The sequence below is a fragment of the Zophobas morio genome, unplaced genomic scaffold, assembly GCF_036711695.1.
Source record: "Zophobas morio isolate AGI-343-1 ecotype UQ-CSIRO unplaced genomic scaffold, CSIRO_AGI_Zmor_V1 ptg000018l, whole genome shotgun sequence".
In the NCBI taxonomy this organism is placed as follows: Eukaryota; Metazoa; Arthropoda; class Insecta; order Coleoptera; family Tenebrionidae; genus Zophobas; species Zophobas morio.
In genome coordinates, this window is record NW_026972123.1 from 2,414,011 (window position 1) to 2,518,647 (window position 104,637).

At 29.3% G+C, this 104,637-nt stretch overlaps 5 protein-coding genes and 1 long non-coding RNA gene across 8 annotated transcripts; 5 read left to right on the forward strand and 1 right to left on the reverse strand.

Moving 5' to 3' along the window:
- Nucleotides 1–6,495: 6,495 nt before the first annotated feature.
- On the reverse strand, nucleotides 6,496–99,113 carry LOC135131039 (major facilitator superfamily domain-containing protein 1-like). Its single transcript, XM_064058559.1, has 9 exons — nucleotides 98,634–99,113; nucleotides 98,110–98,386; nucleotides 92,210–92,626; nucleotides 7,807–8,020; nucleotides 7,660–7,757; nucleotides 7,441–7,553; nucleotides 7,289–7,391; nucleotides 7,112–7,235; nucleotides 6,496–7,049 (listed from the first exon to the last, which is right to left on the reverse strand). The coding sequence occupies exons 1-9, from the start codon at nucleotides 98,782–98,784 to the stop codon at nucleotides 6,999–7,001; spliced, it is 1,548 nt and encodes a 515-aa protein (XP_063914629.1). The 5' UTR covers nucleotides 98,785–99,113; the 3' UTR covers nucleotides 6,496–6,998.
- Nucleotides 13,621–14,201, forward strand: LOC135131117 (uncharacterized). The gene is made up of 3 exons (XR_010280873.1): nucleotides 13,621–13,853; nucleotides 13,905–14,047; nucleotides 14,098–14,201. It is a non-coding gene; the product is annotated as an uncharacterized LOC135131117 (long non-coding RNA).
- Nucleotides 14,292–21,502, forward strand: LOC135130739 (sterol O-acyltransferase 1-like). The gene is made up of 6 exons (XM_064058159.1): nucleotides 14,292–14,865; nucleotides 19,869–19,978; nucleotides 20,035–20,207; nucleotides 20,257–20,399; nucleotides 20,463–20,599; nucleotides 20,648–21,502. The coding sequence occupies exons 1-6, from the start codon at nucleotides 14,292–14,294 to the stop codon at nucleotides 21,500–21,502; spliced, it is 1,992 nt and encodes a 663-aa protein (XP_063914229.1).
- Nucleotides 30,648–68,911, forward strand: LOC135131041 (sterol O-acyltransferase 1-like). 3 transcript variants are annotated; one of them, XM_064058564.1, is made up of 5 exons: nucleotides 30,648–30,777; nucleotides 30,829–30,978; nucleotides 31,032–31,174; nucleotides 40,757–40,893; nucleotides 40,941–41,850. In XM_064058564.1, the coding sequence occupies exons 1-5, from the start codon at nucleotides 30,749–30,751 to the stop codon at nucleotides 41,781–41,783; spliced, it is 1,302 nt and encodes a 433-aa protein (XP_063914634.1). In that variant the 5' UTR covers nucleotides 30,648–30,748; the 3' UTR covers nucleotides 41,784–41,850. The 3 variants fall into 3 exon arrangements, with proteins under 3 accessions (XP_063914634.1, XP_063914633.1, XP_063914632.1); XM_064058563.1 differs by lacking the exons at nucleotides 30,829–30,978; nucleotides 31,032–31,174; nucleotides 40,757–40,893; nucleotides 40,941–41,850 and adding exons at nucleotides 66,509–66,658; nucleotides 66,711–66,853; nucleotides 67,643–67,779; nucleotides 67,827–68,911 and having other exon boundaries at nucleotides 30,649–30,777; XM_064058562.1 differs by lacking the exons at nucleotides 30,648–30,777; nucleotides 30,829–30,978; nucleotides 31,032–31,174; nucleotides 40,757–40,893; nucleotides 40,941–41,850 and adding exons at nucleotides 66,347–66,457; nucleotides 66,509–66,658; nucleotides 66,711–66,853; nucleotides 67,643–67,779; nucleotides 67,827–68,911.
- Nucleotides 51,199–55,798, forward strand: LOC135131040 (sterol O-acyltransferase 1-like). The gene is made up of 5 exons (XM_064058560.1): nucleotides 51,199–51,544; nucleotides 51,598–51,747; nucleotides 51,802–51,944; nucleotides 54,720–54,856; nucleotides 54,904–55,798. Exons 1-5 carry the CDS (start codon nucleotides 51,516–51,518, stop codon nucleotides 55,744–55,746), a joined length of 1,302 nt encoding a protein of 433 aa, XP_063914630.1. The 5' UTR covers nucleotides 51,199–51,515; the 3' UTR covers nucleotides 55,747–55,798.
- On the forward strand, nucleotides 79,583–85,749 carry LOC135131043 (sterol O-acyltransferase 1-like). Its single transcript, XM_064058566.1, has 5 exons — nucleotides 79,583–79,698; nucleotides 79,750–79,899; nucleotides 79,953–80,095; nucleotides 80,224–80,360; nucleotides 84,824–85,749. Exons 1-5 carry the CDS (start codon nucleotides 79,670–79,672, stop codon nucleotides 85,664–85,666), a joined length of 1,302 nt encoding a protein of 433 aa, XP_063914636.1. The 5' UTR covers nucleotides 79,583–79,669; the 3' UTR covers nucleotides 85,667–85,749.
- Nucleotides 99,114–104,637: the final 5,524 nt, after the last annotated feature.

Sequence of the window (104,637 nt, forward strand, 5' to 3'; positions counted from 1 at the left end):
TTTTTAAGTTTCAGATTTTCGAATTTTTCTTTCTTGATTCTTTGATGTTTGGATTTCTCCATTTTTCAATTATGCGATATTTCAATTGTTCAATGTTTTAAACTTTAGATTTTTTGATTTTCCAGTTCTTCAGTATTTCAAGCTTTGAATTTTCAGTCCGGCCAATTTTTCATTTTTAAAATTTTTCACTTTGCAGTTTTTGGTCTTCCGATATTCCAATTTCTTTAATTTTCAATATTTCTCTTTCATAATACATATTTCTTTTTTTTTTATTTTTCACTTTTTCGATTTTTAAGATTTTTCAAGTTTTCATTTCGTAATGTTTCGTTTTTTATTTTTGATTTTTCAATTTTACAATTTCTCGACTTCCAAAATTTTCAATTTTTCGGTTTGCATCAGTTTTTCATTGTTCGATTTTTCAGTTTCTCAATTTTTAATTTTTCCCTTTTCAATTTTTCGTCCCCTCAATTTTTCAATTCCCCGATTTTTATTTTGCATTTTCCTGATTTTTTATTTTTTATTTTCTCGATTTTACATCACAATTTTTCGTTGTTTCTTTCGACTTTACAATTTTTCGTTTATTCAATTTTACAAATTTTCAGGTTTTTTTCAATTTTTCTTAAAATTTTCAAGTTTGTTTTTCACTTTTTACATTTTCAAGTTTTTATTATTCACTTTTTCGTTTTTTTATTTTTCATTTTTCAATATTACAATTTGTCGACTACCAAATTTTCCAATTTTTCAATATTACAATTTCTCATTTTTTCATTTTTCATATTCTCGAATTTTAATTTTTCCCTTTTTCAATTTTTCGTCCCCTCAATTTTTCAATTCTCCGATTTTTATTTTGCATTTTCCTGATTTTTTATTTTCGATTTTACATCACAATTTTTTATTTTTTCATTTCATTAATTTTAGTTGTTTCTTTCGCTTTTCCAATTTTTCGTTTATTCAATTTTTCAAATTTTCAGGCCAATCGTTTCCAGTTCGATTTTCCGATTTTTAAATTTTTCAGTTCGCAGTTTTTGAGTTTCCACCACTTTCTTACTTTTTGGATTTTCAATTTTTCGTTAAACTTTAGATTTTTCAAATTTTCGACAGTTTTATACTTCGATTTCTAAATTTTTTTTCAACTTTTCGATGTTTTAAATTTTTCTTTTTTAAATTCTTCGATTTCTTTTATTCTCGATTCATCGAATTCAGATGTTTGGATGTTTTGATTGTTCAGTTTTTCAATTTATCAATTTCTCAATTTTTTTCTATTTCTCGATGTTTCGATTTTTGTATTCTCGGTTTTTCGATGGTCCAATTTTTCGATGTTTCGATTTTTCAGTTATCTGATTTTTCAATTTTTTTTAATTCTGGAATTTCGATTTGTCGCTTTTCAGTTTTTCGATTTTCAAGTTTTAGATTTTGGAGTTTTTATTTTTTGATCCCTTGATGTTTGATGTTTCCATTTCTCAATTTTTCAATTTTGCGATATTTCAATTGTTCAATGTTTTAAATTTTAGATTTTTCGATTTCTGGATTTTTTGATTTTCCAGTATTTCAGTATTTCTATTTTCCAATTTTTCAAATTTTGACATTGCTAAATTTTCAGTTTTCCGATTTTTCAATTAATATATTTTTTTTTATTTTCCCGTTTCTCGAATTCGCAGTTTCAATTTTTCAGTTCTTCAATTCTTCTATTTTTGGATTTTTCGGTTGGCTAATTTTTTTATTTCCCAATTTTGGATATTTGTTTCAGTTTTGGGATTTTTCAATATTTTATTTAGATTTTTCAATTTTCGACTGTTTTATACATATTTCGATTTCCGAATTTTTCGAGTTTTCATTATATACTTTTTCGTTTTTTTATTTTTGATTTTTAATTTTACAGTTTCTTGACTTCTAAATTTTTCAATTTTTCGATATTACAGTTTCTCATTTTTCAATTTTTCACATTCTCAGTGTTTAATTTTTGTCATTTTCAATTTTTCGTTTCCTCAATTTTTCAAGTTCTCGATTTTTATTTTTCATTTTCCCGATTTTTTTAATTTTCATTTTCTCGGTTTTATGTCACTAATTTTCATTTTTTCAATTCCTTTATTTCTTGTTGTTTCTTTCGATTTTTCAATTTTTCGTTGCTTCAATTTTTCGAATTTTCAGTTTCTCAATTTTTCATGTTCCCGAATTTTATCTTTCAGTGTGGTGAATTTTTAATTTTTATTTTCTCGATTTTAATCACAATTGTCCGTTTTTTCATTTCCTTTATTTTCTGTGTTTTTTTTTTCGATTTTACAATTTTTCAGTTGTTCAATTTTTCAAATGTTCAGGCTTTGAATTTTCAGTTCGTCCATTTTTCACTTTTTAAATTTTTCACTTTGCAATTTTTGGATTTCCAGTCTTCCGATTTTCCAATTTCTTTAATTTTCAATATCTCTATTTCATAATACACATTTCTTTTTTTTATTTTTCACTTTTTCGATTCTTAAGATTTTTCAAGTTTTCATTTTGTAATTTTTCGTTGTTTATTTTTGATTTTTCAATTTTACAATTTCTCGTCTGCCAAAATTTTCAGTTTTTAGGTTTGCATCAGTTTTTCAATTTGGCAATTTTTCAATATTACAGATTTTATTTTCACTTTTCCTATTTTATATCACAATTTATCGTTTTTTCATTTCCTTTATTTTTTGTTGTTTCTTTCGATTTTACAATTTTTCGTTTATTCAATTTTTCAAATTTTCAGGTTTTTTCAATTTTTCTTCAAATTTTCAAGTTTCATTTTCACTTTCCACATTTTTCAAATTTTTGTTATACACTTTTTGGTTTTTTATTTTTGATTTTTCAATTTTACAATTTGTCGACTTCCAAATTTTCCAATTTTTCAATATTACAATTTCTCATTTTTCCATTTTTCACATTCTTGATTTTTAATTTTTCCCTTTTTCAATCTTTCGTCATCTCAGTTTTTCAACTCTACGATTTTTATTTTACATTATCCTGATTTTTTATTTTTCATTTTTTCGATTTTATCACAATTTTTTGTTTTTTTAATTCCTTAATTTGTTTCTTTCGATTTTCCAATTTTTCGTTTATTCAATTTTTCAAATTTTCAGGCCAATCGATTCCACTTCGTTGATTTTCCAATTTTAAAATTTTTCAGAGTGCAGTTTTTGAGTTTCCACCCCTTTTTTACTCTTTGGATTTTCAATTTTTCGTTAAACTTTAAATTTTTCAAATTTTCCACAGTTTTATACTTCGTTTTCTCAATTTTTTTTTCAACTTTTTCGATTTTTCTTTTTTAAAATTTGTCTATTTCTCTATTTCTCGATGTTTCAATTTTTGGGTTTCTTGGTTTTTCGATTTTCCAATTACTCGATATTTCGATTTGTCGATTTTTCAGTTTTTCGATTTTTAAGTTTTAGATTTTCGAATTTTTCTTTTTTGATTCTTTGATGTTTGGATTTCTCCATTTTTCAATTTTGCGATATTTCAATTGTTCAATGTTTTAAATTTCAGATTTTTCGATTTCTGGATTTTCTAATATTGACGTTGCTAAATTTTCAGTTTTTCGATTTTTCAATTAATATATATTTTTTTATTTTCCCGTTTCTCGAATTCGCAGTTTCAATTTTTCAGTTCTTCAATTCTTCGATTTTTGGATTTTTCGGTTGGCAATTTTTTTAATTTCTCAATTTTGGATATTTGTTTCAGTTTTGGGATTTTTCAATATATCTGTTTTTCGACTTTTCGGTTTTTTATTTTTGGATTTTCAGATTTTCGTTTTTTAAACATTAGATTTTTCAATTTTCGACTGTTTTATACATATTTCGATTTCTGAATTTTTCGAGTTTTCATTAAATCCTTTTTTTTTATTTTTGATTTTTAACTTAACACTTTCTTGATTCCTAAATTTTTCAATTTTTCGAGTTGCAATTTTTCGATATTACAGTTTCCCATTTTTCGATTTTTCACATTCTAAGAATAAGAATAAGAATAAGAATAAGTTTATTGCACAACTAGAGCAGCGTACAAAAAGTTAGAATGCAGGCTAACCCTGATACTAAAACGATTCTAACTCATACCTACACAACACACATTAAACATACAATATACAATTAGAATACGTAAATAAGTAAAATAAATAAAACAACCTTACAAACATAGTCAAACTTAAAATCGACGAACATTAACATTTATGTCGTGACTATTTAAAATATCAGACTTAATTCTCTTTTTGATACAAGAACTGGATGCATTTAAATATATCAAAAAATTATTGTTAATATGTGATGCTAAGTAGGAGAAAGACGACTGAAACTTTGCAGTTCTGTGAACAGGAATCTCGAGTCGTTGATCAACATGTCTTAAGTCTCTTATATTTATTTCATTTCTTTTAATCATTTTAACAAAAAGATATTCAGGAACATGAGTTTCTAGAATCTTTTTAATGAAATTTACGTAATGTAAGAAACGCTGTTCATTTAGCTTAAGTTCTTTTAAAAGTTTTATATATGGTGAAATATGTTGAAATCTCGGTGTTTAATTTCTGTCATTTTCAATTTTTCGTTTCCTCAATGTTTCAAGTTCTCGATTTGTATTTTTCATTTTCCAAATTTTTGTAATTTTCATTTTCTCGATTTTATGTCACAAATTTTCATTTTTTCAATTCCTTTATTTCTTGTTGTTTCTTTCCATTTTTCAATTTTTCGTTGCTACAATTTTTCGAATTTTCAGTTTCTCAATTTTTCATGTTCCCGAATTTTATTTTTCAATGTGGCGAATTTTTAATTTTTATTTACTCGATTTATATCACAATTGTCCGTTTTTTCATTTACTTTATTTTCTGTTTTTTTTCGATTTTACATTTTTTCAAATTTTCAGGCTTTGAATTTTCAGTTCGTCCATTTTTCAATTTTTAAATTTTTCACTGCAGTTTTTGCATTTCCAGTCTTCCGATTTTCCAATTTCTTTAATTTTCAATATTTTTATTTCATAATACAGATTTCTTTTTTTTTATTTTTTACTTTATTCGATTCTTAAGATTTTTCAAGTTTTCATTTTGTAATTTTTCGTTTTTTATTTTTGATTTTTCAATTTTACAATTTCTCGACTTCCAAAATTTTCAGTTTTTCGTTCCTTCAATTTTTCGGCTTGCATCAGTTTTCCAATTTGGCAATTTTTCAATATTACAGTTTTTCATTTTTCAATTTTTCATTTTCTCAATTTTTAATTTTTCCCTTTTCCAATTTTTTGTTTCCGATTTCTATTTTTCATTTTCTCGAAATTTTAATTTTCAGTTTTTCGATTTTACCATTTTTCGTTTATTCAATTTTTCAAATTTTCAGGTTTTTTTCAATTTTTCTTCAAATTTTTAAGTTTAGTTTTCACTTTTTACATTTTTCAAATTTTTATTATACTTTTTCGTTTCTTTATTTTTCATTGTTCAATTTTACAATTTGTTGACTTCCAAATTTTCCAATTTTTCAATATTAGAATTTTTCATTTTTCCATTTTTCACATTCTCGATTTTTAATTGTGCCCTTTTTCAATTTTTCGGCCACTCAATTTTTCAACTCCCCGATTTTCTCGATTTTGTCACAATTTTTTGTTTTTTCATTTCCTTAATTTTTGTTGTTTCTTTCAATTTTCTAATTTTTCGTTTATTCAATTTCTCAAATTTTCAGGCCAATCGATTCCAATTCGTCGATTCTCCAATTTTTAAAATTTTCAGTTTGCAGTTTTTGGGTTTCCACCCCTTTTTTACTTATTGGATTTTCAATTTTTCGTTAAACTTTAGATTTTTCAAATTTTCGACAGTTTTATACTTCGATTTCTCATTTTTTTTTTTCAATTTTTTCGATTTTTCTTTTTAAAAATTTTTCAATTTTTCTATTTCTCGATTTTTGGACTTCTCGGTTTTTCGATTTTCCAATTTTTCGATGTTTCGATTTGTCGATTTTTCAGTTTTTCCATTATTCAGTTTTAGATTTTCGAATTTTTCTTTTTTGATTCTTTGATGTTTGGATTTCTCCATTTTTCAATTTTGCGATATTTCAGTTGTTCAAAGTTTTAAATTTTAGATTTTTTGATTTTCCAGTTCTTCAGTATTTCTATTTTCCAATTTTTCAAATTTTGACGTTGCTAAATTTTCAGTTTTCCGATTTTTCAATTAATGTATTTTTTTTTATTTTCCTGTTTCTAGAATTCGCAGTTTCGATTTTTCAGTTCTTCAATTGTTCGATTTTTGGATTTTCAGTTTTTCGTTTTTCAAACTTTATTTTTCAATTTTCGACTGTTTTATATATATTTCGATTTCTGAATTTTTCGAGTTTTCAGTTCTTGTATATTTTAATTTTTCTTTTTTCCAAATTTTCTATTTTTCGATTTTTCAATTTTCCAATTTTTTAAATTTTAACTTTTTAACCCAACTAAAATCTGTGTATTTAAAGATTTTATTACGACCACAATAATTAACACAGAAAGGACACTCAAGAACATACAACGAACGTGGTACTTAAAAAATTTATTCTGTAACGTACAATTGTTATAACGACCAAATAAATAATAGAACATGAACAGCACACGTCGGCATTTTTCAATTTCTGCTAACTAAATTCCTTAAAAACTTAACAATATAGTGTCATAAAGAAATAACGTAAAACATTGGTAACAAAATCACTTGGAATTTAATGAAATGAAATGTATTGTACAAGGCGACAAGTGAGGTTATGTTTGTATCATTTCATATTCTATTGATCACAGATTTATATATGTACATAGGAACTAACATTACTAGTTACTTTTAATTACACCAACAGTACAAAAATACTCAATCTGAGATAAACACAATGTTACCAACGTCTTTACGCCTACTACATCTAGATGCTTAAGATATATCACATTATCATAAAATCTCCTATAATTAACAAAATCGCCAATCATTTTTTGTATTCAGTACAAACCTATCTACTTAGTCTTTTTATATCACATCTTTCGTTAAGTGTTCTTTCAACTCATCTCAGATAAGTGAGTCCTTTTTTTTGAATGCAATAATGATCAGGTAACTGAAACAAAAAACATTGACAAATTCACGACCTACCTCCTAATCTTCAATACTGTCACTTACAGGTGCCCCGATCCTCGACAGGTACCTATTCCGGATCTCGAAATCTGAACTCGGTTGAAAACCGTCGTTGCTCGTTCCGGCTTCGGCAGCTAGGAGTTTCTGATTTTCTTCTTCTTCGGCACTACTAAAAAAACGAACAAAAGTTTCACGAAAATTCAGTCGGGGGGTGAAACTCACCGAAGAGCCTCCTGGTGGAGAAGTCTGGAACCTGGAGTCATGTTCAACATGCCGCGTTGCCACGTGTCGGTGAACCATAAGACGAAAGTGGCTACTAAGGCGACTAAAAACGAAAATTTGGCATCGGTTGAAGAGAGAATACTAAGGATTACCTGTTAGACTGCTCAAGAAGAAGATTTCCAGCCACGTGTAGCCGTATTTCTCTACGATATCGCCAGCCACTATTGTAAATACCGCCAAACCGAGATTTTGGACAGCTTGACAACTAAAAACCGAAATTATCAGATCAAAGTGAAGTAAATGGAAGATTTAACTTTTAGAGGAAACTCGGACTCAGTTGGTGCTTCTTAAAATATGAACCCGTAACTTACACTCCATAAGCTGTTCCCAGTTGGTATTCTGGAATGATGAGCGACACTAAAGGCCACAGGCTGCTGGCCAAGCATGCGTACGCAAGTCCCATGGAAACCTACGCTTAAATTTTAGTACCAACGCTGTATGATTCGTACTTAAGTTACCATAGCGACATAAGGAGTGACTGTAGTGAATGCCAGCAGCGAGTGTGAGCAGATGGTAGCGGAAATTGCCAAAATGATCCACGATATGTTTTTGCCCACTTTGTCGATGACGAGTCCCAAGACGGGTGACGCGATTCCTGATATTAAGTACACGAGACTGTTGATATTGTTCGCTTCCTGGTTGGTCATGTGGAATTTGGTGGTGAAGAAGCCTCTGTAATAAACAACACGATTATTTAAAATTTTGAATTCTACGTTGTTCGTTGCAAAACAAACGATGAAACTAAGGTTAAAATAAAGTTCGAATTATTTCAACAGAACTTTCCGCGTCCCTGAAGTGCAACACAACAAATCCGGGTTTGAAAAAAAATATTTTTTTTTGCGATTTTTGATTTCTGCTAACATCTATAAATTAAAAAGCAGTGGCGTAAATAAGACTCCCGCAGCTTTTTTCACTTGAAGTTTTCAAGTCTTTTCAATGTTTTCATTTTATGAGTCTTCTTTTTCAATGTGAAAATTTTCCATTTTTGGATTATTCAATTTTTGACTTGCAATTTTCCAATTTTTAAATATCTAATTATAATTTTTAAACATTTTAACTTTTTCAATTTTGCGATTTTAGAATTTTTCGATTATTGGATGTTAAAACTTCTTTGTTTTTTCGATTTTTAATTTTTCAATTTCTCGAAATCTAATTTTTCAATTTTTTGACTTTTCAATGACAGTTTTTCGATTTTACAATATTTGGATTTTCACATTTTTCGTTTTCGCGGTTTTTCTTCTTTCCAATTTTTCGATTCATTAATTTTTTTGAGTTTGCAATTGTTCAATTCTTAATTTTTCAATTCGATTTTTTCCTTATTTTTCAGTTTTTCAATGTTCTGATGTTATAATTTTTCTTTTTTTTTTAAATGAGAAATTTTTAACTTTTGGAACTTTCATTTCTTTGTTTTGCAATTTTTCGGTTTTCAACGTTTAGATTTTTTAATTTTTCGTCTCTTCAATCTTTATATTTGCAATTTTTCTAGCTTTCATTTTAAATACGATGATTTTTAAAAATTTTAACTTTTACAATTTTACGATTTTAGAATGTTTCTATTTTTCAATTTTTATTTTTTCAATTTCTCGACATTTAATATTTCAGTTTTTCGATTTTTCAGTGTTAACGTTTTTCGACTTTAGAATTTCGACGATTCTATAATTTTTTTGATGTTACAATTTTTGGGTTTTCCAATTTTTCACTTTCGCGGTTTTTCTTCTTTCCAATTTTTCGATTCATTAATTTCGATTTTTAGTTTTTCAATGTTTAAATTTTTCGTTTCTTCAAATTTTCGATTTGCAATTTTCACATTTTCACTATTTCGATTTCGCAATTTTTTGATTTACTAATTTTTAATTTTAATTTTTTTTTTCAGTTTTTCAATGTTTTCATTTTGAGAGTCTTCTTTTTCAATGGGAAATTTTTCCGTTTTTGGATTATTCAAATTTTGATTTGCAATTTTTCCATTGTTTAAATATCTAATAAATAATTTTTAAAATTTGTAACTTTTTCAATTTTACGATTTTAGATTTTTTTCATTTTTCAATTGTTGGATTTTAAAACTTCTTTGTTTTTTCGATTTTTAATTTTTCAATTTTTCGAAATCTAATTTTTCAATTTTTTGACTTTTCAATGACAGTTCTTCGATTTTTCAATTTTTGGGTTTTCCAATTTTTCGCTGCCGCGGTTTTTCTTTTTTCCAATTTTTCGATTCATTAATTTATTCGATTTTTAGTTTTTCAATGTTTAGATTTTTCGTTTCTTCAGATCTATGATTTGCAATTTTCACATTTTCACTATTTCGATTTTGTAATTGTTTGATTTACCAATTTTTAATTTTTATTTTTTTTTCAATTTTTCAATGTTTTCATTTTATGATTCTTCTTTCTTCAATTGGAATTTTTCTAGTTTTTAAATATCTAATAATAATTTTTAAAATTCTTCATTTTTACTTCCCGAGCGTAAGCAAAGGAAGTATTGTAATCGAGTCCGTCGGCCGACTCTCTACTTTTACGTTTTCTCGATCTTTCATGACCCCTAGAAGACGAAGAAATAGGTCTCCCATTTCCGTCTGTCTGTCCGTCCGTCTGTCCGTCTGCCGTCCCGGATTTTTATTAGACAGATAATCTCCGAAAGTACTCGACCGATTGTTGTGAAATTTTGTACTTATATTAAGAATATCATGTAGATGGTAAAACGCTAACCAAAATTTGTCTAATCATCCCCACCACTAATGCGATGACGTCACTTCAAAATTGTACATAGTAAATGGGTTTTCAATTGTATAAAATAACATAGTCCTACACATGTAGTTTACAACTCTGAATCGACTTTTCACTCGAAACGTCCAGATTTTTGGAAAAAAAATCAAAATTATAAAACAACATTTTGAAATTTAATTTTTAATCTGCTAACCAGAATGCTTTGAAATGTTGCAGATGTTTTAAGGCTATAAAGAGCATCATAAATCTTTAGTCAAAAAATATTTGCTTATCCCCTCCAAAAACTTGATGACGTCAGCTCAAAAGTTTGTGGAATAAATCATATCTAAAATGTACAAAATATGATGAGTCTGTACTTGTGATCTATCACTCCATTCATATTTTTTGGATTTGCATATACAGAGTGACTCAAAAAAATTAATGAATGCGTAAATATATTTTATTGATTTAATCAGGAACTACAAAACCGAATGCTCTGAAATCTTGCAGATGTTTTAAGGTCATAAAGAGCATAATAAATGTTTAGTCAAAATATATTTGCTTATCCCCTCCAAAAACTTGATGACGTCAGCTCGAAAATTTGCCGAATAAATCATATCTAAAATGTACAAAATATGATGAGCCTGTACTTGTCATTTATCACTCCATTCATATTTTTTGGATTTGCATATACAGAGTGACTCAAAAAAATTAATGAATGCGTAAATATATTTTATTGATTTAATCAGGAACTACAAAACGGAATGCTCTGACATCTTGCACATGTGTTAAGGTTATAAAGAGCATAATAAATGTTTAGTCAAAATATATTTGCTTATCCCCTCCAAAAACTTGATGACGTCAGCTCGAAAATTTGCCGAATAAATCATATCTAAAATGTACAAAATATGATCAGTCTGTACTTGTGATCTATCACTCCATTCATATTTTTTGGATTTGCATATACAGGGTGATTCAAAAAAATAAATGAAAGCGTAAATTTATTTTACTGATTTACTCAGGAACTACAAAACCGAATGCTTCGAAATCATGAAGATATTTTAAAATTATCATAAGCATGGTAAATTTTTGATCAAAATGTATTTGGTCGTCCTCCCTAAAAAATTTATGACGTCACCACAAAATTTTGCTGAATAAATCCTGTCTAAAATGTACAAAATATGGTGAGTCTCTTCTTGTGATTTATCATTCCATTCAAATTTTTTCGATTTGCATATACAGGGTGACTCAAAAAAATTAATGAATGCGTAAATTTATTTTATTGATTTAATCAGGAACTACAAAACCGAATGCTTTGAAATCTTGCAGATGTTTTAAGGTTATAAAGGGCATAATAAATTTTTAGTCAAAATATATTTGGTTATCTTCTACAAAAAACTGATGACGTCAGCTCAAAAGTTTGCCGAATAAATCGTATCTAAAATGTACAAAATATGATGAGTCTGTACTTGTGATTTATCATTCCATTCATATTTTTGGATTTGCATATGCAGGGTGACTCAAAAAAATTAATGAAGGCGTGAATTTATTTTATCGATTTAATCAGGAATTACAAAACCGAATGCTTTGAAATCTTGGGAATATTTTAAAGTTATTATAAGCATGGTAAACTTTTGTTCAAAATGTATTTGTTCATCCCTCCTAAAAAAATTGATGACGTCACCCTTAAATTTTGCTGAATAAATCCTATCTAAAATGCAAAAAATATGATGAATTTGTACTTGTGATTTATCATTCCATTCATATTTTTTAGATTTTCTTAAGAGGTGGTTCAAAAAAATTAATGAAGTCAATTTATTTTATTGATTAAATTAAAGGCAACACTTATTATTAGTATTACACCCCAACCAACCCAATTTGGTAGACACAAAATTTGTTAAAGGAAAAACTCGGTTGAAACATAAGGGTAGCACGCTTATTTACATCGACTTTAACATTACAGACCTGCATTTGTTTTATGCGCTCACTTGGTTCCGCGAATGTGAAATAGACATGTTTATAATCAACCAATTGTGAATTTCACCGTCAAGAATTTAAATAAAACCCAATGTTTTATATAATAAGCGGAAGTCGAAGCAATAAAACCGATGGTCGTTTTGTTTACAGTTTCTCTGTTTGGCTCTCGCGTATGCTGTTACGCCTGTCATCTTAAATTAAGAATGTTTATACATACACGATTTTCAGTTGCCTCTGATACGTATACGTGAGTAAATTGTTTCGTTATTTTATTGATTATTACAAATCAATATTCAAAACGACCCAATTCATTTTCTCGAAAATTTGAGAATATAATAATTTTATTCTTAGTATTACACTACATCTATCCCAAATGATATACGTGTCCTTGCAAAAATGTTGATGACGTCATCGCATTTTTTTTTTAAATTCCCACTACAAAAATGTAATGAGAAAAAAAACACAATAGGCATGCAGTCGTCAAGTTTCCGACAGCGAGGGAAGTACTGTCTAAACTCTTTAGACCAATTTTTTGGATTCTACGATTGTATTTTCATTCATTCGATTTTTTAATTTTCATTCATTCGATTTTTTAATTTCTATACATCTATTTTTTCGATTTTCCAGTTTTTCAATTCATTAATTTTTTTAGATTTTTATGTTTCTCGATTTTGAGTTTTTCAATGTTTCAATTTTTTGTTTTTCAGTTCTTCGCTTTACAAATTTTCGATAAATTTTGCAATTTTTCAATTTTTCGTTTTTCGATTTTTCAACTTTACGAATAAAAAAATGGAAACATTGCAAAACTGTAAAACTGAAAAATCGAAAACGAAGTATAAAGTGAAAACTTTGAAAAACCTAAAATTGGAAACCAAAAACTTGAAAAATTGAAAAATCAAAAGATTAAAAATTAAAATGAAGTATAAAGTGAAAACTTTGAAAAAACTAAAATTGGAAATCAAAAACTTGAAAAATAAAAAGATTAAAAATTGAGAAACTGCAAAATCGAAAAAATGAAAATTCAAAAAATCGGTAAATCGGATAATTATAAAATCCGAAGACATTGAAAAAATGAAGGGAACTCTTGATTTAATTAATACAATAAATTGCCTCAATAATTAATTTTTTTGATGACGCCATCAATTTTTTGGGGGGGATAAATGAATAAATTTTGATTAACGATTTACCATGATTACGGTAACCTTAAAATGTTTGCAATATTTCGAAGGATTCGGTTTTGCCGTTTCAATTGGTGATTGGAATGATTACCCAAATTTTGGTTCATTTTACCATACTAATAATAATAATAATAATAATAATAATAAGGCTAATCATCTACCATCTAGACGATAGTCCTAATATACGTAGAAAAATTGACACAGACAGACAAGCAGATGGACAGACTACACTATATTCTTAGTCATGATTATTTTCCGCAATGCAAACACTGCGATTGCATGTAGGAACATGATAATTTACTTCGATTTGTATTCTTAGAAATAAAAACACGAAAAAAATAAAAATACGATAGATAATTACTACCACGTTAATTATTGCTTGTAAATATTGCTAAAACAAAGAAAACCTTCGAAATGAATCAAAAAGGGGTTACGAGTTATTCAGCTGGAAGCAGTTCCAAGAAACTGACTGAATTTTCAGCTTACTTTAAAACTTTCAACCACAATGGGAAAAAAATTTACTATTCGAAATTCTGTACTGACCGACAACTTCGCCAATTCTCAAACTTTTAGTGTCTACAATGTGATTATCATCTCCTTTACGTGTCTATTTTTCCAAACACTAGGAAAAGAATACGTCACAAGAGGAAGGTAATAATAATGAATAAAAACAACAGTGAAAATAAATTTAATTTGTGTTAGAGTAACTTTCGGATTGGATGTAATAACAACAGGCTTCGTCCATTTCGATAAAGCTGTCTTCGTTTGGTTGTGTTCTTTTGGGTCAGCTTGTGCCTCATTTCTCTTCTTTAAAATATGGTCAAATCTTAGAGAGTTTGTCAAAGGTTGGTGAGTTAAGCTGTGGTCATATTTTAAACTAACACGTTGCTTCAAGAAACCACCACGATTTTGGACTGCTTTGGATTAACATGTCTGGTTGTGTATTATTTTTACACTTGCAAGTTACTCACTGATGCAGTATTTTATTTTGACTTCAATACGCCTTGTATAAGTTTTATTACTGTTGAACACGTAAGTGCATATTTAAAAAAGCTGCGCTAAAATATCAATTTTTAGGTAAGATTTTTAATGAAAGTACATGCGTTCGTGCGAACCAAGACCTCGGAAGGACCCTTTGGTTTGTCTTTTTCTAAATATCTATACTTCCTGTTCGCTCCTACCCTCATCTACAGAGACGCCTACCCTCGAACGAACACCATCAACTGGAAATTTGTCATTCAGTGTCTTCTCGAATGCATTGCCAGTTTTTTCGCACTGACTTTCTGCGTCGTGAACTGTTTTCCATCTCCAGAAAGATGGGCACAAAAGTATACTGTATCCGAGATACTGTACGAGATCGCAGTCGATCCAATATATGCAGCAATGGGTGTGATGGCTATGTTCTTGCTGGTTTTACACTCGGTACAAAATTTGTTTGCCGAGATTCTCCAGTTCGGAGACCGTTTATTCTACCTAGATTGGTGGAACGAATATAGTTTGCACGGTTGGTTGGTAAAATGGAACAAGATCGTGCAGGATTGGCTGTATTATTACGTTTATCGTGATTTCAAGGAACACATTTGTGACGATGGTTTTCTGGCAAAATTGACTGTGTTTTTGGTGTCTTTTGCTGTACACGAATGGATTATATATTGTTGTGTTGGTGCGTTTTTTCCGTTGATGTTTCTTGATTTTATGGCTGTGGTGTTTCCTTTGTCGTTCTACGAGTTTCCTAAAACCACGTTTTTTAATGTTCTTTACTGGTTTTTAGGAGTTTTAATGGTGAGCGTCGGGTTTGTATTCTATACTCTCGAGTGGTATGCTCGCTCGCAAAGCCCTTTAACAGACCCAACACTTCTAGACTTAGTTGTTCCTAGATTTATAACATGCGATTGTGTATTAAAATGGTAGATAGTTTAGATGTGGAAGTGAACAAAAAGAACTAAAAATATTTAATAAATAATTCTCCTTGTTGATTTTGATTTCTATACAGTTCAACAAATTTTTGACTACAGATACTCAAAAGTTTGTACAAGTTATACGTCATCAATAATTTTTTAAATAAGAAGGTATAATTTCGACTGTATTATTTGATAAAGCGTGTTTTTCTGAGAAACTGAGAAAATTAATAACAAAAAAATAAACATGATAAGTTGGAGTAAAAATTTATAATACTCTGCGGACTTATACGAGTCATTTCATGACGAATTTGTGCTTTCAAGTCGTCTAAATTATCGACTATGTTCGCGTAAGGACGACTTTTCAAATGACCCCATAAAAAAAATCAAGGGGGTGTTAGATCCGGAGACCTAGGTGGTCAATCTATTGGTTCACGCCTTCCAATCCACCTTCCATCAAATTTATTATCCAAAAACCTCACATTTATCCTGCGATCTAAATTTTGTGGATTATCTCTATCATTTAAAGAATTGGGGTTGTGGTCACAATGTCTCATGAAGCTTTCACAAAATTCTGTCAGGATTATCTTCTGGTAGCAGTTTCTCCTTTTTTAAAAACGTTTTCCACAAACGATTGGCTGACATTTTCTTTACCTTGACTAGTATTAACATACGCAACATTTTAATGGAAATAGTAAGTGACAACACCAATTACCTCCAATCAATGTACTCTTAAAACAAAAATCATGTTTAGAGGTGTAGTCAGAACAAAAAATAAAATTAATTACGAGATGTTGTACTTATCAGCAAATACAAAAACATGTTTACAACAAAAAAATCAAAATAATGTTTTTATTTTTGTAGTAAATTAATTTACAAATTTTACATATTTTTTAGTGTTCTTGTAGAGTTCGTTTCTCTGAATTCATTAACGTATCATACTTTAATCACCCATAATCCACCACTGCCACCTCCAAAGTTTAAATAGTAGATGTAATTTAAATTTTATATCCTCCGTTTACGGTTTATGCAACCGTGTTAAGTTTCATCTTAGACATCAAGATTTTTGGAAAAAAATCAACATTTTTCCAATTTATAATGTTATTTAAATGTTAAAAAGTAGCATGTCCTGAACTTGCCATTTATAAATACGTTTCTTGATTTCTCGATTTTTCGACTTTAGATGTCCCAATTTTTCAATATTTCAATTTTAGGCTTTTTCAAATTCTCAATCTTCCGAAGTTTCAAGGATACGATTTTTCAATTTTTCAAATTTTCACGTTTCTAAATTTTCAGTTTTCCGATTTCTGAAGTATTTTTTTTTTATTTTTCCATTTTTCCACTTCCTAAAGTTTAGATTTTTCAGTTCTTCAATTTTTCGATTTTTTAAGCTTACGATTTTTCAACTTTGCTTTTTTACGTAGTTTTTCGATTTCTCAATTTTCCAATTTTTTAATTCCTCAATGTTTTGGATATTTCTTTCAGTTATGAGATTTTTCAGTATTTCGGTTTTGCGATTTTTCGATTGTTGGATTTTTTTTGATTTCTCAATTTTTCGACTGTTTTATACTTCGATGTTTCAATTTTTCAACTTTTCCTTGTTTCAACATTTCGATTTCAGTTCTTCTATAGTTCAGTCTTTCGAATTTTTAAATTTTCTATTTTCCAGTTTCTCTTTTTTAAAATTTTTCGATTTTTAAATATTCGAATTTTATTTTTTGACGTTTGTATTTCTCAATTCTTCAATTTTGCGACGTTTTAATTGTTCAATGTTTTAAATTTTAGATTTCTCCATTTTTTGATTTTTCAGTATTTCTATTTTTCAATTTTTCAAATTTTGACGTTGCTAAATTTTCAGTTTGCCGATTTCTCAATTAATCTATTTTTGATTTTCCCACTTCTGGACTTCTTCAAGTTTCGATTTTTCTGTTCTTCAATTCTTCGATTTTTCGACTTCGCTTTATTGGTTTTTCGATTTCCCAATTTTCCAATTTTTTAATCCCTCAATTTTTTTGAGATTCTTCAATATTTTGATTCTTCAACTTCTGGATTCTTCGGATGTTTCGTTGTTTTGATTATTCAATCTCTCGATTCATCAATTTTTCCATTTTAACTTTTCGATTTTTCGACTTCTTAACTTTTCAATCTTTCGACCCTTCGATTTTTCGATGTCTCAGTTTTTGAATTTTGCCATGTTTCAATTTTTCGATGTTTCGATTTCTGAGTTCAATTTTCCAATTTTTTAAATATTCCAGTTTCGATCTCTCAATTCGTTGATTTTTCAGTTTTTCGATTTTTAAATTTTAGATTTTCGATTTTTTTTTATTTTTTGATGTTTGGATTACTCCATTTTTCAACTTTACGATATTTTAATTTTTCAATGTTCTAAATTTTCGATTTTTCAGTTCTTCAATATTTTTATAATTTTTCAAATTTTGACGTTTCTGAATTTGCAGTTTTCGGATTGCTCAATTAATCTACTTTTTTATTTTCCCATTTCTCCACTTCCCAAAGTTTCGACCTTTTAGTTCTTCAGTTCTTCAATTTTTCGATTTTTCAGGTTTTTGATTTTTCAAATTTTCGATTTTTTAAGTTTGCGATTGTTTGACTTTGCTTTTTTGACTTTTCGGTTTCTCAATTCTTTTATTTCTAATTTTTGGATACTTCGTTCAATTTCGTGATTTTTCAATTTTTTGACTCGTCAATTTTTCAATTTTTCGATATTTGAGTTTTGGGATTTTTTAGTATTTCGTCTTACCAAGTTCTGGATTTTTCGATTTCTCAACTTTTCAACTTTTCCATCTTTTAATTTTTAAATTTTTAAATTTCTAGATTTTTCGATATCTCGACCTTCCAGTTCTATATTTAATTTTTCAATTTTCCGAATTTTTCAACTTTTTGAGATCTCGATTTATCGAGATTCGGATGTTTCGTTCGGATAATCTATCGATTTTTGCATTTTTAACTTTTCGATTTCGGTTTCTCAATTTTTCGATTTTTCGACTTCTCAACTTTTCGACTCTTCGATTTTTCGGTCTTTTGATTTTTTGATTTCTCGATGTATCAGTTTTTGAATTTTACTATGTTTCGATTTTTGAATTATCCGATTTTTCATTTTTCTATTTTTTTAAATATTCAAGTTTAGATTTCTCGATAAATTTTAGATTTTCGAATTTTTATTTTTTTGATTTTTTGATGTTTGGATTACTCCATTTTTCAATTTTACGATATTTTAATTTTTCAATGTTCTAAATTTTCGATTTTTCAGTCCTTCAATATTTTTTAATTTTTCAAATTTTGACGTTTCTGAATTTTGAGTTTTCGGATTTCTCAATTAATCAATTTTTTTATTTTCTCATTTCTCCACTTCCTAAAGTTTCGACCTTTCAGTTCTTCACTTCGTCAATTTTTCATTTTTCAGGTTTTTGATTTTTCAATTTTTCGATTTTTTAAGTTTGCGATTGTTCGACTTTTCGGTTTCTCAATTTTTTTATTTCCTAATTTTTGAATACTTCGTTCAATTTTGTGATTTTTCAATTTTTTTTTTCTTCTATTTTTCAATTTCTCGATATTTGAGTGTTGGGATTTTTTAGTATTTCGACTTATCAAGTTCTGGATTTTTCGATTTCTCGACTTTTTACTTTTTGGATTTTCAATTTTCCGTTTTTTAAACTTCAGATTTTTCAATTTTTTACATTTTAAAACTGTTTTATGCTTCCATTTCTCAATTTTCAATTTTTCCATATTTTAACTTCCCGATTTTTAAAATTATAGGTTTTTCGATTTCTCGAGTTTTCAGTTCTTCTATATCTCAATTTTCCAATTTTTTAATTGCTCAATTTTTGGATATTTTTTTCAGTTTCCAAAGTTTCCAGTATTTTGATTCTTCGACTTCTGGATTTTTCGATTTTCAGTTTTTCGTTTTTTAAACTTTGGATTTTTCAATTTTTCAATTTTGATATTTCTAGATTTTTCGATTTCTCGACTTTCCAGTTCTATATTTTAATTTTTCAATTTTCCGAATTTTTAATTTTCGATTTTTCAATTTTTTTGGGACCTCGATTTATCGAGATTCGGATGTGTCGTTGTTTTGATTGTTCAATCTCTCGATTTATCTTTTTTTTTTTATTTTGGTTATAATTTTTAATATTTCAAATTTTGACGTTGTTGAATTTTCACTTTTCGGTTTCTCAATTTTTTAATTTCCTAATTTGTGGATACTTTGTTCAATTTTGTGATTTTTCAATTTTATTAACTGTTTTATGCTTCGATTTCTCAATTTTCAACTTTTCGAAATTTTAACTTTTGAATTTTTTTTCAATTTTCGGAATGTTTAAATTTTCGATTTTCCAATTTTTCAATGTTTTGCTTTTGCATGGAATTTTTATTAAAAAATTGTCACTGTTGTTAGCAACAAATTTCTAGTTCTGATAGTATCTGTGAATGGACTAAATGATTTTAATATAGAATATTTTGAGATGACGTCATTTTCGGAGATTATCTGCCTAATACAGGGTTTCTATAAAAGATTATATAAAAATGATCATCAACAAGTTCAGATACTGAAGGTTTTCCACGAGATTTCTCTCGTATTTGGCCAGATATTCTTGCTTAGAAGCGGTTACAGAATACACGAACTCTTCGTTTACGAAATCGCTGTAAAAATTGACGACAGACAGACAGACTATTATTCTTTATTTTTGCAGTATCTCTGCGAGTAATCGTTTCACAACTTTAAGTGCTACTTAAAACTGTTTCCATGTAAAAGAATCATACGCTGAAAACGATAAAATAAACAACGTGTTGTATAAAGTCCGTAACACAGGTCAAGAAAAGTCGTCGTTAGTAACTCTGTTGCAAACCAACTTAATTTTTCAGGTAAGTTTAGCAAATTTAACACGAAAGTTTTTTCTAAGAAGTTTTTATCTCCACAGTTTGTCGCCAAAATGTACAATAAAACGCACGAAAAGAAATTTGTTCTTAGAAATTCGCTACTGACCGACATCGTCGAAAACCCTCAGACTCGCTACGTTTACAACGTTTACGTTATCGTTTTCACCTTACTGTGTGTTCAAAACGCGGCCATTCAATATGTGAAGAAAGGAAGGTAAAACCAATTTTGAACCTCAGAAAACAAAATAAAAAAAATGTTGTAGCGTCAAATTAGGATTGGACACGATAACAATCGGGTTCGCTAAATTCGACAAAGCTGTATTAGTTTGGTTATGTTGCTTGGGATCGACTTGTGGAACTTTCTTCTGTTTCCAAATTTGGGCCAAGTTCAGGATTTTTACAAGTAGTAAGTATGCTTAATCCGTTCCAAGGTGACTTCATTACAAATATATAGTATATAATTTGTCAGGGGTGCGTAAAATGTGGGACTGGTTTTGGACAACCTGCTTGCTATCGTACTATTTTTACGTTTTAAAACTGACAAGTACTGCAACGGAGTACTTCGGATTTAATCCACCGTGTGCAGCTTTAGTAACCCTAGAATCTGTAAGTACACCTGCTTTAAATGTATTCCTACACGTGTACGATTTCCAGGTCCGGCTTTTAATGAAAGTACACTCGTTCGTACGCAACAAAGCTCCTGCAGTACTACAACCCTTGGAAACTTCTCCTATTGTAAAATTTTCCGACTTCTTTTACTTCGTTTTTGCACCTACTCTCATCTACAGAGACAACTACCCACGAACGAACAAGATTAACTGGAAATTTGTCTGCCGATGTTTCCTTGAGTGCACGAGTGTGTTATTTACATACAGCTTTGTTCTAGAAGCCGCCTACCCGTCCCCAGAAAGGCTCGTTCAGAAATATACCTTAAGCGAATTGGTGATGACCATTGCAGAAGTCGTACCGTATGGTGTCTTGGTAATTTTAGGAAACTTCGTACTGATTTTACACTCTGTGCAAAATTTATTCGCCGAAATCACTCGTTTCGGGGACAGGTTATTCTACTCGGACTGGTGGAACGCACACAGTTTCGTCACATGGTTGGCAAAATGGAACTTACTCGTACGAGATTGGTTCTACTACTACGTGTACCGGGATTTCAAGCAGCACATCTATGACAGCACGTCAGTAGCTATGTTTGGGGTTTTGTTAGTGTCGTCTGTTGCACACGACTACGCTATGTTCTGTTGTTTTCATAGATCATCTCCTCTTCTAGTGTTGATTACTCTATTTGGCTTTTTCTTATCGTTTTGGTGTAACTTTGGAAAAAATATGTTCTCTAACGTGTTCGTCATGTGCTGTGTTTTCATCTGGGGGTCTCTTGTTCTCACTCTGTATGGTTTAGAATATTACGCATTGACAAAATACCCTTTAACCAATCCCACATTTTTCGAAATTCTTGTCCCCAGAATTGTGACCTGTGACTGTTTACTTAAATTTAATTGAAGGACTTTAAACCGGTTGTTGAATAAATAACGAACTTTAACACGCTAGACGAGGTATAACATTTTTTTGGTTTTTTGTATAAAAAAATGATATTAATATAGATGTATCATACATCAAACTGTAGCTTTTTTCATATTCTAGAGCGCAGAGACCAGTTCAATCAACTAAAAAAATATCGTAAAAAAGCACCATTGTATGTTTTCTTTTCAAGTTTTTTGAGTCATAACCATCATAGAATCGCTTGAAAATTCGCACATGGATAAAACATCACTTTTTACAGGGCGCAGAGTCATTAAATGTTTGTTAGTGGTACAATTTGTTTAAATAATAATGTGTTTATTAAAATCAAAATATACCACAAATTAATGCAAAATACGTCGAATAATTTTAACAGGAATATCAGAGGAAAATTAATGATCTATGGGTTAGCAGAGTTTTTAACAAAAACTAACAATTATTGAAAAAAATGGGTATCAATTCGACAGAATTTGAGCAGTTAGTTCAGTACTTTGCCGATATGAGGTACTATCATAAAACTGAATTAAAACTGGGGAACTATAATATTTTTACTCCACTCAGGATCCTGAATTCAATACACATGATTACTAAAAATTCATTGTAATATTATTGTTAATATATTTTACTTTGTTAATTAATAAAACTAATAAACATATTTATAATAATAATAAAAAATATATAAAATACAGCTTTTGTTTAACACGTATAAGTAGCTAAGTGTATCTACTACTTATCCCAGAAAGGAGGTGTTTTAAAAAAGCCCTACGCCCAGTAACTTCTCCCTTCATTGTTTACTGGAAAAAAGTGCTCGTATATGTTTTCATTTGCCGAGAGATCATTTTCAAAATATATTTATAATAAAAATATGCAAGTCTTGGTGATGAAAAATGTACTCCTAATAAATTATCAAAGTACATAAAAAAATAGAAACAAATGTTATTTATTTAAAAAAAATCTCTCGCAAAGGCAAGTTCCTCTTTCTTCTTGAATCAATTATTTCGGGCAATAATGCGCCAAAGTAAAATCTGCCAAGTTTATCTGCCATTTTTTACATATATTTCTTCGTCTTTATAAATGTTTTCTATATTTATTCCTTTGGGTGTCCATACAACAAAATAAACTTGTAAAGCAGAAAGAGACCAAGGTTAAAATGCTCTTTTCTTAGAAAGTATGTTATCTGCCAAAATCAGTTTTAACTTAAAAGATACTAGCCCCACACACCCACCCTATCTCTTTTTAACAGGTATGTCATCTGCCAAAATCAGTTCTATCTTAGAAAATATGATTTTGGCAGATGACATACCTTTTAAAAAAAGAGAGGGTGGGTGGGTGGGGCTAGTATCTTTTAAGATAAAACTGATTTTGGCAGATAACATACTTTCTAAGAAAAGAGCATTTTAACCTTGGTCTCTTTCTGCTTTATTCTCATAGAAATTTAGAGAAAAGTATCTCAACAAAATCAGTATTGTATTTACAAATACTAACCCCGCCCACCCCCCCTCTATTTGCTTAGAAGCTATATCATTTGCCAAAATCAGTTTTATCTTTACAAGTAGAAAGTCCACCCCCTAGAACTCATTTTGGCAAATGACATATCCTCTAAGAAAAGAGAGGGTGGGTGGGTGGGGCTAGTACCTGCTAGGATAAAACTGATTTTGGCAAGTGACATATCCTCTAAGAAAAGCCAGTCTTTATTTTCTTAGAGGATATGTCATTTGCCAAAATCAGTTCTACCTTAGAAGATGGTAGCCTCACCCAACCACCCTCTCTTTTTAACAGGTATGTCATCTGCTAAAATCAGTTTTATCTTAAAAAATACTAGCCCCACCCACCCACCCTCTCTTTTCTTAAAGAGTATATCATCTGCCAAAATCAGTCTTATCTTACTAAGGACTACAAGCATTTGTCCCTGGACTTGAAAGTAGTAATCATGATTTTTTTTAGTTTCAATTCTCTGTCTGTCAATGTACAAAATTTGATTATTTTTTTTCTAACCGCTTCTTCGGGAGACAAATCTTGCGATTTTGAAGGGCATTTAATTTTGACTAATGCACTCCTATCCTCTAGAACCCTGTCTGGACTAGCAGCCAAGTAAGGAAATTGTTTTGAAATAAACAAGACACACCTTGCAGTTTTTATATTTTTATTTGTTTCAAAACACTTGACAGCTTTTTCCTCACTTTGCTGTCCATAGTATGTATGACTATTACCTCTAAATGTACTATACAACAGAGACTCCACAGTTTTAGCTATTCCTGTAGTCGGTCTAAGTTTGTAAATACGTCCAAAATTTGAAACCGTAACCCTATTCGATTTTTCAAGTTCTCGGTTTAGATTTTTTGGTTTTCCAATTCTTCGATTTTTAAATTGTTTAATTTTTAGATTGTTCAATTTCTGGATTTTTAGATTTTTCAATTCCATGATTGTTCAATTTGTCGAATTTTTAAATTTTAGATTTTTTGTTCTCGATCATTCAATTTTCTGAGTTTTCAGGCTTAGATTTTTTTTGTTGTTCAATTCTTGGATTTTTAAAATTTTTATTTTTTAAATTTTCCTATTCATCAACTTACTGGGATTTCAATGTTTTGATTTTTTGATTGTTCAATTTCTCGATTTTTTGAATTTTTAGTTTTTGATACGATTTTTTTTTTTCAAAAATTTTCAGTTTTTCAATTTATTAACTTTACGATATTTCTGTTTTACGATTTTAAACTTTTTTTATTTTTCAGTTTTCAATTTTTGACGTTTCTAAATTTTTCGATTTTTCAATTTTTCGATTAACTGATTTTTTGATTTTCCCATTTCTCCATTTCTTGATTTTTCAATTCTTTCTTCAATTGTGATTTTTCAGTTTTTCGATTTCTGGATTTTTCAATGTTTCAGTTTTGGATTTTTTCACTTTTCCGATTCTTCAATTTTCTTTCCATTTTTCAGTTTTTCAAGATTTCAGTTTTGAATTTTTTCACTTTTTCGATTTTTCAATTTTCCTTCCATTTTTCAGTTTTTCAGTATTTCAGTTCTGAGATTTTGCAATGTTTCGGTTCTTCAATTTTTCGATAGGTATTTTAATTTTTCAATTTTTAAGTTCTAGATTTTCCGTTAATTTTATTGTTTTCCTTGATGTTTTGATTTCTCGATTATTCGATTTTTCAAGTTCTCGGTTTAGATTTTTTGGTTTTCCAATTCTTCGATTTTTAAATTGTTTAATTTTTAGATTGTTCAATTTCTGGATTTTTAGATTTTTCAATTCCATGATTTTTCAATTTGTCGAATTTTTAAATTTTACATTTTTTGTTCTCGATCATTCAATTTTCTGAGTTTTCAGGCTAAGATTTTTTTTGTTGTTCAATTCTTGGATTTTTTAAATTTATGTTTTTTAAATTTTCCTATTTATCAACTTACTGGGATTTCCATGTTTTGATTTTTTGATTGTTCAATTTCTCGATTTTTTGAATTTTTAGTTTTTGATACGATTTTTTTATTTCAAAAATTTTCAGTTTTTCAATTTATTAACTTTACGATATTTCTGTTTTACGATTTTTAAATTTTTTTATTTTTCAGTTTTCAATTTTTGACGTTTCTAAATTTTTCGATTTTTTAATTTTTCGATTAACTGATTTTTTGATTTTCCCATTTCTCTATTTCTTGATTTTTCAATTCTTTCTTCAATTGTGATTTTTCAATTTTTCGATTTCTGGATCTTTCAATGTTTCAGTTTTGGATTTTGTAAGCGAGAGTTTGGTAGCAACAATTCAAAAAATCTACAAGCAAACCGTGAGCGCAGAGTAAATAGGAAGACCAGTGAATGTCTTTTTTTGGACAAAGGGTGTGAGGCAGGGTTACCCAATGAGGCCCAACCTGTTCGCTTCTCATGTCAACGATCTTGATGAAATATTCAAGAAAGCGCAAGCAGGTGGTGGCTAATAGGACGAAATAGACACTGTATAAGAGAAAATTAGAAAAATGAAAAAACAGATTTTTGAGTTAATTGTTTAGAGCAAAATAAAAACAATTTTCTTAGACAAAAAAGAAGAACTACATTAATTATATTTTATGCAAGTTGCAAAATTTAAATTCAATAGAATCAGGTTTTGGAGTAAGAGGATCGAGGACAATCAAGTCGTTTTTTTTAATTATTATTTGACCTCGAAATATGTTAAAACCATTCTTCCTTTTTTGATATAAAAGGAAAAATTAAACATTTTTATCACATACATGATCATTATATAAAATAATCATGGAGATTAGTGATACCATAAACAACACAAAAAACGTAAAAAATTCTATTCTTCAAATTGGTCTTGTCGAAATCGTGCACCACAGTAAACTTCGAGGAATTCGGCAGTAAAATTTTAAATGCAGATTTTTAATGACCACGATCAAATTAGAAATGTAAAATTGACTGTTTAATAATTGTACATTTAACTCCAAGTAACTGATCGTAAAGTAATATTTTATGTCAACGAAGTTCGTTACGCAATCGGTGTCAGGCTTTTTTTCATAGTTTTCACTTATTTATCTACGTGGATACTGGTTTTTGCAAAAATTTCTTCAGCCATAACCTAGATTATAGAGAAAATACACTACATGGTTATAAAATTGTAATAAAATGTGTGGCCTCTGTTTTTTCTATTCAGTAATAAAATTATGACAACTATGTATTATCCATTCACGATCTTTATATAGTAAAGTAGGCTTTAATATTTTTTCTTTAAGTTGGATAAACTGATTTGATAATTTAGTTTTTTGTCTGTCAGTCAATTTGTCAAATTTGAGGCAAAAACAATCCCATGATAAATGGAATTTCAATCGCCAAATTTTTAAATTCTCACTCACACCCTGTATTTTTATTAGTACCGTATCTTACTCTGTTTATGTTCGTGTTCTTCTAATGTGTCTTTTAAAAAAGTAACTTATAATTAACTTTAAATTTCGAAAATAGAAAAATTCAAATATAGAAGAACTGAAAACTCGAGAAATAGAAAAACTTAAAATAAAATATCGAAAAGTTGAAAGATTGTGAAAACCGAAAGTTCAAAAAACGAAAAATTGAAGATCCAAAAAGTAAAAAGTCGAGAAATCGAAAAATCCAGAACGTGCAAAATCCAAAAGTCGAAATACTAAAAAATCCCAAAATTGAAAAATTAAAGAATCGAAAAACTGAGAAAACTCACAAAATTGAACGAAATATCCAAAAATTGGAAAATTAAAAAATTGGGAAATTGAAAAGCCGAAAAATTGCAAACCTAAAGAATCGAAAAAATGAAAAATCTGGAGCCTGCAAAATCGAAAAATTGAGGAACTGAAAAACTGAAAAATCGAAACCTTGGCAAGTCGAAAAGGGGAAAATTAAAAACATTGATTAATCGAAAAATCGGAAAACTGAAAATTTAGCGACGTCAAAATTCGAAAAATTGTAAAATAGAAATACTGAAGAACTGGAAAATCAGAAAATCCAGAAATCGAAAAATCTAAAATTTAAAACACTGAACAATTGAAATATCGCAAAATTGAAAAATGGAGAAATCCAAACATCAAAGTATCAAAAAAGAAAAATTCGAAAATCTAAAACTTAAAAATCGACAAATCGAAACTCCAGAATTTAAAAAAATTGAAAAACCGAGAAACCCAAAAATCGAAACATCGAGAAATAGAAAAAAATTAAGAAATTGATAAATTGAGAAATTGAACAATCAAAACATTTGAATTCGATAAATCGAGAAATAAAAAAAAATTGAAACATTTTAAAAAAGGAAAATTAAAATATCGAAAAGTATAAAACTGTCGAAAATTTGAAAAATCTGCAGTTTAACGAAAAATTGAAAATCCAAAAAAAGTGGTGGAAACCCAAAAACTGCAAACTGAAAAATTTAAAAATTGGAAAATCGAGGAATTGCAATCGATTGGCCTGAAAATTTGAAAAATTGAATAAACGAAAAATTGGAAAATCGAAAGAAAGAACAAAAATTTGGAAATGAAAATACAAAAAATTGTGATATAAAATCGAGAAAATGAAAAATAAAAAATCGGAAACAAAAAATTGGAAAAGTAAAAAATGAAAAATTGGGAAACTGTAAAATCGAAAAATGAAAATCTGTAATATTGAAAAATTGCCAAATTGAAAAACTGATGCAAACAGAAAAATTGAAGGAACGAAAAATTGTAAAATTGAAAAATCAAAAATAAAAAACGAAAAATTACAAAATGAAAACTTGAAAAATCTCAAGAATCGAAAAAGGAAAAAATAAAAAAAAAAAAGAAATACACATGTACTATGAAATAGAAATATTCAAAATTAAAGAAATTGGAAAATCGGAAGACTGAAAATCCAAAAACTGCAAAGTGAAAAACTTAAAAATTGAAAAATGGACGAACTGAAAATTGAAAGCCAGAAAATTTGAAAAATTGAACAAATGAAAAATTGTAAAATCGAAAAAAAAACGGACAATTGTGATATAAATCGAGAAAATAAAAATTAAAAATTCGCCACACTGAAAAATAAAAATCGGGAACATGAAAAATTGTGGAAACGAAAAATTGAAGAAACGGAAAAAGGAAAAATCGAAAGAAACAACAAAAAATAAAGGAATTGAAAAAATGAAAATTTGTGACATAAAATCGAGAAAATGAAAATTAAAAAAATCGGGAAAATGTAAAATAAAAATCAAGAACTTGAAAAATTGAGGAAACGAAAAATTGAAAATGACAAAAATTAAAAGCTGAGAATGTGAAAAATCGAAAAATGAGAAACTATAAAATTGAAAAACCAAAAATAAAAAAACCAAAAAGTTTATGATGAAAACTTCAAAAATGTCAAAAGTGAAAATCAAACATGAAAATTTGAAGATTAAAAATTGAAAAACTTAAAATGCGAAAATTTGAAAAATAAAAAAAAAGAAATATGTATTGTAAAATCAAAATATTGAAAATTAAAGAAACTGAAAAATTGGAAGACTGGAAATCCAAAAACTGCAAATTGAATAAACAAAGAATTGTAAAACGAAAGAAACAACAAAAAAATAAAGAAAATAAAGAAACCAAAAATTGTGTTATAAAATGGAGAAACGTCCAGAAAACATAAAATTAGTCATTCGCCAGATGGATCTCTTTACTGTGTTATCAGCAAAAAAATCTCTAAATCGAATCTTACAATTATCTAACGTGAAAATCGAATGAAACAAAAAAAATAAAGGAAATGAAAAAACGAAAAATTGTGATATAAAACCGAAAAAGTGAAAATTAAAAAATGGGGAAAATGAAAAATAAAAATCGGAAACAAAAATTGAAAAAGGGAAAAATTAAAAATTGAGAAACTGAAAAATCGAAAAATGAAAAACTGTAATATTGAAACATTGCCAAATCGAAAAACTGATGCAAACCGAAAAATAGAAAATTTTGGAAGTCGAGAAATCGAAAAATTACAAAATGAAAACTTGAAAAATCAGAAGAATCGAAAAAGTGAAAAAAAAAGAAATGTGTATTATGAAATAGAAATATTGAACATTAAAGAAATTGGAAAGTCGAAAAAAAACACAGAAAATAAATAAAATGAAAAAACGGACCATTGTGATATAAATCGAGAAAATAAAAATTAACAATTCGCCACATTGCAAAAAAAAATCGGGAACTTGAAAAATTGTGGAATCGAAAAATTGAGAAACTGAAAACTCGAAAAATCGAAGCAACCAGAAATTTAAACAAGAAATACAGGAATTGAAAAAATGATAATTTGTGACATAAAATCGAGAAAATGAAAATTAAAAAAATCGGGAAAATGAAAAATTAAATCGAGAACTTGAAAAATTGAGGAAACGAAAAATTGAAAATGACAAATTAAAAATTGAGAATGTGAAAAATCGAGAAATGAGAAACTGTAATATCGAAAATTTGCTAAATTGAAAAATCAAAAATAAAAAAACGAAAAAGTGAAAACTTGAAAAATGTCAAAAGTGCAAATCAAACATGAAAATTTGAAAAATCGAAAGATTAAAAATTGAAAAATTTAAAATTCCAAAAAGTGAAAAATAAAAAAAGAAATGTGTATTAAATCAAAATATTGAAATTAAAGAAATTGAAAAATTGGAAGACTGGAAATCCAAAAACTGCAAATTGAAAAATTTCAAACGTGGAAAATCATGGAATTGAAAAATCAAAGCCTGAAAATTTGAAAAATTGAATAAATAAAAAATTGTAAATCGAAAGAAACAACAAAAAATTAAGGAAATAAAGAAACCAAAAATTGTGATATAAAATCGTTTTGTAAGAACTATTGCAACATAAAGTTTTAAGTCAGCCATAAAAACCACCAGAGGAGAACTAGTAGTAATTACTGTTTTCCCCATTTAACTAAAAATGAAATTGGTGATTTCAGTACGTAAACCACGCTATTAACAATGTCATAAAATGTAAAACCTATTTACGACAGAAAATTAGCAGAAAAAATGGTACCATAATTTTTGTTTAATACGAATTAAAGACACGAAAATGGGGTATAAAACAACCAACTATACATTGTTTTTCATATACAAGTTTGTCAACTATGTTCACATACTTGAAGGTAAGTTCTGTTTTCTTTTGTGTTACCTTGTTTTAAAATATTTCTGGCAAATGATCTGGCACAAGTTGAAATCCTGACTACTTTGTCACGTTTGTTAGGTTTCCGTTGCTCTTGCCTTCTGGATGGCCAGTGTTATTATGACTGTCCGTGAAGACAGTTCTCAAGACTACTTCTGAAGGCGGACCGACGCTCCTCGAATCTCAAAACCCGATCTATTGACCACGCAAGCGAAGAGGCAATAATGTGCACTACAAACCAAAATACGCACTTATAATGGATTTACTTCAAATATAATTTGCAAAAGTATAAATATTTCTAGTTTTTTTGCTAAACCAAATTTGTCAAAATGATGACATAGCCAGTTTGAGTATCGTCTTCTTAAAAAAATACTATGTATATTAAGAAAAAAAGGCACCATATAAGTGATGTACCAAAACCCACTACAACTATACACACCCAAAAAAAAACAAACCATTTTAAAACTTTCCAAAATTTTTAAAAAAACATCCACTAGTTCACCATCAAAACGAAAAAACAAGAGAACCTTGAGAATACAAGACACAAGGCGGAACAACTTTAACTAGTATACATTGTTCCATTGTATGTTCGTGTTGTGTGCAGTGCAGTTGCCGCTCACTTAAAAAAAACACAACTGACTCCACCTTCCAAAAATGCAGTCAAACGAGTCCGAAAAGAAAACGTACACCCCAATAAAAAACCATAAATAATTTTTAAATTTCGGCAATTTCAGGTCGCGCGAAAAAACGTTCCTCCTTAGAAATTCCCTCCTCACAGACATCTTCGACAACAATCACACTCGCAACCTCTACAATGTCTACGTTATCGTTTTCGCGGGTTTGTGCCTTCAAAACGCGCTGAGGGACTACGTCAAGGACGGGAGGTGAATAATGATAATGTTAAAAAAAATCGACATGACAATCGTAATTGTTTTAGGGTGGATTTCGGACTAGAAACGATCGGAAAAGGATTCGCCAAATTCGATAAAGCGGTACTGATTTGGCTGTGCTGTTTCTTGTCGACGTGTGCGACGTTTTTCTTTTTCCAAATTTGGGGGAAATTTAGAACCTGGGATAACAGTAAGTCGAAAATTTTCTACGTAGGTTTTATAGTATTTTCCAACTTACTAAATTTTTGAAAAACTAAAATATATACACGGTGTCTCACTCTTAGATGTCAAGTTCTCTACATGTAGGCATCCAATACGTATACATAAGTTTTTTTTTAAAGATACTACATATCGAAATAATTAATCTAAGTGAAAACTTTCTCGTAATCAAATTTTGTCCTGACTGTACTCCCAAAATTTCGGGAAAATGAGGTAAGCCGTTCTTGATTTATTCGACAAAACAAATTGCTTAACTCACTATCGTACAATTTTAAAAATATGAATGCATTGATAAATCACAAGTGTAGACTTAATATTTTTATATCTTAGATAGGACCATTGTTTAAGTATATTATAGTTGGGCAACCTAATACAAATTTTACTTCGCCTAAATAGTGAGCTTTAGGACAAGGAATCCAGGGGGCGTGGGACAAATTTTTCGTCAACGCGCATTTTCACTACAGTGAGCCAACGTATTAGGTTTATTTTACTCTACATCAGATGGCGCCATCAAACATTAGCAAAGGCAAACACCCTTCACTCTGCTCTTATACGAGGAGTTATCCATAAATCCATAATTAACATTGTTCCGTAAACAGTAATGTGTATAAACATATATGTACTAAATCTGAAAATATGCTTGACATAAAAAATATGAAGCAACGCGTTGTAACGTGATACGAAAGAATTGAAGTTAAATGAATTTGACTCCTATTTTTATTTGACTATATCTGAAGACTGACAGAAACTTTCCAAGGGTTTTTAAACTGGTATAATTGTTTAGTTCTACAAGATTAAAGTAAAACAAGATTTTAAGTAAAATGTAGATTCGTGGTGTTACAAAAATATTAACACAAAATGAAAATATATGTTCAAAGTAAATAACAGAATGACATAAACTTTCGGCGTTAACATTACAAACAATTACAAGAGAGAAAAAAACGCATCAAAAACTTAAGAGGCATGTTTGTAATATCGAGTTGTTAAAGGCTGCTTTGAAGACTGTTTGTTTCTATGAAAAACAATTGCTGTTATCCGACATTTTGGTAGATTTTGTTCCAAAAATACGAGATAACAAATTGTTTCTTGAACTAGTTTCCGTAACTTTTAAAATTTAAAAAGGATACGCGGTTCTGCTGTAATAAAATCTAGAATAAGGTCAAAATCACACTAATATTACATCTAATTTTGTTAACCACATGAATATAATTTACATTAAAATAAGTTACGGACATTGTTTGAATTGTTTATTATAGTTCGAAAACAAGATAAAATAAATAAATAAATAAATAAATAAATAAATAAATAAATAAATAAATAATTAAATAAATAAATAAATAAATAAATAAATAAATAAATAAATAAATAAATAAATAAATAAATAAATAAATAAATAAATAAATAAATAAATAAATAAATAAATAAATAAAATGTGCAGTTTATAAACTTCAGAATTTTAGTAAAAAAATAATCATGTTTGAAGCTTTATTTTGTCTGTTCGAGCGAGCATCAAAAATATTACCCCGAAAGCACTTCTTCAAGTGTTATTTTTTTTAAGATGTCATATTTGTCAGCGTTTCCAAAATTTTCTTCTTTGCAAACCGCATTTTAAAATTTTTGTTATTGTATTTTTTACTTTTTAATTTTCTAAGGCATGAAAAAATCCCATATAGGTTTCTATGAATTTATTAACGAAATCAACCGATAACTTGCACGCCAGTTTGTGTTAATTAATACCAATAGTGATTATAGTCCAGTCAAATTAGCGATCAACCTCGGAATGAGAGATAATAGGCTGAATTTTCGTATACACCTTTATTTTAGCGTTCTAAAAGTTGTCTCAAAAGTCTCATAAAATCTCGTGTCTGCGTCATCAGTTATTCAAGGTCAATGGTCAAGAAAAACAGTTTTTTGCGATTATCTCGGCTGGTATTGCTCCAATGATGTTAACATTTCTTATCATAATTGTAGAGCACAAAATTTGGGACAAATTTTACTTGAAACATTTTTTGATGCACTCAATCGTTTTTGAGATAGAGGGCAGTGAGCGCACAGCGCTCATCCATACGTGCTGTAATGCAATCAACCGTGAATATCTACGAATACTACCTTAAATTTTGAATAATTTGTATTATTTATCAGTTAATACATTGCATTTAATAACATTTTACATATTTTCAATATTTCAATACATTCATTTAATGATACTTACCTACTTTGTGTAATTAAAAACTCTTTAAATGAAATATTTATTGTAGGTATATCTTAATTTATTGAAAGTAGATTTTAAGTAGAAAAATAATTAAGTACTTTATCTTTCAAATGTGTAAGTTTTTAGATGCTAGATAATGTATTATACTTGTTGTATTATTATATATCTTAAAGTTATATTAATTTTTTCAAAGTAAATTTTAAGGATGTAAAACTAGTTAATATATTTTAATTTTATCTTTATTCAGCAGCTGTACATTTCTTACGATTGAAATTGAATTGCAGTGAAAATCTATAAATCTTTAATAATTTAAAGAACAAAAGTATTAATCGTCATCATCTTCGGTGCCCTGAATCGTTGTTTCCAGACCTTTCTGTTATAATCATGATAGAAAAATAAGTATTTAAAAACTTACACATTTTAAAGATATAAATAAATTGAGATATACAATAAGTATTTCATTAAATGAGTTTTTAATTACACAAAGTAGGTAAGTAATATTCAATGAATATATTGAAAATATGTAAAATGTTATTAAATACAATGTATTAATTGATAAATAATACAAATTATTCAAAATTCAAGGTAGTATTCACAGATATTCACGGTTGATTGCATTACAGTACGTATGGCTGAGCTCTGCGCGCTCACTGCCCTCTATCTCAGAAACGACTGAGCGCATGAAAAAATGTTTCAAATAAAATTTGTCCCAAATTTTGTGCTCTACAATTATGGTAATAGATGTTAACATCCTTGGAGCAATAGAAACTGAGATAATCGCAAAAAACTGTTTGTCTTGACCTTTGACCTTGAATAACTTGCGACGCAGACACGAGATTTTATGAGACTTTTGAGACAACTTTTAGAACGCCAAAATTAAGGTGTATACAAAAATTCAGCTTATTATCTCTCATTCCGAGGTTGATCCCTTTTTTATGCTAAAATGACTGGACTATTATGATAATTTTATAATTATCATTTTAATGAAATTGTGTTCTTCACTTCGCGAACGACAGCACACAATTTAAAATTACCGCTAGTCAAGCACCTGAAAATCCATCTCTCCCAAATATGTCTTTCTTGGCACGATTTGTAATCTGAAGTCTCCCTCCACATGCAATTTTTCGTCACCTGAGAACTTGTTTGATATACAGACCAAAGCACACTCAGGCCAATATCGGCTTTAAGCGATTTATCTATAAACGGATATTCCTTAGAGTTGATCTGATACACATCCACTACGAAGAACTAACCCATTTCGACCATTGGACTTTACAACGAATAAGTGAACAAAGTTCTTGAACATCTTAACGATTTAATACATAATGTTCCCGAATGACAAAATTTACATTTCAAATTGTATTATCAAATTACACTCTCCAAAATTTGTCACGAACAATGAAATGACGCAAACTCCAAATTTTACAATAGTAAAATTGTAGTTTCGCCCCGTTTACGGTTTATGCATCCGTGTCGAGTTTTCACCTTAGACGTCAAGATTTTTGGAAAAAAAATCAACATTTTCCAATTTATAATGTTATGTATTTAAATTTTAAAAAGTAGAATAGTCCTGATCTTGTGCTTTATACCTAAATACGCTATTGGGATTTTTGGGGTTGTCGATTTCTCGATTTTTCAACTTTAAATGTCTCAATTTTTCAATATTTCAATTTTGGGCTTTTCCGATTCCTCCATTCTTTAAATTTTCTATTTCTTGATTTTTTTAGTTTTCGATTTCTCAATCTTTCGATGTTTCAATGATACGATTTCTCAATTTTTGTCCTCTTCAATTTTACGGTTTTTAAATATTTCGATTTTTCAATTTTTCACGTTTCTAAATTTTCAGTTTGCCGATTTCTAAAGTATTTTTTTTATTTGTCCACTTCTGGACTTCCTAAAGTTTAGATTTTTCACATCTTCAATTCTTCAATTTTTCGATTTTTTAAGATTACGATTTTTCAATTTTGCTTTTTTAGATTTTCGATTTCTCAATTTTCCAATTTTTTAATTTCTCAATTTTTTGAATATTTCTTTCAGTTATGAGATTTTTCAATATTTCAATTTTTCGATTTTTCGATTTTTGAATTGATGGATTTTTTTTGATTTCTCGATTTTTTACTTTTTGGATTTTCAATTTATTGTAAACTTTAGATTTTTCAATTCTGCGACTTTTAATGCTTCGATTTCTCAATTTTTAAACTTTTCGATGTTTTAATATTTCATTTTTTAAAATTCTAGGTTTTTCGATATCTCGAGTTTTCAGTTCTGCTATATTTCAATTTTTCAATTTTTTGAATTTTAATTTTCGATTTTCCAGTTTTTCTTTTCTAAAATTTTTCGATTATTCAATTTTTTATTTTCTCAATTTATCGAATTCAGATGTTTCGTTGTTTTGATTGTTCAATTTCTCAATTTTTTAATTTTTAACTTTCCTTTTCGGCTTCCGACTCCTCAATTTCTCGATCCTCCGATTTTTCGATTTCTCGAAGTCTCAGTTTTTGAATTTTTCCATGTTTCGATTTTTGGGTTTTTCGGTTTTTCGATTTTTTTCTTTTGAGCTTTTCAATTTCTGGATTTTCCAATTTTTCAATGTCCCGATTTTTCAATTTTTCAAATTTTTGCGTAAAATTTTCAGTTTTCTGATTTCTCAATTAATCTATTTTTGATTTTCCCACTTCTCAAAGTTTGGATTTTTCAGTTCTTCAATTCTTCGATTTTTCGACGCTTTATTGGTTTGTCGATTTCTCAATTTTTGGATATTTCTTTCAGTTTTGATATTTTTCAATACTTTGATTCTTCGACTTCTGGATTTTTCCGTTTTTATTTTTGGATTTTCAGTTTTTCATTTTTCAAACTTTAGATTTTTCAATTTTTCGTTTGTTTTATATTTCAATTTCTCAATTTTTAATTTTTCAATTTTACGAATTTTTAAATTTTCGATTTTTCAATTTTTGAGATGTTTTGATTGTTCAATCTCTCGATTTATCGATTTTTCCATTTTTAACTTTTCGATTTTGGCCCATTTCCGTTTCTCAATTTTTCGATTTTTCGACTTCTCAACTCTTCGACTCCTCGATTTTTCGATCTTTTGATTGTTCGATTTCTCGATGTCTCAATTTTTGAATTTTACGATGTTTCTTTCATTTCTCGACTTCAAGATTTTTCTATTTTTTATTTTTGGATTTTCAGTTTTTTGTTTTTTATTTCAATTTCTCAATTTTTGAACTTTTCCATATTTTAATTTTTAAATTTCTAGATTTTTCGGTTTCTCGAGTTTCCAGTTCTATATTTTAATTTTTTAAATTTCCGAATTATTAAATTTTTTGAGATCTCAATTTATTGAGATTCGGATGTTTCGATGTTTTGATTATTCAATCTCTCGCTTTATCAATTTTTCCATATTTAAGTTTTCAATTTTTCGATTTTGGCCTATTTCGGTTTCTCAATTTTTTGATTTTTCGACTTCTCGATTTTTCGACCCCTCGATTTTTTTGTCTTTTGACTTTTCGATTTCTCGATGTCTCAATTTTTGAATTTTACAATGCTTCGATTTTTCGATTTGTTGGTTTTTCGATTTTTTGCTTTTCGGTTTCTCGATTTTTCGATGTTTCGATTTTTGATTTTTCAGTTTTTCGATTTTTAAATTTTAGATTTTTTTTTTTGATTTTTTGATGTTTGGATTTCTCCATTTTTCAGTTTTAGGATATTTTAACTTTTCAATGTTTTAATTTTTTATTTTTCGATTTCTCAATCTTTCGATGTTTCAATGATACGATTTCTCAATTTTTGTCCTCTTCAATTTTACGGTTTTTAAATATTTCGATTTTTCAATTTTTCAAATTTTCACGTTTCTAAATTTTCAGTTTGCCGATTTCTAAAGTACTTTTTTTATTTGTCCATTTCTGGACTTCCTAAAGTTTAGATTTTTCACATCTTCAATTCTTCAATTTTTCGATTTTTTAAGATTACGATTTTTCAATTTTGCTTTTTTAGATTTTCGATTTCTCAATTTTCCAATTTTTTAATTTCTCAATTTTTTGAATATTTCTTTCAGTTATGAGATTTTTCAATATTTCAATTTTTCGATTTTTAGATTTTTGAATTGATGTATTTTTTTTGATTTCTCGATTTTTTACTTTTTGGATTTTCAATTTATTGTAAACTTTAGATTTTTCAATTCTGCGACTTTTAATGCTTCGATTTCTCAATTTTTAAACTTTTCGATGTTTTAATATTTCATTTTTTAAAATTCTAGGTTTTTCGATATCTCGAGTTTTCAGTTCTTCTATATTTCAATTTTTCAATTTTTTGAATTTTAATTTTCGATTTTCCAGTTTTTCTTTTCTAAAATTTTTCGATTATTCAATTTTTTATTTTCTCAATTTATCGAATTCAGATGTTTCGTTGTTTTGATTGTTCAATTTCTCAATTTTTCAATTTTTAACTTTCCTTTTCGGCTTCCTACTCCTCAATTTCTCGATCCTCTGATTTTTCGATTTCTCGAAGTCTCAGTTTTTGAATTTTTCGATGTTTCGATTTTTGGGTATTTCGGTTTTTCGATTTTTTTCTTTTGAGCTTTTCAATTTCTGGATTTTACAATTTTTCAATGTCCCGATTCTTCAATTTTTCATTTTCAAATTTTTGCGTAAAATTTTCAGTTTTCTGATTTCTCAATTAATCTATTTTTGATTTTCCCACTTCTCAAAGTTTGGATTTTTCAGTTCTTCAATTCTTAGATTTTTCGACTTCGCTTTATTGGTTTGTCGATTTCTCAATTTTTGGATATTTCTTTCAGTTTTGATATTTTTCAATACTTTGATTCTTCGACTTCTGGATTTTTGCGTTTTAATTTTTGGATTTTCAGTTTTTCATTTTTCAAACTTTAGATTTTTCGTTTGTTTTATATTTCAATTTCTCAATTTTTAATTTTTCAATTTTACGAATTTTTAAATTTTCGATTTTTCAATTTTTGAGATGTTTTGATTGTTCAATCTCTCGATTTATCGATTTTTCCATTTTTAACTTTTCGATTTTGGCCCATTTTCGTTTCTCAATTTTTCGATTTTTCGACTTCTCAACTCTTCGACTCCTCGATTTTTCGATCTTTTGATTGTTCGATTTCTCGATGTCCCAATTTTTGAATTTTACGATGTTTCTTTCATTTCTCGACTTCAAGATTTTTCTATTTTTTATTTTTGGATTTTCAGTTTTTTGTTTTTTATTTTAATTTCTCAATTTTTCAACTTTTCCATATTTTAATTTTTAAATTTCTAGATTTTTCGGTTTCTCGAGTTTCCAGTTCTATATTTTAATTTTTTGAATTTCCGAATTATTAAATTTTTTGAGATCTCAATCTATTGAGATTCGGATGTTTCGATGTTTTGATTATTTAATCTCTCGCTTTATCAATTTTTCCATATTTAAGTTTTCGATTTTTCGATTTTGGCCTATTTCGGTTTCTCAATTTTTTGATTTTTCGACTTCTCGATTTTTCGACCCCTCAATTTTTTTGTCTTTTGATTTTTCGATTTCTCGATGTCTCAATTTTTGAATTTTACAATGTTTCGATTTTTCGATTTGTTGGTTTTCCGATTTTTTGCTTTTCGGTTTCTCGATTTTTCGATGTTTCGATTTTTGATTTATCCGAATTTTCAATTGTCCAATTCGACTTCTCGATTCGTTGATTTTTCAGTTTTTCGATTTTTAAATTTTAGATTTTTTTTTTGATTTTTTGATGTTTGGATTTCTCCATTTTTCAGTTTTAGGATATTTTAACTTTTCAATGTTTTAAATTTTACATTTTTCGATTTTTCAGTCCTTCAATATTTTTTTATTTTTCAAATTTTGACGTTTCAGATTTTTTAGTTTTCGGATTTCTCAATTAATCTATTTTTTTATATTCCTATTTCTCCACTTTCTAAAGTTTCGATTATTCAGGTTTTTGATTTTTTAAGTTTGCGATTTTTAGACTTTCTTAATTTCCTCATTTTTTGATATTTCGTTCAATTTTGTGATTTTGCTGTTTTTCGATTTCTCAATTTTAACTTTTCAATTTTTAAATTATTAATTTTTTCGATTTTTTGAGTTTTCAGTTCTTCTATATTTCAATTTTTCAATTTTCGGAATTTTTAAATTTTCGATTGTCCAATTTTTTTTTATTTTTCGATTTTCCAATTTTTCGATGTTTCCATTTTTGAATTTTAGATTTTCCAATTTTTATTTTTTTGATTCTTTTATGTTTCGATTTCTCGATTTTACAATTTTCCCATATTTGAATTTTTCAGTGTTTTAAATTTTCGATTTCGAGGATTTACTGTGTTACAGTAGTCATCAGTCATTACTCATCTACTCATCAAGAACGATTATTGCTGTGCGTTAAAATGCCTACATACTAATAAGCACGTACATACAAGACACATTTAAGATTTAAGGCTGTTTTAAGTCTGCTAGATATAATTTTTGCAATTTTAAATTTATTTCTTGATGTCTATATCATCGTATATATTTAAATGGTGATGAATATTTTGTGATACTATCTTAGGATAAAATGCATTTTAGTTTCAAAGATAATATGTATTTAATGATTTGACTACTGTTAATAAAAAAAATACATAAGAAGATGTTCACATTGAATTAATTTGGTGTTCATAGTTTGATGATAACTCATAGTTATTCTGGCATAGTGCTTACGGACTATTTTTACCCCCTTTCGTAAGGTACCGCCACTTCATAGTGAAGCGAGTGAGATGTAAAATATATATTCATTCTTTTCTACATGGGAAAGTGATTGTCCGTATAGGTTGTCCAACTATAATATACTTAAACAATGATAGGACTTATCCAACAAGTTTTTGGAGGACATTAACAAATAAATTTTAATTAGCGACGCATCGTGCCTCAAAATATTTGCAAGATTCCAGAGCATTCATTTCTAAATTTTATTGTAAAATATTGTTATACGATTTTTATTTTTATTTCTTTTGAAAACTCGTTATTGCAGACAGTTAATTAGCATTTACTTTGTCAAATTTTTAATTGACGTCATCAATTGGTTGGTAAATTTTCGCTAGCGTTTCACCACCTACACGATATTCATAAAATACATGTAAAATTCAACCATAATCGGTTCGGTAGTTTCGAGAATTATCTGTCTAGTAAAATTGTCAACAGTCGACACAAAGACAGAAATCTACTTTTTCATAATCTAGAAGCTGTGAAACGTCGTGGATAAATTCCTTCACGGAAAGATAAACACCAAACGGAAACGGAAGACCTACTTTTGTATATTCTAAATGCTATGAACCGTCGAGAAATTAGTCTAATCCGTCACTTAATTTTCAGAATTGACCAGAACATGGGACTGGTTTTGGGCAGCATCTTTAGGTCTCTACTACTTCTACACGTTAAAATTGACAAGTACCGCAACACTATACTTCGAATTTAATCCACCGTGTGCAGCCTTCGTATCCATGGAATCTGTAAGTTTATCAAAGCTCAAAAATTTCAACCAACTAAAAATTTCCAGGTCCGGCTTTTAATGAAAGTGCACTCTTTCGTGCGCGTTAAAGCTCCCCCACTAATGTCGGCTTCAGAAGATGCAAAATTTTCCAATTTCCTGTACTTCCTCTTCGCTCCTACTCTCATCTACCGAGACAGCTACCCACGAACGAAACACATCGACTGGAACTTCGTCATTTGTCGGCTTGTCGAAGCCATAAGCATGTTATTCATGATCGCATTTCTCGTTGAGGCCAATTATCCAACTCCAGAAAGATGGCTAGCGAAGTACACCATAAAGGACACAATTCTATACATAACTGACTGTATTCCGCACGGAGGCTTGGCCGTGTATGCAAGTTTCTTCCTGATTTTTCATTCCGTCCAAAACCTATTCGCCGAAGTCACTCGTTTCGGAGACAGATTATTCTACCAAGACTGGTGGAACGAATCCAGACACAACAAGTGGTTAGCAAAATGGAACCTCCTCGTTCGAGATTGGCTATACTATTTCGTCTATCGCGATTTCAAGCACTTTTTATGCGACAATAACGTTTTAGGGATTTTTGTGGTTTTTGCGGTGTCGTTTGCCATGCACGAGTACGTCATGTTCTGTTTCCTCGGTAAATTCGTTCCTTGTTTTCTTTTTCTAGCTGTAGTTGCGATATTCCCAATGTTTTTTCTTAACTTGCCTGAAAGCATTTTCCTTAAAGTGTTTTTGTGGTGTTTTGGGTATTTGGTATCATCTGCGATTATGGTTCTATACACTTTCGAACACTATGCTGTGATGAAAGCTCCTCTAAAGGATCCAACACTCTTGGATTTAATTATTCCAAGATTTATTACGTGTGATTGTGTTCTTAAATTTTAAGAGGAAATATGTAATGATGTAATTTTAGCATACCTATATGAAAACAAAAAGTGTAGACGAACATGTTTTGAAATAGTAATTTTTTTAAGTTTTTTATAGTTATCCATTTTAAGATACAATGTTTGTCATTTCTCAATTTTTCAATTTCTCGGTTTTCAGTTTTTCTCTTCAATTTGACGATTTTTAAATATTTCGATTTTTCAATTGATTGATTTTTCAGGTTTTTTAATTTTTCAATTTTACTATTTTTTTAGGTTTCGATTTTTCAACTTGACTTTTTTTATTTTTCGATTTCTCAATTTTTCAATTTTTTAATTTCTCAGTTTTTGGACATTTCAGTTTTGGGATTTTTTAGTTTACTTATTATTCAATTTTTCGATTTTTTTAAGGTTTCGATATTTCGACTTCACTTTTTGGATTTTTCGATATCTCAATTTTTCGATTCTTTAGATTCTCAGTTTTTGGATATTTCAGTTTTTCTTTCATTTTTCCATTTTCGACTTCTGGATTTTTCGATGTGTTGACTTTTTACTTTTTCGATTTTTAAATTTTAGATTTCCAATTTTTTGGTATTTTAATTTTTCAATATTTAAAATTTTAGATTTTTCGATTTCTCGATTTTTCATTTCAGCCCTTCCATATTTCAATTTTTCAAATGTTTCGATTTTTCGGCTTCCCGGTTCTAGATTTTCTGTTTTTCAATTATCGTTTTGTTTTTTCAAATTTTCGATTTTTCAATTAATCGATGTTTTGATTTTCGCATTTCTTGACTTTCGACGGTTTCGATATTGCTGTTCTTCAATTCTTTAATTTTTCCATTTTTCATTTTTTAGTGTTTTTAAGGTTTCGATTTTTCGACTTCACTTTTTGGATTTTTCGCCTTTTTAGGTTCTCAGTTTTTGGATATTTCAGTTTTCGGATTTTTCAGGTTATTAGGTTCGCAGTTTATCTTACATTTTTCAGTTTTTCGATATCTCAGTTTTGGGATTTTTCAATATTTGGATTCTTCGACTTTTCGATTTTTGAGTCCTGGATTTTTCGATGTGTCGATTATTTTACTTTTTAGATTTTTGAATTTTTAAAATTTTAGATTTTTCGATTTCTCGATTTTTCAATTCAGTTCTTCGATATTTGAATTTTTAAAATTTTAGATTTTTCGATTTCTCGATTTTTCAATTCAGTTCTTCGATAATTGAATTTTTCAAGTTTTCGAATTTTTCAAATGTTTCGATTTCTTAATCTTTTGATTTTTCGACTTCCCGGTTTTAGATTTTCTTTTTTTCAATTGTCATTTTGTCAGTTTTTTTTAATTTTTCAAATTTGACTTTCATAAACTCTCAATTTTTCGATTTTTCAATTAATCGATGTTTTGATTTTCCCATTTCTTGACCTTGGAGTGTTTCGATTTTCCCCTTCTTCAATTCTTTAATTTTTTGATTTTTCATTTTTTAGTGTTTTTAAGGTTTCGATTTTTCGACTTCACTTTTTGGATTTTTCGATTGCTCTATTTTTCGACCTTTAGGTTCTCAGTTTTTAGATATTTCAGTTTTCGGATTTTTCAGGTTATTAGGTTCTCAGTTTATCTTTCACTTTTCAGTTTTTCGATATCTCAGTTTTGGGATTTTTCAATATTTCGATTCTTCGACTTTTCGATTTTTGACTCCTGGATTTTTCAATGTGTCGATTATTTTACTTTTTAGATTTTTTAATTTTTCGATTTTTGAATTTTTAATTTTAGATTTTTCGATTTCTTGATTCTTCAGTTCAGTTCTTCGATATTTGAATTTTTCAAGTTTTCCAATTTTTCAAATGTTTCGATTTCTTAATTTGTTGATTTTTCGACTTCCCGGTTTTAGATTTTCTGTTTTCAATTGTCATTTTGTCAAATTTTCGATTTTTTAATTTTTCGAATTTGACTTTCATAAACTCTCAATTTTTCGATTTTTCAATTAATCGATGTTTTGATTTTCCCATTTCTTGACCTTCGAATGTTTCGATTTTCCTGTTCTTCAGTTCTTTAATTTTTTGATTTTTCAGGTTTTCGATTTTTCAATTTTTGGATTTTTAAATTTAAAATTTTTCAATCTTTTGATATTTTAATTTTTCAATATTTCTTAATCTTTCGATTTTTCGACTTCCTGGTTTTAGATGTTCTGTTTTTCAATTTTTCGATTTGTTAATTTTTCGTTCCCGATTTATCGAGATTTGATTGTTCAGGTTGTAGATTTTCTGTTTTTCAATAACACTGGTCAACAAAATTCAATTTTTTCTCTCTAACTTTGACATAATTGTAATGTTTTCGTTTAATTTGTCTCTGTGTTTGTAACAAAGGGCATAAACCTTACAACTTAGCTCAATTAAAAATAAAAATGCATATTTGATGTTAAAAACAAAAAAGCAGGTAAAACAATTTAATTTTTGTATCTTTAACGGCAAAAAGTGATGTATTAACAAAAGAACAACCATAATTAAGAAAGAAAACAACAATTGTAGTTTAAAAAACGAAAAAAACAAAAGAAACAGCTAAGACCGACGTTTTTTCGGTTGCCTCCTATAGATTTCATTGGAGATCTCTCGCTTGATGGTCCCGCAGTATTCTGCGAGCCTTTAGGTGTTCCATGGATCTTGGTAACGTTTTTGTATCCACAAAATGCCCAGATGGAAGCGTTCTCTATGTCCGTCACTCACGTCGTCATAATTTTTGGGGAAAAAATCAAGATGCGAATACATAAAATGCACTTTTAAGAATATGTTAATTTTAAATTTTTTATATGATGATAACATGTTTTCTACTTACTAAACGTAGTTTTCTTATTGTTTCCCAAGAAGTTTGTAGCAATTTGATCACAAAAAAATACACCTTATAGAAAGTTTCCTATTACTTAATAGTACGATTTTTGTATTTTTCAAAGGATAATATTGAAGATTACTTTTAAATGAGAGCTAAGTTTGGGTTTAGCCGTTTATAATATCATTTAAAATTGTTAATTAAATAATAATTGGCTGCTATAATAAAAGTTAGAGCTTAGCTGTTGACCAGTGTAATTGTCGTTTTTTCAAATTTTCGATTTTTCAATTAATGGATGTTTTGATTTTCCCATTTCTTGACTTTCGAGAGTCTCGATATTCCTGTTCTTCAATTCTTTAATTTTTCGATTTTTCATTTTTTAGTGTTTTTAAGGTTTCGGATTTTTAGGTTCTTAGTTTATCTTTCATTTTTCAGTTTTTCGACATCTCAATTTTGGGATTTTTCAATATTTCGATTCTTCGACTTTTGTATTTTTGACTCCTGGATTTTTCGATGTGGCGATTCTTTTACTTTTTAGTTTGTTTAATTTTTCGATTTTAAATTTTAGATTTTTGAATTTTTAAAATTTTAGATTTTTCGATTTCTCGATTCTTCAGTTCAGTTCTTCGACATTTGAATTTTTCAAGTTTTCGAATTTTTCAAACTTCCCGGTTTTAGATTTTCTGTTTTTCAGTAATTGTCATTTTGTCAAATTTTCGATTTTTTAATTTTTCAAATTTGACTTTCATAAACTCTCAATTTTTGGATTTTTAAATTTTAAATTTTTTAATCTTTTGATATTTTAATTTTTCAATATTTCTTAATCTTTCGATTTTTCGACTTCTAGTTTTTCAATTTTTCGATTTGTTAATTTTTCATTCCCGATTTATCGATATTGGTCAGGTTTTAGGTTTATCAGTTTTTCAATTTTTTATATTGGCCTATTTCGGTTTCTCAGTTTTTCCAGCTTTCCATTTTTTCGTTTTTTGATTTTTCCGGTTTTCCAATTTTTCAACGTTTAACTTTTTGTTTGTCGATTTCTCAATTTTTCGACTTCCATCACTTTTCGATTTCTCGTTCTTTGGATCTTTCGATCTCTTAATTTTTCAAATTTTCGAATTTTTAAGTTTTTTGATTCCTCGATTCATCGAGATTTGGATTTTTCGACATTTTGATTGTCGATTTCTCAATTTATAAATTGTTCAATTTTTAACTTTTCTCGGTTTTTCGATGTTTCGATTTTTCAATGTTTCAGTTTTACGATTTTTTAAGGTTTCGATTTTTCGTTTATTACATTTCTCGAATTTTCGACTATTTTAATTTTCCATGTTTTTTTCTCACTGTTAATATCATACAGTGTATCGAAAACAACCACAAAAATTGTCACTAAAAACATTTAAAAATTCATACAAAATAGAACACAGTGTTTCCAAAACATTTTCCCGAAAAAAATCCATTGGGTCATTGGGATTTCAACAATATTCTTAGTTTAAGACGTTTTACTAGTATAAAACACAAATAAAGAATTCATTCTTAGTTAAACAAGATATGTAAAATCATCTAAATATGTACCAAAAATATTCACTTAGTCGTTATAAAAACCGACCAAACAACTATTTCCCGCAGAAATTATAATCCAAACGAACCAAATCGCTTCTGAACGCTTAGAGTCGACATTGGCCTGAGCGCGCTCTGGTCTGTAGATCAAACAAGTTCTCAGGCGACGAGTTGTCGCGAAACAAGTTTTTTGAGGACTCCAATGTCAATAAGGGTGGTTTTGCAAAATCGAAATACACCCTTACTCTTTGGTCTTATTACGCCGGTGATGATTCATCCTCAAGTCGCGGATGGGGATTCCGGAGAAGTCCAGAAGCGGTGACGAGCGATTTATGAAGTCATCACGTCGAGTGCAGCGAGTGTTCAGACAAGTTACGCCGAAGTTATTTTGTACATAATTGCTGTAGTATATTTTTTTCCAAAAATGCCTATGTTTTCTAATCAGTACCAATAAAATTATGACAGCTATGTAGAACAAGGTCTTATAATTATATAATGTATTTCTGATAATTACATTAAAAATTATAAAACTTATTAAAATGTTTACTACTCTATTATTTTCTACAAGTGGAAAAATTTTAGCGCAAAATAGTATTTTCTCTAACCACTACGTACAATCGCACGCAAATGTTTTGAGCCTATGGGCAGATCGTTTTTGCCTGCCCTCACCGAAGAAGGCGGTCCAAATCCTTCAAGGGCAGAATTTGTGGGTAGGCTCAAACTACAACGAAATTCAGATTTTACCCTATAAAATTTTATTGACAATAACGGGACGGACAGTAGTTATATATACATTTGGTAAGAAATATTTATGGCTGACACCAGTTCTCTCGAATTTGTCGGAGAAGATTTAGCAGGTAGGTGTTCCCATAAAATAATGGTCACTTTCGTTCGTGAGTAACGATGGTCCGGACATGAATTATTTTGCTTTCTAACATCTTTCGACCAATTGTTCCGTATAAAAAATTTCATCACTCTTTCAAATAAAATACTCTTAAAAAAAACGATATTGTCGTTGAGTGACATGTAACTGGCATAATAATAAAAACGTGCCATTTTTGTTAACTGATATTTTTTTCATAAATGTCGCAAAATTATTAAATTTGTCTAATCATCCCCACCAATAATGTGATGACGTCACTTCAAATTTATGCATAGTAAATGGATTTTAAATTGTATACAGTAACATAGTCCTACACATGTAGTTTATGACTTCGTGTTGAGTTTTTATCCAAAACGTCCAGATTTTTGGAAAAAAAATGAAAATTATAAAACAATATTTTGCAATTTAATTTTGAATTTGCAAAATCGAATACTTTGAAATCTTGCAGATGTTTTAAAATCATGATAAACATGATACATTTTTAATTAAAATATATTTGCTTATCCCCTCTAAAAAATTTATGACGTCACCTCAAAATTTTGCAGAATAAATAGTATCTTAAATGTATAAAATATGATGAGTTTTATACTTGTGATTTATCACTGCATTAATATTTTTTAGATTTGGTTATACAGGATGTCTCAAAAAAGTTAATGACTGAGTCAATTTATTTTATTGAAGAAATCAAGAATAGCAAAACTGAATACTTTGAAATATTGTAGATGTTTTGAAGTTTTTGTAAGCATGGTAACTTTTTCGAAAATTTGATTAATCAAATATGCGCAAAATCAAAAATCGGAAAAACTGAAATTCACTACTGTAAAAAACAGAAAATCGAAAAATACAAATCGTAAAAATCGAAAATCTAAAAATGGTTAAACAAAAAATCGAAAATTCAATGAATCAAATACCTAGGTCGATCGAAAAGTGGAAATTCACAAACCTCAAAAATCGAAAAATCGAAAATTGAAAAACGGGAAAATCAAAAAATCGAAAAGTCAAAAATTTGTAATATTGAAAATTAAAAAAATCAAAAACCAAAATAAGAAAAATCGGAAATTAAAATAATCAAAATATATAAAGTAAAAAAAATTGCAAAGCCTAAAAACTGAAACGAACAGAAAAATCGAAAAAGCAAAAAATTGGAAAAACAAAAATTCGAAAAATCTAAAATCAAAAAAGTGGAAAATGGAAAATCTGAATAAAGAAACTTGAAAATTCTGAAAATTAGAAAATCGAAAACCAAAAAATCGGAAAGTAACAAAATTGAAGTCTAACAGTTGAGAATGGAAAAATTGAAAAACCGAAAATTCTAAAAATCGACAATGGACAAATTGAAAATCGCAAAATTTAAATTCAAAAATTGAACATCGAAAAATCGATGAATTGAAAAATCGAAAATTCGACTACTCAAATTTGCTAAAAATCGAAAAATCATAAAACTGAAAAATCCAAAATTCTAATCATCGAAAGTCTGAAAACTGAAAATCGAAAATTCTGAAAAACGGAAAATAGAACATCGAAAAATTTAAAAGAAAGAAAATTGAAGTCTAAAAACCGAAGAATGGAAAAATTAAAAATCAAAAATTCGAAAAATCAAAACCGAAAAATTCAAAGATTTAAAAAGAAAATCGAAAAATCAAAAATCTGAAAATTGAAACTCGAAAATTTGGAAAATCGAAAAGTAAAAAAATTGAAGTCTAAAAGCTGAAAAATGGAAAACTGAACAATCGAAAATTCGAAAATCAAATATCGAAAAATCGAAAAGCCGAAAAATCGAAAATTTGATAAGATATGCGAAAAACAGAAAGTCTGAAAATGCAAAACTGAAAAATCAATAATCTAAAAATGGAAAAACCGAAAATCGAAAATTCAATGAATCTAATACGTAGGTCGATCGAAAAACTGGAAATTCACAAATCTGAAAAATCGAAAATTTGCAAGATTGAAAAACCGAGAATTGAAAAATCAAAAAACCGAAAAATGGAAAAATCAAAAATCGAAAAATAGGAAAACCGAAAATTCGAAAATTCATAATATTGAAAACTCTAAAAGTCGACAATTTAAAAATCAAAAAACTGGAAAGTAAAATAATCGAAAAATCGAAAGGTAAACAAATTGCAAAATTAAAAACTGACGAACAGAAAATTCGAAAAATCGTAAAATCAAAAAGTGGAAAATCGAAAACTGGAAATTGAAAAATCGAAGATTGGGAAATCGAAAAATTGAAAATCGGAATATCGAGAATCGACAAATTAAAAAACCGAAAAATCAAAAAATTAAAAAATCGGAAATCGAAAAATGAAAAAAAAAACGAAAATTCAAAAATCGAATAATACGAAACTAAAATAATAGAAAAGTGGAAAAGTAAAAATTGCAAAGTCTCAAAACTGACGAACAGAACAATCAAAAAATAAAAAAAAAGAAAAATATCTAAACATGGAAAATTGAAAAATCGAAAATCGGAAAATGGAAAAACCGAAAAATCGAAAATCGAAAACTCGAAAAATCGAAAATTCGATGAAACAAATACTCGAAAAAGCTAAAAGTAAAAAAATTGAAAGGCCTAAAAATTGAAAAATCAAAAAATCGAAAAAAAAAACAAAAAATCGAAAAGTGGAAAATCGGAAAGTAACAAAATTGAAATCTAAAAGCTGCAAATTGCAGAACGATAAAAACTGAAACAAACAGAAAAATCGAAAAACCACAAAATCGGAAAAACGAAAATCGAAAAATCGCAAATCGAAAAATCGTAAAATCAGAAAATGGAAAATCGAATAATCGAAAGTTGAAAAATCGAAGGTCGAAAAATAAAACAACCCAAAAATCGAAAAATTTTATGATTAATGGAAAATCGAAAAATCGAGAATAGAAGAATTAAAAAACCGGAAAATTGAAAAATCGGAAATCGAAGAATTAAAAACGTAAAATCGAGAATTCAAAAATCAAAAAAATCGGAAAATAAAATATAATCGAAAAATGCAAAAAAATTGCAAAGTCTAAAAACTGACGAACAGAAAAATCAAAAAATCTAAAAATGGAAAGACGAAAAATCGAAAATTGAAAGAATGGCAAATTAAAAAATCGAAAAACGAAAAAACTGAAAACTCGAAAAACCAAAATACCGCAAATTTGAAAAATCAGAAAATTAGAAAGTAATAAAATCGAAAAGTTGATAGAAAAATGGAAACTGAAAAATCTAATTCGATGAAACTGTTGGTCGAAAATACGAAAAATCGAAAATCGAAGTGACCTTTTTTTGAGACAGGCTGTAGAAGTAAATCTAAAAAATATTACTGCAATGATAAATCACAGGTATAGACTCATCATATCAAATTTTGACGATGACGTCATGCATTTTTTGGCGAAGAAAAGCAAATACATTTTGATCGTGAATTTGAAAGTATTCTTCGACTTTCGTTCCCTTTCAAAATTTACTCTTTGTATATTTCAGTGGTCACAACGAGTTCACTAAGTACGCTGAAGTATGCAAAGATTAAATTTGTCACCGAAAAGATGACGGAAGTAATAAATTATCCTATCGGTCGAAGAACGTTCGGTCCGGTGTTACACCTCGATCCAAGAGAGACCGCAGTCTAAAGGATAACAAATGGAACGGATAAAATAAAGCGTCAAATATGATTGATAAACTTTAAACCAAAATTAAGAAGTTTATAAACTGAACATTTTTTTTGCTTTTTGAAATGTAGTACACTTCAAAAAATGTCCGTGACTTACTTTAATGTGAATTTTATAACTATGGTCGGCACAATTAGACCTAATATTAGTGTGATTTTGAGCATATTCTCGATGTTATTAGAGCAGGACAGGTTTTTTTTTTCTAACTAATTGACAAGATTTCAAAGTATTCAGTTTTGCAATTCTTGATTTCTTCAATAAAATAAATTGACTCAGTCATTATTTTTTTTTGAGTCAACCTGTATGTATAAACAAATCCAAAAAATATTAATGGAATAGTAAATCACAAGTATAGACTCATCATATTCTGAACATTTCAGATAGGGTATTTATAAAATTAAAACTAATTCAGAGTAAGTATTTATAAAATTAAAACTAATTCAGGGTAAGAATTTGGTCAACACGTAAATTTCGTTGTAGTTTGAGCCTACCTACAAATTCTGCCCTTGGACGATTTGGACCGCCTCCTTCGGTGACGACCGGCAAAAATAATCCGCCCATAGGCTCAAAACATTTGCGTGCGATTGTACAACGGTACAATGACGTACCAAAACCCACAACAACTACACACACGCAAAAAAAAATCAAACCATTTTAAAACTTTCCACCGTTTTTAATGAACCATCCACCAGCTCACCATCGGACGTCACCCATCAAACCGAAAAAAGAAGAAAACCTTCAGTATATTCAGGACAGGGGCGGGATTTATTGAACTAGTATACATCGTTCCATCGTATGTTCGTGTTCTGTGCAGTGCAGTTGCCGCTCACTTAAAAAAATCCATCACTGGCTCGACCTTCCAAAAATGCAGCCCCCAGAACCCGAAAAAAAAACGTACACACCGGAGAAAAAAACCATAAATAATTTTTAAATTTCGTCAATTTCAGGTCGCGCCAAAAAACGTTCGTCCTTAGAAATTCCCTCCTGACCGACATTTTCGACAACAATCACACTCGCAACGTCTACAATGTTTACGTTATCGTTTTCGCGGGTTTGTGCCTTCAAAACGCGCTGAGGCACTACGTAAAAGACGGGAGGTGAATAATTATAATGTTAAAAAAAAATTGTTATGATAATCGTGATTGTTTTAGGGTGGATTTCGGTCTAGAAACCATCGGAAAAGGATTCGCTAAATTCGATAAAGCGATACTGATTTGGTTGTGCTGTTTCTTGTCGACGTGTGCGTCGTTTTACTTTTTCCAAATTTGGGGGAAATTCAGAACCTGGGATAAAAGTAAGTCGAAATTTTTCTTTTCCAACGCTAGCTGCATAACTTACTAAACAGCTCTAATTCTTTATTACATTTTTTAAAAGAGACTAGATATCTAAATAATTAATGTAAGTGAAAACTTTCTCATTTCCAAAATGAAGTAAGCCATTCTTGATTTATTCGACAAAATAAATTGCTTAACTCGTTATATTTTTTTGAGTAATCGTATAATTCTAAAAATATGAATGCATTGATAAACCACAAGTGTAGATTCAATATTTTTATATTTTATGTAGGACTTAAGCAGCAAGTTTATCCGTTTAAATTTTAATTAGCGACGCATCTTGCTTACGATAACCTTAAAATGTTTGCGAGATTTCAGAGCCCACAAGTTGAAATAAAAAATAGTGCTATATTCTCCGAAAATTAACTAATTCAGTTATTTTTACTTCCCGAGCGTAAGCAAAGGAAGTATTGTAATCGAGTCCGTCGGCCGACTCTCTACTTTTACGTTTTCTCGATCTTTCATGACCCCTAGAAGACGAAGAAATAGGTCTCCCATTTCCGCCTGTCTGTCCGTCTGTCCGTCCGTCTGTCCGTCTGCCCCCGGATTTTTATTAGACAGATAATCTCCGAAAGTACTCGACCGATTGTTGTGAAATTTTGTGCTTATATTAAGAATATCATGTAGATGGTAAAACGCTAACCAAAATTTGTCTAATCATCCCCACCACTAATGTGATGACGTCACTTCAAAATTGTACATAGTAAATGGGTTTTCAGTTGTATAAAATAACATAGTCCTACACCTGTAGTTTACAACTCTGAATCGATTTTTCACCCAAAACGTCCAGATTTTTGGAAAAAAAATCAAAATTATAAAACAACATTTTGAAATTTAATTTTTAATCTGCTAACCAGAATGCTTTGAAATGTTGCAGATGTTTTAAGGCTATAAAGAGCATCATAAATCTTTAGTCAAAAAATATTTGCTTATCCCCTCCAAAAACTTGATGACGTCAGCTCAAAAGTTTGCCGAATAAATCGTATCTAAAATGTACAAAATATGATGAGTCTGTACTTGTGATTTATCATTCCATTCATATTTTTGGATTTGCATATGCAGGGTGACTCAAAAAAATTAATGAATGCGCAAATTTATTTTATTGATTTAATCAGGAACTACAAAACCGAATGCTTTGAAATCTTGCAGATGTTTTAAGGTTATAAAGAGCATAATAAATTTTTAGTCAAAATATATTTGGTTATCTTCTACAAAAAACTGATGAGGTCAGCTCAAAAGTTTTCCGAATAAATCGTATCTACAATGTACAAACTATGATGAGTCTGTACTTGTGATTTATCATTCCATTCATATTTTTGGATTTGCATATGCAGGGTGACTCAAAAAAATTAATGAAGGCGTGAATTTATTTTATCGATTTAATCAGGAATTACAAAACCGAATGCTTTGAAATCTTGGGAATATTTTAAAGTTATTATAAGCATGGTAAACTTTTGTTCAAAATGTATTTGTTCATCCCTCCTAAAAAAATTGATGACGTCACCCTTAAATTTTGCTGAATAAATCCTATCTAAAATGCAAAAAATATGATGAGTTTGTACTTGTGATTTATCATTCCATTCATATCTTTTAGATTTTCTTAAGAGGTGGTTCAAAAAAATTAATGAAGTCAATTTATTTTATTGATTAAATTAAAGGCAACACTTATTATTAGTATTACACCCCAACCAACCCAATTTGGTAGACACAAAATTTGTTAAAGGAAAAACTCGGTTGAAACATAAGAGTAGCACGCTTATTTACATCGACTTTAACATTACAGACCTGCATTTGTTTTATGCGCTCACTTGGTTCCGCGAATGTGAAATAGACATGTTTGTAATCAACCAATTGTGAATTTCACCGTCAAGAATTAAAATAAAACCCAATGTTTTATATAATAAGCGGAAGTCGAAGCAATAAAACCGATGGTCGTTTTGTTTACAGTTTCTCTGTTTGACTCTCACGTATGCTGTTACGCCTGTCATCTTAAATTAAGAATGTTTATACATACACGATTTTCAGTTGCCTCTGATACGTATACGTGAGTAAATTGTTTCGTTATTTTATTGATTATTACAAATCAATATTCAAAACGACCCAATTCATTTTCCCGAAAATTTGAGAATATAATAATTTTATTCTTAGTATTACACTACATCTATCCCAACTGATATACGTGTCCTTGCAAAAATGTTGATGACGTCATCGCAATTTTTTTTTAAATTCCCACTACAAAAATGTAATGAGAAAAAAAACACAATAGGCATGCAGTCGTCAAGTTTCCGACAGCGAGGGAAGTACTGTCTAAACTCTTTAGACCAATTTTTTTTTTTTGGTCATCCTGCATAAAGAATTCTAAAAAATGAACTTTTTTAAACGGGATGCTCATCGATATATTAAGCCAGATATTGTTAAGTGAAATCTAAGAAATTATTATCTACCTCTAATATTACCGAGGGATATTTTTCACACTCGTGTTATTAAATATTGTTTTTGCCAAATTATTTACTGCGAAGCGTTAAGTTATTGAAAGAATTTAAAAACAATTCGTGATACTAAATGATAAAGTTCTAAAAATTTTCCATACACACATTAAAACAAAATTACGGTTGAGTTCGTGTAGAATTGGTATGTTTTTTTAGCCTGAACGGAAGTCCTATTTTTCTATATTCTAAGTCCTAAAAGTTGAAACACCCAGCATATCTCTTCGTCAACAGTCACTTAATTTTCAGAACTGACCACAACATGGGACTGGTTTTGGGCGGTGTCGTTAGTCCTTTACTACTTCTACATGATAAACTTCACAAGTACCGCAACACTATACTTCGAATTTAATCCACCGTGTGCAGTCTTCGTATCCATAGAATCTGTAAGTTTATCAACACTCAAAAATTTAACCCAACTAAAAATTTCCAGGTCCGGCTTTTAATGAAAGTGCACTCTTTCGTGCGCATCAAAGCTCCCCCACTAATGTCGGCTTCAGAAGATGCAAAATTTTCCAAATTTCTGTACTTCCTCTTCGCTCCTACTCTCATCTACCGAGACAGCTACCCACGAACGAAACACATCAACTGGAACTTCGTCATTTGTCGCCTTCTCGAAGCCATAAGCATGGTATTCATGTTCGCATATATTCTACACGCCATTTATCCAACTCCAGAAAAATGGCTAGCGAAGTACACCATAAAGGACACACTGCTAGACATAATTGAATTTAGTCCGCACGGAGGCTTGGTCGCGTGTGGAAGTTTCTTCCTGGTTTTTCACTCCGTCCAAAACCTATTCGCCGAAGTCACCCGTTTCGGGGACAGATTATTCTACCAAGACTGGTGGAGCCAATCCAGATACAACAAGTGGTTGGCAAAATGGAATCTCCTCGTTCGAGATTGGCTATACTGTTTCGTCTACCGCGATTTCAAGCACTACATCTGTGACAATAATTTTTTAGCGATTTTTGTGGTTCTTGTGGCGTCGTTTGCCATGCACGAGTACGTCATGTTCTGTTTCCTCGGTAAATTCTTTCCTTTTTTTCTTTTTCTAGCTATGATTGCGGTATTCCCCATGTTTTTTCTTAACTTTCCAGAAAACATGTTCTTTAACGTGTTTCTGTGGTGTTCTGGGAGTCTGATAATGTCTGCCACTATGGTTCTGTACAATTACGAACACTATGCTGTGACGAAAGCTCCTCTGAAGGATCCAACACTCTTGGAATTAATTATTCCAAGATTTATTACGTGTGATTGTGTTCTTAAATTTTAAGAGGAAAAAATGTATTTTACGTCAGGGTGCTAATAAACATGTTTTTTAACAATGAATTTTTATTAACGGAGTTATTATTGGGTATAGAGGAATCCGAAGTACGCAAATCGTAAACGTTCACTGAGGCCGCATTGATTTAAAAAGAATATTGAGAATGCGAGCGCTGCGAGCAAATTTAGGTTTTATTAAAAATTACTCGTCAGTGTCCCTAAGAAGCTAAATTATTAATAAGAGAATTTTCCATTGCCAAAAAAAAAGGTGAACCCTAAAAATATGTGCAGTGTACATAGTTAAACATCGAAAGATCGTCGCGTAGGAATTTGTTTAATTTGTGAACTAGCGCCACAAATCAGAGATGATATGAGAGAATGTAAAACAATAAGAGAAGAATTAAAGCAAGCAAGAGATCAACTACAGGAGCAAAATCAAGAAATTAGAGATAAGTATGAAGAATGAAACCGAGCTAAGGAAGAAATGGGAAAAAGAGTGGGTGCAGTAGAAAGTCAACTACATGGAATGGAGAGAGAAAAGAGAAGAAACAAAGTAGTGATGATGGAATTGGAAATAGGAACAGGAAAGCAGAAGCAGATAATTGAAAAAGCAGGTGGAATTCTAAAATAGAGAAGAAAAAATAAATGCAGAAGAACTTAATACAGAAAGAAAAATTCAAATCAAAATTAAAGAAAAGGCAACAAAACGGAGAAAGTTAACTGTAGATGGCATAAATTTTGAATGGAATGAAGAAGAAGGCAGACTCAAGAAGGTAGAAAATTTTTAGTAAAAAGCCCAAAGAAAAGAAAGAGGATCGTGGATAATCAAGTAATTTTTTTTATTATTATTTGACCTCGTAATATTTTAAAACCATTCATCGCCTTAATATATTAAAATTAGTGTGCAAATTATGAAAACGATTGAAAAAACAAAATAAACTTCACTACTCATCAATTTTTCATTCATGTTTTTCATATAAAAACATTTTGATCACATACATGATCATTATATAAAATGATCATGGAGATTAGTGAAACTATACACAACACAAAAACTTAGACAGAATAATCAAATAAATACCCAAGGATCATTAACAAGTTGCTGCTCCCGTGGTGAACCGTTGTTTATGGGTGGAAACTTACTCCAGCATTCGCTTGCGCCAGCAAAAAAACGTAAAAAATTTCATTCTTCAAATTGGTCTTCTCGAAATAGTGCACCACAGTAAACAACTTTGAGGAATTCGGCAGTAAAATTTTAGATGCAGTTTTATAATAAGCACGAATCAACAACGTTTAACTGCAGTTCTTAAAAAAAAAGATTTCAGAAAAAGTCTAGAAATGCTTGAAGTTAAAGAAACAGTAATGATCAATCATATTTTATGTCAACGAAGTTCGTTACGCAATCGGGGTCACGCTTTTTCATACTTTTCACTTGTTTATCTACGTGGAAACTGGTTTTTGCACAAATTTCTTCAGCCATAACCTACATGCCAATTTTATAATAATTGTTATTGTAATCAATGACGCGTGTGTTCTTTCAATGTATTTTTAGAGAAAATACGCTACATCGTTAGAAAATTGTAATAAAATGATAATGACATGACTATGTCGACAAACATGAAATACATAAAAATGTGGATGTCTAAGGTAATTTTTTTTTATAAATGCAGTGGCCTTTGTTTTTTCTATTCAGTAATAAAATTATGACAGCTATGTATTATCCATTCACGATCTTTACATAGTAAAGTAGGCTGTGATATTTTTTCTTTAAGTTGGATAAACTGATTTGATGATTTAGTTTTTTGTCTGTCAGTAGTCTGGTTGACATTTGCTTTGAGCTGGATTGCCACTTTTCTACTTCATTTATTAGATCAGAATTATTAGACGCAACTTTTGATATCTAATATTAATTTAAAAGGAAAATGCCTAAAATAGTTTTACTGCAACAAAAAATTGCAATAAAAAGAGTTTTTCGATATCCGAATTTGTTTTAATTTAAAATTTTTCAATTATTAATTTTTTGATTTCGGGCTATTACTCGAATTTTCGACTTCTAGATTTTTGGATATTTCATTTTCTCAATTTCTCGTTTTTTTCGATTTTTCAATTTTTCGAGAATTCAGTTTGGAGATTCAATTTCCCGATTTCTTAATTTTACATTTTTCATTTTTACGATTTTTTGATGTTTTGATTTTCCGATTTTTACATTTAAATTTTGGAATTTCAATTTTTCGATTTCTAAATTTTCCGATATTTCGGTTTCACGATTTTTCAGTCTGATTCTTCAATTTTTCCATTTTTCAATTTCTGGCGTTACTAAGTTTCCGATTTTTCCCATTTCGCGAATTTTTTGAATTTTTGATACTAAAATTCTCGACTTTTTGATGTTGGAATTCTCGACTTTTGCATTTATCGATTTTTCAGTCTTTCAATTCTTCAGTTTTGCGATTTTTTTAATTTTTCTATTTTTAAATTTTCAATTTTTCAATTTCTCGACATTTAATATTTCAGTTTATCGATTTTTCAGTGTTACAGTTTTTCGACTTTAGAACTTCGACGATTCTATAATATTTTGATGTTACCATTTTTGGGTTTTCCAATTTATGAGTCTTCTTTTTCAAAGCGAAATTTTTCCATTTTTGGATTATTCAATTGGAATTTTTCGAGTTTTTAAATATCTAATACTAATAATTTTTAAAATTCTTCACTTTTTCGCTTTTACGATTGTATTTTCATTCAATCGATTTTTTAATTTCTCGACATTTATTTTTTCGATCACCTTTTCAATAATTCAATTTTGGGAATTTCCAGTATTTCAATTTTTTTTAATTTTAGATTTTCAGATCGTTCTGTTTCCATTTCGCGATTCTTCAGATCTTCGATTTTTCTATTTTCAAGTTTTCCAATTTCGATTTGTCGACTTCTAGGTTTCAGATTTTTAATTTCTTGATTTTTCGGTTTCTAATTTTGCAATTTTGCAATTTCCCGAAATTTTTATTATTTGATTCTACAATTTCTCGATTTTTCGATTTTTCCATTTTCCGATTCATCGATTTTTTAAATTTTATATTTTTCAATTTTTCAATTATTAATTGTTCGATTTTGGGCCATTTCAAGTTCTCTATTTTTCGACTTTTCGATTTTTGGGCCTCTAGATTTTCCGATTTTTCCATATTTCGATTTTTCAATTTTTCGAGAATTTAGATTTTTATTCAATTTCCCCATTTCTTGTTTTTTGAATTTTTCGATCGCTTAAATTTTACATTTTTCGTTTTTTTGACATTTCGATTTCCCGACTTTTAAGTTTTTTTAAATTCGAATGTTTCAATTTCCCAATTTTTCGATATTTCAGCTTCGTGATTTTTCAATTTCGCGATTTTTCGACTTCGATTGTTGACTAGTCGATTTTTTGATTTTTCAGTTTTTTAGTTAATAATAATAATAATAATACGTTTATTCATTCCAACAGACGTTAGTCTATGGTGGACATGTATACACAAAAAGACATTAAATTTAGCTTAAACTAAACTTACAATTTAAAAAAAAATCTAAAAAAAAAAAAATTAAATCTAACATCAGAACAAATATTATGTACATATATTATTGTGCATATCGTGCTAATAACTTTTTTTTGAAAGATGCTTTATTAAAATTACCGTGAAAAATATCAATGCTATCGTCTAAAGTACAGTTATTATAAAGTCTAAAACATGTAATTAAGGGGCTATTAAAGTGATGATAAGAATTTGGAATTTGATAGTAAAAAGTGGATGGATTTCTGCACAATAAACGAGGAACACAAAAGTTAATATTATTTAGTAACGCTGGACAGAATATATCACCACGCACCAATTTCTGCAAAAATACAAAACAAGCAATATTTCGTCTATACTCGAGAAAATTTTCATTCACTATATTAAGAAGAGCTCTCTGGTTACAATGACTAACAGGATAACAGTTGAACATTTTAAAATACAGATACTTAGCAAATTTCCTGTTAACGTTTTCTATAATATTAATATAAATTTGGTGATGAGGTCTCCAAATTATAGAACAGTATTCTAACTTTGACCTAACTAGACTATAATAAAGCTGTTTAATACATAAAATATTATTAAATTCTTTAGTATTTCTACAGATGAAGCCAAGTGTTTTGATAGCTGAATTTGTTATATCAATGATATGAGGAACAAATGACAATGCAGAGTCTACAATTATGCCTAAATCGCGTATTTGATTACAGTTTTCTAGCAAAGTTCCATTAATATTGTAATAAAAATTAAAATTAGTGTCTTTCCTGGAGAATGTAATTTTTCTACATTTTTTTTTATTAAGGCTTAACTTATTCTGTTCACACCACAGCGCTAATTTATCTACACTAAACTAAACAATCTCTGTTCGTTTTTATTACTTTAGCTATTTTTAAATCATCGGCATATATAAACGCTCTACAACTAATAACATTTAGGACATCATTGAAGAAAACAGTAAATAACAGCGGGCCTAGGTTTGAGCCTTGAGTAACTCCGCTGTTAACAGGAAATAATGTTGACTGGACTCCATGAATTTCAACAAATTGTTTCCTACCAAACAGGAGATTTCTAAAAATCATTACTAGCTGATGACATATTCCTAATGTATCAAGTTTTTTTAACAATATGCAATGATCTACTCTATCAAAAGCTTTGGATAAATCAGTGTATATGGCATCAACTTGAAAGCGATTATCTAAAGCCAAGGATACGTATTCGGTGAATTCACATAAATTGGTGAGAGTGGATCTTCCTTTTATAAATCCATGCTGTTCTAAGGCAATTGTTGAAATACAGTGGGTATATAGGAAGTCTGACATAATACATTCAAATAATTTAGCATAGTTCGATATAAGTGCTATCGGTCTGTAATTTACAATGTTAGCTTTGTCACCAGCTTTAAACACAGGAAATACACGAGAGACTTTCCACATTTGTGGATAAATAGACGACTTTAAAATTAAATTGTATATATGACATAAAGGTTTTAACAAATACTGAAGACAATCAATCACTAAAAATGCCGGTATATCATCTAGACCACAAACGAAATTTGGTTTAATTTTTTTCGCAGCTTTTAAAATATCACAGTCATTAATCACAGGCAGGTTGAATATGCGATTGTTATCACAGACAGAATTATCACAGATGGAATTATCACAAATAGGATTATCACTTACTAAAGAGCATCGGCAGCTTCCGCAGTATTCACAGTTAATTTTATTACAACTTGATGCAACACAGGGTTTATGGTTGTCATTGGTGTAAACACTTGCGAATTGTGATGCAAATGCGTTCACTATGTCTTGCGGATTAGATATTATAACACCATCACCAGCTGTCATGCAACTGGGAACACAAGTAGTTTTCCTCCTTTTATTTACGAATGACCAAAACTTCTTTGGGTCATTATGAAGTGAATTTTCAGCCTCACTGATGAAGACTTTATAAGCTTGCCGAATATTACGTCGTATGTCGCATTTTAGAATTCTTATTCTATCCAAGTAAGTTAACAATTTACTTTTCCTATAGAGATTCCATAGCCTGTGTTTTTCTTTAATGCTGGATATAATCGTTTTTGTGAACCAGGGAGGGTAATATGTCTTCGCTGATGACGAACACTTCGGAACATAAACATTTAATAATTTAAGATTGATATCATAAAAAGTAGAACATGCTGTCTCAACATCCACTGTGTCTAAAACTTCTGACCAGTCAGTTTCAATAAAGGCATTATACAATCTTACTAAATCTGCTTTACGAAAATTAAATTTTACTGTGTTCGATGTTCTTGGAAATGGATTACTTGATTGGTCTTTGATAAATAAATTGATGTCCAAGCAAGGGTGGTGAGCATCTTCACGAACTAATGGAAAATTGCTATTTGTTACTTCAGCTGAGACTTCATCAGTTGTCAAAACTATGTCCAAGATTCTGTTGTTGGAGTTTAAAACTGAATTATGTTGTTTCAAATTATTCATGGAAATAAAGTGAGAATAAATATTGAAGATGTGTGACGAGTTCCGGCCAGATGCACAATCTACTAACTCAGGTATATTAAAATCGCCTACAATAACAACCGGATTTGAAAAATCAATGGCACTTTCAATATACTCAAAGTTTTAGTTCTACCTATAATTTTTCGATTTCTCAGGTTTTGAGAATTTTCGATTTCTAGATTTTTTAAATTGCAGATTTTTACATTTTAAACTTTTAGGTTTATTGATGTTTCGATTTTTCGAGTTTTTCAACCTTTCGATTTTTCGGTTTTTAATTTTTCAATTTGTTTGTTTTTCGATTTTTCAATTTTTCAATTTATCGATTTTTCGATTGTTCGTTTTTTCAATTTCCTGATTTTTCTATTTTCCGTTTTTTTTGAAACATGGATTTTTTTTTGGGCTATTTCAATTTTTCGACTCGATTTTTCGATTTCTCGGTTTTTGGATTTTTCGGCTTTTCGATTTTTGATTTTTCAATTATCCCAAATTCAATTTTCCCAAAATTTCGACAAATAAGTTTGGTGGATTTTCAACTTCTTGATTCTAGGTTTTTCAATTTTTCGATTTTTTAACGTTCCGATTTTACAATTTTCTGATGTTTCAATTCCCCGATTCTTAAATATTTCTATTTTTTGAATTTTCGATTTATATACACCTCGGTTTTTCAATTTTTAAATTTTTTCGACTTCAATTTTTCAACTTCAGGATTTCTCAAGTTCTCAACGTTTCAATTTTGGAATTTTTTTAATTTTTGAATTTTCCAATTTTTCGGTATTTTAATTACTACTACTTATTCTAAACCTGTGATTTGTCATTGCAGTAATATTTTTTAGATTTACTTATACATCCTGTCTCAAAAAAAGGTCACTTCGATTTTCGATTTTTCGTTTTTTCGACCAACAGTTTCATCGAATTAGATTTTTCAGTTTCCATTTATCTATCAACTTTTCGATTTTATTACTTTCTAATTTTCTGATTTTTCAAATTTGCGGTATTTTGATTTTTCAAGTTTTCAGTTTTTTCGTTTTTCGATTTTTTAATTTTTCGTTTTTTTGATTTTTCGATGTTTCGATTTTTTAATTTGCCATTCTTTCAATTTTCGATTTTTCGTTTTTCCATTTTTAGATTTTTTGATTTTTCTGTTCGTCAGTTTTTAGACTTTGCAATTTTTTTGCATTTTTCGATTATATTTTACTTTCCGATTTTTTTGATTTTTGAATTCTCGATTTTACGTTTTTAATTGTTCGATTTCCGATTTTTCAATTTTCCGGTTTTTTAATTCTTCTATTCTCGATTTTTCGATTTTCCATTGATCATAAAATTTTTCGATTTTTCGGTTGTTTTATTTTTCGACCTTCGATTTTTCAACTTTCGATTATTCGATTTTCCATTTTCTGATTTTACGATGTTTCGATTTGCGATTTTTCTGTTTGTGTCAGTTTTTATGGTTCTGCAATTTGCAGCTTTTAGATTTCAATTTTGTTACTTTCCGATTTTCCACTTTTCGATTTTTTGATTTTTTTTCGATCGTCGTTTTTTCGATTTTCATTTTTTCGATTTTTTGATTTTTCAATTTTTAGGCCTTGCTATTTTTTTACTTTTTTTTTAAGTTTAGATATTTTTCGATTTTTTTTTATTTTTCGATTGTTCTGTTCGTCAGTTTTGAGACTTTGCAATTTTAACTTTTCCACTTTTCTATTATTTTAATTTCGGATTATTCGATTTTTGAATTTTCGTTTTTTTTTCATTTTTCGATTTCCGATTTTTTAATTTTTCGATTTTTCGGTTTTTTAATTTGTGGATTCTCGATATTCCGATTTTCGATTTTTCGATTTTCCAATCTTCGATTTTTCAATTTCCAGTTTTCGAATTTCCACTTTTTGATTTTACGATTTTTCGATTTTTCTGTTCGTCAATTTTTAGGCTTTGGAATTTGTTTACTTTTCGATTTTTCGATTATTTTACTTTCCAGTTTTTTGATTTTTCAATTGTCGACTTTTAGAGTTTTCAATATTATGAATTTTCGAATTTTCGGTTTTCCTATTTTTCGATTTTTGATTTTTCCATTTTTCGGTTTTTTGATTTTTCAATTCTCGGTTTTTCAATCTTGCAAATTTTCGATTTTTCAGATTTGTGAATTTCCAGTTTTTCGATCGACCTACGTATTAGATTCATTGAATTTTCGATTTTCGGCTTTTCCATTTTTAGATTTTTGATTTTCCAGTTTTGTATTTTCAGATTTTCTGTTTTTCGCATATGTGATTTATCCAATTTTCGATTTTTCGGCTTTTCGATTTTTCGATATTTGATTTTCGAATTTTCGATTGTTCAGTTTTCCATTTTTCAGCTTTTAGACTTCAATTTTCAGATTTTTGATTTTTCGATTTTCTTTTTAAATCTTTGAATTTTTCGGTTTTGATTTTTCGAATTTTTTATTTTTAATTTTTCCATTCTTCGGTTTTTAGACTTCAATTTTCTTTCTTTTAAATTTTTCGATATTCTATTTTCCGCTTTTCATAATTTTCGATTTTCAGTTTTCAGACTTTCGATCATTAGAATTTTGGATTTTTCAGTTTTATGATTTTTCGATTTTTAGAAAATTTGAGTAGTCGAGTTTTCGATTTTTCAATTCATCGATTTTTCTATGTCCAATTTTTCAATTTAAATTTTGCGATTTTCAATTTGTCCATTGTCGATTTTTAGAATTTTCGGTTTTTCAATTTTTCCATTCTCAACTGTTAGACTTCAATTTTGTTACTTTCCGATTTTTTGGTTTTCGATTTTCCAATTTTCAGAATTTTCAAGTTTCTTTATTCAGATTTTCCATTTTCCACTTTTTCGATATTAGATTTTTCGAATTTTTGTTTTTCCAATTTTTTGCTTTTTCGATTTTTCTGTTCGTTTCAGTTTTTAGGCTTTGCAATTTTTTTTACTTTATATATTTTGATTATATTAATTTCCGATTTTTTTATTTTTGTTTTTGATTTTTTAATTTTCAATATTACAAATTTTTGACTTTTCGATTTTTTGGTTTTCCTGTTTTTCAATTTTCGATTTTTCTATTTTCGAGGTTTGTGAATTTCCACTTTTCGATCGACCTAGGTATTTGATTCATTGAATTTCGATTTTTTGATTACCCATTTTTAGATTTTCGATTTTTACTATTTGTATTTTTCGATTTTCTGTTTTTTGCATTAGTGAATTTCAGTTTTTCCGATTTTTGATTTTGCGCATATTTGATTAATCAAATTTTCGAAAAAGTTACCATGCTTACAAAAACTTCAAAACATCTATAATATTTCAAAGTATTCAGTTTTGCTATTCTTGATTTCTTCAATAAAATAAATTGACTGAGTCATTAACTTTTTTGAGACACCCTGTATAACCAAATCTAAAAAATATTAATGCAGTGTTAAATCACAAGTATAAAACTCATCATATTTTATACATTTAAGATACGATTTATTCTGCAAAATTTTGCGGTGACGTCATAAATTTTTTAGAGGGGATAAGCAAATATATTTTAATTAAAAATGTATCATGTTTATCATGATTTTAAAACATCTGCAAGATTTCAAAGTATTCGATTTTGCAAATTCAAAATTAAATTGCAAAATATTGTTTTATAATTTTGATTTTTTTTTCCAAAAATCTGGACGTTTTGGATAAAAACTCAACACGGAGTCATAAACTACATGTGTAGGACTTTGTTACTGTATACAATTTAAAACCCATTTACTATGCATAAATTTGAAGTGACTTCATCACATTATTGGTGGGGATGACTAGACAAATTTAATAATTTTGCGACATTTATGAAAAAAATATCAGTTAACAAAAATGGCACGTTTTTATTATTATGCCAGTTACATGTCACTCAACGACAATATCGTTGTTTTTTTTTAAGAGTATTTTATTTGAAAAAGTGATGAAATTTTTTATACGGAACAATTGGTCGAAAGATGTTAGAAAGCAAAATAATTCATGTCAGGACCATCGTTACTCACGAACGAAAGTGACCATTATTTTATGGGAACAACTACCTGCTAAATCTTCTCCGACAAATTCGCGAGAACTGGTGTGAGCCATAAATATTTCTTACCAAATGTATATATAACTACTGTCCGTCCCGTTATTGTCAATAAAATGTTATAAGGTAAAATGTGAATTTCGTTGTAGTTTGAGCCTACCTACAAATTCTGCCCTTGAAGGATTTGGACCGCCTTCTTCGGTGAGGGCAGGCAAAAACGATCCGCCCATAGGCTCAAAACATTTGCGTGCGATTGTACAACTGATCAACTTATTTGTAGGAGCTACGGTAGGTAAACAGAAAGATATACATATGACAGGAATAACGATAAATTTTGATTAATGTTTCACATGTTTACACCAACGTTAAAATCTCTAACACATTTCCATAATTACACAAAAAATGTGAAACAGCTTGAAAATTATATTCATATTTTATCCAAAAAAATTCAAACAGCTTTAAAACTTATCAAAAATTTTAATGAACGGAAGCCACGTCGCAAAACGAGAAAGAAGAAAACCTTGAATATATTCGGCGAGATAAATTGATCCGGTATACATCGATACATCGTATGTTTGTGTTGCGTGTAGTGCAGTTGTTGTTCACTTAAAAAAAAAATCACTTTCCAAAAATGCAGTCCGGAGAGCCCGAAAAAAAAACGTATATCCAAAACAAACATCATACATAATTTTTAAATTTCGTCACTTTCAGGTCGCGCGAAAAAACGTTCGTCCTTAGAAATTCCCTCCTGACCGACATTTTCGACAATAATCACACTCGCAACCTCTACAATGTTTACGTTATCGTTGTCACGGGTTTGTGCCTTCAAAACGCGCTGAGGCACTACGTAAAGGACGGGAGGTGAATAATTATAATATAAAAAAAATTGACAAGACGACCGTAATTGTTTTAGGGTGGATTTCGGACTAGAAACGATCGGAAAAGGATTCGCCAAATTCGATAAAACGATACTGATTTGGCTGTGTTGTTTCTTGTCGACGTGTGCGACGTTTTTCTTTTTCCAAATTTGGGGGAAATTTAGAACCTGGGATAAAAGTAAGTTGAAAATTTTCGACGTAGGTTTTCTGGTATTTACTAAATTTTTAAAGAACTAAAATATATATAGGGTGTCTCACTCTTATCTAAAGAGACTTGATATTGAAATAATTATTCTAAGTGAAAACTTTCCCATAATCAAATTTTATCCTGACTGTACTCCCAAAATTTCGGGAAAATGAGGTAAGCCGTTTTTGATTTATTCGACAAAATAAGTTGCTTAACTCACTATCTTTTTGTAGTCATCGTTCAATTCTAAAAATATGAATGCATTGATAAATCACAAGTGTAGACTTAATATTTTTATATCTTAGATAGGACTTATCCAACAAGTTTTTGGAGGACATTAACAGATAAATTTTACTTAGCGACGCATCGTGCCTACGATAACCTTAAAATGTTTGCAAGATTTCAGACCACTGATTTCTAAATTTAATTGTAAAATATTGTTATACGATTTTTTTTTTTTTGTCAAATTTTGAATTGACGTCATCAATTGGTTGGTAAATTTTCGCTAGCGTTTCACCACCTACACGATATTCATAAAATATATCTAAAATTCAACCACAATCGGTTCGGTAGTTTCGGGAATTACCTGTCTAGTAAAATTGTCAACAGACAACACAAACACGGAAATGTACTTTTTCATAATCTAGAAGCTGTGAAACGTCGTCAATAAATTCCTTCACGGAAAGATAAACACCAAACTGAAACGGAAGACCTACTTTTGTATATTCTAAATGCTACGAACCGTCGAGAAATTAGTCTAATCAGTCACTTAATTTTCAGAATTGACCAGAACATGGGACTGGTTTTGGGCAGCGGCTTTAGGCCTCTACTACTTCTACACGTTAAAATTGACAAGTACCGCAACACTATACTTCGAATTTAATCCACCGTGTGCAGCCTTCGTATCCATGGAATCTGTAAGTACATCAACACTCAAAAATTTCAACCAACGAAAAATTTCCAGGTCCGGCTTTTAATGAAAGTGCACTCTTTCGTGCGCATCAAAGCTCCCCCACTAATGTCGGCTTCAGAAGATGCAAAATTTTCCAATTTCCTGTACTTCCTCTTCGCTCCTACTCTCATCTACCGAGACAGCTACCCACGAACGAAACACATCGACTGGAACTTCGTCATTTGTCGCCTTCTCGAAGCCATAAGCATGGTATTCATGTTCACGTTTATCGTAGAGGCCATTTATCCAACTCCAGAAAGATGGCTAGCGAAGTATACCATAAAGGACACAATGCTAATCATAACTGAATGGATTCCGCACGCAGGTTTGGTCCTGTGTGGAAGTTTCTTCCTGGTTTTTCACTCCGTCCAAAACCTATTTGCCGAAGTCACTCGTTTCGGAGACAGATTATTCTACGAAGACTGGTGGAGCCAATCCAAACACAGCAAGTGGTTGACAAAATGGAATCTCCTCGTTCGAGATTGGCTATACTGTTTCGTCTACCGCGATTTCAAGCACTATTTATGCGACAATAATTCTTTAGCGATTTTTGTGGTTATTGTGTTGTCGTTTGCCATGCACGAGTACGTCATGTTCTGTTTCATCGGTAAATTCATTCCTTGTTTTCTTTTCCTAGCTATAGTTGTCGTATTTCCGATGTTTTATCTTAACTTTCCAAAAAGCATCTTCTTTAACGTGTTGCTGTGGTGTTCTTCGGGTTTGATGATGTCTGCGACTATGCTTATGTACACTTTTGAACACTATGCTATGATGAAAGCTCCCCTGAAGGATCCAACATACTTAGAATTAATTATTCCAAGATTTATTACGTGCGACTGTGTTCTTAAATTTTAAAAGGAAAAATGTGATGACGTAATTTTAGCATATATTTATTTAGTCCAAAACTGTTCAGTCTGCAAACTCTAAATACCGAATTATGAAAACAAAAAGTGTAGGCGAACATGCTTTGAAATAGTAATTATTTTATGGTTATCTATTTTAAGATACAATGTTCATCATTTTGCAAAGTCTGTGTTCTTGTTTTGTATTCTCATACACCTTTACGTCCGGATCCTAATAAACATGTTTTTTAACAATGAATTTTTATTAGCCGAATTATTGTTGCGTATTAGAGGAATCCGAAGTACGCAAATCGTTGAAAACTAAGCAATAAATAAATAAAATTTGCGGACAAACACTCGTGTTACTTGTTTTATATCCCCATAAAGCGAAATGATGCTAAATTTTATGTCACTGTGTCCCAGAGAAATTAAATTATTAATAACGGAATTTGCTATTGTCTAAAAAAAAGGTGAACCCTACAAATATTTAATAATAATTTTAATAATAATAATAAAATAAAACGAAAACCACATCTAAAAGTGGTAAATTTTTTATCGCCGTCTATTTTCTTAAAAGGTATGTCATTTGCCAAAATGCTAGTATTTGCTAAGATAAGACTAATTTTGGCAGATCACATGTCCTCTGAAAAAAAAGAGGGTGGGTGGGCGGGTCTAGTCCTTGCTAAGATAAGACTAATTTTGGCAGATGACATATCCTCTGAGAAAAAAGAGGGTGGGTGGGCGGGTCTAGTCCTTGCTAAGATAAGACTAATTTTGGCACATGCCATATCCTTTGAGAAAATAGGGGGCAAATCTAAAAAATATAAATGCAATGATAAATCACAAGTGAAAACTCATTATATGTTGCACAATTTGGGTAAAATTTTTTCGGCAAAATTTTGAGATGACGCCATCAATTTCTTGGGGGAATAAACAGATATATTTTGGTTACATGGTTACAAAGTATTCATTTTTGCAATTCTTGATTTATTCAATAAAATAAATTGATTGATTCATTAATATTTAGAGTCAGCCTGTATAAGCAAATATAAAAAATATGAATGCATTGATAAATTACAACGACAGACTGATTATATTTTGCACAATTTAGATACAATTTATTCGACAAAATTTTGAGCTGACGTCATCAATTTTTTGGACGGGAACCCACTTATTATGTAAATAAATATGATGAGTGTGTACTTGAGATTTATCATTCCATTCATATTTTTTGGATTTGCGTATACAGGGTGACTCAAAAAAATTAATGAATGCGTGAATGTATGTTATTGATAATTCCTAATTGACAATCAGGAATTACAAAACCGAATGCTTTCAAATCATGGAGATGTTTTAAAGTTATCAAAAGTATGGTAATTTTTTTATTAAAATGTATTTGCTCATCCCCCCTAAAAATTGATGATGCCACTCCAAAATTTTCCTGAAAAAATCCTTTCTTAAATGTGCAAAGTATAATGAGTCTGAAAAAAAATTAATGACTGAGTCAATTTATTTTACAGATTAAATCAAGAATTGCAAAACTGATTATTTTGAGATCTTGACGTTTTGAAGTTATTGTAAGCATGTAGATAATGCCAACGTGGTTGGCGAAACGCGTGGACAAATACACTTGCGAGCATTGAAATCGGACCACTATTCACATCTGATTTTGAATCAAATTTTCCACCGAACTATATTGCACTTGAAGAAACTAAAAAAGCCATTAGAAAGACCAGATGCTTGTCTTTAAAACAGAGTTAAAAATTAGGTCTCGTAGCTCAGTCTGTGTACCCTGTGTTCAGATTTTTATTAGACAGATAATCTCCAAAACTACCGGACCGATTGTATTTTATCTGTATGTTAAAAATATCGTGTAGATGGTAAAACGCTACCTAAAATTTGCCCAATCTCCCTATCAATGTCATGGACATCTCAAAAATATTTATAATAAATTCTATAAAATAGCATACTCTTGATTTGTTTTATTGAATACAAATTCGCAACATCAATTTTTTTAATTTGAACACAATTTAGACACTTTAGAGCAAACAAGGCTTATTAACCCCGTCTATTACTTTATTCGCCTAAATGTATTATGAATACCGTTTTCTTGTTATAAGGGAACAAATTAAATCCACAGTACTATTTTTAAACGCTCTGTATTTTTGCTCGGTAAAAATGATAAATGCTAAGTTATATAATAAATGCTCAGTTAAAAAATAAATTCTCAGTAAAAATAATATACGCTTGGTGAAATAATAGCTACTTAGTTAAATTAATAACTGTTCGGTTAAATAACGAATGCTTAGTAAGAACCCTACGTGCTAAGTATAAAAATTGGTCGAAGGTTATTTCGACAGTACTTCCCTCGCCCGTCAAGTGCAGCACAACAAATAATACTCCCGCAGAAGGCGCAGATTGAAAAATGAAATATACTTATAATAGAAAAAGCGAAAAATCAAAAACTTTAAAATCGAAAAATCAAAACACCCAAAAATCGAAACATTAAAAAACCAAAATATTAAAATATCTGAAAATTGAAAATCTGAAAATTGAAAATCTAGAAATTGAAAAGTTCTCAATATTCAAATCCTGGAAAAATTAATATTAAAAACTTGGAAAATTGATAAATACAAGCATCAAAAAATAGTAAAATCGAAAAATGTAAAATTTAAAAAATCCAAAAATTGAGAAATAAAAGAAAAGAAAAATCCAAAATTTAAAAATTCGAAAAATTGAAAAATGAAATTATCGAAAAATTGAAGAATTGGGAAATCGAAACACCAAAAAAATCAAAAAAACAAAAATCCAAAAAGTCGAGAAATCGAAACATCGGAATGTTTAAAAACTGAAACATCGAGAAATCAAAACATCAACAGTAGAGGAGTCAAAAAATCAAAAAATTAAGAAATCAAATTAGACCAAAATTGAAACCACCGCCCACCCACCCCCTCTCTTCTTGGAAGGTATATCATTTGCCAAAATCACTCTTATCTTAGCAAGTACTGCCCCGCCCACCCGCCCTCTCTTTCCTTAGAGGCTATCTCATTTGCCAAAATCACTCTTATCTTAGCAGGTACTAGCCCCGCCCACCCACCCCCTCTTTTCTTGGAAGGTATGTCATTTGCCAAAATCACTCTTATCTTAGCAGGTACTACTTGTTCCCTCCAAAAAATTGATGACGTCACATGAAAAGTTTGCCGAATAAACCCTATCTAAAATGTAGAATCATTCCATTCATACTTTTTGGATTTGCATATACAGGGTGACTCAAAAAAATTAATGAATGAATTAATATAATAAATAATGAATTTTTCGATTTGAAATTTAAATTTTTTCGTTTTAAATATGTATTTCAATTTTTCCCTTCTTGGTTTCTTTCATTTTTCGCTTTCTAATTTCTCGATTTTCAATTTTTGGAAAATTTCGTCTTGGGTTTTTCAGCTTCTCAATTTTTTTTAATTTACGCTTGTGCATTTTTTTAATTTTTCAGTTTTTCATTTTTCGATTTTACAATTTTTTTATTTCTCGATTTTTAGATCCTTTCGTTTTTTCCATTTTTCGAATTTTGACTTTCTCTGTTTTTCATTTTCCGATTTTTCAATTTTTAGATCTTAGTTTTTCGTTTTTTAATCGTTCAATTTTTGAGGTTCCCGATTTTTCAAATTTTCGGTTCTTCGTTCAGGTTTTCAATTTTTCTTTTTTCCAATTTATTGATTTAGCAATTTTGAATTTCTTGATTTTTCAGTTTTCCAATTTTTCAGCTTCTGTAGTTTTCAGTTTTTTTTTCAATTTTTTTCAATTCAAAAATCAAAAAATTGAACCCTCGAAAAACCAAAAAGTCGAAAAATGGAAACATCGGAATGTTTAAAAACTGAAACATCGAGAAATCAAAACATCAACAGTAGAGGAGTCAAAAAATAAAAAAATTAAGAAATCAAATTAGACCAAAATTGAAAAATCGAAAAGTTAATAATTGAAAAATACAAACATTTTAATTAAAAAAATCGGTAAACCGAAAAATTGAAAAATCTAAAAATCGAGAAATTAAACAATCTAAAAATTAAACAATTTAAAAATCGAAGAATTGGAAAACCAAAATATTTAAACCGACAACTTGAAAAATAGAATAATCGAGAAATCAAAACATCAAGGAAAACAAAAAAATTAACGGAAAATCTAAAACTTAAAAATTGAAAAATTAAAACACCTATCGAAAAATTGAAAAACCGAGAAATCAAAACATCAAAAAATGGAAAAATTGAAGAACCGAAACATTGCAAAATCCCAGAACTGAAATACTGAAAAACTGAAAAATGGAAGGAAAATTGAAAAATCAAAAAAATGAAAAAATTCAAAACTGAAATCTTGAAAAACTGAAAAATGGAAATAAAATTGAAGAATCGGAAAAGTGAAAAAATCCAAAACCGAAACATTGAAAAATTCAGAAATCGAAAAATTGAAAAATCACAATTGAAGAAAGAATTGAAAAATCAAGAAATAGAGAAATGGAAAAATCAAAAAATCTGTTAATCGAAAAATTGAGAAATCGAAAAATTTAGAAACGTCAAAAATTGAAAACTGAAAAATAAAAAAATTTAAAAATCGTAAAACTGAAACATCGGAAAATTGAGAAATCGAAAAATGAAGAAATTCGAGAAAACGAAAATATGAAGAATCGAGCAATCGAAGAAGTAATATGTCGAAAAATTGAGAAATCGAAATCGGGCAAAACTGAAGTACCGTAAAGTTAATAAATTGAAAAACTGAAAATTTTTGAAAAAAAATCGTATCAAAAACTAATAATTCAAAAAATCGAGAAATTGAACAATCAAAAAATCAAAACATTGAAATCCCAGTAAGTTGATAAATAGGAAAATTTAAAAAACAAAAATTTTAAAAATCCAAGAATTGAACAACAACAAAAAATCTAAGCCTGAAAACTCAGAAAATCGAATGATCGAGAACTCAAGACATTAAAGAAAACAAAAAATCTAAAATTTAAAAAATCGACAAATTGAAAAATCACGGAACTGAAAAATCGAAAAGTCGAGATAGTGAGAAATCTAGAAACCTAAAACTTTAAAAACTGAAAAATTAAAATATCGAAAAATTTAAAAACCGAGAAAACAATATCAAAAATTTGAAAGATTGAAGAAACGAAATATGTCTTAAATGTATAAAATATGATGAGTTACTTTATCACTGCATTAATATTTTTTAGATTTGGTTATACAGGGTGTCTCAAAAAAGTTAATGACTGATTCAATTTATTTTATTGAAGAAATCAGGAATAGCAAAACTGAATACTTTGAAATATTATAGATGTTTTGAAGTTTTTGTAAGCATGGTAACTTTTTGGAAAATTTGATTAATCAAATATACGCAAAATCAAAAATCGGAAAAACTGAAATTCACTAATGCAAAAAACAGAAAATCCAAAAAATACAAATCGTAAAAATCGAAAATCTAAAAATGGCTAATCAAAAAATCGAAAATCAATGAATCAAATACCTAGGTCGATCGAAAAGTGGAAATTCACAAACCTCAAAAACAGAAAAATCGAAAATTGAAAAACGGGAAAACGAAAAAATCGAAAAGTCAAAAATTTGTAATATTGAAAATTAAAAAAATCAAAAACAAAAATAAAAAAAATCGGAAATTAAAATAATCAAAATATATAAAGTAAAAAAATTGCAAAGCCTAAAAACTGAAACGAACAGAAAAATCGAAAAAGCAAAAAATTGGAAACAAAAATTCGAAAAATCTAAAATCGAAAAAGTGGAAAATCGAAAATCTGAATAAAGAAACTTGGAAATTCTGAAAATTGGAAAATCGAAAACCAAAAACTCGGAAAGTAACAAAATTGAAGTCTAACAGTTAAGAATGGAAAAATTGAAAAACCGAAAATTCTATAAATCGACAATAGACAAATTGAAAATCGCAAAATTTAAATTGAAAAATTGAACATAGAAAAATCGATGAATTGAAAAATCGAAAATTCGACTACTCAAATTTTCTAAAAATCGAAAAATCATAAAACTGAAAAATCCAAAATTCTAATCATCGAAAGTCTGAAAACTGAAAATCGAAAATTCTGAAAAGCGGAAAATAGAATATCGAAAAATTTAAAAGAAAGAAAATTGAAGTCTAAAAACCGAAGAATGGAAAAATTAAAAATCAAAAATTCCAAAAATCAAAACCGAAAAATTCAAAGATTTAAAAAGAAAATCGAAAAATCAAAAATCTGAAAATTGAAACTCGAAAATTTGGAAAATCGAAAAGTAAAAAAATTGAAGTCTAAAAGCTGAAAAATGGAAAACTGAACAATCGAAAATTCGAAAATCAAATATCGAAAAATCGAAAAGCCGAAAAATCGAAAATTTGATAAATCAGATATGCGAAAAACAGAAAATCTGAAAATGCAAAACTGGAAAATCAAAAATCTAAAAATGGAAAAACCGAAAATCGAAAATTCAATGAATCTAATACGTAGGTCGATCGAAAAACTGGAAATTCACAAATCTGAAAAATCGAAAATTTGCAAGATTGAAAAACCGAGAATTGAAAAATCAAAAAACCGAAAAATGGAAAAATCAAAAATCGAAAAATAGGAAAACCGAAAATTCGAAAATTCATAATATTGAAAACTCTAAAAGTCGACAATTCAAAAATCAAAAAACTGGAAAGTAAAATAATCGAAAAATCGAAAGGTAAACAAATTGCAAAGCCTAAAAACTGACGAACAGAAAAAACGAAAAATCGTAAAATCAAAAAGTGGAAAATCGAAAACTGGAAATTGAAAAATCGAAGATTGGAAAATCGAAAAATCGAAAATCGGAATATCGAGAATCGACAAAATAAAAAGCCGAAAAATCGAAAAATTAAAAAATCGGAAATCGAAAAATGAAAAAAAAACGAAAATTCAAAAATCGAATAATCCGAAACTAAAATAATAGAAAAGTGGAAAAGTAAAAATTGCAAAGTCTCAAAACTGACGAACAGAACAATCGAAAAATAAAAAAAAAACGAAAAATATCTAAACATGGAAAATCGAAAATTTGAAAATCGGAAAATGGAAAAACCGAAAAATCGAAAATCGAAAACTCGAAAATTCGATGAAACAAATACTCGAAAAAGCGAAAAGTAAAAAAATTGCAACGCCTAAAAATTGAAAAATAAAAAAATTGAAAAAATGAAAACCGAAAAAACGACGATCCAAAAAAATCAAAAAATCGAAAAGTGGAAAATCGGAAAGTAACAAAATTGAAATCTAAAAGCTGCAAATTGCAGAACCATAAAGACTGAAACAAACAGAAAAATCGCAAATCGAAAAATCGTAAAATCAGAAAATGGAAAATCGAATAATCGAAAGTTGAAAAATCGAAGGTCGAAAAATAAAACAACCGAAAAAACGAAAAATTTTATGATTAATGGAAAATCGAAAAATCGAGAATAGAAGAATTAAAAAACCGGAAAATTGAAAAATCGGAAATCGAAGAATTAAAAACGAAAAATCGAGAATTCAAAAATAAAAAAAATCGGAAAGTAAAATATAATCGAAAAATGCAAAAAAATTGCAAAGTCTAAAAACTGACGAACAGAAAAATCAAAAAATCTAAAAATGGAAAAACGAAAAATCGAAAATTGAAAGAATGGCAAATTAAAAAATCGAAACATCGAAAAATCAAAAAAACGAAAAATTAAAAAATCGAAAAACGAAAAAACTGAAAACTCGAAAAATCAAAATACCGCAAATTTGAAAAATCAGAAAATTAGAAAGTAATAAAATCGAAAAGTTGATAGAAAAATGGAAACTGAAAAATCTAATTCGATGAAACTGTTGGTCGAAAAAACGAAAAATCGAAAATCGAAGTGACCTTTTTTTGAGACAGGCTGTATAAGTAAATCTAAAAAATATTACTGCAATGATAAATCACAGGTTTAGACTCATCATATCAAATTTTACGATGACGTCATGCATTTTTTGGCGAAGATAAGCAAATACATTTTGATCGTGGCTTTGAAAGTATTCTTCGACTTTCGTTCCACTTCAAAATTTACTCTTTGTATATTTCAGTGGTCACAACGAGTTCACTAGCTACGCTGAAGTATCCAAAGATTAAATTTGTCACCGAAAAGATGTCGGAAGTGATAAATTATCCTATCGGTCGAAGAACGTTCGGTCCGGTGTTACACCTCGACCCAAGAGAGACCGCAGTAAAGGATAACAAATGGAACGGATAAAATAAAGCGTCAAATATTTGATAAACTTTAAACCAAAATTAAGAAGTTTATAAACTGAACATTTTTTTGCTTTTTGAAATGTAGTACACTTCAAAAAATGTCCGTGACTTACTTTAATGTAAATTTTATAACTATGGTCGGCACAATTAGACCTAATATTGGTGTGATTTTGAGCATATTCTCGATGTTATTAGAGCAGGACAGGTTTTTTTTTTCTAACGAATTGACAAGATTTCAAAGTATTCAGTTTTGCAATTCTTGATTTCTTCAATAAAATAAATTGACTCAGTCATTATTTTTTTTTGAGTCACCCTGTATGTATAAACAAATCCAAAAAATATTAATGGAATGGTAAATCACAAGTATAGACTCATCATATTCTGAACATTTTAGATAGGGTATTTATAAAATTAAAACTAATTCAGGGTAAGAATTTGGTCAACACGTAAATCCGCCCATAGGCTCAAAACATTTTCGTACGGTACATTTAGAGGTAATAGTCATACATACTATGGACAACAAAGTGAGGAAAAAGCTGGCAAGTGTTTTGAAATAAATAAAAATATAAAAACTGAACGGTGTGGCTTCTTAGGAGTGCATTAGTCGAAATTAAATGCCCTTCAAAATCGCAACATTTGTCTCCCGAAGAAGCGGTTAGAAAAAAAATAATCAAATTTTGTACATTGACAGACAGAGAATTGAAAGTAAAAAAAAATCATGATTACTACTTTCAGGTCCAGGGACAAATACTTGTTACGGGTATTTCCCAAGTTTATTTTGTTGTTTGGACACCCAAAGGAATTAATATAGAAAAAAACGAAGAAATATGTAAAGTAATTGATTCAAGAAGAAAGAGGAACCTGCCTTTGCGAAAGATTTTTTTAAAATAAATAAAATTTGTTTCTATTTTTTTATGTACTTTAATAATTTATTAGGAGTACATTTTTCATCACCAAAACTTGCATATTTTTATTGTAGATATATTTTGAAAATGATCTCTCGGCAAATGAAAACATATACGAGCACTTTTTTTGAGTAAACAATGAAGGGAGAAGTTACTGGACGTAGGGCTTTTTTAAAACTCCTCCTTTCTGGGATAAGTAGTAGGTACACTTAGCTAGTTATACGTGTTAAACAAAAGCTGTATTTTATATATTTTTTATTATTATTATAAATATGTTTATTAGTTTTATTAATTGACAATGTAAAATATATATTAACAATAATATTACAATGAATTTTTAGTAATCATGTGTATTGAATTCAGGATCCTGAGTGGAGTAAAAAATATTATAGTTCCCCAGTTTTAATTCGGTTTTATAATAGTACCTCATTGCGTAAAAGTTAATTTCTTTAACAATAGATTACTACGGCCGGTCCTGGCGACTTGTTATAAAACTGAGTTCCTTGCCATAAATTAGAAAAATCAGCCGAGAACGCTAACAATCAGCTTATGGTAGAGCAGGTATCTTTTGATTTTAATAAACACATTATTATTTAAACAAATTGTACCACTAACAAACATTTAATGACTCTGCGCCCTGTAAAAAGTGATGTTTTATCCATGTGCAAATTTTCAAGCGATTCTATGATGGTCATGACTCAAAAAACTTGAAAAGAAAACATACAATGGTGCTTTTTTTACGATATTTCTCAGCCATATTTTTTTAATTGATTGAACTGGTCTCTGCGCACTAGAATATGAAAAAAGCTGCAGTTTGATGTATGATACATCTATAATAATAACATTTTTTCATACAAAAAACCAAAAAAATATTATACCTCGTCTAGCGAGTCTCCTTAAGAGCGTGAGAAATATAAAATTCGTACGTCAAAATAACATTTTTCTTCTACTAAAAAATTAAAAAAAGGTTTTCTGACCTCGCAATAATTTAAGACAAACCAGTACATTTAAAGCATTGTGCAAGTTATTAAAACTATTGTAATATCAAAAAAAAAAAATCACTTTCGGTTAATTTTCCATTCATGTTTTTGATATAAAAAGAAAAACTGAACATTTTCATCACATACATGATTATTATTGTTATAAATCGAAAATATTTTTGAAACGATTTTAACCTGTACCATTTCACTATGGCCACAAAAATAAATCCGGTTCTCAAACGCAACAGACGGCCTTGGTTTGACTGTTATTTTTTTAACAGTGAGCTTAGGGTACCGTAAACAACACAAAAACACCTTGCAAAAAATCATACAAATATCGGTTCATTGTACTGCAGTGTGTGCAGCCTGCAGTTCTCAGAATAGCGCAGGTTAATTAATAAGTTGTTGCCCCACGGTCAACCGTTCGTTGTTTTTGGCTGGAAACTTACCTCCAGCACTCGCCTGCGACTGCAAAAAAGGCAAAAATGTGCTTTCCAAATGCATCCTCTCGAACTCGTACATCACGGTTTTCCACATTTTTAACAATTGTACAAATTCAGGAAAAATTTTATTTTTTATGGTAACCACTTCCAAAAAGCAATCGGGGTACAATCTACTAAAAAATATAATATTCAAAGGTACACTGTAATGCAAAAACTCGCTAAATCTACACAAGAAAAAAAAATTAAACGGCTTTGAAACTTTCCAAAAATTTTAACGAACCCGACCAACGGAAGCCATCTCGCAAATCGAAAAAGAAGAAAACCTTGAATATATTCAGGATACGGGGCGAGATAAATCGATCCAGTATACACCGATCCATCGCTTGTTTGTGTTGTGTGTAGTGTAATTTTTATTCACTTAAAAAACCACCTTTCGAAAATGCAGTCCGACGAGCCCAAAAAAAAAACGTACACCCCAAAGAAAAATCATAGATAATTTTTATATTTCTCCATTTTCAGGTCGCGCGAAAAAACGTTCGTCCTTAGAAATTCCCTACTCACAGACATCTTCGACGACCAACACACTGGCAACATCTACAATGTCTACGTTATCGTTTTCATGCTTATGTGCTTTCAAAACGCGCTGACGCACTACTTAAGGGACGGGAGGTGAATAAATATAATATTTAAAAAAAATCGTCATGACGATCGTATTGTTTTAGGGTGGATTTCGGACTAGAAACGATCGGAAAAGGATTCGCTAAATTCGATAAAGCCATACTGATTTGGCTGTGTTGTTTCTTGTCGACGTGTGCGACGTTTTTCTTTTTCCAAATTTGGGGGAAATTTAGAACCTGGGATAAAAGTAAGTCGAAAATTTTCTTCATAGGTTTTCTGAATTTTGCTATAAACCGTCAACTATAAAAGTTGAGACACCCAGTATTGTAGCACCTGTATACCAAAATATCTTGCGCAACAATCACTTATTTTCAGAATTGACCAGAACATGGGACTGGTTTTGGGCAGCCGCTTTAGGCCTCTACTACTTTTACACGATAAAATTCACAAGTACCGCAACGCTATACTTCGAATTTAATCCACCGTGTGCAGTCTTCGTATCCATAGAATCTGTAAGTACAAGCGCACGCAAATGTTTTGAGCCTATGGGCGGATCATTTTTGCCGGTCGAAGGAGGCGGTCCAAATCGTCCAAGGGCAGAATTTGTAGGTAGGCTCAAACTACAACGAAATTTACGTGATGACCAAATTCTTACCCTGAATTAGTTTTAATTTTATAAATACCCTATCCAAAATGTTCAGAATATGATGAGTCTATACTTGTGATTTACTATTCCATTAATATTTTTTGGATTTGTTTATACATATAGGTTGACTCAAAAAAAAATAATGACTGAGTCAATTTATTTTATTGAAGAAATCAAGAATTGCAAAACTGAATACTTTGAAATCTTGTCAATTAGTTAGAAAAAAAAAACCTGTCCTGCTCTAATAACATCGAGAATATGCTCAAAATCACACTAATATTAGGTCTAATTGTGCCGACCATAGTTATAAAATTCACATTAAAGTAAGTCACGGACATTTTTTGAAGTGTACTACATTTCAAAAAGCAAAAAAAATGTTCAGTTTATAAACTTCATAATTTTGGTTTAAAGTTTATCAATCATATTTGACGCTTTATTTTATCCGTTCCATTTGTTATCCTTTACTGCGGACCGAACGTTCTTCGACCGATAGGATAATTTATTACTTCCGACATCTTTTCGGTGACAAATTTAATCTTCGCATACTTCAGCGTACTTAGTGAACTCGTTGTGACCACTGAAATATACAAAGAGTAAATTTTGAAACGGAACGAAAGTCGAAGAATACTCAAAGCCACGATCAAAATGTATTTGCTTATCTTCGCCAAAAAATACATGACGTCATCGTAAAATTTGATATGATGAGTCTATACCTGTGATTTATCATTGCAGTAATATTTTTTAGATTTACTTATACAGCTTGTCTCAAAAAAAGGTCACTTCGATTTTCGATTTTTCGTATTTTCGACCAACAGTTTCATCGAATTAGATTTTTCCATTTCCATTTTTCTATCAACTTTTCGATTTTATTACTTTCTAATTTTCTGATTTTTCAAATTTGCGGTATTTTGGTTTTTCGAGTTTTCAGTTTTTTCGTTTTTCGATTTTTTAATTTTTCGTTTTTTTGATTTTTCGATGTTTCGATTTTTTAATTTGCCATTCTTTCAATTTTCGATTTTTCGTCTTTCCATTTTTAGATTTTTTGATTTTTCTGTTCGTCAGTTTTTAGACTTAGCAATTTTTTTGCATTTTTCGATTATATTTTACTTTCCGATTTTTTTGATTTTTGAATTCTCGATTTTACGTTTTTAATTCTTCGATTTCCGATTTTTCAATTTTCCGGTTTTTTAATTCTTCTATTCTCGATTTTTCGATTTTCCATTAATTATAAAATTTTTCAATTTTTGGGTTGTTTTATTTTTCGACCTTCGATTTTTCAACTTTCGATTATTCGATTTTCCATTTTCTGATTTTACGATTTTTCGATTTGCGATTTTTCGATTTTCGTTTTTCCGATTTTGTGGTTTTTCGATTTTTCTGTTTGTTTCAGTTTTTATGGTTCTGCAATTTGCAGCTTTTAGATTTCAATTTTGTTACTTTCCGATTTTCCACTTTTCGATTTTTTGATTTTTTCTCGATCGTCGTTTTTTCGATTTTTTGATTTTTCAATTTTTAGGCCTTGCAATTTTTTTACTTTTCGCTTTTTCGAGTATTTGTTTCACCGAATTTTCGATTGTTCGAGTTTTCGATTTTCGATTTTTCGGTTTTTCCATTTTCCGATTTTCGATTTTTCGATTTTCCATGTTTAGATATTTTTCTTTTTTTTTATTTTTCGATTGTTCTGTTCGTCAGTTTTGAGACTGCAATTTTTACTTTTCCACTTTTCTATTATTTTAGTTTCGTATTATTCGATTTTTGAATTTTCGTTTTTTTTTCATTTTTCGATTTCCGATTTTTTAATTTTTCGATTTTTCGGTTTTTTAATTTGTCGATTCTCGATATTCCGATTTTCGATTTTTCGATTTTCCAATCTTCGATTTTTCAATTTCCAGTTTTCGATTTTCCACTTTTTGATTTTACGATTTTTCGATTTTTCTGTTCGTCAGTTTTTAGGCTTTGCAATTTGTTTACCTTTCGATTTTTCGATTATTTTACTTTCCAGTTTTTTGATTTTTGAATTGTCGACTTTTAGAGTTTTCAATATTATGAATTTTCGAATTTTCGGTTTTCCTATTTTTCGATTTTTGATTTTTCCATTTTTCGGTTTTTTGATTTTTCAATTCTCGGTTTTTCAATCTTGCAAATTTTCGATTTTTCAGATTTGTGAATTTCCAGTTTTTCGATCGACCTACGTATTAGATTCATTGAATTTTCAATTTTCGGTTTTTCCATTTTTAGATTTTTGATTTTCCAGTTTTGCATTTTCAGATTTTCTGTTTTTCGCATATCTGATTTATCAAATTTTCGATTTTTCGGCTTTTCGATTTTTCGATATTTGATTTTCGAATTTTCGATTGTTCAGTTTTCCATTTTTCAGCTTTTAGACTTCAATTTTTTTACTTTTCGATTTTCCAAATTTTCGAGTTTCAATTTTCAGATTTTTGATTTTTCGATTTTCTTTTTAAATCTTTGAATTTTTCGGTTTTGATTTTTCGAATTTTTGATTTTTAATTTTTCCATTCTTCGGTTTTTAGACTTCAATTTTCTTTCGTTTGAATTTTTCGATGTTCTATTTTCCGCTTTTCAGAATTTTCGATTTTCAGTTTTCAGACTTTCGATGATTAGAATTTTGGATTTTTCAGTTTTATGATTTTTCGATTTTTAGCAAATTTGAGTAGTCGAATTTTCGATTTTTCAATTCATCGATTTTTCGATGTTCAATTTTTCAATTTAAATTTTGCGATTTTCAATTTGTCCATTGTCGATTTTTAGAATTTTCGGTTTTTCAATTTTTCCATTCTCAACTGTTAGACTTCAATTTTGTTACTTTCCGATTTTTTGGTTTTCGATTTTCTTATTTTCAGAATTTTCAAGTTTCTTTATTCAGATTTTCCATTTTCCACTTTTTCGATTTTAGATTTTTCGGATTTTTGTTTTTCCAATTTTTTGCTTTTTCGATTTTTCTGTTCGTTTCAGTTTTTAGACTTTGCAATTTTTTTTACTTTATATATTTTGATTATTTTAATTTCCGATTTTTTTTATTTTTGTTTTTGATTTTTTTAATTTTTTTTTTGAGGTTTGTGAATTTCCACTTTTCGATCGACCTAGGTATTTGATTCATTGAATTTTCGATTTTTTGATTAGCCATTTTTAGATTTTCGATTTTTACGATTTGTATTTTTCGATTTTCTGTTTTTTGCATTAGTGAATTTCAGTTTTTCCGATTTTTGATTTTGCGCATATTTGATTAATCAAATTTTCGAAAAAGTTACCATGCTTACAAAAACTTCAAAACATCTACAATATTTCAAAGTATTCAGTTTTGCTATTCTTCATTTCTTCAATAAAATAAATTGACTCAGTCATTAACTTTTTTGAGACACCCTGTATAACCAAATCTAAAAAATATGAATGCAGTGATAAATCACAAGTATAAAACTCATCATATTTTATACATTTAAGATAGGATTTATTCTCCAAAATTTTGAGGTGACGTCATAAATTTTTTAGAGGGGATAAGCAAATATATTTTAATTAAAAATGTATCATGTTTATCATGATTTTAAAACATCTGCAAGATTTCAGAGTATTCGATTTTGCAAATTCAAAATTAAATTGCAAAATATTGTTTTATAATTTTGATTTTTTTCCAAAAATCTGGACGTTTTGGATAAAAACTCAACACGGAGTCATAAACTACATGTGTAGGACTATGTTACTGTATACAATTTAAAACCCATTTACTATGCATACATTTGAAGTGACGTCATCACATTATTGGTGGGGATGATTAGACAAATTTAATAATTTTGTGACATTTATGAAAAAAATATCAGTTAACAAAAATGGCACGTTTTTATTATTATACCAGTTACATGTCACTCAACGACAATATCGTTTTTTTTAAGAGTATTTTATTTGAAAAAGTGATGAAATTTTTTATACGGAACAATTGGTCGAAAGATGTTAGAAAGCAAAATAATTCATGTCCGGACCATCGTTACTCACGAACGAAAGTGACCATTATTTTATGGGAACAACTACCTGTTAAATCTTCTCCGACAAATTCGAGAGAACTGGTGTGAGCCATAAATATTTCTTACCAAATGTATATATAACTACTGTCCGTCCCGTTATTGTCAATAAAATTTTATAGGGTAAAATCTGAATTTCGTTGTAGTTTGAGCCTACCTACAAATTCTGCCCTTGAAGGATTTGGACCGCCTTCTTCGGTGAGGGCAGGCAAAAACGATCCGCCCATAGGCTCAAAACATTTGCGTGCGATTGTACATCAACACTCAAAAATTTCAACCATCTAAAAATTTCCAGGTCCGGCTTTTAATGAAAGTGCACTCTTTCGTGCGCATCAAAGCTCCCCCACTAATGTCGCTTTCAGAAGATGCAAAATTTTCCAATTTCCTGTACTTCCTCTTCGCTCCTACTCTCATCTACCGAGACAGCTACCCACGAACGAAACACATCGACTGGAACTTCGTCATTTGTCGCCTTCTCGAAGCCATAAGCATAGTATTCATATTCACCTTTATTGTACAGAGCATTTATCCAAGTCCAGAAAGATGGCTACAGAAGTATACTATAAAGGAGGCATTGCTAGACGTAATTGAACGTATTCCGCACGGAAGTTTGGTGCTGTGTGGAAGTTTCTTCCTGGTTTTTCACTCCGTCCAAAACCTATTCGCTGAAGTCACTCGCTTCGGGGACAGATTATTCTACCAAGACTGGTGGAACCAATCCACACACAGCAGGTGGTTGGCAACGTGGAACCTACTGGTGCGAGATTGGCTCTACTACTACGTATACCGCGATTTCAAGCACTGTTTTTTCCAGAACAATTTTCTGGCGATTTTTGTGGTTCTTTTACTGTCGTTTGTCATGCACGAGTACGTGATGTTCTGTTTCCTGGGTAAATTTTTTCCTGTTTTATTCTTTGTGGGTGTAGCTGTCATCTTCCCGACGTTTTATCTCAACTTTCCCAAAAATATGTTCTTTAACGTGTTGCTGTGGAGTTCTGGGTGTGTGATGGTGTCTGCGATTCTAGTTACGTATGCTGCCGAACACTATGCTGTGATGAAAGCTCCTCTGAAGGATCCAACACTCTTTGAATTAATCGTGCCAAGAGCTTATACGTGCGATTGTGTTCTTATATTTTAAGAGGAATAATGTAATGATGTAAACTGATAGTCCATTTTGCAAAATCTTTATGTTCGGGTACTAATAAACATGTTTTTTAACAATGAACTTTTATTAGCAGAATTATTGTTGTGTATGTAACAAAAACCCGAAGTATGCAAATCGTCGAAAAATAAGCAATAAATAAATTAAATCCGCGACCGATTACTCGTATTACCTGTTTCATATTTCCATAAAGTGAAAAGTGGCGAACTAGTGTGCTCTTGCGTCATGTATATTATAAATTACTGTCTGATAAAAAAATCCCAAAACAATCCTCTAGTAGGCCATGAAATTTAGTGTTAAAAAAATAATGGCGACAACACCAACACATTTCTTGTTCGGTTTGACAGCTACGGTCAAATACCTGCAATGCCAACATGATTTCTTTTTAATAAATTTCATGGCCCACTAGAGGTTTTTTCGATCGTATGGTGCAATAAAATAATAAGCCTGCAACTTGAAGTACAATAATAATAACAATAAACATTAATTCGGGCCAGAATGTATGGAAACGGCTAAATATCTTGAGAACCAATTGTACAGATCAACTAAAATTAGGTACAAATGAAATGGTTACAAAAAAATAAAAAAAAAATCCTTTTGATATATATTACAAAAAAACGTAATTTTATTAAAGTAAAATTGGCAACACTGCATGCATCTAATGCTAGTTACGAATCTCATATCGCCGTTACGATAACCATTACAATAAACTCGAAAAGTGAGTTCAAAATTTCCAAAAATTTTCCAAAAAAGTGGTTAAAATTGGTTCAATCGACCGAAAATTGATGCCAAATTGTAGATAATCATCCGGTTGTTACGAATCTGAAATCGCCGTTACGATATCTATTACAGTAAACTCGAAAAGTAAATTGAAAATTTCCAAAAATTTTCCAAAAAAGTGGTTAAAATTGGTTCAATCGACCGAAAATTGGTGTCAAATTGTAAATAATCTTCCGCTTGTTACGAATCTGAAATCGCCGTTACGATATCTGTTCCAATAAACACGAAAGTTGAATTCAAAATTTCCAAAAATTTTCCAAAAAAGTGGTTAAAATTGGTTCAATCGGCCGAAAATTTGTGCCAAATTGTAGATAATCTTCCGCTTGTAACGAATCTGAAATCGCCGTTACGATATCTATTACAATAAACTCGAAAAGTGAATACAAAATTTCCAAAAATTTTCCAAAAAACTGGTTAAAATTGGTTCAATCGACCGAAGATTGGTGCCAAATTGTAGATAATCTTCCGCTTGTTACGAATCTGAAATCGCCGTCACGATATCTGTTCCAATAAACATGAAAAGTGAATTCAAAATTTCCAAAAATTTTCCAAAAAAGTGGCTAAAATTGGTGCCAATTTGTTGACAATCTTCCACTTCTTACGAATCTGAAATCGCCGTTACGATTTCTATTACAATGAAGTAGAAAAGTGAATTCAAAATTTCCAAAAAATTTCCAAAAAAGTGGTTAAAATTGGCTCAATCGACCGAAAATTGGTGCGAAATTGTAGATAATCTTCCGCTAGTTGCGAATCTGAAATCGCCGTTACGATATCTATTACAATACCCCCGAAAAGTGGATTCAAAATTTCCAAAAATTTTCCAAAAAAGTGGTTAAAATTGGGCCAATCGACCAAAAATTGGTGCCAAAATGTAGATAATGTTCCGCTAGTTACGAATCTGAAATCACCGTCACGATATCTGTTCCAATAAACACGAAAACCGAATACAAAATTTCCAAAAATTTTCCAAAAAAGTGGTTAAAATTGGTTCAATCGACCGAAAATTGGTGCCGAATTGTAGATAATCTTCCGCTAGTTACGAATCTGAAATTACCGTTACGATAACCATTACAATAAACTCCAAAAGTGAATTCAAAATTTCCAAAAATTCTCCAAAAAAGTGGTTAAAATTGGTTCAATCAACCGAAAATTGGTGTCAAATTGTAGATAATCTTCCGCTTGTTACGAATCTGAAATCGCCGTTACGATATCTGTTCCAATAAACACGAAAACTGAATTCAAAATTTCCAAAAATTTTCCAAAAAAGTGGTTAAAATTGGCTCAATCGACCGAAAATTGGTGCAAAATTGTAGATAATCTTCCGCTAGTTGCGAATCTGAAATCGCCGTTACGATATCTATTACAATACCCCCGAAAAGTGGATTCAAAATTTCCAAAAATTTTCCAAAAAAGTGGTTAAAATTGGGCCAATCGACCGAAAATTGGTGCCAAATTGTAGATAATCTTCTGCTAGTTGCGAATCTGAAATCGCCGTTACGATTTCTATTACAATACCCCCGAAAAGTGAATTCAAAATTTCCAAAAATTTTCCAAAAAAGTGGTTAAAATTGGGCCAATCGACCGAAAATTGGTGCCAAATTGTAGATAATGTTCCGCTAGTTACGAATCTGAAATCACCGTCACGATATCTATTATAATAAACTCGAAAAGTGAATTCAAAATATCCAAAAATTCTCCAAAAAAGTAGTTAAAATTGGGCCAATCGACCGAAAATTGGTGCCAATTTTTAGATAATCTTCCGCTTGTTACGAATTTGAAATCGCCCTTACGATATCTACTACAAAAAACCCGAAAAGTGAATTCAAAATTTCCAAAAATTTTCCAAAAAAGTGGTTAAAATTGGTTCAATCGACCGAAAATTGGTGCCAAATTGTAGATAATCTTCCGCTAGTTACGAATCTGAAATCGCCGTTAGAACATCTATTATAGGAAACTCGACAACTGAATTAAAAATTTCCCAAAATTTTCCAAAAAAGTGGTTAAAAGTGGTTCAATCGAGCGAAAATTGGTGCCAAACTGTGGATAATCTTCCGCTAGTTACGAATCTGAAATCGCCGTTAGAACATCTATTATATGTAGTAAACTCGACAACTGAATTAAAAATTTCCCAAAATTTTCCAAAAAAGTGGTTAAAAGTGGTTCAATCGAGCGAAAATTGGTGCCAAACTGTGGATAATCTTCCGCTTGTTACGAATCTGAAATCGCCGTTACGATAACTATTACAATACCCTCGAAAAATGAATTCAAAATTTCCAAAAATTTTCCAAAAAAGTGGTTAAAAGTGGTTCAATCGAGCGAAAATTGGTGCCAAATTGTAGATAATCTTCCGCTTGTTACGAATCTGAAATCGCCGTCACGATATCTAGTACAATACCCTCGAAAAGTGAATTCAAAATTTCCAAAAATTTTTCAAAAAAGTGGTTAAAACCTGTTCAATCGACCGAAAATTGGTGCCAAATTGTCGACAATCTCGCGCTTGTTACGAATCTGAAATCGCCGTTACGATATCCATTACAATAAACTCGAAAAGTGAATTCAAAATTTCCAAAAATTTTCCAAAAAGTGGTTAAAATTGGTTCAATCGACCGAAAATTGGTGTCAAATTGTAGATAATGTTCCGCTAGTTCCGAATCTGAAATAACCGTTACGTTAACTGTTACAATAAACTCGAAGAGTGAATTCGAAATTTCCAAAAATTTTCCAGAAAAGTGGTTTAAATTGGTTCAATCGACCGAAAATTGGTGCCAAATGGTAGATAATCTTCCGCTAGTCACAAATCTGAAATCACCGTGAGGACAGCTATTACAATAAACTCGAAAAATGAATTCAAAATTTCCAAAAATTTTCCAAAAAAGTGGTTAAAATTGGTTCAATCGACCGAAAATTGGTGCCAAATTGTAGATAATCTTCCGCCTATTCCGAATCTGAAGTCGCCGTTGCGATATCTATTAAAATAAACTCGAAAAGTGAATGCAAAGTTTCCAAAAATTTTTCAAAAAAGTGGTTAAAAGTGGTTCAATCGACCGAAAATTGGTGCCAAATTATAGGTAATCTTCCGCTAGTAATGAATCTGAAATCGCCGTCACGATATCTATTTCAAAACCCTCGAAAAGTGAATTCAAAATTTCCAAAAATGTTCTAAAAAAGTGATTAAAATTGGTTCAATCGACCGAAAATTGGTGTCAAATTGTAGATAATCTTCCGCTAGTTACGAATCTGAAATCGCCGTTACGATATATATTACAATACCCTCGAAAAATGAATTCAAAATTTCACAAAATTTTCCAAAAAAGTGGTTAAAATTGGTTCAATCGAGCGAAAATTGGTGCCAAATTGTAGATAATCTTCCGCTAGTTACGAATCTGAAATCGCCGTTACGACATCTATTACAACAAACGCGAAAAATGAATTGAAAATTTCCAAAAATTTTCCAAAAAAGTGGTTAAAATTGGTTCAATCGACCGAAAATTGTTGCCAAATCGAAGAAAATCTTCCGCTAATTACGAATCTGGAATTGCCGTTTAGATATCTGTTACAATAAAAGCGAAAAGTGAATTCAAAATTTCCAAAAATTTTCCAAAAAAGTGGTTAAAATTGGTTCAATCGACCGAAAATTGGTGCCAAACTGTAGATAATCTTCCGCTAGATACGAATCTGAAGTCGCCGTTACGATATCTGTTCCAATAAACACGAAAAGTGAATTCAAACTTTTCAAAAATTTTCCAAATAAGCGGTTAAAATTGGTTCAATCAACCGAAAATTGGTGCCAAATTGTAGATAATCTTCCGCTTGTTACGAATCTGAAATCGCCGTTACGACATCTTTTACAATAAATGCGAAAAATCAATTCAAAATTTCCAAAAATTTTCCAAAAGTGGTTAAAATTGGTTCATTCGACCGAAAATTGGTGCCAAATTGTGGATAATCTTCCGCTTGTTACGAATCTGAAATCGCCGTTACGATAACTATTACAATAAACTCAAAGAGTGAACTCAAAATTTTAAAAAATTTTCCAAAAAAGTGGTTAAAATTCGTTCAATTGACTGAAAATTCGTGCCATATTGTAGATGATCTTTCGCTTGTTTCGAATCTGAAATCGCCGTCACGATTTCTGTTACAATACCCTCGAAAAGTGAATTAAAAATTTCCAAAAATTTTCCAAAAAAATGGTTAAAATTGGTTCAACCGACCGAAAATTGGCGCCAAATTGTGGATAATCTTCCACTAGTTACGAATCTGAAATCGCCGTTACGATATCTGTTCCAACAAACACGAAAACTTAATTCAAAATTTCCAAAAATTTTCCAAAAAAGTAGAAAAAATTGGTTCAATCGACCGAAAATTGGTGCCAAATTGTAGATAATCTACCGCTTGTTACGAATCTGAAATCGCCGTTACGACATCTATTACAATAAACGCGAAAAATCAATTCAAAATTTCCAAAAATTTTCCAAAAAAGTGGTTGAAATTAGTTCAATCGATCGAAAATTAGTGCCAAATTGTAAATGATCTTCCGCTAGTTACGTATCTAAAATCGCCGTTACGATATCTATTACAATACTCTCGAAAAGTAAATTCAAAATTTCCAAAAATTTTCCAAAAAAGTGGTTAAAATTGGTTCAATCGAGCGAAAATTGGTGCCAAATTGTAGATAATCTTTCGCCTGTTACGAATCTGAAATCGCCGTTACGATATCTATTACAATAAACTCGAAAAGTGAATTCAAAATTTCCAAAAATGTTCCAAAAAAGTGGTTAAAATGGTTCAATCGATCGAAGATTGGTGCCAAATTGTAGATAATCTTCCGCTAGTTACGAATCTGAAATCGCCGTTACCATATCTATTACAATACTCTCGAAAAGTTAATTCAAAATTTCCAAAAATTTTCCAAAAAAGTGGTTAAAATTGGTTCAATCGACCGAAACTTGATGCCAGATTGTAGATAATCTTCCGCTAGTTACGAATCTGAAATCGCCGTCACGATATGTGTTCCAATAAACACGAAAACTGAATTCAAAATTTCCCAAAATTTTCCAAAAAAGTGGTTAAAATTGGTTCAATCGACCGAAAATTGGTGCCAAATTGTAGATAATGTTCCGCTAGTTACGAATCTGATATCGCCGTCACGATATCTGTTCCAATAAACACGAAACATGAATTCAAAATTTCCAAAAATTTTCCAAAAAGGTGGTTAAAATTGGTTCAATCGACCGAAAATTCATGCCAAATTGTAGATAATCTTCCGCTAGTTACGAATCTGAAATCGCCGTTACGATATCTATTACGATACCCTCGAAAAATGAATTCAAATTTCCAAAAATTGTCCAAAAAAGTGGTTAAAATTGCTTCAATCGACCGAAAATTGGTGCCAAATTGTAGATAATCTCCCGATAGTTGCGAATTTGAAATCGCTGTTACGATAACAATTACAAAAAACTCGAAAAATGAATTCAAAATTTCCAAAAATTTTCCAAAAAAGTGGTTAAAATCGGTTCAATCGACCCAAAATTGGTGCCAAATTGTAGATAATCTTCCTCTTGTTACCAAACTGAAATCGCCGTTACGATATCTATTACAATAAACTCGAAAAGTGAGTTCAAAATTTCCAAAAATTTTCCAAAAAAGTGGTTAAAATTGGTTCAATCGACCGAAAATTGTTTTTTTTACATAACTTAATGAAATTATAGAACGACGAGAAACCTATCACTAGTTACTTACTTGCCCAATCCTATGAAGGGAAAAATCGCCACGTAGTACGCCACGCAGACCACCGTGATCAACCAGAACGTAGCTTTGAAATCCAGGACGTCCCTCAACCGGGCCACCTCACCACTTTCGGTTTCCTGTCTCCGCAGAATTCGTTCGGCCCTTTTGTCCATGATGCCCAGGACCAAAGCGCACAGCATGGACAATAAGCACGTGGTAGTCGCCAGAAACAGAACGATTCCAAGCCCTTCTGGGCCCTTGTATTGTTTGTTCACCCACTCGTACACCGACTCCATCACCAGGAAGTTCACGGTGCTGCCGACCCTAGCGAAGCTGAGCTGCAGCCCGAAGACCATGTTCAGCTCCTTGCCCTTGAACCACAAGACGGCGTAGTTGTTTTGGGCCACGGCTAGGGATTCGGCGCCGATGCTGAAATTTTTGTCATGAAAAGGTGTGAAATTTATAATAATAAAAAATGACTGCCATTTAAGTGAAAGGTAATTGTAATTTTTACTTCCCGTGTATTGAAACAATATATAGACAATACAAGTAACAGTGTAAGAAATTAAATGAAGAAATTTGGAAACTCGAGTTATTTAAAAATTTTTAAATAAAAGAAATTCTACAACTGAAATATTGAACGAGTGAAAACGGAAAAATCTAAAAAACCGGTTAATTGAGAAATAGAAAAATTCGATAATTGTAAAATTGCCAAATTACAAAATTTAAAAATCTAAACATTGTGAAAATATAAAATTGAAACATCAAAAACTTGAAAATTGAAAGCTGAAATTTTGAAAAATTAAACGATCAGATAACTTGTCGAAATAAGCTACACATATTAAGGAAAAAAGCACAATGTAGCCCCGCCCATCCGCCCTATCTCAATTGTGATAATTTTTTTTATTCGTCGTGAGTCCTTTATCTCTACGAGAAATTAAAACATGTTTTTGAGTATCGTGTTGTTCAAAGAATACTATGTATATTAAAAAAAAAATAAAACCAAAAATTAGGCCCCGCCCCGATCTTAATTCTCAATTGTGATGAATTTTTCATTCGTTGTCAGATCGAGGGGCGGGGCTTAATTGCAAGATCCATATTTGTCTACTAGAATTTATCATTTTAAACGTGTTTGAAGTTTCTACGAATAAACAAAATCATCAGAATGGAGTTGGGGTGGGTGGGCGGGGTTTATGTTTTCCCTTTTTTTCTTAATATATTTAGTATTCTTTGAACAACACGATAAACAAAAACCTGTTTTTAATTTCTTGTAAAGAAATACGTATTTTGCAGTTAAGCTCCGCCCCCTTGCTTCACGGCGAATAAAAAAAATCATTACAATTGAGATAGGGAGGGTGGGCGGGCTTACATTTTGCCTTTTTGTTTGAGTATGTGTAGACTTCTTTTCACAATTTAAAACATGTTTAAAATCGAAAATTTGTATAAGGAAATATCGATTTTGGAATTAGGCTCCGCCCCGTAATTGCAAAATATATATTTCCTTGCAAAAATCTAAGTTTTTTGTTGTGAAAAGATGGCTACTTATATTAAGAAAAAAAAGCCAAAATATAAAAGTCAAAAACTGAATAACTGAAAAAACGAAAAATTTTAAAAACGAAGAAATATAAAATTGAAAATTGAGAAATTGATTCATTAGAAATCGGACGGACAAATGAGAAATCTAAAAATTGTAAAACCATAAAACTCAAAAATGCAAAAGTATAAAACTGAAGATCGAAAATTTGAAAAATCAGATACATAATTGTAAAATAGAAAAATTTCAAAATTGAAAAATTTAAAACCGAAATTTTAAAAAAATAATCAATTGGAACATCGATAGAATTAAATTCTGATAACTGAAAAATTACAAAATTGGATAACTGAATAATTGAAAAAAAGATAAGTTAAAAAACGAAGAAAAAATTGAAAACTGAGAAATTGATTCCTTAAAAACCAGACCACTGAGAAATCTAAAATTTGTAAACACATAAAACCCAAAAATGAAAAAATATGAAATTGAAAAGAAAAAATAATTTTAAAATCAAAATTTGAAAAATCAGACAATTGTGAAACAGAAATATTTCAAATTACTAAAATCACAAAATGCGAAATTTTGAAAATGAAAAATCAAAAACTTGAAAAATTGAAAGCAAAAATTTTGAAAAATTTTAAAAAAATTGGAAAATCGAAACAATGAAGTCGGGATAATTGAAAAAACAAAAAATTTTAACAACGAAGAAATCGAAAAGCTGTGAAAACTAAAACTGGAAAATCAAAAAATTCAAAATTAGAACATTGAAAAATTGCAAAAATATAAAAAGAAAAATTGATATACAGATATATAACTGTAAAACGGAAAAATTACAAAATTGAAAAATCAAAAATTACAAAAACTATACAATGGATAAATCAAAAACAATGAAATTTGGATAATTGACAAATCAAAAATTAAATAACTGAAAAAACGAAGAAATATAAAATTGAAAACCATAAAACTCAAAAATGAGAAATATAAAATTTAAAATCGAAGAATTATAAAATTGAAAATTGAAAAATTGATTCATTAAAAGACGGACAATTTAGAAATTGAAAAATTGTGAAAACATAAAACTCGAAAATCAAAAAATTCAAAATTACAGCATTGAAAAATTCTATGTAATTATAAAATTGACATATTAAACTGTAAATCTGAGAAATTGCAAAAATATAAAATTAAAAATCGAATTTTAACAAAGAAAAATTGAAAAATCAGACACAGTTGTAAAATGAAAAAACTACAAAACTGAAAAATCGAAAAATTACAAAAACTATAAAATGGAAAAATCAAAACTTGAAAAAATTAAAATCGAGATTTTGAAAAATTAAAAATTCAAACATTGGAAACTCGAAACAATGAAGTTTGAATAATTGAAAATCAAAAATTGATAAAACCAAAAATTTTAAAAAACGAATTATAAAATTGAGAATTGAAAAATCGATCCATTAAAAACCGGACAATTGAGAAATCGAAAAATTGTATAAACATAAAACTCAAAAATGAAAAAATTCAAAATTATAACATTGAAAATTTGAATGTAATTGTAAAATTGAAAAATTCCAAAAGTATAAAATTGAAAATCTAATTTCAAATCCGAAAAAGTGAAAAATCAAATAAGTACATAATAATTATTGTAAAATAAAAAATTTACAAAATTGAAAAGTTGAAAAATTGCAAAATTGAAAATCGAAATTTTGAAAAACTAAAAGATTGGAAAAACGAAACAATGAAAATTTGGCTAATTGAATAACTGAAAAAACAAAAAATTTAAAAACGATGAATAAAAAAATTAAAAACTGAAAAATTGATTCATTAAAAACCGGAAATTTGAGAAATCTATGATTGCCCAAATATAAAACTCAAAAATGAAAAAATATACAACTGAAAATTGAATCATTTTAAAATCGAAATATTGCGTAATTTTGAAAAATGAATAATCAAAAAATTGGAACATCGAAACAATAAAATTCGGATAACTGAAAAATAAAAAATTTAATGATATTGAAAAAACAAAAAATTTTAAGAATGAAGAATTATAAAATTGAAAAACTGATTCATTAAAAATTGCACAATTGAGAAATCTGTAAAAACTGTAAAAACAAAAAACTCAAAAATCAAAAAATTGCTAAATTACAACAATGAAAATCGAATAATTTTAGAATCGAAAAATTGAAAAATCAGATACAGAATCGTAAAATTGAAAAATTACAAAATTGAAAAATCGAAAAAAATCAAAAAATTGGAAAATCGAAACAAATAAATTTGGATAACTGAAAAATCAAAAATTCGATAATTGAAAAAAAACGAACATCTGAGAAATCAAAAAATTGTAAAAAGATAAATTCGAAAATAAAATTGGAAATTTTAAAAATCAGATAATAGATCAGAAAAATTGAAAATAGAAATTTTGAAAAATTAAAAATCCAAAAATTGAAAACTCGAAACCATGAAGTTCGGATAATTGAAAATCAAATTTTGAACAACTAAAAAATCGGAAAATCGAAAGAATGAAATACGGCTATTTAAAAAACCAAAATTGAAATTTTGAAAGAACGAAAACTGAAAAATCTAAGATTGCAAAAATATAAAACTCAAAATTAAAAAATATACAATTGAAAATCGAACAATTCTAAAATCGAAAAATTGCGAAAATTTGAAATTGAAAAATCAAAAATCGAATTTTTGAAAAATTAAAAATCGAAATTTTGAAAAATTAAAAATCAAAAAATTGGAATATCGAAACAACGAAATTTAAAAAACTGTCAAATCAAAGAAAAATTGGATAATTGTAAAATTAAAACATTATTAAGCTGTAAATCTGAAAAATTTCAAAAATATAAACAAACTTGAAAATAGAAAAATAGAAAAATTATAATATTAAAAAAACGAAAAACCACACAAATATAAAACGAAAAAAAAATGAAAATGGAAATTTTGAAAAATTGAAAATCAAAAAATTTTAAAAACAAAACAATAAAATTTGGATAATTGAAAAAACCAAATTTTAAAAACGAGAAATTATTGGAATTGAAAACGGATTCATTAAAAACCGGAAAATTGAGAAATCTAAGATTGCAAAAATTTCAAACTCAAAATTGAGAGCTCTAAAATTGTAAAAACTTAAAACTCCAAAAATAAAAAAAAACATTAAATTTAAAATCGAATAATTTTATTAAAATCGAAAAATTGAAAACTCAGATAATTATCGAAACAGTGAAATTCGGATAATTGAGAAAACGAAGAATTATAAAGCTGAAAATTGAGAATTTGATTCCATTTTTAGAATAACTGACATCCGAAAATTGTAAAAAATGTAAAATTGAAAAATCAAAAAATGAGTATGTAAAATAGAAAAGTTGGAGACTCAAATTCTTTTAAAAATGAATAGTTGTAAAATAATTAAGCCGAAAATTAAAATTTTTAAAAATTTAAATTGAAATTTTGAACAATTTAAAATAAAAAAAATGGAAAATGTAAAATTACAGAATTGAAAAATTGGATTAAATGTAAACTCGAAGATTTATTAAACTGTAATTTAAAAAAATCGCAAAATCATTCAATTAAAAAAGGGAACAACTGAAAAATGAAAAATCGAAAAATTGAAAAAGCAAGAATTCCAAACCCGAAAAATTGAAACATCGAGAATTGAAAATTCAAAGATTGAAAAACTAATTCATTAAAAAGTGGACAACTGAAAAATAAATACATCAAAAATGGCAAAATTACAAAACTGAAAAATTGTATAATTTTAAAATTGAAAAATTAAGAAATCAGACAACTGTGAAGTTGAAAAATCAAAAAATTATAAAACTGTACAAATGAAACACATATTTCAAAATTATAAAATTGAAAAAATTCTTCAATTCAAATATCAAACACCTGAAAATAAAAAATCCAAAAATTGAATAATCGGGAAATTGGAAAATCTCATTATCGTAAAAAAATAAAACTGAAAAATAAAAAAAATGCAAAATTACAAATTTGAAAACTTGGTCTAAAGTTATTTATAGAGAATTTCCCTCGCCGCTGGAGTACAATACAACAAATTTGCGAATTTTATTGAGTTTATGATAATCCCTTAAATTAAAACAGATTTGCTATGTACAATTTTGAAGTGACGTCATCACACTTTTGGTGGAAATAATTAAATAAATAAATATATAAGACATAGAAATTAAATTTAAAGCTTAGGAAGCAAAAATTGGTAAACTAATTTTGGAGATTTAATTATACCAGGGTTATGCAACCAACATTACACCGAAGAACCCAAGATTACTATACTTTCTGGAGCTTTTTCTTCTTACAATTACCTTCCTGATACAGTTGACTAATTCATCAAATATTCCAAAACATAAATAAACAGGTAATAGTTTACCCAAAAACGAATCTTCCGGCACACATGACCCAAAAATGGTCGAACAAAACCCCTCCAGCGAACAGGACCTGTCCCAGCAACGTCAACCCCATATACAGACTGGTCCCCAGCCGTATCCCGAAAACTCTGTCAATCAAGAACCCTCCCACGAAGCATAGCACCACGTTGGGCCACGAATACATCGAGTAAAGCATGGCATAATGCGTCGTATCCAGATTCAGATCCTTCTTAATGTGGTCCTCCAAAGCGGCCGGGTTGTCGTAACAAAAGTACGAACCTACAATCAACCACAATGAAAGTATTTGTTATTAAACAGCGATAATGCGAAGTATGTTAACGACTATCAATTTGTGGGGTTAAAGATCACTCGGGCGAAAAATGTAAACAAACAAAGTACGCGTTCGTGTAAATAAGGAAGCTATTAAGGGCGATTACGCAGAAATGGGTCGCTTTTTTCGAAAATGTTTTTGTTTTGGGCGATCAGCTGGCGCGATGACAGTTCACCTAACCTAAAAATCGCTTACCGAAGCCGAGGAAGCACATGAAAATGAGGGCCACGAAGCGGTGGAGGGTGCCCCTGGGGTTGCAGCAGCTGTAGACGCATCCCGGATGCGGTTCTTCCGAAGAGGAGCTTGAGCTGTCCTCGGTTTCCTGGATGTTGGGTCCGCCTTCCATGGTTTGGGGTTTTAGGGCTTTGATATCTTGTGAAAGCGGCTAGTTTTAATGGGGGGCTGTACGCATAGTTCACTGGTTTGGTCAAGAATGGAGAACTGACACCCCCGAAAAGCACATGTGTTGTGTTTTGTACACACTGCACTGTCACTAATGTCACTATTGACCTTTCGAAAGTGATAAGGATGTCTGGTTTATGGTTTGGTTTGTTATCAGGAGGAATTAGCATGCAAGTAGTTGAGATTTGTCTGATAAGAGCGTCGCGTAAGCAGTTAATTATATTCTTTGTTATCTGAAAGTTTAGAACATAACCAAACACCAAAATGTTGGAGGTTTACGCGAGGAATCGATAGAGGGCGCAATTAATTTTAAAGCGCTGATTTTTTTTTCTAGGTTGGCAGCGCTGAAACCTCCTGGAAGTGACTGTAACTTCTGGAGAAGACCTTAAAAGTGGGATTTATATTATAAACTTGCTCTTGTCCTTGAAGTTTCCGTTGCAGTTGCTGTTCCCGTTGACGTTGCTTTTAGAGCTGCCCCGCCCACCCGCCCTGTCTCAATTGTGATGATTTTTTTATTCGTCGTGAGCCAAGGGGGCGGAGCTTAACTGCAAAATCCTTAGTTCTCTACAAGAATTTACCATTTTAAACTTTAAGGTTCTTGTTCTGAAAAGACGACTGAATATGTTAAGAAAAAAGGCAAAATATAAGCCCCGCCCACCCGCCCTATCTCAATTCTGATGATATTTTTTTATTCGTCGTGAGTCCAGGGGAGGAGCTTAATTGTAAAATCCTTATTTTTCTACGAGAAATTACCGTTTGAAGTAAGTTGTTAAGTAATCGTGTTATGTAAAGAGACCTAAATGTATTATAAGCAAAAAGCAGTAAAAAACAGAAAATTCGAAAAATCGAAAATCAAAAGAATGGAAAAAGTCTAAAATTCGAAAAAAAGAATATCGAAAAGTCGAAAATTGAAGAAAAGAAAAATCTTCAAGAATGTTGAAAAATCGAAATTTCGGAAAGTAAGGACTGAAAATTCGAATATCGACTTAAATTAAAAAAAAATGACAAGAAAAATTAAAAAAATTTTAACAGACTAAAATTCGAAAAATTGGAATACTTATCTTAAAACTGAAAGTCGAAAAACGGAAAATCGAAAAATTGAAAAACTAGAAAAATCCTAAAGAAAGTCGAAAAACTAAAAAATCGAAAATAAAAAAAGGACAACTTTTAAATTCGAAAAATTGGAATATCGTAAAATCAAAAATTTAATATAGTGAAAAAATAAAAACTTTCCAGAGAGTCGAAAAATTGAAACACCGAAAATCGAAAATTAAAAATAGGAAAAAATGGAAAAATCTAAAACTGGAAAAACTGAAATATCGAAAAATGGAAAATTAAAAAAAAAATCTTCTAGAAAGCTGAAAAATCGAGAAATCAGAAAATAAAAATTGAAAATTCGAATATCAAAACATTCAGGAATCAAAAAGCTAAATTAAAAAAAAATCTAAAATCAACTGTTAAAAAAATGGAAAAATTTTGCATTTGGAAACTGGAATAACGAAAAATTGAAAATTCGAAATATGTATCGAAAAATTGAAATAGCTAGAAATCGAAAAATAAAAAAACTGAATATTCGAAAATCAAACTTAGTAAATGAAAAACCGATTAAGCGAATTTCGAAAACCAAAAATACGAAAAATCGACAGTCGAAAATAATTGAAAATTCTAAAATTCGAAAATCAAAAATACGAAAATTTGAAAGTCAAAAAGAATTCAACAAGCTAAAATTCGAAAAACTGGCTTACCGAAAATTCGAAAAATCTTCGGGAAAATCAAAAGATTCAAAAATCGAAACTCAAAAATACGAAAAATCGGGAAATCGGAAAGTAAAAAGTTTTAAAATTCGAATAACGAAAAATCGAAAACTCAAGGATTTAAAAAAGTTGAACGAAAAAAATTGGAAAAAAAGTCTAAAAACTGGTAATGGAAAAATTGAGAAACAGAAATAAAGAAGAGCAAAAAAATGAAATCTGAAAAATTGGAATATCGAAAAAAGAAATTTCGAAAACTCGAAAAATAAAAACATCTTCCGGAAAGTCGAAAAACGGAAAAATGAAAATGAAAAAAAATGGAAACATTTTAAATTTGAAAAATTGGAATAGCGAAAAACTCAAAAACTTTCCGGAAAGTTGAAAAATAAAATGACTGAATATTCGAAAAACTGAAAAATCTGAAACTCGAAAAACTGGATTACCAAAAATTCGAAAACTCGAGGATTGAAAAAAATTAAAAGGAAAAACTGAAAATTGAAAATTCTAAAAAGTGAAAATGGAAAAATTGAAAAATAGAAAATAAAAAGTGGAAAAATCTAAAATTCGAAAAATTGGAATATGGAAAATTTGAACTATTGAAAAGCGGAAAAATCAAAATAATAAAACATTTTCCGGAAAGTCGAAAAATCGAAAAATAATCGAAAAAATAAAAATTCTTCCGGAGACACGAAAATTTGTAAAATCCAGAAAATTACCGAAAATGCGGAAAATAGTAAAATCTTCCGGAAAGTCGAAAAATCGAAAAGCAAAGATATTGAAGATTCGAATATCGAAAAATCGGAAACTCGAAGATTCAAAAAAATTAAAAGGAAAAAAATCGAACATTTTAAAAAATGGAAAAATCGACGAGTAAGAAAATTGAAAATTCTCAGAACTGGAAAAAGAAAAGTTGACAAATAGAAAATAAAAAGTGGAAAAATCTAAAATTCGAAAAATTGGAAATTCAAAAAATCAAAAATTCGAAATTTAGGAAAAAATAAAAAGCCTGATATTCGAAAATCAAAATCAGCAAAAGAAAAAACCAATAACCAAATTTCGAAAATCAAAAATTCGAGAAGTCGAGAGTCAAAAAGAATTGAAAAATCTAAAATTCGAAAAACTGGATTACCCGATTCCAAAAAATAGAAAAATCTTCGAGAAAGTCGAAAAATCGAAAAATTGTAAAATAGAAAACTCGAAACTCAAAACTACGAAAAATCGAAAATCGAAAGTTGAAAATCGAAAAATCGGAAAATAAAAAGTTTGGAAATTCGAATATCGAAAAAGCGAAAACTCAAGGATTCAAAAAAGTAAAAAAAAATTGGAAAATTGAAAATTAAAAAATTAAATAATCGATAAGAAAATTGAAAATTCTAAAAACTGAAAATGGGAAAAATTGAAAAAAGGAAATAAAGAGGAGCGAAAAAACAAAATCTGAAAAATTGGAATATCGAAAAAAGAAATTTCGAACATTCGAAAAATCTTCCAGAAAGTCGAAAAACGAAAAAAACGGAAAAAATGGAAAACATTTTAAATTTGAAAAACTGGAATATCGAAAAATTCAAAAAGCTACCGGAGAGTTGTAAAATAAAAAGACTGAATATAATTAAAAAATCTGAAACTCGAAAAACTGGATTACCAAAAATTCGAAAAAATATAAAAATCTTCCTGAAAGTCGAAAAATCGAAAAATTTATAAATTGAGAAAGCGAAAAATACAGATATTGAAAATTCGAGAACTCGAGGATAAAAAAAGATAAAACAAAAACAAATCGAAAATCAAAAAATTGGAAAAATGGAAAAGTAGGAAAATTAAAAAATCTAAAAACTGAAAACGGAAAAATTGAAAAATCGAAAATAGAAAGTGTAAAAATCTAAAATTCGAAAAACTGGAATATCAAAAAAAAGAAAATTCGAAAAATCGAAAAAATAAAAACATCTCCCGGAAAATCGAAAAATCGACAAATTTCAAAAGCGAGAAATCGACAAATCGGCTGATTATTCGAAAATCAAAATCAGTAAATGAAAAATCCATTAACCGAATTGCGAAAATCCAAAATATAAAAATTTGAAAGTCGAAAAAATTAACAACCTATAATTCGAAAAACTGGTTTACCAAAATTGAAAATTCATAAAAAAATTGAAAATGGAAAAATTGAAAAATAGAAAATAAAAAGTGGAAAAATCTAAAATTCGAAAAATTGGAATATCGAAAATTCGAACTATCGAAAAACTGAAAAATCGAAATAATAAAACATCTCCCGGAAAGTCGAAAAATCGAAAAATTGTAAAAGCGAGAAAGTAAATGAAAAACCGATTAAGCGAATTTCGAAAACCAAAAATACGAAAAATCGACTGTCGAAAAGAAATGAAAAATCTAAAATTCGAAAAACTGGTTTACCGAAAATTCGAAAAAATAGAAAAATCATCGGGAAAGTCGAAAAATCGAAGAACTGAAAAATCGAAACTCAAAAATACGAAAGATCGAAAAACGAAAGTCGAAAATTGAAAAATCTGGAAATAGGAAAGTAAAAAGATTTAAAATAATTCGAATAACGAAAACTTGAAAACTCAAGGATATAAAAAAGTTGAAAAAAAAATTGGAAAATTGAAAATTAAAAAAACGGAAAAATAGACAATTAAATAATGGAAAAATCGATAAGAAAAAAAATTGAAAAATCTAAAAACTGGAAATGGAAAAATTGAAAAAGGAAACAAAGAAACAAAATCTGAAAAATTGGAATATCGAAAAAAGAAATTTCGAAAACTCGAAAAATAGAAACATCTTCCGGAACGCCGAAAAACGGAAAAAACGAAAATGAAAAAAATGGGAACATTTTAAATTTGAAAAACTGGAATACCGACAAACTCAAAAACGTTCCGGAAAGTTGAAAAATAAAAAGAATATTCGAAACTCAAAGATACAAAAAATCGAAAATAAAAAAAAAATTGAAAAATCTGAAACTCGAAAAACTGGATTACCGAAAATTCGAAAAAATATAAAAATCTTCCTGAAAGTCGAAAAATCGAAAAATTTAAAAATTGAGAAATCGAAAAATACAGATATTGAAAATTCGAGAACGCGAGGATTCAAAAAAGATAAAACAAAACAAATCGAAAATTAAAAAATTGGAAAAATGGAAAAGTAGGAAAATTGGCTGATTATTCGAAAATCAAAATCAGTAAATGAAAAATCCAATAACCGAATTTCGAAAATCCAAAACACAAAAATTCGTAAGTCAAAAAGAATTAAAAAATCTAAAATTCGAAAATGAAAAATACGAAAATACGAAAGTCAAAAAGAATTGAAAAACCTAAAATTCGAAAAACTGGCTTGCCGAAAATTCGAAAAATAGAAAAATCTTCGGGAAAGTCGAAAAATCGAAAAACTGAAAAATTGAGACTAAAAAAATCGGGAAATCGGAAAGTAAAAAGATTTAAAATTCGAATAACGAAAAATCGAAAACTCAAGGATTTAAAAAAGTTTTAAAAAAAAAAATTGGAAAATTGAAAATTAAAAAAAGGAAAAACTGAAAATTAAATAATGAAAAAATTGATAAGGAAGGAAATTGAAAAGTCTAAAAACTGGAAATGGAAAAACTGAAACAACTGAAGGAAACAAAGACGAGCAAAAAAATAAAATCTGAAAAATTGGAATATCGGAAAAAGAAATTTCGAAAACTCGAAAAATAGAAACATCTTCCGGAAAGTAGAAAAACGGAAAAAACGAAAATGAAAAAAAAATGGAAACATGTTAAATTTGAAAAATTGGAATATGAAAAAATCGACAAACTCAACAACTTTCCCGAAAATTGAAAAATAAAAAGACTGAATATTCGAAAATCAACATCAGTAAATGAAAAATCTAATAACTGAATTTCGAAAATCAAAAATACGAAAAATCGAAAATCGGAAGTTGAAAATCGATAAAATCGAGAAATATTCAAAAAACTTGAAAGAAAAAAATTGGAAAATTGAAAATTAAAAAAATGGAAAAATCGATAAGTATAAAAAAATTGAAAAGTCTAATAAGTGAAAATGGATAAA

Bases quoted from the DNA above. Each gene is read 5' to 3' on its own strand.
- LOC135130739 (XM_064058159.1), top strand. From the start codon at position 14,292: ATGAAAGTACATGCGTTCGTGCGAACCAAGACCTCGGAAGGACCCTTT. The intron at 14,866-19,868 runs GTGCGTTTTTTC...TCCATGTAAAAG, and splicing joins GATTATATATTGTTGTGTTG to AATCATACGCTGAAAACGAT. The intron at 20,400-20,462 runs GTAAGTATGCTT...ATAATTTGTCAG, and splicing joins GTTCAGGATTTTTACAAGTA to GGGTGCGTAAAATGTGGGAC.
- LOC135131041 (XM_064058564.1), top strand. From the start codon at position 30,749: ATGCAGTCAAACGAGTCCGAAAAGAAAAC. The intron at 30,778-30,828 runs GTACACCCCAAT...CGGCAATTTCAG, and splicing joins AACGAGTCCGAAAAGAAAAC to GTCGCGCGAAAAAACGTTCC. The intron at 40,894-40,940 runs GTAAGTTTATCA...AAAAATTTCCAG, and splicing joins CCTTCGTATCCATGGAATCT to GTCCGGCTTTTAATGAAAGT.
- LOC135131040 (XM_064058560.1), top strand. From the start codon at position 51,516: ATGCAGCCCCCAGAACCCGAAAAAAAAAC. The intron at 51,545-51,597 runs GTACACACCGGA...CGTCAATTTCAG, and splicing joins CCAGAACCCGAAAAAAAAAC to GTCGCGCCAAAAAACGTTCG. The intron at 51,748-51,801 runs GTGAATAATTAT...TGATTGTTTTAG, and splicing joins CACTACGTAAAAGACGGGAG to GGTGGATTTCGGTCTAGAAA.
- LOC135131043 (XM_064058566.1), top strand. From the start codon at position 79,670: ATGCAGTCCGACGAGCCCAAAAAAAAAAC. The intron at 79,699-79,749 runs GTACACCCCAAA...CTCCATTTTCAG, and splicing joins GACGAGCCCAAAAAAAAAAC to GTCGCGCGAAAAAACGTTCG. The intron at 80,361-84,823 runs GTAAGTACAAGC...AAAAATTTCCAG, and splicing joins TCTTCGTATCCATAGAATCT to GTCCGGCTTTTAATGAAAGT.
- LOC135131039 (XM_064058559.1), bottom strand. From the start codon at position 98,784: ATGGAAGGCGGACCCAACATCCAGGAAACCGAGGACAGCTCAAGCTCC. The intron at 7,392-7,440 runs GTAATCCTTAGT...TTTCGTTTTTAG, and splicing joins CTTCTTGAGCAGTCTAACAG to TCGCCTTAGTAGCCACTTTC. The intron at 7,236-7,288 runs GTGAGTTTCACC...TCGTTTTTTTAG, and splicing joins CTCCACCAGGAGGCTCTTCG to TAGTGCCGAAGAAGAAGAAA.